We start from the raw sequence: 142,334 nt of genomic DNA, 5'->3' as shown, positions 1-142,334 counted from the left end.
GTACAGAATTATTATATATAACATAGCATACATAGCATTATTAATATGTTAGTACTATATGTCATATATATGTGATATAATAGCATCATTATATATATAAACACTATGGAATTATTTCTACTCATGCTTCTGTCTCTCCTTACGGAAATCTAGAATGACATTCATCAAATATTAATGCTGTGGTTTCTGGCTGGTGGGATTTGAGGTATGCCTTTGAAACTTTCATGTTGGTTAAACTCTTTATAAAGCACAAGTATGACACTTCTCAATTAAAAACAGGTACGTTTTTTAAAAACTCAAATGCTATAGTTAATTGGAAATGGGATTATTCCCTTTCATTTGTTAATTTTGCAGCTCCCTCATCGTTAATGATGTTGAATGTTTTTCCATATCTTTGTTAACTTGGGAATATATCAACCTTTGTTGAAACGTCTGTTATATAATGTTCCATTTTTATGCATTGGTATATAAATAGGTTCTTTCGACCTTTGCAATCTCCAACATGTTTCTTCTTTACTGTAGATATTATTCCTAGTCTTGTTTATGTACATGTTTTAATTATTAAAATAATATATTTTTCTTTACAAAAATAAATGAGCATTGCAGAAAAATCAAATAATATAAATAAATAGAGGGGGGACAAATCACACAATTCCATCTATTCAGGAACAACTTCCATTAGCACCTTGGAGTATATATTTCCAGATGCTTTTCTGTATAAATACCAGTTGGGATTTTTTTTATTTTTTAAACAAAAACGTCACAATACCATACTGTTTTGCAATATGCTTTTCTTCACTGAATTTGCTGTGAACATCTTTCCATATCATTAAACTGTACTGTTTTATTATTTGGCTCCTTATTTTTAGTTAATTCCCTCTTGGCTCTTTAGATGTTTTCCTGTCTTTCACTATTATAATCCATAATGCAGTAAATGCCCTTTATAAATACATTTTTGTGTAAACCACGTTTCTTTCCATGTACAGTTTCTGGGACAAAAACTAAATTTATTTATGTATTTATTTAATTGAAAAAAATGTTTGGGGCGCCTGGGTGGCTCAGTCGGTTGAGTGTCCGACTTCGGCTCAGGTCATGATCTCGTGGTTCGTGAGTTTGAGCCCCACATCGGGCTCTGTGCTGACAGCTCGGAGCCTGGAACCTGCTTCAGATTCTGTGTCTCCCTCTCTCCCTTCCCCTCTCCAACTCTGTCTCTCTGTCTCTTTCTCTCTCTCAAAAATAAATACACATTAAAAATTTTTTTAATTAAAAAATGTTTATTTATTTTGAGAGAGAGAGAGAGAGAGAGAGTGTGTGTGTGTGAGCAGGGGAGGGGCAGAAGGAGAGAGAGAATCTTAAGCAGCCTCTATGCTCAGCACAGAGTCTGACTCGGGGCTCATGTGAGATCATGACCTGAGCCAAAACCAAGAATCAGACACTTACCTGACTGAGCCCCCCCGGGTGCTCCTAAACACATTTTAAAAAATATTTGACGCATATCAAAAACTGCCACCCAGGAAGATTGACCAGATTTCAGTGCCACAAGAAGTATATGAGTGTTTTTGTCCCTACAACTTGCTAAAAAGGCATCCTGTTGGTTTCTTAAGCCTTCCCTTAGGCGAAAAATGGTTTCTGAAAGTTGCTTTAATGTGAAATATTTCGATTGCCGGGACGGCTGATCTTTTAAATTCTTATCGTTCATTTCTATTTCTTCTCTGAGAACTGCATCTTCGTGAATTTTGCTGTATAAAAAAACAAGGGCATGTAGTTCTTCTTGTTTTGGAATAGTTCTTTATGTCACAAGGATAGTAACCCTTTATTATATATTTTATAAATCTGTTTCCTGGTTTGACATTTAATTTTTATGATGATCTTTGTGCAGAAGTTTTGTTTCTGTTGCCAGGTTTGTCGAAATCCTCCTTAAAAACATTAGGGGAGGGGCGCCTGGGTGGCGCAGTCGGTTAAGCGTCTGACTTCAGCCAGGTCATGGTCTCGCGGTCCGTGAGTTCGAGCCCCGCGTCAGGCTCTGGGCTGATGGCTCAGAGCCTGGAGCCTGTTTCCGATTCTGTGTCTCCCTCTCTCTCTGCCCCTCCCCAATTCATGCTCTGTCTCTCTCTGTCCCAAAAATAAATAAAAACGTTGAAAAAAAAATTAAAAAAAAAAAACATTAGGGGAGTCTGTAGTGTAATATACAGAAGTTTCTATTTAATCTCAGTGGAGGGGACATGCTCAAGCACGTGACCTCGCAAATGGACTCTCTGGCATCGCACGTTCTTCTGAGGTTTACTGATCCCCCTGGTTCCACTGCAGTTTGCCTTCACCTCTCCTCAGGATGTTGGTGACCTGACATGATCCATTTCTCTCTTCTGGGGCACCTGCTACTCGCCAGGTCGTGTGGATGGAAAGATCAGCGAGATGAGTTCCGTCTCTGTGCTGGTGGAGGTGGCACCAGGCACCAACAGCAGTCCTGAATAGGCAGACTTTTCCCAAGTGGGTGCCTGCCGACATTTCCGCAGATGGAAGGTGTAGGTTTGGGCCCCCGGGGGATATGGCTCTAGGTCTGGACTCCCTCTGTGCGAGATGATGCTCCCCCAGCCACGGAGAATATGGAGGAGCCCGCTGACAGCCCCACCAGTAACAGGTTTGAGGGACACCGGGTCATGAAGAACCACGAAGCCGGGTCCAGAAACCAGGGGTGGTCATGGCACAGCAGCTGCCAGAAAGGGGCTCTGAAGACTTTAACACCTGCAGGCTTTAACCTTTCTCTACTTACCCCTCACCCCGCCCCACGTTTCAGGCAATCTCCGCCTGCTCCCGGCCCCCAAAACACGTTACCCACCTGCTCTGCAGCCTGCTTTGCTTTGTGTTCGGGCAGCTAATGCACAGGTGTTATCTCCCTCCTGGACTGCACCCCTCCGATGCCTTGTGTTTGCATCCCCTTGGGAACCCAACACAGCCCTTGGCTTTTGCATGCGCCTTCCTGCAGAATGAATGCTTTTATGGGGTCGTGTGGTCATATGCGCATTTCACTGTCAAAATAGGAAACTGCTTCTCCGCCTTCTCTTGATGATGACGATGACGATGATGACGACGGCGATGGTGATGCGGCATTTGCCTCCCCAAAGTTGGCTGCGTTGATCATGTAGTTCATCTGATTTGGGAATTAGAGTCAAGCAGAATCGCTGAAGAAATACGGTTTTCCCAGCCATTCTCCTTTGTCTCAAAGATGAGTTTTGTCGTAAACAAGGTTTCTTTGTTACCAAGTATGAAAAACACACCCAAACTTCCATTTATCTGCAGGCTTTCCTGAGGAGAGAACTCCGGGCAGGAGCTGACAATGGTTCCTAACCGGTTTCCACAGGACTGGCCAAGACCATGGACCAAAACAGATGACAGTAGTTCCGTGACGGTGGGAAGTGGGATGGCTTGTGCCCTGCGTGGTTGGAGGCCTGAGGGACACTGTACTCCAGGGAAGCAGCTTACCATGTCGCAGGGGGGGAGGTTACCCCCGAACCACAGAAGCCAAGCCAACCCTCATGGGAAGAAGCGCCCTGCATTTAGAGAGATGGCATCCCCACTCCTGGGGTGGGACCATCAGAGAGACAAGAGTTGAAGACAGCGATGCTTCTGCTCCTGCCCTGTGGCCTCGGTTTCCAGCTTTTGAAGGAGAACTAAGGAAAATGAACCCGAGCTATTTATTTTCCGGCACACAAGCTCCGCTCGCCCTTCTCGCCGGCATTGACCTAGAAGTGTGGGGTGTCGAAATACATTCACAACTCAACTCAAACAACGCTGTGCAGGCCTGGGTAAGGCCACCCTCCACCCGCCACGGGCCCCCCCCCCCTTCCCGGTTCCCCTACACGGGGTCCCGTCAGCAGCAGCGGCCCGAAGAAAAGCCCACGTGTGAACGTTCTGGCCGGTGGGGGGAGAAGAAAGCCAGAGCAAGGGTGGGTTTGCTGAGAGCCCGGTGCCGTAAACCCGAGATCCCCTCCGCCACCAGGAAGGAACAGAGGGGTGTTTGTTATTCTTTAAAATGTGTCTTTCTAAGCATCTGGCAAGTCACTGGGTATAAAGTAAAGCATGTTCCGGCGAAGGGAGTGTTTGAGTGATAAAGCTGCCTATTCACCGTCTGGGCCCAGTGTGTTTGACTTGAACGACAGTCAGAAGGATGAGTGTGTACTTGACATTTCTTCTCGAGTAGAGTGTCTAATGCGTTGCCAATCCATCTCCAGGATGGGAAGCTGGTAGAAACCTCCGTGTGTTCACCGGCCACAATGCAGCTTCTGAGTCACCCAGCGTGGAACCACTTCTGGCGAGAAACTCAAGGATCCGAACTTTACCTCTTTGTTCCCCAACGGCTCTGAGGTGTAGATTCCCAGCTTCCCATTTGAGTAAGGCCACTTTTGTGGCTGAGTTACCACGGGAAGGTCGCGTGGCCTCTCTGTGCCTTAGTTTTAACATTGGCACAGAGCAGCGTGTCAGACTTGGCGTTTGCGAAAACGTTCTGTGGATGAGAGTTTGCCAGACGATGGCCCGTGGGTCAAATCTAGCTTTGTATAGCTGGTGAGGTCAGAAAGGTTTTTACGTTTTTGAATCATTGAAAAAGCCAAATGAAGAATAATGTCTTGTGACATGCCAAAATCATGTAAAATTCACATCATGCTAAGTGAAATAAGCCAGACACAAAAGGATGAGATAGCGTATGATTCTGCTTCTATGAAGTACCCAGGCTAGACGAGTTCACAGAGACAGAAAATAGAACGGTGGGTGCCAGCGGCTGGGGGAGGGGAGTGGGGACTTGTTGTTTGATTTGTATGGAGTTTCAGTTTGGGAAGGTGAAAATGTCCCAGCGATGGATGGTGGTGGTTGCAAAACAACGTGAATGTGCTTAATGCCGCTGGACTGGACACTCAAAATGGTCAAAATGGTCCATTTCTGGTACGTGTGCTTTGTCACAATAAAACCATTATGTGAAATTCAAATCTCAGTGTCTGTGCATCACGTTTTATGGGCACACAAAGTGGCCAGCCACTTACACATCATCTAGGGCTCCTTTGGCTACAGTGGCACCCTTCAAGAGTTGTGACAGAGACCGGATGGCCCACAAAGCCAAAATTATGTCCGTCTGACCTAAGAAAAGGTGTGCTGAGCCCTTGAGTCATAACGCACGCCTGGGTGTGTTGGGACGCCTGGGTGGCTCAGTCGGTGAAGCGTCCGATTCTTGATCTCAGCTCAGGTCATGAGCTCACGGTTGGTGAGTCTGAGCCCCGCGTCAGGCTCTGCAAGGATAGCATGGAGCCTGCTTGAGATTCTGTCTCTGTCCCTCTCTCTCTCCCCTTCCCCTGCTCATGCGCTGATGTGCTCTCTCGCTCGCTCTCTCTCTCTCTCTCAAAAAAGAATACTGTTCTTTGCAAGGGGGGCACAACTGGATGTCAGAGCCCTGATTCAGAAACTGTACCCCCACACGGAGGCAGGGGGGGTGAGACAGAAAGAGATGGTGAGTGGGGGATTCTGCCCCAAACCATCTGGGTGACTTTGGGCAGGTCCTCTCCCTCTCGGGGCCACGGTCTACTGAGAGGTGTGGGGGTGCGTGTGCACCCCAGATGCACAGTGTGTGTATTTAAATCCAGTCAGAGCCATTCCCGAGCTGTGGGATGTTGGACTAGTTATTGTACCACTCCGTGCCTCAGTTTCCCCATCTGTAAATTGGGGATAATAATAACCTGCCTCGTAGGATGAAAGAGTAGACGCATGTAGTCTGGGATGAGGAGAAAGTTCTGGAGACAGGTGATGCTGATGGTCCCGCAACAATATGAACGAACTTAATGCCACTGAGCTGCACGCTTAACATGTCCCATACAATAAATTTTCCGTGACGGACATTTTACCACAATAATAAAAAAAGAGGGGATTGCATGCAGTGTTTAGCATTGTGCCTGGCATACAGCAAGCACTCGATAAATGCGAACCCTCTATGCAACGAAGGGTTGAAACCAGAGGCCGGCACCGTCTCCTGGAACAGTCGTTTCTAACAAGAGTCGCGGAACAGGTGGGGAGGGCCGTCGAGTTAAACAAGGCTTCTCTTCCAGGTAAAACTTTACCTCTGGTTTTTAAAACCATCAGAAAGACACGTTCGCGGTGAGAGCCAAGGTGAAGCCCAGCCTCGCCGCGTCGTTACCCAGAGCGCCCTCGTGCATGGAAACAGACAACGAGAAAGGGAGGGCTGAGACCAGCGTTTCCCAGTTCGAGCAGGCTTGCTAGAAATCACAGTCTGTGCTTGCGAAACGGCAGCTCGGGTTTCTGTCTCAGAGGTTTGCCACAGTCTGTGACCGTCCGTTTAGACGGTCAGGTCGTAACTTCATGCTGTAGATCGGCGTTCCTCGAAAGGAGACGTTTCTAGCTGGGGGGCTCTGCCCAGCCTTTTCTTGGCGGCCTCACTTGGAAATGGTGTGTGCCTCTCCCTCTCCTCGGATCCTTAAAGACGGAATTGAGAGCTGAGAAACTTTAGCCCTTTTAAAAGAAACTCAGTCCATGTGTGGACCCCCGACAGGATCCAGGGCACGCTGGAGACACAAAAAAATAGGGTCATCACACTTGGGGCTGTGGGAGGGGGAGTGGAGGGGAACTGGATAATTTTTTTTAAAAACTAAAAGTGTGGGTAAGAGATCTGAAAGGAATTCTGTAAACACATCCTTATAAAATTTTTTTAAATATTTATTTTGGAGAGAAGGGGAATGCGCAAGTAGGGGAGGGGCAGAGAGAGAGAGAGAGCGAGCGAGAGAATTCCGAGCAGGCTCCCCTCTGTCAGCGCAGAGCCCGACGCGGGGCTCAAACCCGTGAACCATGAGATCATGATCTGAGCCGAGATTAAGAGTTGCCTGCTTGACCCACTGAGCCTCCCAGGTGCCCCGTGAACACGTTTTCATCAGCAGCATACTAAAAGGTCTCGTTTGGGGTGGGAAACTGGTTGTAAAGGATTCTCTTCTAGAGGATGTTTCGATCCTTTGCACCGGGGGGTGTGTTGACTGCCCACGGTTGCCGGGAGAGGCGGCAGAACTGAGAGAATGGGTAGACAGTGGGAGGACTAGAAAGATCAAGGACAGCCAGGAGGGGTTCGGTGCCACGAACGCAGCAGCGACGGGTTGGTAAATGTTTACCAACTGGTTCTCCAAGGGGGGGACGCCCTGATTTATAGCATTTGCCAATTTCCATGGTATACATACTCCCACCACGGCCACGTTCAAGCTATCCATGTGGACTCTCCTGACACGGCCCCAACAGGAGGTGCCCTCAGTGGGCTCCTGTGAGCGAGGAGCCAGCGCCGTCCCACGTAAAAGATAAACAGCGATTCTCCAGGATTTTAAGGGAGGGATAGACATGGGCCCCAAGGAAAACCCACCGGCTGTGAACTAGGCTCAGTTGTTCAAGGGGAGGGCTATCACCCCTCACTTTTTACTGGAGGTAGGACGCGTCAGCAGGGAGGCTTGAGGCCCTTTCCGAGAATGTTCCTGTCTTAACAGGGGACAGTCGGATCGCTGTCAGTTTGTGTTGGATTGTCAGCCGTGAGGCCGATACTGAGAACTGTTACCTGCAGCAAACTTCAGCGGAGAGGCCGTGATACTCCCTTTGTGCCAGGCCCCAGCCTCTCCTGCAGATTCCAGAAAGAGACATACTATGATGTATCGGTATATTGTTGTATAAGACATACTCTTATGTACTAGTATGTTAGCATAATAATTGTGCTATGATACGGAGGGGTATGGCAGCAAGGCGAAGGGGCAGTGACTTCTGACCTGATATCTGCATCCTGCACCGATGATCTTGATGAATCGGTGAGCCCGAAAACAAGCACACCGAAAGAAGATGCGAGAGGTAAGTTGGAGGGGCGCCTGGGTGGCTCAGTCGGTTGAGCATCAGACTTCGGCTCAGGTCACGATCTCACAGCTTGTGAGTTCGAGCCCCGCGTCGGGCTCTGTGTGGACAGCTCGGAGCCTGGAGCCTGCTTCGGGTTCTGTATCTCCCTCTCTCTCTGCCCCTCCCCCCCCCTCTCTCTTTCCCTTTCAAAAATAAATTTAAAAAACATTTAAAAATTTTTTTTTGAAAAAAGGAAGTTGGAATCACAACTGACATCAGCATGCTGGAACTATTAGAAGCCACTGGAGCTGTTAGAAGCCACGCAGTGACATCCCATACTTCAGTGGAAGAGAGTCCCGGAGACTACCTTGAACTTACTGCTGTGTGGCCTTAGGCAAGCTTAACTTCTCTGAGTTTACTGTCGTCCTTTGCGCAATGGGACTTTGCCAAGCAGCAGTGACAAAGGCCACCTCCTCCCTGGGGCGCTCAACAGTGCTCAGGTTGTTGAGGGCAAGGATCCCAGCACCTGTAGCATGACCCTGAACCCATGTTCTGTTAATTGGCATTGTGACTTCAGGTCACTCTTAACCTCCCCAGGAATCACTAACTTTATGTGCTAAATAAATAGGTTGGATTTGATCATCTCTAAGGATCTCTTGTATTAAACCGTAAGAGCTGGGGTGACCACATGCCCTCACTTACCTGGGACTATCCTGGCTGACACCTGCTGTTCGGGTGTGGTTATTAAAGTACCTTATTTGCTACCAAATGTGTCCCTTTTTGCGTGACAGTGTAAATGGCCACCTTAAACGGCTAACATGTTTCAAACATTTACTACTTGCCCGATAATATGCTTTATAAACTTGATTTCACTTAATGATTTTACGTTCATTTAATCATTTAAGCTTAGAGAATGGAAGGTCATGCAGATAATGACAGACGTAATTGAGACATAGACCCAGAGCCTTCTCTCTGAAGCCGACGTCTCTATCCTTTTTAGCCACCGTGCTTCACTGCCTCAATGTCATTCAGTCACTCAACAAATATTTATAGAGTGCCTGTTATTCTATTCTAGTCCTGTGGTTCGGAGGAGGTTTCCAGAAACAAGTTACAAAGGCTGTGCACGCGAAGCTGGTTATTGCTAATAAGGAAAAGCATCGTTAATCAGGCCCGTGCCCACAGCACATGCTGGAGGCTTTCGCGTACGTGTGGGGCACACACACAGCACAGCTGGGCTTCAAGGAATCTTGGAGTAAACAAGCTTTGCCTTTTCAACTTGATGCTTGGGGGAGGCCGGAATAATGTGAAACATTAGCTTAAGTAAAGCACCAATTATGTAGGTGTGTTTGGTGCAGGGCATGTGTCTGCTTGATAATTGTTCTTTATCGTCCACAGATGTGGGTCAGATTCCCAGAGATGCCCAACCCTGATGTCAAAGACAATCAGGGAGACCTAACGGGGGCTTAAAGAGACAGCATAGCCTTTTCAGGTAAGACTGGTTTTGTGTGATGTTTAGAGAAGGCTTCTCTGTGACTCCCGATTGCTGTCTTTTTCTCTTAACTACTGCAGACTCATTTGTCCCGCACTGAATCCCTACAAGTGCGTGCTGAGGCTGACTCTCGACTTCTTCCTTCAAATCCCTAACTGAGAATCCCTGTCCGTTTGTCTGTTTCAAGGCTGGGTAAACGCCAGGCTTCTAGATCTGACTTCTCCTTATATTAATGGCGTCTGTTTCCTCTGATCGCACCATGAAACTGCGAGGAAAGCAGGGCTGCGTTGTTGGCCTCGTGCACGGATGGGCTGCCAGGGCCAGGACGTTACATGCTTGTTAGAAAATGTCGCTGGGGCTTGAGTGCCATCGAGCCCAACCTAGGGCTCTTCCCACAGCACCCGGGGCACCTGGGGACCGAGCACAGCTTTCAGAGACTCGGGAATGCAAAGAGGCAGGTCCATGCAGAGTAAAATGGCTGGGTGCTGAGATGCGTGTTGGGGTCTGTGCTAAGGGCAAGTCACTTGCTCAGGGTCGGCAATGTGTCCCCAGACCAGCAGCATTGGCATCATCCGAAAGCCAGTAAGACAGGCAGCATCTCAAGCCCTGGCCAGAATTAGGGTATCAGACTGCATATTTTTCTATAGGGTCCACAGGCACTTGATGTGCACGCTCAAGTTTGAGACCCTCTTTAGAAATGGCTGCCCACCTGCGGACGGGTAGGCTCCAAACCACGATGACGAAGTCCCTCAGGTACTCTCGATGTCCATCATTTTATTTCCTCTTTCACTCTCTTGATCTGTAATTGTCTTGTTTACTTATTTGCTCACTTATGGTCTGTCCCCTCCAGAGCATAAATTTTATGGGGCCAGCAAATACATTGTCTTATTCAATGCTGAATCCCTGGTGGCTCGCCCAGAGCTCTGCACAGGGCAGATGTGCAAAAAATATTGGTAGGTTGGCTGGTTGGTTGGGTGAGAAGGAATGAATGAATGAACAAACGAATAGGGCAAGAGGAGGAAGGAAGGAAGGAGGGAGCTGGATTGGCAGACAAGTGGCCATCTTTTTCTTGAATCCCCTAAAGGCAGCTCTTGTTGCTTGTGAACTATTTGTCATGATTTGTCACAAAGCTGCCATTAGTAGAGACGTGTGACATTTACAGATTGATTGTAAAAGATACAGAGTTGTCAGGGGGGATTCTTCAATCACCGAGTGCTGGGGTTGTCCCATTCATTTTAGCAGGGAAGCTCCTTCGCAGATGAAATCTGCTGCAGAAACCCTGCTTAGATGACACACATGACCAGGGCTTATGGGGTCCAGATCAGGGACACTGGCATGCCCTGCATGGGGGCCAGGTCTTCCTCTTGGGCCATTCTGGGTGGGTGGCCTGGGCATGTCCTCACTTCCGTCCCTCAGCGTGTTCAGAATGCAGCACAGAGCTCCCCGTTTGCCCCCTCTCACAGCGGGGCTCAGTGATCGGCAGAGTCGTGGCAAAGCTGACCATGCTCCTCAGCACAGAGCCGTCGGGACAGCAGCCAGCATCTCCCAGGAGCCAGCCATCCTCCCTGGCTGGCACAGGGTGGGCGTTTATCCTGCTAGACGGGGAACAGCAGAAAGGTCCCCGGACAACAGTGTAGTTGGGGACCAGTCCCTCCCCCCTCTTGCCTCCATGCTGCTCAGTGAAAGAGCATGGCCACCCAGTCCTTTCCACCCACTTTTGCAGACAAGAAAACAAGCCAGAGAAGGGCAGTGGTCTGCCCTTGACCCCCCAGTGCCTGGGATGAGAACTGCCACCCCCCGGGATAGGTCCAGTTCTTCCACCTCCCCAGCCTGGGCCTGTCTTTTGGCAGGAAAGGAAGGAAGGAAGGAAGGAAGGAAGGAAGGAAGGGAGAGAAAGAGAAAAAGAAAGAAAGAGAGAGAGAAAGAAAGAAGAAAGGGAGGAAGAAGGAAGGAAAAGGAAGGAAGGAAGGAAGGAAGGAAGGAAGGAAGGAAGGAAGAGAAAGAGAAAAAGAAAGAAAGAGAGAGAGAAAGAAAGAAGAAAGGGAGGAAGAAGGAAGGAAAAGGAAGGAAGGAAGGAAGGAAGGAAGGAAGGGAGAGAGAGAAAGAGAAAAAGAAAGAAAGAGAGAGAGAAAGAAAGAAGAAAGGGAGGAAGAAGGAAGGAAAAGGAAGGAAGGAAGGAAGGAAGGAAGGAAGGAAGGGAGGAAGAAAGGGAGAGAGAGAAAGAGAAAAAGAAGGAAAGAGAGAAAGAAAGAAAGAAGAAAGGAAGGAAGAAGGAAGGAAAAGGAAGGAAGGAAAAGAAAGAAAAAGAAAGAGAGAAAGAAAGAAAGAGAGAGAGAAAGAAAGAAGAAAGGAAGAGATAGAAAGAAAGGAAGGAAGGAAAATAAAGAAAAAGAGAAAGAAAGAACAAGGGAAGGAAGAAAGAAGGAAAGGAAAGGAAGGAAGGAAAAGAGAAAAAGAGAAAGAGAGAAAGAAGGGAGGAAGGAAGGAAGAAAGAAGGAAAAAAGAAAAGGAAGGAAGGAAGAGTGAGGGAGGGGAAAGGAGGAAAGAAAGGAAGGAAGGAAAGGAAGGAAAGAGAGAAAGAAAAGGCAAAGCAGTAATGGATGTCGTGCACTGAAGGTTTGCATCTCCTCTGCCCCCAACTTCATTTGTTGAAACTGAATCCCCAACGTGATGATATCTGGAGGTGGGGCTTTGGGGAGAGGATTAGGTCGCTCGGGTGGAGCCCTCATGAGTGGGATTAGCGCCCTGACTAAGGAAGCCTGAGAGCTCCCTCCTCCTCCCACCACGTGAGGACACAGTGAGAAGATGGTCATTTATGGACCAGAGGGTGGGCTCTCCCTGGACCCCGAATCTGCCAGCACCTCGACCTTGGACTTTCCAGCCTCCAGAACTGTGAGCGGTTACTATTTGTTGTCTAAGTCCCCATCTAGGTATTGGGTTACAGCAGCCTGAATGGACTAAGACAGGGGTCACTAGAATGAGAGGCTGTAGGGGTGAGTGGCCGAGGGGCGGCTTGTTTTCCTCCACCGTCCAGTGTCCATTGAAGGGTGAGAGACCTAGACAAATCTTTGTGTGATGTTTGGCGGGTTGGGTCATTTTATCACGTCGTAGGACTGCGTCGATCGAAACGCAGCAGCAGGCAGCATTACGTCTCAAATCATTTGCTCGTAATGGATTACTTTTTCAGGCAGGACTTTGGTCTATGGCTGCAGAACTGAATATGTGGCGACTTTTTTTTTTTTTAATTTTTTTTTTCAACGTTTATTTATTTTTGGGACAGAGAGAGACAGAGCATGAACGGGGGAGGGACACAGAGAGAGGGAGACACAGAATCAGAAACAGGCTCCAGGCTCTGAGCCATCAGCCCAGAGCCCGACGCGGGGCTCGAACTCATGGACCGCGAGATCGTGACCTGGCTGAAGTCGGACGCTTAACCGACTGCGCCACCCAGGCGCCCCATGTGGCGACTTTTTGTGGATGCACAGGACTAAGGGCGTGATTCGTGTCTGCAGCAAGAAGCTGCCGTGTGGCCCTCTTCCGACTCGGAATTCCTTACCGAGCACCTGTGTTCCCACCTGACCACGAGCTCCGGGACGAAGGGGGCGTCTCACTCCCAGTTGCTTCTGGGTCTAGCGTCCCGGCTGCTCAATAAATGAATCAACAAATCTGCAGTCAGTAGGAGTTGTCTGGAGTTTCCGGGTTATCCAACTGCGGTGTTTTGTCTGTGCATTTTTTAATTAAAAAAAATATTTTTAAACGTGTATTTATTTTTGAGAGACAGAGAGAGACAGAGCACGAGCAGGGGAGGGGCAGAGAGAGAGGGAGACACAGAATCCGAAGCAGGCTCCAGGCTCTGAGCTGTCAGTGCAGCACCCGACGCGGGGCTCGAACCCACGAACCGCGAGATCACGTCCCGAACCAAAGCCGGATGCTTAACTGACTGAGCCCCCCGGGTGCTCCATTGTCTGTGCCTTTTATCAAATGCTCCAATTACCTCCCAGATATGCCTTGACACGGAGACCGACCGTCTTTTTTTGTTTGTTTCATTTTGTTTGCTCTTAGATTGGCTTGGGGATCACCTCGAACAGGAAAGGAGAAGGAAATATCGAGACAGCCGACCGGCTACACCATTAGTCACTGCGGAGCGAGGAGATAGATGCATGAACGTAGCTCTCCCCGTACCTCTGGGCCGCAGTCTGAAGCTTTGTCTTTACGTGCTCTGGAATTGCCTCGTGGACGAGAAATCTAGTGCTGTTTTCCCGTTACGGTTTAGGAGTCAGTTGAAGCTGTTTCGGACACCCACACCCATTCCCCCACCCCCCCTGCTTTTCGCAGGAATTGATTGGATTGGCCTTCTGGGTATGCAGACCGTCCTCAGGGGCCCAGCTCAGAGATCCCCCCTGAGCTGACGTAGCCTCTGTAGTCTGTGTGTGTGAAATCAGGCAGGGATGGGGAACGCGGGGTTAAAAAAAGCAAGCGTGTGTCTTAAATTTACTACCCGTGAAGTCAGCCCTCGGCTTAAGCGCCACTTTATTTTTTATTTATTTATTTATTTATTTATTTAAAAAAAATTTTTTTTCAACGTTTATTTATTTTTGGGACAGAGAGAGACAGAGCATGAACGGGGGAGGGGCAGAGAGAGAGGGAGACACAGAATCGGAAACAGGCTCCAGGCTCTGAGCCATCCGCCCAGAGCCCGACGCGGGGCTCGAACTCCGGGACCGCGAGATCGTAACCTGGCTGAAGTCGGACGCTTAACCGACTGCGCCACCCAGGCGCCCCAAGCGCCACTTTATCTAGACCACAGTCACCGTCACGTGAGGACGGTCGGCGGAAAATGTGTTTGGAGCTTGGGATCGAGAGGTGTGGAGAAGGAGTGGGCTTTGTGGTCCCCAGGAGACCCAAGTAGGCATTTCCAATCAGTGAGGGCTCCCTGTTTGCGTCAGGATCGCCCAACCCCAAAGGAGAAGAGAAAAAGTGACAGGGCCGACACACTGTGGCTTCAGAGCCAAGCTATGCTCCCCCTGCCATCTCTCACCCGTGGAGGGAAAGGTGGAAAGTATCCTTGTTTTCGTGCCTCCAGTTGCTGGTCTTTGGACCTCCAGCTGCTGGACTCCCTGCCATTTCAAAGTTGGCCCAGGACAGCAGTGTGACTGGTCCTTCTGCCCAGGCTGCTGTGAGTCCTTAGCCACAGATGGTGTCTTTAGTTCCATAGCAACATGGCCAACGTGGAGTGTCATTCCCCATCCCCCGACAGTGGCCTCCTGGGGTGCAAATTCTCTGCCATCTTTCGTCCTCCAATCAAGGGGCGAAGTCCCTTTCCACCCCCCCTTGGAATTGGGCTGGCCTGAGTCGCTTGGACAGAAGGGATGGGATGGAACTTCCGGGGCTGGGCCTTCACAGGCCAGCAGCTCCCGCCCGGAGCTCAGCGCTACGCCCTGTGGAGTGACCGTAGGGAGGGAAACTGAGGCTCTTTGTTGACAGCCCACCTGAGCTCCCGGATGACAGCAGATACACATCGCTGGCTGTGTGAGCGGACGAGAGAGGGGGCGTTCCCACCCAGCGAAGCTTCCGGACGAGCGCACCCCAGGTGACGCCACCGTAGACCGGAAGGACCCCAGCGGCGCCCAGCCAACCCACACGGCCGCGAGGACCACAGCCGGCTGTTGTTTCAGCCACTACGTGCCGGGAATGTCTGTCACACGCAACAACGGATCACTGAGAGACCCGAAGATGGGCTTGCTAGGAGGGTTTCTGGAGGCTGGGAAAGGATTGCCCCATTTCTTACAAAGTGGGGCAGGTGGCCAGGATATCGACTTGCAATGAAAACCACACCGGGTTGGTGAATTCTTCAAACCGAGAGCCGGGGCGGGGGGGGCCCTTGCAGACCTCATGGTCCATCTTTCATTTCACAGGCAGTGACATTCCTGGTCGCAGAGTCACTTGGCGACCTCTGCCCTCACTTCAGCATCACGACGTCTGTCTTTCGCTCGGTGATCTTCTCAAGCTATTTTTGTAATTGGATTGTATGGTGTTTTCCCATCTTCCTCGCCCCTACCTCCAACCAGCCAGCAACATCCAGATGCTCCTTCTCAGGGGAAACTTGGTGCCTGCCAGTGGCCACAAGATGCCCAAGGTCGTCTTGTTCATCTTTGACATAAGGGAGAGTCGGGGGAGGGCTGGGGTCCCCAGGACCTCCGTGCTGTCTCCTCACTGTCTCACGTCTTGTGGTCAGCTTTCAGCAGCAGCCCAGATGGCCCTGCCAATTGAGGGACGCCACAGGGTCCTCAGCGCTAAAGGGACATTAACCCGCTTTTGTACGGAGTAAGCCTGCATGGGAGGCACGGGGGGCAGGACACCGTGGAAGGGCAACAGCAGGCTAGGAACCTTCCTAGACTGCCAAACCAAAATGCAACTTGGCCCATCGTCCTAGGTTGGGTTCCTGGTGACATAGCCACAGAGGTGCACAGGAAGCTTACGTCGTCGGGGCGTCCTTGGGCCCCACGTGTATGGAGGAGTAAAGGAAACAGGACCCAGGAGAGCAAGTTGTGATGTGGTCACAGCAAAGCCTTCAGCCAATGGTGCAGGTGACCCTGGAGTGAGGGTGGGTCCTCAGAGGTGTTTCCCACTGGGCGAGGGACCAGACCTTTCCGGGGCCCCACCCCAACAACGAGGGCAGCCAACTGTCGTGGGACTGAGGGGCTCCCAGCCTGTGGGCCTTTCAGTCCCCAGAGGAGTTGCTCCCCTTGCCAAAGACCGGCCGTTGGCTGCGGGTGCCTGGAGGTAGCATAGCTTTGGGAGGAGGAGGGCTTTCTGTCTTCAGCGCCACGAGGGGCCCGGCTGAGGGTCATGGCTGTCAGCACTCACACCTCCCGAGGGAGAACCTGGGTGCCCCCGCAGTGCCTGCCGTGGCCGTTTGCTGCCTCGAGGTGCTCCTGACTGTGTGCGAGGAGCCGGTGGCGGCTGGGCTGGTGGCCCCCTTCCGTGGCCGTGTGTGGAGGGGAGCGGGTCAGGGTCCCTGTTGGCACAGAGGCAAGAATCTCTTTGTTAAAATGACCGTCGGGGATCTCTAGAGAAGGGTTTCTCAGCCTTCCACTGCCGGGCTTTCCTCTGGCTGGAGCCGATCTCCATCCAGTCCTGCAGCGGTCACGTGGCGTTTTGGACCCACACTGTCTAAAAACCCAAAAAATGTGAGTGAGGTTCTTCTCAGGGCCATGAAGTGCTGTGATGGGGCTCAGGAGACTGACGGAGGGAACGGCACTTCCTGTTTCCCACCTTCGGGCCCATCACCTGGAAGGGCGGAGGATGGGGCCTGTGTCATTTAAGCCCTCTCCGCACCGCTCCCCACCCTCCCCTTTTTCTTCTCTCTCCTTTCTTTCCCCCAACCCCCTTTCCTAAGACAAAATCCTGAACTCTAAGTTAGTATGAGGGTAGGATACAACCCCACAAAATGGTAGGAAGACCCTCCGTCCAGGTGTCAAACGTAGACCTTTCTGGGCTCTTTCTACCACGTACCAGGCGAGACCTTGGCCAAACCCCCCAGGACTTCTCTGGGTTTCTGTTTCCTGAAACCTGCAGTCTCTATCCCCTGGACTGTAAGCCCCTTGAAGGCAGCCACTGCCATCAGCCAAGAGCAGCCAAGAGCAGGGCTCTTACGGGTCCTCAATAACCTGATGGACCCATGAATGAATCGTGAATGGACAAACGGTTGCCTTAAAGGGCTCCCAGGGGTCGCTGTGGGAATGTACTTTGTGAACTGCAAGAATAAAAGCACTGTCTTCATGACGGCTCAGGTCAAGGTGATGACGTCTCCAGGTACCTTCTTCCATCCTGAGATTGAGAAGGAGTAAAACCCAAGACTGAATCTCCCCGCTCCTCCTCCTCTGTCTGTGTGCGGGTCCCACGAGGGGACAGAGGCCCGGGAGGCGGGCGGGAGCTGGCGAAGGCGCCTCAGAGGCACGACAAAGAGGAGGTCTCGGCTCAAAAGCCCCAGGTGGCCTCTCACCTGCTTTAGGCCGGGCTGAGGCTGTCAGCAGCGGGTGCTGGTGGCCACCTCGTGAACCATTTGAAGAGTCACCTGGCTGGTGCCATGGGCCTGCCTGGATGGCGCCCGAGATGTGCTGGAAGGATCTTCTGCTTGGCCTCTCCCTCCGCCACGACCGAACAGGGAACATTTCCGCTGAGCGGAACTTTCACACGCAGGCCCATAGGAGGGGGATCCATAAACTAGGTTTATTAACCAGCTGAAAGGCGAGTAGCTCGGACCCGGGCCTTTGTCGCAAGATTCCGACATCACCGCATTTGTTTATTTTTTTTAACTTTCTGAGCGAATGTCTATTTCTTCGTGTTTAGAGATTGGCAGTCCTGGAAAATGAAGTTTATTTATCTACCAGATACACATCACATAAACAGCTGCAAACGGCTTCCCTCCACCCCCTGCGGCCGCAGCTCTCAGCTCTGACCTGCGGGGCTGCTTGCTGTGCAGCCGAAAGGTGGTTGCGTTTTCTTGCACGCTCTGCCCTCGGCCAGGCCTTGGGGCGGTGCCTGGGGGAGCTGGAGAGCCTGCGTTCTGGGACCCAGGTGGGGCTGAGGCCAAGTCTCAGCTGCAAGTGGGGGCAGCTTCCAGAATCTTCTCTGGTTGCCTCAAATCATTCCCAGGTCTTCGTGTACTTACTTGTTCATTCAACAAACTGATAGCGATCTCTCCCAGGCCCTGTGCCGACCCCTGGGGACATGAAGACCGTCAGCGTGGCCCCTGGGAGACCCTTACCCTGAAGGTGAGAGCCTGGAGGGGCAGGGTCTTGGTGGTGGGGGGAAGGTGACTTCCCTCGTGAGCATCTTTCAACCCCGAGCGAGCCCACCCGCCTCTTGTATTTCTCCAGCGGCGACAGCTGTCCCTCGTCCTCCCAGCCCTGTTCCCATCTGGGCCGGGGGAAGTGAGCTTAAGGACGTTTCCGGAAATGAGGAGAGGTCAGGACGCTGGAGCGTTTGGAAGTCATCCCGGGGAACGCCCGCTGAGGCCCTCGCTTGCCACTAAACTCTGCTTGTGGGACTGCTCCGTGTTTGCACGTGTTCCGATTTATTAAATGCGGAGGTGCTCGACAGTGGAGTGACATTCCTGGGCTGCTAATGAGATCCGTCAAATCCTTCCCCCCTTGCGTTCGAAGGCAGCCCCGCACCATAAACGCGCAAGGGTGGTGATCAGCCAATACCCAGCGTCTCCTATGTAGCACAGATCCCCAAAGAATTATGGCTCCTGGAAGGCTAACTTGGCGAGAGTGTTTGGACGCTATTGTTTTTCTTTCTAGGAAGAGCAGTTCACGTTTACAAGATGGATTATCATCGGGCCGGGAGAGGCAGAGGGTGTAATTTCTTGCCTGAAAATTGCTCGTCTTTTGAACCTTTCAGCCACTGAGTCAGCACCTTGCTTTATCTTCGTCTCTGCCTGCCAGGCTAGAGGGTTGTTTCTTTTTTTTTCTATCTGCATTTCCTAATGGGAAGGCTCTGTTTCCAGCCAGCTGAGCAGTGGGCTTTCCAGGGTGGTGCAGCCTCTTCATTCTCCGTCTTTAATCAGCTCGACCTGCCAGTGGGCACAGCACACGACTGGTGGCCTTCCAGAACAGGTGGGGTGGAAAGAGTGGCCCCAATGTGGATTTGGACAGCCCGGGGGACCGGAGGGGGCATCACAGGCAAGGGGGCAGCCTGCACAAAGGGCCGTAGGGAAAGCTGGACACATGGTAGAAAAGTGACAGCCCGGGAGGCAGGACGGAAGGGGCACGATTCCTCACGCTCTTGCCACATGTGTACCAGCCAGGCCAGTCCACGTCCGCCGGGACCCAGAGTGGGTGAGAGTAGAGTTCCCGAAGCCAGCTGCCCCTGCTGGTTAAACCCGGGCCAGAGGTCGGGCCCCACACTAGGTGCCTTTCGGGCCTTACCTTGTGTTTTGGGTGGAATCATGTCGTGCTGAGGTCCTGACCCCGATACCTACGAAGGTGACTTTATTTGGAAGTAGGATCTTTGCAGATGGGATCAAGTTAAGATGAGGTGGTTAGGGTCGACACTCATTCAGTGCGACTGGCGTCCTCAGAAGAAGAGGGAAGTTTGGACCCAGACACGCATGAGTTACGGCTCGTGACAGAGGCAGAGAGCGGACGGAGAGCTTCGGCCACACGCCCAGGACTCCAGTGACTACCAGCCACCATCAGGAGCCGGGAGAAAAGAGAAAGGATTCTCCTCCATGGCTTCAGAGGGGGCATGGCCCTGCTGACGCCTTGACTTGGGACTTGTAGACACCAGAGCCACGAGACAATAGATCGCTCCTGTTTTAAGTCACCTGGTTTGCGGTACTCGGATAGAGCGCCCCAGGAAACCGATACACCTGGTTTTACCTGACAACGTCATTACCTTCTCTGTGGTTAGCAAATAATGGCCCCCCGCCCTGAGATGTCCAATCTCTAATTCCCAGAATCTGGTGAAAGGGCTTGGAGATGACATTAAAGTTACCGAGGTTTAAACAGGGCCACGACCTGGGTGGCCCCAGCCCCATCACAGAAGCCCCGGAAAGCAGACAGCGCTCTCCAGCTGGAGCAGAGGGTGAAGTCACCGAGACCCGGGGTGTGACGGGGGCTTCAGGTGTGGCTGCTGGCTCTGAAAATGGAGCACCGGGACTGAGGGAGGCTCCCGGCTGCCGGCCAGGCCAGGAAACAGCACGCGAGCTCTGCGGCCACAAGGAACCGCCTTCTGCCAATGACCTGAATGTGCCCGGAGCAGATTCTGCCCTGCAGAGTCTCCAGAAAGGAACGCGTCTCTGCCAGTGCCTGGATTTGGACTGAGCCCCGCCTTGACCTCTGATTTACAGAACTGTGACCTAAGAAATGTGTGTTTCAAGCCACAAGGCTTGGGGTCATTTGTTCTAACAGCGCGGGAAACTCACGCACCATCTATAACACAGATGTGGCAACTATAGCCCAGGGAGGTTAGCGACTTTGCCCAAGTTCAGACTGAGGCTCAGCGGAGAAGCGGACATGGGGACCCGGGTGTGACTGAAATCAACGCCCATGACTTACGTTGTTGGAAGCCGGAGAAATCTGTGGCAAAGGTGGAGGATTGGTAGAGTGAGTCCAGGCACAGAAAGAGTGTCACCTGATGTGACATGACAGGGGCTGGTGGAGGGGGGCGGTGGGGAGGCAGGGGGCCTTGTGATCCCCACGCTAGTAGGGGGGTGGTACCCACAGCAGGTGGCTGACACTGAAGGGGTCGGGAGAAATTGCTGGGAGCCCAGCAGGTTCGAGCAGAAAGCCGGCCCTGCCAGGTGGAACCAGGTAGAGTGTGCTGGAAAGCAGCTAGAAAAAAGGACCGAGTGTGCGAGGGCACATTTGTAGCAGGAGGTTTATCTGCCTCCATCTTGGACTGAAGTTCTGTTTTCCCCATAAACTAACTCCCCATAGGAGAACTGAGATCAGGCAAGTAACCAATTTCATATACACGCCTGATGACCAAATAGCACCCTCATACCACAGTCAATACCCTGGTTACTCTTTCAGAAGGAAACATGGCGGGTGCCTGGCTGGCCCAGGCAGGAAAGCCCTCTTGATCTCAGGGTTGTGAGTTTGAGCCCTACGTTGGGTGTAGAGAGTACTTAAAAGCAAAAAAAAAAAAAAAAAAAAAAAAAAAAAAAAAAAAAAAAAATTTAAGAGGCTCCTTTTTTTAAAGTTTATTTATTTTTGAAAGAGAGAGAGAGACAGAGAGAGAGAGAGAGAGAGAGAATGAAGGGGGGAGAGGCAGATAGAGAGGGAGAGAGAATCCCAAGCATGCTCTATGCTATTCATGCAGAGCCTGATACGGGGCTTGAACTCACAAACTGCAAGATCATGACCTCAGCTGAAACCAAGAGTCGGACGCTTAACCGACTGAGCCACCCAGGTGCCCCTTAAAAATAAAATCTTTAAAAAAAAATCTCTTTAATTAAACAAATAAATGGAAACATGGCTCTCTATAAGGTTATTATCATTAACACCAGATATTCAAATAGCTCTGTCAATATACAACTTAATCACTTGAAAATAGGCCCAAGTCTGCCATAGAGTGGCCCCAGAAACCAAGCCGAGGGCAAGCATCTCAGAGTTTCTGATCAGGCCTGACTGACCCCCCGATATTTAATGGGGGCTTTTCCAGGGTAAGCCCAGGATAGGAGAAGGTAGGTAATTCCCAGTGGTCTCTGGGAAGAATGCCCACCTCTCTTGGACTTGTCCCATCCAGTCAACCTGTGGGAGTGGCTTCTACATGGCGTAGGCTTGCATATAAAACAAAGAACACAAAGTTCAATCTGGATTTCAGAAAAACAATACTTTTTACTATAAATACGTCCCATGGAATATGTGTTCATACAATATTGGGGGATACTTATACTTGGGGCCCCTGGGTGGCTCAGTCAGTTAAGTGCCTGACTCTGGGTTTCAGCTCAGGTCACGATCCCGGGGGCATGGGATCGAGCCCTGCATCAGGCTTGGCACTGAGCGTGGAGACTGCTTGGGGACTCTCATTCTCTCTCTCTCTCTCTCTCCATCTCTCTCTGCCCCTTCCCTGCTTGCGCCGTCTCTCTCTCAAAAACAAATAAACATTAAAAACATATCTGTTGCTTCTCTGAAATTCTAATTCAACTGGGTGCCTGCATTTTTATTAGCTGGATTTGCTACCCCAACCCAGCAATGTTCTCAAGTGGTGTCTTCTCTTATATGGAGGAGTCGAGGCTAACAACGGTCTTGATTCCTGTTTTGAAGCACGCAGAGGATTTTTTTTTTTTTTTACAAAGAAAATGAATGTATCCCTTCCTCGTCCCCAGAGGACAAGACAAAACAATGTACCGGTACCAGTTGGATAAATGCAGAATCTGCTCATGGTCATGATGAGCTAACACTGGAATGAATTTGTATGATACTGAGAAGGCCTTTGGAAGAAAGTGAGCAAATGCTCTGCCCTAGACAGCTCCAGCTTCTGCCAGAACCAAGACTGAGAGGTGAGTCTGGAATATGGTTACGTCCGATATTCACAACCTACGAGGAAGGTCACAGAGGCTCAGAAACGCTGAGTAACTTGCCCATGGTCACACAGCAAAGGTAAGTAGCAGGAAATAAGGCCAGGGTTAGGGCAGGGCTACAAAGAGGGAGGTCTGAGTGCCTCTAGTCTAGAAATAGTAACATCAGCTAACGTGCACTGAACCAAGCACTTGACCCTGAGCCTCCCATTCAATCCATAAAAACTCTGGTAAGCGTGTTAAGCAGGTGTTAGTATTCCTCCAATCTACGGAGGAGAGGGCGGACATGAGGCCCTCCGCAGGCAGAGCTGGGCTACAGATCCCGTGTTCTTAGCCGCTACAGGATAGCAGAGGATGTAGCCTGCAGACACTCTGGCCAGCTAAAAACAGGAGCTAATGTCTAATAATCGAGACAATGACCATAATCTGAATGGGATGGCCAACTTCTCTGGAAGGATCAGAAAAATGCACCGCCCCCCCCCTTGGCCTATATTCCCAGTCATCAGCTAAAGCCGCTGGGCCACCCTGAGCCTCACCCTGGCCCACATCACCTGCTCGCAGAATACTGGCAGCATAAGTGAAAAGCATGCACTCCCACGCCGGACTCCCTCCCTCATCACCCAACGACCGTGGGCGGGCTCTCAGTGTGTCCACTGCCCAATTAGTAAAATTGGGGTCATTGTGGTATCTACCTCACAGGGTCCTTGTAATCAATACGTGATAATTCACTTAAAGGCCATAATCACAGCTGTCGGAACATAATAAGTACCTAATAAATGTCAGCTACCACGCACCCTCTCCGTGCTGACAGATCAGTTGCCATGGCTCTTGCAAATGGAGAGCCACCAAGGCTCTGAGTGACCTGATGGAGGAGCAGCGCAGGGTCCCCACCCGGGGCTGACAAGGAAGAGGGATCAGAGCCAGAAGCTGCCCTAGAATTCTAGATGTCCATAGGGCAGCCTGTCCATAGGGCAGCCAAGACGGCTGCAACCGTACTAGGAAATAAACACACCAAAAAGGATGGGGGCGCATTGCTTTCAAAAGACAGCCCAGATCTAGGCATGGGCCGGCCTTGGTGGGAGGGGAGCTGGCAATCCTCAGGCTGGAGGGTGGCGGCCAGGTGGGCACTGGGGCCAGAAGCTCCAACAGGGCACCGGAAGTCGAAGACGGTAAAGGTGGCTCTCTGGCTTGTTGAGGATCTAGGTGCAGAGATGCCGCGCCATGCTGTGGACAGAGAGGAAGCCGGGGAGGGGACAGCCCCAGGCCAGGCCAGGCCCGGCCCGGGGTGGGGGAAGGTGGAGACCGCTCCCACCCCAGGGTCCCGGCAGGATCCCGTCTCCCATGTGCTTCAGCAAGCGCCACGATATCTGCTGCAGACACGCCTTGACATCGCTCGCTCATCACCTGCCCAGTCCGAACACTGAGTTCCGGGTGAGGCCGGGTGCAGACGGATCGCGCGCCCCTCCTCCCGGCCGCGTCGTCCCCATCGCTCCTCCAGCCCCCGGGGCTCAGTCCCCCGTCCCGCCCCCCTTCCCGGGCGCCTTGTGACCCTGCATCCACCCTGTGCGCGCACCGGACGCCCGCGGCCACACGGGGGCGCTAGCGCCCGCTGCGCGCGTACCTGCGCAGAATCCGGAGAACAAAAGGAGCCCCGGGGACCTTGGCCTCCTTCACCTGGAACCACCTGCTCCACGGGCTGCGGGGCCGAGCGCCACCGCCGGCATCTGGCCCCCGCGAAGGAGTTAATTTTTGCTCGACGCTGCTCTCAGAAATCTGTTAAAGAAATCGCTCCTCCCTTGATGGCCTTTCTCCCCAGCTTGGGGACAAAATATAAGAGCTTTGGGACTCTAAAAGGGTTACTGGGTTTGTGGTTTTACGATGCGTCCTGCTCTGTATTCTCCGTCTCCTTCCCGGAGTTTACCAGGATCCTGGCAGCATCGTTTTTCTCCCCTTTGGTATATTAAAGTGAACTTCTTTTCACGTTTGGACCAAATAGACACACTCTCGGAAAATGGCAACAAACTAAAGGCAGAAATAAAGGGAAAAGAAGGAGGAAAGTACCCTGGAAATCGGGTCATTGCAAGGAAGGGAAACTTCCACTGCACGGCTGGTCAGCCTTGCCCTAAAATGGCTTTTATTCTCCAACTTCGAAATATACCTCATCGATGAGGTGCAAAACCCCGTGTTAGTGTGCCCGGACGCCTTAATTGGGAACCCCCAAAAGAGGCTAAGTTACAATCACCATCAATCAAGTATCTATTGAGGGCTTGTAGGCACAAAGGCAGCTTAATAAACTGCCAGAGGCTAGCCAGGCAGCATGCCCAGCCCTGGAACCGCGAGAGGGGACAGGCAGGCTGAGCTTTCTGGGTGTTATAATTTAGTGGTCCCCAATTAACCCCTCTCCCCCCAAACTGATGTCCACGGTCACTTTCCACTGAGCTTTGTCCAAGGTCAGTTTCAACGGGGCTTTGTCCAAGGGCATTGCCGTCTTGGTGCAGCCAGCCTCTCTCCCTCCGGTGGGTTCACGGCTCTGCGTGCACAGCTGTGGGTTCCTGAGGATTTGAGGGAACAGGAGGCCTGCCAGAGAGGAGCTGAGGGTTGACGGAAACTCCCACTGAGGGGCGCCTGGGTGGCGCAGTCGGTTAAGCGTCCGACTTCAGCCAGGTCACGATCTCGCGGTCCGGGAGTTCGAGCCCCGCGTCGGGCTCTGGGCTGACGGCTCAGAGCCTGGAGCCTGTTTCTGATTCTGTGTCTCCCTCTCTCTCTGCCCCTCCCCCGTTCATGCTCTGTCTCTCTCTGTCCCAAAAATAAATAAACGTTGAAAAAAAAAATTAAAAAAAAAAAAAAAAAAAGAAACTCCCACTGAGACCAGGGACGGTTCCAAGCGGGCCCCAGAATCGGGAGGTCATGCTACAGATATGCCACTGAAATTCAGTCAACAGTAATATTGCCGTTGTCCGACGAAGACGTTTCCTGGGAAACTCCAGCACTCTTCTCAGGCTGAGGAGGGGAGTTCCCGCCCTTAAACCCCCCTGGTGGCATGAGACCACTGAGAGTACATGGGAGTTGGGGGGGGGGGGAGGCAGAAGCAGTTCCTGGGGACTCCCCTGGTTAAGGAGATCTTGGAGGAGGAAAAGGAGGCAGGGGTACTCTCCGGTGACAATTTCCTATACCTGCACCACCCAGTTTGATGGCCCCAGCCACGTGTGGCTATTAAGCATGCGAAATGTGGTTGGCGCTCCTGAAGGGCTGAAGTGTACGTTCTACTCAGTTTTACTTAATTTAACATGAAATAATCATACTGGCTAGTGGCTGCCGTCTTGGACGGGGCGGCGCAGCTCTAGGCAGTGATCGTGGGCGGCGGTGGGGAGGGAGTGAAAGTGGACATCATTGTTAATCTCTTCCGAATCGCCCCACACCGGCTAAATGCACCTGCATGTTTCCTCTCCAGTCTGCTGGGAGCCATTGTTACGGTGGAGGTGGCGGCTGAGTGCAGGCTGAGGGTGGCGGGAAGGCAGCCTTGCAGCCATGCAGTGACATGTCATAAATTGCCCTTAAGCAGCAACGGGCCGGGGATTAGAGGACTTTTCCGGTAGATACCGTTACCAGTAGACAGGGGTCAACAGCAGGGTTCCTGGACTATGGTTTCAAAATACTTTAGAGAGGATGTTGACTTCCTGCAAATGGGTTTCTCTTCAGTGATGGGTAAATGACCACTTTTCAATTTCTCTGGAGGCAGTGAACGTTCAACGATTGGAGAGGCTGGAGGTCTTAGACACATTTATTTTTTAAGCTCAAAGCCGGAGACCTCACTGATGCCAAAAGAGGGTGAGGCCAAGGGGTGGGGGCCGCGTTCAATGACTTTCTCAGAATCGTACAGTTTGGGGCAATGTTGGGACAGAGACCCAATCTCGGGCGCCCTGCCCTGGTCTGGTGCTGTTTCTACTGCACAGCATTCCCAGTCAAATACCCTGTGACTTTGGGCATTGTGGACTTTACATCCGGCTGGGTTGGCCAGCCAGCAAACTGACCAATCATTTTTTCTTTATAGATGGGCAGGTGCCTGGTAGGAACTTGCAACATTGGGGGCAGGGGTGGCAGTGGTGATGTGTCCCTGGGGGCAGTGTTGAGGCCAGAGTAAAATTTCCCCAATTATTACCACCCCCCGCCCCCCACACACTATCTTTATAGCAGTTTTTGCTTTTCTTGAACTAGAATGCAGTCAGGGTCCCCGAATTGCTTCTTCATTCTCTTTTGAGTAACGGACCTGGTTACCCAGTTGTAAATAGCAGATGTGTGGCAGATTATTAAGCCTTAATTTCTCCAACACATTTCTTCAGAATTTTCCATTTCTATTTATTTTCCATTTCTATTTGTTTTCATAATATCGCCGATTGGACTCATTTTATGGACCACAAATGTTGGCCCTTACCTCGTCCCCTATTTTGAAGACTGCAAATTCAGCTGATGAGCTGTAGGTGTGTGAAAGAGGTCTAACAATCTTACGTACCTGAACATGAAGGTTCTTGGAAACATTAACAGCAATACTGACCCTAACCAAATTCCTGGAGCACTTGAAGAAGTAGGATGAAGCCATGGCAAATGGGTAACTGTTCTCTTGAAATATTAACATTTTGGAGGCAAGGAATTCTACTCAAAATATTCCAACTCTGCACTGAGTTGAACTACCTGGAAGGAGCCATCACTGGGCACGGGTAGGTGAAAACGGTTGACTTGCTCTGGTAGCTACTGGAGTGAACCCCAGCCCGATCGGGAGAGACTGGACTTCTGGTTGACCGGTGGGGTGACCTTGAGCCCATCACTCCCTCTCTCTGCCCTGCTCTTCTGCTCTGTCAACATGATGGTTTAACACACACTTTCTCACCTTTGGTTCTAGTCTCCTTAGGAAAACCTACACGTGTTACTTAAGCCACTTAGAAATCCAATAAACCATAACAGCAGAACATAGTGGCAATTTTAATTCAGGTGCTCCTCATGTCTATAAAAAAGCTCTTTCTTTGGGGCTGCGTTGTTCACCAGTGTTAAAACGCCTTCTATGTGACCTGACCCCCGCCTTTCTTGAAACCTCCAGGGACTGCTCCTGGGAAGCACTGGGTACCAGTAAGCATTGCATTACTGTAATGGAATTATTATTCCATTTGGATAATAATTTGTATGACTCAGGCTGCCCGCCCAGGCCACATTCTATCCCAGGTGGGTTTGGGGAGGCACCAACAGGTCCTTCAGCTGGGGCAGAGGGTAGGGATGGGGAATTCAGAAGTTATGGCTCCAGACTCTGTTGAAACCAGGTCCCTAATAATATCCAGGTGGTGCCAGTGGGTTCTGGGCTCTTCACCGAAACACTTTAATCCTTCCCATAGACCCAGGAGGTAGGAATATTCAGAACGGCTAATAATAATCACAGACACATTGCATTTCCAGAACCATGAGGAGTATCTGAATTAAAAAAAAGGTCTTTTCACACTTTCATTCACTTAATCTTCTTAGTGACCCTACTAAATAACTACAAGACAGGTACCACTATTGTCTTCATTTTACCTGAAAACAATGGAAGGCTCAGAGAACTTATAACTTGCCCAAGGTCACACAGCGATGGAGTGAAGAGAGCCAGCCGCACCTTGCCTGTGGGAACCAAAGCCCCCTCACCCTTAAAGCGAGACAGGGATTCCGGAAGGACTTTGTCCCCAGGGAAGTCTTGGCTTTGAGATTCTGTCCTAAGTTTAGCATCATCGCTGACGTTCAGCGCTGGGATTTATGCTTTCGCTTCGGTGAAATGCGGTTAAGTTCCCTGAAGGTGGGACCGAGCTGTCAGGGGATCAGACCCCTCCCCTCATCCCAGGAGTTAACTACACTAACCGCAATCCTTGGACTCTTCTGTATTTCTCCTCTCGAATGCTTCTTTTATGCCACGGACATTACTGAGATGGAGCCTAAAGAATGAAATTCATAGTTTTGCAGGGAGGACAGAACGGCATCAGACGGGCTCATTAGCGCTGAAACGTCAGCAGCCTGCATTCATCTAACTTTTCTATAGGGTGAAGGAACAGCCACCTAGTAGAAAACACATTATTAAAAAAAAAATTCTGCATCTTTAGAGGAGAATGGCCCGTGGCAGCCAGGGTTCCCACCCCTTTCCTGGTCCCTTCCCGCAAGCAATGGTTAGCAGTACACTTTGTTTCTTGAAAGTCATGGGGCATCGGAGTTCTGGTGTCCTCATTTTTCTTCCTTCCATTGATGTATCATTACTAGAGTGAAAAAAAAAAAAGAAGGGCGTCTCGAGGGCTTTTGAAAAAAAAAAAGGGTGGCTACTCAAGACATTTTGTAAAGGGGGGAAAATTGTGAAGAAAAGGAACCCCAGTGGGGGGCGGAGGGTTGTGAATGTGGCCTTGTCTGACAGTTCTTTTAGCGGAAACCTGGTGCTGGCCTTAGTATTTCAGTTCAAACTGTCACCTTCAGTTCTTGCTGGCTTTTCTGCCCTCGGCCCTGAACCTCAACAGATTGGGGCTTATTTACCTATTCACACTCGGCCGGGAAAGCTCATTAATAGGCTTATTAGCAACACCATTCACGGGAGGCCAGTGACAAAAGGGGTTCCAGCCACTTGAAGGGGGAAGAGAAAAATAAAAAAACAACAAAAAAAAAACGTACAGAGATTATTTTTCTCATTCAGAAGCCTCACTGGTGTGAAAGCTTTCCTAGACCCTCTGAGGTCACTTGAAGCCTAAATATGATGACAGAATTGTGTGTGTGTGTGTGTGTGTGTGTTTTAATTCCAAACATGCGTTTGCTTTTCTCAAAACTGAAGAGTTTGCTGTTGTGGGCTGTGGCCTCGCTCCCTTAAAAATGAACACTCTTAAGGGAATAAGGGTCTTGTGATGGATTGGTGTCTTTTCATCCCTAGGAAGAATAAATTCTGCAAACTGCATCTGGACACGAAAGAAGGTGTTCTGATTTGTCATTTTCAGCGGAAGCCTGCCTTTTTATTCAGTGTACATAAAGCTATTGATGAATGGGGTTAGGGATGATGGCTTCCTGCACCAGTAATTTATGTGAGAATGTGTTAACAGCATTTTCAATGGCTAATGGATATGTTGCAGGATGGGAAGGGACTCTGTCCTGAGACACTCGAGTTTCCCATTGATGGGGAGTATAAAGACATAAGTGCCGGTCGCCGCGCTGGTGGACCTTCTGCCGCCTTTTTGTGCCCACAGGTCTGAGAACTTGAAAAGGTATGTTCAGAACAACCCAGCTGTGAGTGGATGGCTGAGGCTCACCTGGCTGAGCTGTCAGTTAATTAAAAGGCTTTAGGACTGATCTGGGTTAAAAAGACTTGACCGAAAACATACCCAAGCCAACGGACCGATCATTTTGCTTGAGAATCAGACCATTACCTTCGCTGTCAAATTTCCAAAATATAATTTCACAGCCATTTGCTGAAGCATCGCAGTGGAGTTGCTGGTCCTGGGCTTTAAGTAATTTACATAAAAAGTTGTCTATTGTGTATTGTGAAGCAAAATGATTTTCTCAAGATGTGGCTGGCACCTTCAAAAAATTTTTTCGTGTTATTGAAGTGTGCTATGTCAGTGACCCATGAAGAACTAACTGCGTTTCTAAATGCTGGAAAAGTCGATTTTCCAGGTCAGTTTTGTACTCACTGCTCCATCTATCTTCAGGCCTCAAAAGCATTCTAAAGCACTTCTGGGTTTAATGACCTTTTCCAAGGAAAAATAATTAAGGTTTTTATCTATATTGTCTTGTACTTACGCAGGAAAGCTTAGGAGCTGGATGAGTGAGGAGGAGAGAAAGTATATTAAAAAAATAAATTACCCCGTAGACACAGCCTAGTGAGAAAAGTAATGGAAAATATGAACTTTAACCAGTTACAGCCTGGCATTCAGTTGGCCAATCTGATTTTGCAGTATAAGAATCTAAGATTCAGAAAGAAGAATTGCTTTGCTCTAGGTCATACCTATTTACAGCAGAGTTGTGCCTTTAGAATCTTTCCAATTTCTTTTTGTTACTCCAAACATATATTATTAAACAACAACCCTTTTTTGTTGTTGCAGTTTTTTTTTAATTTTTTAATGTGTATTTATTTTTCCAACTTTTTTTTTTTTTTTTTTGGGACAGAGAGAGACAGAGCATGAACGGGGGAGGGGCAGAGAGAGATGGAGACACAGAATCGGAAACAGGCTCCAGGCTCCGAGCCATCAGTCCAGAGCCCGACGCGGGGCTCGAACTCACAGACCGCGAGATCGTGACCTGGCTGATGTCGGACGCTCAACCGACTGCGCCACCCAGGCGCCCCAATGTGTATTTATTTTTGAGAGACAGAGAGCACGAGCGGGAGAACAGGCGAGAAAGAGAGAGCCACAGAATCCAAGGCAGGATCCAGGCTCAGGGTGGTCGGCATAGAGCCGGATGCGGGGCTCGAACTCGCGCGCGAGGAGATCATGACCTGAGCTAAAGTCGGACGCTTAACCGACTGAGCCACCCAGGCGCCCCTGTTACAGCTTTTCACTTTTTCTATGAGAGGCCAGATCCAAAGTCAGATCTGCCAATAACCAGCTGTGTGGCCCTGGACAAATTACTTAAACCTCTCTCATCCTGTCTCCTTATCAGAAACTGGGATTATTACTCTGCAAGGTGGTTGCACCGATGACAAATAACCGGTTCAGTGTGCCCCGCCCGTGGTGGGGGCTCCATAAGCATTGGTTTCTTCTCTCACTGCTGTAGTTTGGCAGGACAGAGAAGTGCAATGTCCCGCAGACATTTCCAAGCTGCTCTCTCTCTCCTCCAAAAGTTTCAGCTGCATTAAATTTCTCCCCCCTGTTAACAACGTGCGGTCCCCCTAGGGGCAGGGCAGGCAGGCCGTCATTTGTTTTCTGACTTGAACCCAAAACGCAACGCGATCACCCGGCGAACCGTCGGTCTGCGTCCCCTGGGGAGGAAGGGGGCGGTGGCGCGGGTCGAGGCTGTCGCCGCACCTCCGGGTCCCGGCGGTGGCCGGGGTCTCGGGCGGCTCGCGGGCGTCGGGAGCCGCGCGGAGTCCGGGCGGCCGGGCGCGCGGCGCTGATTGGCAGAGCGGGCGCCGCCGTCCAGGAAACGGCTCGGGTTTCAGCGGGGGCGTGACCCGCCGGGAGGGGGCGGCGGCGGCGCGGGCGGCGGCGGCGGCGGAGAGCGCCGCGGAGAGCCGAGCGAGCGGGCGGGCGGCGGGTGCGGAGCGGGCGAGCGAGCGAGCGAGCGCGGCCGCCACAAAGCTCAGGGCGCCGCGGGGTCTGCGCGCGGCGTAGTCGGCCCGGCGCCGCGACTCCTTCCCGGGCTGCCGGGGCCCGGGCGCCCCGAGGCCGCCGCTTTCCTGGGCGCTCCGAGCGTTCGCGAGTCGCGAGCAAAGTTTGGTGGAGGAGACGCCGAGCCGGAGTCCTTTCTTCCTCTCGCTCCCCAAACCCGAGGGCAGCCGGCGGGCGTCATGCCCGCGCTCCTCCGCAGCCTGGGGTGCGCCTGAAGCCTCGGAGTCTTGGCGCCGGCGAGGACCCGAGGACCGCTCTTGTTTGGAGTTTCCCCCCGAGCTCGTCGCTTGCTCCATCCCAACCCACGCCGGGCGCGGGGACAGACCGGCCGCCGGGCAGCGTTGCCATTCAAGGTAATCGCCGTGTCGGGTGCCTCGGGGAGCCTCGCCCGCCGGCAAAGCTGGGGCCGCGGGAGCCCGGGACGCCGGGCGCACTGTCCCCCGAGCGGAGGGCGCGGGGGCACTGGCACGGTGGAGCCTGCTCCCTGTCCTTGGCTCCCTGTCTTTGGCTGCATAGGTGATGGGGGAGCGGGATGCGTGCTGACGGCGGCCGTTCGGGAAGGTCTGCGTTTACTCCTTACCCCCCATCCAGATGCTGACATCTGCCTCTGGCACTGACACCCCCCTCCCTGTCAAACTGCGGCCGGCGCCGTCCCACCGGCCGGCGCGATCCTCCGACCCCAGAGCGGGCAGGCGAGTGGCGGGGCTGCCTCGCTGGTGGCTCGGCCCCGCAGGTCCCGGCTTCGGAGGGGCATCTTCGGGGCGGCTCATCCCGGGGTCCGGGGAGCGCCCGCCCTGGTCCCATCCAGGCCGGGCGGGGGTGGGGGGGGATCCGTCCTTTCCCGGGACGGAGCCGTTGAATGGGGCCCGCGACCTTTCCGTCGGGCTGGCTGTGCTCGGGGGAAGGGGGGGTGGCACCTTTGGGGGAGGAGGCCGCTCCGGTTCCCCGATTCAGGCACGGGCGCCCCTAGCCCGCTGCCGCCCTCGGTGCTGGAGGAAGCGCAGCGCGCCTGGGGCTAGGGGGCGAACTGGACCGACTTTTTTCTCGCTTGCCGCCTGTTCAGCCGGCAGCAGCTAGGGCATGTCGAAAGCGCAAGCGAGTTCTAACTTGCGCGCTCGTTCTTTCAGCGCCGGGGCCGCGCCGGGGAGTCAGCCGAGGGCCCTGCGAGACGCTGGCTCCCACTCTCGCGGCCACAGGGCCAGCCTCGGGGGGTCCCGGCCGGGGGCGCCGAGTCTCGGCCGTTCCCCTCCGAGCCCGCTCCCTCCAAACCGTCCTCCGGGCCTGCCTTTCTCTGGCCCAATTCAATAAAACCTACCCTTAAAAGCAAACCTGCTTTCACACTCGGGGCACCCATTATGTGTTTGGTGTGAAACGCTATCAACATTTAAAACCCCATTGTCCCCTGGGTCCCAAATCCCTGTAAATCTTCCACTGGCCACGACTCATTTTCATCTGAAAAGCCTGTTTAGTTTGAATAGAAAAGCAATCAGGCGCCCCTCTCCCTCTCCCTCTCCCTGGAATGTCAATTAAAATGCAGATTTTTCTGAGCTCTTTAGCGCCCCAAGAAGGGGGAGAAACTCTGGATAAATGAAAGAAGTGGCCACAATGAGCCGGGCTGCTGGTGGTTAGGAGTTCCCCAAAGCTGCTGCAAGTTCTCACTGGCTTGCTTGCAGGCGTTCACCAAGGGGTGGATTGCGGTCCTGAGTCAGCCTGTATTTTTTTGAGATTTCAGAATGTTGAGCAGCCCCCGCCCAGATCTGACCCCTTGATAGCTCCCTCCCTTACTCAGCTGGGAAGACGAGGGGAGCAGCAGGGAGGCTTTGAGCTGGGAGATAGGTCTGCCCCCTGGGGGTACCTGGGCATCCCAACCTTACGTGGCCTTGTTGACTTTCCTGATGTAAGATCTCCCGGGAACAAAGCGCCCAAATGCTCGGCCATGGGTGAGCCGGCAGAGGACAGATAACCTAGGAGCTCAATTAAGGCGGGCACTGTGTTGGTTTGCCTCTTGGAGCGTGGGGGCGGGGGTTGGGAATATTCTGGTAAGTTGAGGAGTCCAGGACAAACCTGGCGTAGGGACCACTTGCCAGCCAGGCTCTCTTGCTTGTCACTTTGCGTGTGTTTGGGGGCAGGTTTGTGCTGAGGTGAAAATGAACCAGGGGAGCGGGTGGCCACGAAGAGCCGTCCATCACAGGGAGGGTGACAACGCCTCCCCTGCCCGGGCTGAGAAGAGAGTTCCCTTTCAAGGGGAAAAATAAACACGCCGGGGCTTTCACTGAGGCTCAGACTCCAGGAAGGATTATGGTATTGAAGGCAGGAAGCCGGGATTGTGGCCGCCAGCGGCATGCTGGGCCTGTGTTCCCAACACCGAGCCTCGGGACCTAATTATCCTGCCTAGGAGGTCCCTTCACACTTTTGTCCACTTTGGTGAGGAGTTGTGCAGACCTGCTGCCTTAGGCCTCCGCCTTCCAGAAATGTGAGCAGGGGGCAGCCTGGGGCCTGGACCCGGTAATGGCTAAAATTCAAGTTTCTGGTGCAAGCTGACCCGTATGAATGAATGGTCTGAGCTTTAGCTGAGGTCCCTGACCAGCTTTCTCTGCCTGGAGCAAAGGAAGCCCCCTGGGCTGGGACAGGTGGGTGAGGAGGCCAGGGAAGCAGCCTGGGGGGAAACCTACTAGGATTTAAGGTTGTTTGTGGAGTTGTGTCAGAGGCAGAAAATTCCCATGCATTCTGGAAATGCTTAGTAAATCAATGGGCATGCTTGTGTACTTTCCTCCCACATGTGTGTAGAAATAGATACGGAGTTATCTTTTGAGGCTCTTAACTTCAAGAGGAAAGAAAAGTCAGGGGGAAAAAAAAACATCCTTCAAGCAATCTGAAAATAGAGGGTGTGCTTGCATGCACGCGCTTTTCTTGCTTTTGCTGTGAATCACACCGTTTCACATGTGCTTTCTCTGCAGCAGAGAATTTCTTTTTTCCTTCTCAGGAAATGGTGCAGCAGTCTCTTTTCCCATTTTAATCCTTAGTCAAGGCTAAAAGGAACAGTTTTTCTGATGTAGCTTTGGAGAGGCTCACGCCGTGTTGAAATCTGATGGTATAATTTGAAACCTCAAGTTGGCATGCAAAAAGCCCAGGGCTTAGAGATTTTTTTGTGTGAAAGGTCTCCCCCCGCCAATCCTTAATATGTGGTTGGTTCATTTATAGAGTTTATGGAATCTGTGATTGTCTCAGATTTTCTCAAGTTTGTGCATTTCGGTTCTACACGTAGTGATTGAGGATAACGAACGCATTTAAAGTCGTTTGGAATATTTAAGTTTGGGAAGTTCTCTTTGCCTTTGGGTCAAATGGGTGAATAGACCAGGCAGTTGAGCCCCCCCCTCCCCCCTCCCCCCTCCCCCGTAACTTCTACTGTGAAGTTTCAGCCAGTAGATTAGCCTATTGAAAGTCATTGTCCCAATCGCATACCATGACAGTAATTTCCACGTCACCATCGTCGTTCATAACACACCTGCCTTATTCCTCCGAGTGTGCGTCTGCTCTGTTCCTTCACCCGCTCTGTATGGGTTGAAGACATTTACGAGGCTGGGGGCTGCCAGTAGTCACAGCGGAAGGGGATTCTTCAGGCTTTGAATCTCTTTTTCTTGGATCAGCTGCTCTGAACGTGTTGCAGGTCCGTTCATTCTTCGTAAGTGGCTGCCTGGCGAAAGATTGAAACACATTTCTGTACTGGGAAATGAATCCTGACAACTGTAAACTGGTGGGGATTTTTGGTAGCCTTCCTGGGGTCCCTTTTATTTTGCTGGTCTCCTTTCTTCCTAAGAACAGTGAGGGTGGAGCCAGCCTCTCAGCTGCAGCCCCAGAAATAAGTCTGCAAACAGACGCCTCCACGATCCAGCTGTCTGAAGCCCAGTTGGCCTAAGAGAAGTTAACAAGGCCGGTGATGCCAGCCCGAGCATTGGGAACTTGCTTTTGTAGTTGCCCTTCAGACAAAGGTCACGTCGCTTCTGCTTTTTGAGGGCGGCAGGGGTGACGGTGGAGAGCAGAAGGGAGCGCACCCTGCCCTGATCTGTGTCCCGTCGCTACGTCTCTACTTCTGTTTCTCAAAAGTGTGCTTTTTAAAAAAGATCAGCCCACCCTGCTTCGTGGACCGGGCTGGTGGAAACACCTGGGGCCCTGAGGTGCGGACGCAAGGCATTTGCAGATCATGAAAAGGAACTGTCGGCACATATATTTGGGAAGCTGAGAAGCTGTTTTAGCCCGCTTGGGGTTTCAGCGAATTGGCATCGGGGAGGATTTCACTGACTTCGCCGAATCTCTCTCCTCTAGAGGCTGCAGCAGCTGCAGAAGCAGCAGCAGGACGAGCAGCGGCTGCGGCGGCACCTTGGCTCCTGGGCATCGCAGGCGGTCCATGCGCGCAGAGGAGGTGTGCAGATGGGAGTGACGTCCACATGCAGATATGCAAGAGCTCGGGGCACTGGCACCACCTCACCCGTGGTCAGCTGGGGTCGCTTCCTCTGCCTGGTCGTGGTCACCATGGCAACCCTGGCCCTGGCCCGGCCCTCCTTCAATTTAGTGGAGGACAGCACGTTAGAGCCGGAAGGTAAGTTCCTTCGTTTCACCCTCAGGGTACCCAAGTTTGTGTGGGGCGTTCGTCCGGGGGGAGGTGGCACTGAGGTCAAGGCCTCTTTTAGAATCCGCTGCCCTTGCGTTGTCAGTGAGGCTCTGAGAGCCGGGAGTGGGCTCCCTGCTGCCCCCAAGCCGGAGGTTGCCAGAGAAGGTTCCTTGCTGTAACACCGCAGGCCGGATGTAGTTTGGTGGTTTCTGGGTGTGTGCGCTTCCCTGCTCTGGGTGAGGGAGCCAGCCTGCACTTCACCTTTCTCCGGTGCCCGGCGGTGCTGCGGGAAGGGGGTGGGTGGAGGTGAAGGCCATCTATAGCTTCCTGCAGGAGCTTTCTTACCGGAGGGAGAGTCTTGCTTCTGATGTAAAGAATTGCTGTTTTCTGACAAAAGGAGCCACGAAGGGAAATTGCCAACATCTGAAATGCTGACATTTTATTTTCATTGTCTAAGGAGAAAAAGAAGCTTCTGAAGTTCAGCCCAGAGACGCTAGACGTATTAGTGTTTTTTTGTTTCTTCTTTTTTTTGGCCCTTGTCGTTCATAATACCTAAGCAGTACGTCGCAGAAACTGCAGATTGTGCTTTAGGTAAATTTGGAAGTGAAGGTACCTGGCTGTCTCCCACATCTCTGAGAACTTACAGATCGAACAGGCCATGCACTGTGTTTCAGCCTTGGAAATTTAATTTTAAAGGCACGAAGCCAGTTGGTGAACACTTCAGTGGGGCTGAATTACTCAGCGGGACAGGGTTGGAACCTCCTTCCCGGGTCCTTCTGAGACGACAGTAGCCAAGCCTCCACTTGGTGCGGCGTTGAAATCTGTCATCAGCAGGGAATATTGGGAGCTGAGTTAGTTTTCCAGTGGTAATCCGAGAATAAAACGGCAGATCCCAGCACTCATCGCCACTTAATGAACCTGTTTGCTGAGAGCCCACCTGGTGCTTGCTAAGCTTTGGGGGCGGTCGTGGTCCCGAGTGGTCTGGGGTCAGCTCAGCTGTTCTGGGAGGGCACCCCGCACCGCAGGCTGGAGAGGGACGGAGAGCCGGTCGGGACGACACGGGAAGGAGGGCTGTGTTCCTGCCAGAGATGAGAGCACCGAGGGAGGGGCTCCCACTGAGGCCCACGCATGGGTCATAAGAGGATAAGTAAGGGCAACTGTTTTTCTAAAACGGGCCTTACTGGGAGGCAGTCGGGCATTGGCAACAGCGAGGCCGGTCGGTGCCCCGTCTCACGCAGAGGCATGGGGGCTTTGTGCAAACAGGTGCAGTGACGTCACAGGGGTTTCCACGTCTCCGGGAGGGGGGAGTCTGTGAGAGTTTGTGTCTGCAACACTTACGGGCTCCAGCCCGGGTGATGATGGCACTGCCTCCTTGTGCCACGTGCTGTGACAGAAGCACACGTGCGATTTGCAGAGGTGATGCCTTTTTAAAGGGCTTAATGCGAGAGAAAAGGTTCCTGGTTTCTGAAAGTCACGCCTGTTCTCTGATTGTGCTGATAATTACAATAGATGTGCTTCCTAATTGCTGATTTTTCCCTGGAGTGCGTGGCTCAGCACTTGCCCACGCAGCTGAGCCGGGGGTTCCCTACCGGGAACGGCCCAGGTTAGGAAAAAACTGGCATTTTTCATTTCGACTTTCAGGGCAGCCTTATTGGGAGTTTATCGCAACATATAAAGTGTAAACGGTCCTGGAGGACCTCTTTTTATCATATTTAATTATCAAAGAAAGTTTAAAATATGCGGGAAGAGGTGGGGGCGGAGAGGGGAAGACACAGAGGGCAGCGATGAGGTTCCCCCCAATGGTTCTTTGTGTAACAATTTGTATCCAACAATGAGAGCGGGTCTTTCTAACCTGGGATCTGTGGATGCACTTGGGGGCTGGGGAGGTGTTTGCAAATTCCCCCCCAAGTTGTAGGCGATACTTTGCAAATGTCATTGTCCGCATTTTTGAGGGTTCACAGCTTCTATGAGGTTTGCATCCAGGATCGTGACAGGTGGAAATGGGAAGTGCAGAGCTGCAAAGAAGTGGCTTTGGAAAAGCATTCAACCCCCTCAGCCTCAGTTTCCCTTCCTGTCATCTGACGGTTTGATAAGATGACCTTTAAGTTCTTCTTCGTTAATGCTAAACGAATGGTGATGTCCTCAGGAGCCTTCTGGCAACTCGCCTCAGAAGGTCGCCGGGAGATTTTAGGGTCCCTGGGAGCAGAGAGCAGTAGAGCACACGGCCTGGCATCTCATAAGCACCCAGGACCTGTTGTCATCCTCGTTCCCGATGAGATGGGCGCATGTGTCTGCTCTGTTCTGTGCCCATTGCCACCGTGTCAGGAAACGTGGAGGCTTTTGGAGAGAGTGGGGAAGAAAATCGCTCTCCGAGGGAGAAGGCCCTTTGTGGCTCCAGGCAGTTGTGTTTGCTTTCTGTAGGGTCTGTGCTGTCCTGGTAAGTACCGTATTGGCCGTCGATTTGCGTTCTTCCACTCCCAGAGTTTTGTTTTAGCGTCGGAGGTTATTAGCAAGGTAGTCTGATTGTAGATGAAGAAGGGGTTAGCAACTGGAAGCAGACTGACCGACTGGGGACAGCTCCAGTTTAGGGCATGGTCCTGCCGACCTGTGGGGAGAGAGGGAGGATTGGTGGGTGAGTGGGTGTCTGTTGGTTCCAGTGTGTCTTCTGTGGTTCGTCTGACTATAGCTTTGATTAGCATAGGTTCAACCTTAACCTTCTGTTGCACAAGTCCTCATCTTGGAAGAGTTCTTGGTTTGTTAATTTGGAGGCTCAGAGTAGACGCTGTGTATGGGGCTGGACCAGAGGAGAATGTGTCTGGGGCAAAATGTGACTAAGTTCCAGGAAGGGGCCTGTGCCCTAAGACTAGAGAATCCTTTCCAATCTTCTTGGCTCTGTACAATATTATCATATATCATCGTATCGTATCATCTATCATATATCATTTGTCTTCTGGACACTATGAAATGGTAACAGTAGGGTTGGATCTACCCAACTGATTTACGAAGAAAATAATCTCCAGGAGATTTTAGTTAATATCCCAGTTTAAAAAAGAATATTTTCCGTTGGTCATTCATTGTTGTAGGGGAATGGCTGAAGGCTATAAGCTCAGTTATTGACTCAAAGGGGGTTAGTCCTCAATGCCAAGTACTGTTCTGTTGATTAATATTCTAATTATTTAAAGTATAATCAAGCTTGATTATCCTGGGGAGGAGGTGACTCTTTCAAGTTTTTTCTGACGTTTTGTCACCTACTCCGGTTAATTAAGTCATTGTTGACATTAATGATATCTTTGTTTACACCAGCCCAGTAGGAGCTAAAATAAAAGGGCTTTTCCAACCCCAAACCCCTAATTACTTTCCCACCCTCTACAAAGTGTGATTCTGAAAAGCGACAACCTGAGAAGAAAGTAGTGTGCATTTTTTTTTTTTCCAAACCAATTTTTTTGGCAACCTTCTAAGAGGTCGTGTTGTCCTGGACCAGTGTGTGAGTTGGTCCCAAACTCAAAAGCAGAGTCAGTGAATGAAGAATGCACGAGGAAGTCAGATTTTTCCAGCATGGTTTTAGGTCCTTTGTTACGAGTATTGTAAATGCCGTAATGTCAGCCATACGCATTTAATTGCAAGTTAAGAGAAAAAAGAATATATCCGCATACCAAGAGTGAATGATTTCAAATAATCTTCTGTTTTGTATTATCTGCATCCTTGCTCCTCAGTACGAGTGTTAATATTTAAGAGTTGACTGGAACTTGAGAGTTAGCTTAGGAACAAGGACTTATTCCCGGTCAGTTAAACGAAATGCAGGCTTATGCAGTTAAATACACAATGAAGTACACATTCTTTATTAGCATATAAAGTATTTCACAATTCATAGACAAAGAACTGGGCTAAACATTACCTCCGAGAGCAAAAATCGGGCAAGCCGAAAGAATTGGTGTTTGTATAACTCTCCATGCTCACTCCCTCTGATCCGAATTCAGTGTGTGTGTTTTGCCTGTTTATTTTAACCAGTCAAAACACTGAGGACTTTCTCAGGGACAAGCCCCTCACTAGGAACCATAAGTGGTTCTTTTCAAGTCCTTCTGACCCATTTGAGGGTGAGAATTCAGATAACCAGAGCAATCCAATATGAGAGGCTTCCAGTATCAGACTTAATGAATAATTACGTGGTTATGAAATACCTAGGGTAGTGTTTAAACAGGAAGAGCCTTGTTCAATGTTCACATTCTCCAGAAAATGTATCTAGTGGTCCTTCAGCCTGCAGTCTGTTGTTCCCGTGTTTGCTTTTTCCAGGGTAATTGTTAAAAGGCTACCTCCCACCCTTTTTCATCAGGGTCTGGCTTAATTTCCCATTTCCATGGAAGCCGTCTGATTTTACTCTTTCGAGGGGAAGGGGGGACATTGGTTTTGGGGCGCCAGGTAGGCAACGCGGCTGGTGTGCCCCTCTCTACTCGCTGTCCCGATTGGATTCTTAGCACGGTGACTTGTCTGTGGGCAGGCAGTTCGGAGATTATTTTCTGAAAGTTTTCCAGGCTGTCCCACCAATGATTCCGAACCAGTGGGTTGACTGCCACCGTGCAGAAATGCCTGTGATCGTTATCATTCGGGCGCCTCGAGGAACGACTCTAGCCTTAGGTTTTGAGTTCTTTTCATCCGTTTGCTGTATCCGCTTGGGGAGACTGAGCGATGGCTCTGCGTTTCCAGCTCTCCCTTCGTGGTTGCGCCTGATGTCGGTCACTGTGCCACACCTGTGCCCCACGTGCTTCTGACTTGCCTGTTTAGCGTGGTTTCTTTTAACTGATGGTGACTGTGTTCAAGGCTGTATGGGCTGAAGAGTGAGCCTGATGTAGGGGCTGACCCTTCAGCCTTAGCTGAAGGGGGCGGGTTTACTGAGCAGTGATGTTTCAGCATCATTGTATCCAAGACGAACAAACCCCTAAGAACACAGCTTTGACTTGTTAGAGGCTCTTGGGCTTGAGACTTTATTATTTAAAAAAATTTTTTTCCTCTTTTTTTAAAGTTTATTTTGAGGGAGAGAGAGAGCGCGCGCGAGCGCACGAGTAGGGGAGGGGCGGAGAGAGGTAGAGACAGAATCCCAACCAGGCCTCATGCCATCACTGTGGAGCCTGATGCGGGGCTCGATTTCATGAACCGTGAGATCATGACCTGAGCTGAGATTAAGAGTTGGATACTTAACTGACTGAGCCACCCAGGAACCCCAAGATTTTATTTTTTTAATTTTTTTGATTTCATTATTTAAAAAAAAATTGAAAAAAAATTTTTTTAACGTTTATTTACTTTTGAGACAGAGAAAGACAGTCTGAACGGGGGAGGGTCAGAGAGAGGGAGGCACAGAATCTGAAGCAGGCTCCAGGCTCTGAGCTGTCAGCACAGAGCCCAATGTGGGGCTCGAACCCACAAACCCTGGGATCATGACCTGAGCCCAAGTCAGACACTCAACCGACTGAGCCACTCAGGCGCCCCACGTTATTTTTTCTAAAGTAAGCTCTGCGTCCAGCATGAGGCTTGAACTCATGACCCTGAGATCAAAAGTCACCTGCTCTACAGACTGAGCCAGCTAAGGGCCTTGGACTTGAGATTTTAAAGCCATGCATAACTCGTGTTCCATTTTGGGGAAAATGTTTATCTTCACACAAAGCCTTAAGGCTTTCTGGCAGCCCTTGAGTCTCCACAAACTGGCCACTTCCTCCTGCTTACCCAGGTAGACCTACAGTGACCCAGCTGATTGAGCTCTGGCTTTCTCGAATTAGGGAGTGTGTAAAGAGGAGGTAGGGAAAGGAGCCTGAGGCCAGGCTCTTTAAATAAGTCTGGTTGAACAAGCTGCTGGCCATGTTACTATAATGATTCTGTGTGTGTTGGAGAGGTCGCCTTCTGCAATTAACAAAGATTACACTTGCAATCCCCCCCCCCCCCCCCCGCTCTGATCTATGACTATCCCTTTTTAAAAGGGCATGATAGAGGGGTGGCTGGTGGCTCGGTTGGTTAAGCCTCTGATTCTCGATTTTGGCTCAGGTCAAGATCTCACAGTGGGTGGGATCAAGCCCCACATCGGTCTCTGTGTTGACAGCCTGGAACCTGCTTGGGATTCTCTCTCTCTCCTTCTCTCTCTCTGCCCCTCTCCAGCTTGTGTTCCCCTCCTCAAAGTAAATAATAAGCATTTTCTTAAAAATGCCTTTTTAAAAGGGCATGATAGAAAATCCAAAATGGTAGCTGCAAATGCGGTGCTTATGGGCTTCATTTATAGAATTTCAAGTTTTTTCTGCTTCTGTATTCATACAGAAGGATATTTCATGATTAGGACAGACTGTGGTTGACCTTGAAGAGTGTACGTCCTGTAAAGGCTTTAGGTTTAAGTCATGCTTTAGGTTTTCAGTAATTTTGGTTTTGGGAAAGTTGCACCATGATGGAGTTGTAAGACTCTGGGTGTGAACTGTTGTCATTTATTCCACTTTGGAATACATAAGTAATTACGCCCCGTTCTGGACTTTTGCCACTTCATGTGAATATTGAGAATTTCAGATTCTTCTTGTACTGAGTCAGGGAGCTAAGCTGTGGAATATTCTTTTCTTTAACCCCTTGTCCAACTAGAGAATGGTAAATTCCATGTCCTGGATGGATGGAATGCACGTATATGGAATTTCAGGTTATGGTGAACATGTTTTATGAGGAGGTCAAAACCCAGCTTATAAGGAAAGTTCTGATATGTTCAGGAATGAGGACATGGGACATATTTATTTGTGTGATTTATATATCACCTTTTCTGGAAGAGAAAGAACTCCATTCTGGGCTCTGACACTGATCAACTCTACATAAATTGTCATGGTCCTTCCCTAACTGTAGAACTCCTTCTTTGTCATTCTATGTGGTCTCTTTTTACACATGACTGTTTACTGTTAAGGTTTTCCATACCTGACCAGTTGTAATGTTTTAAAAATATGTCGACATCATAAAGGCCAGTTTTGTGTGTTGGGTGGGGAGCAGGGTGGGAGGGACTATAAAATGAAAATAAAGATCTTTGTGGTGACAAATTTAGGGTTTAAACTTTTTTGAAAGCCCTCAAACTTCAGATTCTTAGTTTTCAGTGAGATTGCTCTATAGGAAGGCATGTGGCTGCCTTTAAGGGTCTCCCTCCTTGTCCACCACGCTTCCTGGGTTTCCACCAAATGTGTTGCATTCTTAGCTGATAAAAGGGGGGGGGGTGCCCAATTGAATCTGTATCCTAAACATTATAAATGTTTCAAACTTAAAACACATCTTGAAAAGCCCAAATATCCCCTATAAAATTAACTTAAATTCTTCATCTGAATCCATAAAGATGAATAAAATACTGTTTTTAATGTTTATTTTTGAGAGAGAAAGCATGAGCGGGCAAGGGGCAGAGAGAGAATGGGAGACAGGCTTTGAAGCAGGCTCTGGGCTGAGAGCAGAGAGCCTGATGTGGGGTTCAAACCCACAAACTGGGAGATCATGACCTGAGCCAGAGTTCGACGCTTAGCCCACTGAGCCACCCAGGCGCCCTGAATAAAATAAGTTTGAGTGGCATGCGATGTGCTGTCTGGGGACAAAAGCACAGAAGGAACTTGGCCTTGGGCTTAGGCAAGACCGACTTGAATCACTCCCCTATCTACTGCTGCTGTGACTTCGTATAAGGTAGATAATCACTTTGAGCCTGCCTTTCTTTATCTGAAACTGGCCAATGATACCTATGTGAGGGGGCGGGGATGTGAATATGAGGCAAATGGGTGTAGAACTCTCTCTCTCCATCCCCATCCTCACTTTCTTGTCAATGTAAAAACCTGATACAGGATTTAAAGCCAAGATTTCAGGGGCACCTGGGTGGCGACTCAGTTGGTTAAGTATCCGACTCCTGATCTCAGCCCCGCTCTTGGTCTCAGGGGTGTGAGTTCAAGCCCTGCATTGGGCTCTGTGTGGGCGTGAAGGCTCCTTTTTAAAAAAGAAAAAGAGGGGCGCCTGGGTGGCGCAGTCGGTTAAGCGGCTGACTTCAGCCAGGTCACGATCTCGCGGTCTGTGAGTTCGAGCCCCGCGTCAGGCTCTGGCCGGATGGCTCGGAGCCTGGAGCCTGTTTCCGATTCTGTGTCTCCCTCTCTCTCTGCCCCTCCCCCGTTCATGCTCTGTCTCTCTCTGTCCCAAAAATAAATAAACGTTGAAAAAAAAAATTTATAAAAAAAAAAAAAAAAAAGGAAAAAGAAAAAGCCAGTATTTCAGGCATATTTACTAGATCTTCTGATGGGAAGCGTTTGCATTAATCAAAATAGGAAGCGTGCTGTAGGCCGTTTGTCCATCCCTCCGTACCGTCTTGGGCCTTTTTGTAAGTTTGGACATCTTGCTGCTTGCAGTCCAAATGGTTCAGGGTTGACCTATTTTCCCCGTAGAAAAAAAAGCGTGTTTGCCGCTTTGTAATAATTGTAGGACACGCTCTTCATGGAGAGCAATACATTTTGGCAAGGAACGAGTTTTCTGTTTGAGGCTTCCAAAGGATTGCCGTTAGGCCCTGTGAAGAAGGATGGAGACAGGGTTGGGGGGTGGGGGTGGGGTGTAGCGTGCTCTGCTTTTGTCCAGGCCACTGAGGGGAGCGCCGGAGCAAGTTACTGTCGTTCCTGCCGAGTTTAACTGCAGCGACTCCCCTGGGCAGCCTGCTGGGTGTTCCTACCTGGGCAGGTAGCTGGGCTTCCGGACTTTATGGAAGGGAAGGAAATTGTCAGGGGACCTACACTACTGAGGGGGAGGAGCTGAGCAATCATTTGCATGTTATACCCCTGTGGGGTCGTTTGATTGGACAAGCAGGGGTGTGAGGGGGAGTGGTCAGTGTGGATGCATGCATGGGGTCATTTTTTTTTTTAGCCCATTCCTTGAGAGGGTGAGGAGGGCAATGATAACGGCAGCTCTCATGACCATTTATTGAGTGCCTGCTGTGTGTCAGACGCAGTGCTAGGTTCCTTGACATCTATCCTCTCTAATCTTTTCTCCCCCTGTTTTATTGAGATACGATAGACTCACAGCACGGCGTAAGTATAAGGTGTACGGCAGGATGATTGGACTTAGGTAAGTCATTTCGTGATTATCGTAAGTAGTTTAAGATCTCCTACAGATGAAAAAGAAAAAAGAATATTTTTCCTTGTGATGAGAACTCTCAGGATCTATTCCCTGGAAAACTTTCACATACGCCACATGGCCATGGTGATGATAGTCATTGTGTTGTGCATTACATCCCTAGAACTGTTGGGGTTTTTTTGTTTGTTTATTTATTTATTTATTTTGAGACACAGAGAGCGTGAGCAGGGGAGGGGCAGAGAGAGAGGGGAAGAGAGGGAGTCCCCTGCAGGTGTTCATCACGGAGCCCGATGCGGGGCTTGATTTCACCACCACGAGACTGTGACCTGAGCTGAATTCAAGAGTCGGATGCTTAACTGACTGAGCCCCCCGGGTGCCCCGGCCTAGTCCTTGTTTATGTCACAACAAAAAAAGTTTGTACTTTTTGACCACCTTCCTGCAGTTCCTCTGCCCCCATCTCTAATTTAATCATTCAGCTGACCCTCGGGTAATTCATGTTCCCATTTTATGGACGAGACTCTTGACTGAGACCCTTGGAGATGAAATGTTTCCTCCAAGACTCCACAGCGGGCGTGGGCCCCGGCCTTGGGGTGAATTTCTTGGCAAAAGGAAGGTTTATCGATTGATTCCTTTCCTTTCCCCGAGCAGGGGGGTCCTCTGTGGCATATGGTAGGACGGCCTCGTCATTCTTTCCGAAATATGTCATTTGACTGTTAAACATGTAAGGACACTGCTGGGTGATTCTGTCTCTTCCCCACATACCCACACCTATTTTCCTAAAGCTGTTTGAAGAAAAGTCCTGGGCAATTAAACCACTGCAATAATTACCACTTTGTGATTCTCCGAGAACGGCCTCTGGTGATATGCAGCTTACTAGTAAGAAGCCAACCCTTTTCCTGCCCAGGAGACTGGAGGGAGATGCCTTGAGGCCCAGTTAGTGACCCCCAGCTCAGTCACCCAGCAGGAGCTCAGGCAGGTAGGCCTGACTGGTCTGGTATTTGCCCATTTGCTCAGAAGCCAACTCAGCGGAGTGGGAGCAGACCATCCCGTTTTTCCTTGTCCCAGATGCTTCTGGCCGTTTGCCCTGGCACTGCTAAATGTTTGCCTTTTTGCTTGTCACTTTAATAGTACGTCAGACTTCTCTCCAGCGTGTCCGATTCTCAGTTGGGTCAAGGCCCACCTGCGCAGACGGGGGCTCCTACCACCTACGGTCATGGAAACGACAAATGGCAGGGCCTCCCTGGCCCTTGACGACGCCGGGGCAAAAGTGGGGAACAAAGAGAACGTCTAAGAATGGAAAGGCAGAAGCAGCAATCCCCACGCCTCCTCTTGGCCAGGAGGGGCGTCCCAAGGGGAGGAAGAGGCTGAGCAGTAGAGCCATTTTTAAAGCAAACAAAAGTTCATTTTGGGTGGCTTAAAAAAAGGTGGCTTCTGAGGGGAGCTTGCTAGACCTGGAGGTGACTTGGGCCTGGATAAGTCCACTGGACCTTGCACTGAACTTGCATGGTGAGTGCGGAGCGTCCGGGGTCGCAGGTGTTCAGAAGGGGGGCTCAGCGTTGGAGAGAAGGTGTTGAATGCTTGGCGGGGGGAAACCTGCAGCTTCCTCTCTTAGCCTTGCAGCCCTGGTGGGGGGACAACTGCCAGAGCTTGGCAGACACAGGTCATCAACCCTTTACAGACTGTGGCGTAATTTTTTAAATGTTTATTTTTGAGAGAGAGAGAGAGAGAGAGAGATTGAGAGAGAGAGAGAGAGACAGAGAACGAGGGAGACACAGAATCTGAAGCAGGCTCCAGGCTCTGAGCTGTCAGCACAGAGCCCGACGCGGGGCTCGAACCCACAGACCGTGAGATCATGACCTGAGTGGAAGTCAGATGCTTAACCGGCTGAGCCACCCAGGTGCCCCCCAGATACATTTTTTGAAACCCTACCATGTGTTGAGTTCTGTGGGGATAGAATGGCAAGCCAAAAACAGTCTCAAGTCCTATGAATGGGGGGTGGGCGGGGGGCCATAGATCTTTGTCAAATAACTGCCAAAACGAGGCCCTGGTTCCAGTCCTGGGTGCAGGTGCTCTGAAGAAGAAGCATGGTGGGTCTCAAAGGGTTGCAGGAGCCCTGAGGAAGCCGGGGTGCCGCTTGAAGGAGACTAGAGTAGTAGGCCAGGTCAGGCGGGGGACCTGTGGGCCACGGTGAGGATTTTTCTGGGTACTCGAACTATGTGACTTCCCGAGGCTGAGCTTCTGAGGGAGGTGAGCACCCACCTTGATTCTTCAGCAGACCCCCCTGCATCGGCCCCAGTCAGTCCCAGCCACATGTGCCTGCCAGCTCTTTCCCTGCCCAGTTTGGGAACCATCCGGGGCCTGGCTCCTCCGCTGTCCCCCGTCAGGTTCCACTTGTTGCCGAGAGGTGCCCGTCTTTGCAGGTAGGGCCTGTGAACAGGTGGTCAAGGGTAGCTCTCAGCCACCTCCTTGACAAGTCTCCTTTCTGCCGCTGCAGTTTCTTACCAGGCTAACATGGAGGCCGGGGGTGGTGGAAGGCAGGGGAGCCTGGGTAGTGAACTCCGATAGCGGGGCCTCAGCCGAGGACCTGGGCATTTAAGTAAGGCTCCCTCCTTTCCCCGGAGCAGGGTGGGGCACAGTCTTGCTTAAAAGGGGCAGGTGTGCCAAGATGCTTGGGGGCCCAGCATAGCCCCTCCCGAGGTGAACTTGCTCTGATGGGTTTTGAAAGGGTTTGGGCTCTGCGTGGAGAAGTGGAAACTCTTCAAAGTTTGCTTTCCAGAAGGTTTGACCTCTTTGCAGATACACGGCTTAGGGCCTAGGAGAAAGGCTAACCCTGGTGGCACCCTTCTAGACTTGGAATTTCCTGAATGAACGAACGTGCTTTCAGTCCTGGGGCACAGGATTCCCCACGGGGGAATTTTCCTTTTTTTCTGTAAGTCACTGGAGAAAAGCGGGCAAGGGGCAAAGCCAGCTGGGGACGTGCCCCACCCGCCGCAGAGGCTCCCTGCCCCTGCTGACTTTAGGGGAAACCCCTCCAAGAGGTCATTCCGACCCAGCTGCTTGCTAAAGATCCCTCGGGCTATGAATCTGTGCCTTCAGCCTCAACAAGATTTCTGCACCAGGCTGGCCCGAACTTGCTGAGGCCTGAGTTGCCATTCAAAGGAGGAGGGCCATCTGTTTCCCAGTTTCCAGCTGCTAGCCCTTCATTTGTAAATGGCCGGGATGCTGCTGGGGGGGTGGGGGGGGGGGAAACCGGTCTGGGGACACAGCTGCGGGCTCTGAACAAGTGTTGGAACTGGGGTCCTGCTGAGAGGAGAAAGGTCCAGCCCTTTAAGTAAACTTGCTTCCTGGAGTAACTCTTACCCCGCCCCCTTATCCTTTTCTTTGGTCCCTGGGGCGCTTTAAAAATATTCACTTATTCTGAAAGTACGTATTGAGGGAAGGGCTGGGGGAAAATGTCACCTAGGATTTCGACACGATCTGACCTTTGGGGGACTTGCAGGCCACATGTACCCACTTAGTATGCACTGTGGACTGTTTATGTCCGTGTCGGGGGGGGGGGGGTGGTGAGCGGGTCCCGGAAGCAGGTTCTAGGAGCCAGGAGTAACCCCAAGTGCGGAATGGTGACCGTCCCTGAAAACTTGCTTCTGGAATGTCGTCACAGTGCTGGCTTAGGGCATGCTGTCTGGAAAGCAGGCCCATCAGCCCCGTGCTGTTACAGGCTCCTGATGCTTGGGTGCCATGCAGGGCACAGGTGGGCGCCTTGCCGGAGGGGTTTGGTGTTCAGGGCTCCTCCCGGCATGCTCTGGGGTTGTGATAAGGCATCTGGTCCGGGGAACTCTGCAGGGGTTTCTGTGGTCCGCATGTAAATATCTGGTATCCCTGATTTGTTGGATAGGTGACCCGTAGATGCTATTTTAATAAGCCAAGGCCTCTTCCCTCACTAAAGTCATCAAACAGGTGTCATTGGCATTGATAACAACTCTCTCCCAAGATCCTTGGGTGTTTAGTTCCATTTGCCAGAAATCGGCACTTAGGTAACTTACATAGATACGACCTGACAGATTTATGCATTTGAAAGAAAACCTTGATTTAAAGTCAGAGTAAGGCAAATCAGCCTTACCATGAGGTGGGGGGAAAGAATCTGCTGATCACTTAGGGGTCAAGCTATAACCCACACACAGGCGCCCAGGCCCGCCCTGGCCGGAACTGGGTGAGGAGGGGTGCTTTTTCTCAGATGAGTCCCCACCACCCACCTTAGGGGTTACAAAGACCTTCCCAGGCAGCCTCTTGGTTTGTCCTTGTGATGACCTTGGCCAGCAGCAGGCTAGCCCGGAGGTGTTTCCCTGTTCTGTAAACTGGGGCTCAGACTCAGGTGATGGGAAGGGGCTGTCCAAGTTGATGTGGGTTCATCCCTGCAAAACCAGGTCTCCGACTCTCTCGTCCTTGGACACTGGTGCTGAACTTCTCACAGTGTGGTCTTTGGACCAGCAGCATTAGCATTATCTGGGAGATGGTGGGAAGCTCAGAAGCTCAGACCCTACTCCACAACTACTGACCCAGAAACGTTGGAGCTGTGTTTTAATAGGCTGTCCAGGTGGTCTTTATGCGGAAGAAAGTCTGAGAAGCACTGCTGATCCCCCCCACCGAAGAAGGTCATTCGGAGAGGGTGGGCCGGGTCGGTGGGGGAGGCGGCTGTATTTGCTCTGTGGGTTCGAGGTGAATAAACAAAGGCTGTAGTGTCTTGGAGATGAGAACAGCGTGGGCTGTGTTGACGGGAAGCAGGGATTTTCGCAGAGGAGATGATATTTGAGCTGGGCTCTGAAGGCTGAATAGGAGCTTGCCGGACAGAGTAGTGGGGCAGGGTAACGGGCAGAGGAAACAGTGCCCACGAGAACAGACAAGTCTAGGGCATGAGGGAGAAGAAGATGGAGGGGGGATGTGGGGCCTCGCGCAACCGTGGCCTTAATGTGGGGAATATTCTTTGGGTTTTACCCTGTCAGTGTGTGGAGTGGTCTCTGTCTTTTATTTATTTATTTAATTTCATTTCATTCGTTCATTCATTCATTCATTCATTCAATTAAAGGTCAGTTTTGTTTCCCAGGTTGCTCTGGGGGTCCGCGGTGGATACATGGGGTGGACTGGGGTGGGCGGGGGCAAGGCAGAGGTCTTTTGGAGAGAAGGTGGGGACCTGCAGGGGTGAGGTCTTGCCCTTGTTCTCTTTTCAGAGCTGTTTCAGAGAGAACTAACAGGAGTGCAGATGTGGGCCTGGTGGGATGGGAGGCAGGAGGGAGAAGCGGGGTCTTCAGGGCCGAGTTGGAGCTGAGTTGATGTCATCCAGGGGCTGCTGGAGGGGAAGAGGGGGAAGGGCACTTGCTTGTTTTGGGCGGCACCTCCGAAGACAAGGTCAGGTGATGTGCTCAGGCAGGTGGAAGGAGGAACCTTCCAGCAGGGACTTGAGCGGCGTTGACGTGGAGGGGGCAGGGAAAGCTGCAGAGGTGGGCCAAGCAGAGTATAGGGAAGGGACCACAAGAGCCAGGGGCGGGCTTCTGAGCATATTCGCAGATACGGGGGAGTGCGGAAGGAGGAGGTCCCAGAGAGGCAAGACCTCCGCCACACCGCTCTGTTCTTAGGAACACTCACACACGTGCACAAGCAGAAGACAGAACGACACGACGGATGATTAACACTGAGCTATGTGTTAGGGGCTCTAGAAACAGAACAGAAGGTTCCCCTTTGTTTTCTTACATCCCCAGGCTTCCGTGTTGAGAACACCTGGTTAGGTGGCTTTTCTGTCTCTCACGCGTAGTCTGCTGCAGCTGAGCAGTAATGATTTCAGCTAGAAGGTCTTCCCGCTGGTACATTCGAGGTCCTGCCGAGTGGCAGCGGCCCCGAGCTAGGTGCTTTCCGTGCGCGCGCTCGTTATCATCAGTCCTGGTTTGCAGGCGAAGACACAGGAAGCGATCACACCATTTGTCAGTGGCAGAGTTGGAACTTAGGTCGGTTCTCAGCCTGCTCTTGCCTTTTCTTTTCTTTATTTTTAACGTGTGTTTATTTTGAGAGAGAGAGAGAGAGAGAGAGAGAGAACGAGAGCGGGGGAGGGGCAGAGAGCGCGAGAATCCCAAGCAGGCTCTGCGCCTACAGCGAGGAGCCCGATGGCCGGGCTCGAACTCCCCAACCGTGAGATCGTGACCTGAGCTGAAACCAAGAGAGGTGGACGCGTAACCGTCTGAGCCACCCAGGCGCCCCTGTTCTTGCCTTTTTCTGAAGAGCGCCCAGGGAGGGGACAGAGATGGGACCAGAGCCTTAATGCTAGGGTACCAGGAAGAGCTCAGGGACCAGCTCTGGGAATTGAAGCAGCCTCTGATGGGCAAGGTGGCTTTTTACCACGTTCAGAACCGGCGATGACGCGTTCGTTTTACAGGCGACACCTCAGCAGGGTCACTCCTGATCTCAACGATGGTGATATAGGTCCTGTGATACAGGTCCGGCAAATCGCATTCATTCGTTCATTCCATGACCTCCTTGGGAGGCCCTCCCCACCTCCCAGTTCCCTTCCCGATACAGGGAGTACGAAACCTTCCCTCTGGGAGATTCGTGGACACTAGATAATCTGATGGCATGTTTGGGAAATGCTTTTGAACAGAGGGCCCGGTGTGGAAGTTTTTGCTCAAGCAGAGCTGCTGATGTCCAGGGACTTTATGCAGATGGCACTGATCCCGTACCTGCATCCCAGTGGTCCAGTGGAAATTTTGCCGTCGTGAACATAAGAGTTTGGTGCAGGTGTTGGGACCAGGGAGAAAACCTTCCTTTTTATGCCCCCTCCTCCCCCCCCCCCCCTTTTGGAGAACATGATTCACTGACAGCCTGAAACATCAGGATCAAAAGGAGAGAGGGGTTGCTGGCAGAATAGGGAGTGAATATTGCCACTTGGGGTCCAAATCTTGGGTGATCACGGTGACTCCTGCTTCCCCGAGGGCATTCTTAGGCACGTCACGATTTCTACGTTAGTATTTTCTCATGGGCAGCTGCGTCATTTCTTTCCAGACTTGGAAAGCTGTTCCCCACGCATCTCAAAGATAGACCTAAATTATATGAGGGGTGTGCCTAAATATGTAATTTTTAATGGTTGCCATATTGGAAACATATGCCATTATCCCATCTGATCATGAGGAATGTGAGCCAGTCCAGAATTTCTGGAACAGGCAGGCTACTGTGGCAGAGGTAGCTATTAGTGGTTGTTACAGCCCCCGTGGAACCGACGGGGAGGTTTTAAGTGCTGACGTGTGTCTGTAAGACACCCCAACAATTGGCCGGGAAGAGAACTGCGGCCTCTCGGCCTGTTTACGTATCTGTGGCTCATTGCTCTGACTTCTTTGTGTCCCCGGTTTTTAGGTTGGCCGTATTTCTCGAGGCAGAGAACTTTCATCTTTATATTGCACAGAGTGTTTGTCTCTCCCTCCTGCCTCTTAAAGTACAAGTAGTACCTATGCCTTATAAGGCCTCCGTTTCATGACAGGATTTTTGTCTTGTGCAAGTCCCTTCTTGCAAAGGGGAAGCTCTCAGGATGTCTGAGATGGAACAGCCCGCTCTCTGCCGCCCCTGCCTTCACTGTCTGTGCGTCTGCGGGACCCCCCCCCCCCCCGTGGGTAGGGCCCACGGGGCGGGGGTGGTCATTTCTGACTTCTTTGTGGGGACCCCGGTACCTTTGTGTCTTTCTGTTGGTGAGATTTGGTGCCGGGCAGAATGATCTGGGCCTTCGGCCCCTCCGGGTTACTGAAAAGCTGTGCTCTAATGCCCGACGTCTCGACTGCCCAGCCTCCCCCAAGTCCAGCTTGTAAAAATGCTTCAGGACAGCGGTGTGTATGAGGGGGGTTGGTATTCCAATTCCCACGGACAGAAAATTGGGTATCGGCCAGTTAAAACTTCGTACTGGGACCGTGGCGTGGCCGCTTCAGGCCATCTTAAAGAGCGGGAGGGTGAGTCGAGGCTAACCGGAACAGACAGGCTCAGCCGCCACTTACCGCCGTGTGTGTTGCGCACTGTGACATTGCAGTGACATTTGCAGCTTTATTTTGTGCGCTGCTGTCTCAGGACCTTGGCAGGCCCACAGCAGTGATATCTGTTCCTCTGGTACAGGGTGGTGGAGGGAGGGCAGCACCAGGAAGCCCGAGGCTGGTTGACTGCTCTGCTCCCAGTGCCGGCGTGACGGTTCCCGTGGGAGTGCCGAGCTGCGACAAGAGGCACACGTTTGTGTCCCCGCAGCCCGCGCCCTGCCACCCGCCCGGCCTCTCCTCCAGCTCCAGGCCCCGGGTGGGGGGACGATCTGTTTGCCGAGTTCTCTCTCTCTTTCTCCCTTTCTGATCCTTTCTGGAGGAATGCGTTTGGGGCTCGGATGCCCCTGACTTTCTGACCGGGAGCATCTTCGGGGGCCGCGTCGCAGGGGCCCCGCCGCACTGCATCCTCGAAGCCGGGGTTCCTGCCTCTTAGCTGCGAGCTTCTTGACATTTGGAGAGGCGCCGTCCCGAGGAAACCCCAGAAAAGGCTTTACCTTGTGAAGTGCGACGTCACCGTCCCGCCGGCCTTCGCCGCTTTGTTGGCCCCGGACCGTGTCAACCTGCCGTCCACCCTCCAGCAGGCGATCGGACGGGGCGAGCCGCGGGCTTCCCATCTGTTCCCTGTTTGCGTTTGGGCGCCATTTCAAAAACCACACGGGAAAGTTTATAGGCAAACATTATAAAAAGTGACAGTCTGCAGTGCTGCTATGGCTGGTCTGGCCACACAAAGCGTTACCTGAAATAGCTTACTGTTCCAAACTCCCTCCCTGCCTCAGCTGTCCCGGGACGGCCCTGCTGGTGACACGGGGGAGGGACCCAGGGACGTGTGCGTTGAAGTCGTGTAAGTCACGGCCTTCTGGACTTTGACAGGCTGTCCCCTCCCCGGGCTCTGGGCGCATACAGGCCAGGGTTTGCTTCCCTGTGCTTGTTTACCCGGAGGTGAACACCCGCGGCTTGCAGCCAGTGACGTTGGCATGACGTCACTCTGAGAGGTCATGATCCCCGCCCTCACCTGCTGAGGGCTGTCCCCCCGCCTCAGTGTCCTCCTCTTCCCAGATGAGGCCCCTCTGCTGCCCACGGCGGGGACCGCACAGGCTGTATGCCGGGGACGGGCTACAGGAGTGCCCGTTCTCTCGTTCTTTTAATATCCACGTAGTCACTTGGATATTAAGAAAAAAAGCCGTGTGATCACTCTCTGCTGGTACTTCTCGGCCTTCGGAACCTCCGGGGAGCAAGTCGAAGTTGATGCACCCACCGTGTGCATGTGACGCATAGAAACCAGCACGGTGAGCCCTCCAGGGGACCGGGGTCACCTCGCCCGCCTCTCCCCTTGGCCGTTTTAGGTCTCCGTGACAATGTCGGATGCTGGCGTGTGTGTGTGTGTGTGTGTGTGTGTGTGTGTTTTCCCACTTTGAATTACTGTTATGAAAGGTGGACGGAATTTTGTGTCTGTCTGTGGACGTCTCTGAAAGAATATCTGGTGTGGAGCAGAGTGGCTTCTGGAACCTTCCCCCATTGTGTTTTGGCAGGATCAGACGAGGGACAAGGTTGGACTGGGCGCTCCCTGTGGATTTCTCCCCCGCTCTGCGTAAGAAAGGTTAAAAGTAAGCTGTAGCACCAGAAAAAAAAAAAAACAAAACAAATCCAGGAAACATTAATATGACTATAAAAGGTATTGTTTAAATCTCCCGGGGAATACTTTGCCCTGTGTCAACGGTCCTGCTTTACAGAGCGGGCCGCGCAGCCTGCTGGAGCAGGGGTGGGGGTAGGGAGGGAGTGGAGGCACCGGGCCCTGTCAGTAGAAGCAGATCCGCGTCGGGGAGCATCACCGGTGCGTCATCGCTGGTGTCAGAGGACTTAGCAGATCTTCTTGGCTCCCCACCGAACGGTGTGAGGGAGATACCTGTGCAGGTGTGTGCGCGGCACTCACGGAGCATGTTTGCAGGGCGCGGGCAAGACAGTCACCTGTCACCTGTAGCATTCAGACACAGAAGAGAAACCCAAGCCGGGAGTGGCCTCTTGGGGATGGGCGGGGACAGGGTGGCCTCCGCTGAGCCAGCTGTTTGGGTTCCAGGCAAAGCGCCCATGTCCTTGGCACCTTGTGCCCAGGTATGTTTGATGCAGGAACCCACGGGCTGGGCGGGGGTGCGCCTGGGCGGTGTGGCAGTGGACCGTGTGGCATCCCTTCCCCCCGCCCCCAACGGTCTTCCTTCTCTTGGCACTGTTTTTCCCCAAACGCTTCCTCAGTCCTCTCCTTGTTTTCAAAAACATTTTAACGTAGGCTTGTTTACTTGGAGGGTGCAAGCAGGGGAGGGGCAGAGAGAGGGCTCTGTGCTGACAGGCTGACAGCAGTGAGCTGGACGTGGGGCTCGAACCCATGAACCTCGAACCCATGACCTGAGCTGAAGTCGGATGCTCAACTCACTGAGCCACCCAGGTGCCCCTATTTATTTATTTTTGAGAAAGAGGGAGAGAGCACATGAGCGTTGGAGCGAGGGAGGGGCAGAGACAGAGAGACAAAGAGACAGAGAGAGAGAGAGAGAGAGAGAGAGAGAGAGAGAGAGAATATCCCAGTCAGGCTCCATGCTGTCAGTGTAGAGCTCGACACGGGGCTCGAACTCTCCAACTGTGTGATCATGACTAGAGCCGAAATCAAGAGTCAGGTGCTTAAGTCCCTGGGCCACCGAGGCACCCCCTCTCCTTCTTTTCGTTCACCCATTCGCCCTTCTCCCCAAGCCACACCTACAGTCTGAGCGTGAACACCGCATTGCTGGGCTTTGCTGAAGTTGCCACAAACCCCCAGTGACCCGGTGAGCCTTTTGTGGACCGATCCGTCAGGTGCCGGTTCGTTCAGGCTTGAAGTCAGGTGGCCTAATTGTAATGGATGAACACCATTAGTGATGTATTCTGGAGAGTTCTTTTACTGTCCTTGAAGCTTATCCTCTAACTGGAAAACGGGGTGACAGTTTTGACCTGGTTTTACCGGAGAGAAGGACCACGTTGAGCCGAAGTCCTCTTACGGGCCCGGTGAGATGGGAGCCTGTCCGTAACATTGACCTGCGTCTGTGGAGATACTGATCCAGACGCTCTCTGAGCATCCTCTGAAGATAGTGGTGCCGGAGGCGTGGTGAGCGTCGTCAGCCTCGAAAGACAGCGGAAGTGACGGTCTCGGGCCCGACAGGTTATAGATTGGACGCCGAGGTTCCTGTTGGTTGGCTCATCGGATCCTCACAAGCAATGCCGTGTCATTTCGGCATTCTTGCTCCTCAGTGGGGGAGGGACCGGGGGTGGAGAGGTGAAGCAGGAACGGAGTGGAGTGGGGCTCAGGGGACCATCCTTTTCTTGCGCACGATGGCACATTTATCGTCAGCTCCCGTGTGTCCGGCCCCACGCGAGACGCGGTCCCTGCCCTTGAGGCCTCAGTGGGCCACGTTCCTCCTTTACCACCAACCAGCAGGTGGTGGTGTCTTTGTGACGTTGGTCCGGGCGCCCCTGGCTTCCGCGAGACCCAGTGGTTTACCTATTTGAGGTGAAGCCAGATATTCTCAGCGAAAATGCGTTCCTTTAAGAACAGGGAAATCGTAACTCTACCTTTGTCGGGAGAGAGAGGTTTCTGCGTCCTAATTGCAAGTATCTTGCTTATCTTTTTTTTTTTTTTTTTTTTTAAAGCGGTCTCCATACATTCTCCTGCCTGCACGAAATAGGGACATGGCTCTCCTGATGGGAGGGGCCAGGGCAGAGGCAGGCTGGCCACGCGTCTCCCCGAGAGGGTGAAGATTCACCGTTCGGGGTCCAGCCACTCCTGCGTAGACCTCTCTTGGTGTCCGGTCCTGACTCAGAGGAAAGCAGATTCTGTAGTCTTCTCGGTACCTTGCTGACGATGCCGTGTGGTCCCGATAAATATTATTTTGTGACCCAGGGTAATCCGCGATAAATTCACTCTTAACGTTGTGGGTGCTGTTTCGGTAATTACTGGTTGGTTATATGGAACCCAAATGCCATCTGATCCTTGCTTTAACCAGCTGTGAAAGGGACTCGGCCAGGTGTCCTGTGGGGCACCATCACTTCCGATGGGACTCCAAGCCTCTGGAAATGGGGCAAGGTCCCCGATCCGGGGTCGCGCTGAATTCCTTTTTTCTCTTCCTTCCCCTCTTTCCCACATTTTTCTTCCTTTTCTCTGTCCTGCTCGGGCTTCAGAGTTCAGGATATCTCTAGGAGTCCCTCAATTCAGGTGCATTCGGGCCTCAGCAAGCTCAGGAGGCGTGCGGCCTGAGGAACCTTCCAGCTGAGGTCCCGGCGACGTCTTTCCGACATCACTTTGCCCTTCAACTCCTCAGAGCAGCCTTCTCTGAACATCCCGTACAACGGGGGTTGGCAAACTTTTCGTAAAGGGCGAGGCTTTGCAGAGGACGTAGGGTGTCCGTTCCAGCCGCTCAGCCCTGCCATTGTGACACACTTAAGGAGCAAACGTGGCTGCGTGCCAGGAAACCGGTGTTTACAAAAACGGGCAATGGCTGGGTTTGGCCCGGGGGCCGTGGTTTGCCAGCTCCTGCTCTAGAGAGAGCCCTCCCCCTCTGTCTTGTTTGTACCGCTGTCTTGCTGTATTTGGCTTCCTGACAAGACCGCCTCCCGTACTTTATATATTTTTTGTAGGCTTTTTGTTTATTGTCGGTCATCTCCACCGTAATTAAAGTTCCACCAGTGAGGCAGGGATTTTACTGTTCCCTGTTGCTCCCTGAGCATCTAGAACAAAGCATGGCCCGTAGGAGGGGTCTCGTAGATGTAGAATGAGAAAGACAAAACTTGCTCGGGAAGCGTAGCCTGCGAATTGGGGTTTTCTGCCCTCGTTTCAGGGTGTGTGTGTCCATGTTAAATGAGACTCTTATTTCCTTCTATTTTGTTGTGGTGGTGGTGGTGGTGGTTCTCTATGTCCCGTTCAATGTCTGGGCTCTTCTTGGCATGTATGCCTTTGAAGGTGCCCCTTTGGGGAGCCCTGGCCCTCCCATGTTGGCTGTTGGTGGTGGTGGTGAGGATTTCTAGAACCAGATGCACACGGTCCTCACTGTTCCTTCAGCACTGGGACTAAAGCACGGAGTGACTTTATTCCATTGTCATGTGGGAGATTTGTCCAGACTACACTCAGAAGGACAAAACAGTTGCCTTGTGATGCTGCCCAGATTTGGAGCTGTCCCAGCGCTGGGAAGCTTGATGTTTCCTGGGCCTGGGACTCTGGGTACCATTCACAGTTCCCATTGTGATGGATGAAAGCCCATTCATGGGTCCTCGTGGGTCCCGGCCAGCGGCTCCGGGTGCTCCCCTTGTAGGCCTGTGGCTCCCTCTCGCTGTGCTTGTACAGGTTGCCTGAGTCCCCTCTTGCCCTGAGGATTTGGGGACCGCAGTCACGTTCAGCACGGGCCCCTGCCATGTGTGTGTTGCTTGGGGCAAGAGGGACACCCAAGGAGACCTGAGCCCTCCATCTACATCTTTGCTGTCCCCCTGGGCGACAGGACACGTCCATGAGCTACGTGCTGCTTCCCCAGAAGCTGGCTCAGCGGACAGGTGAACGAGGAGGGGAGATCCGCTCCACCCCCAGGCCCGGGGGACCGATGGCAAGCTCATATCCAGCTGGATGATTTGGGCCTTGAAGGATGAGTTGGGTTAACGGGGAGGCGAGGGAGGGAGGAGTACCTCTCAAGGAGTTAAAGGCCAAGGCCCCGAGGAGGCTGGAGCGCAGGGTGTGCGGTGGGTGCTGGTGGGCAGGGAGGGACCCAGCTGTGAACGTGTCAGAGGGTCAGGTGCTCAGCTGCCCCATTTCCAGATCTGTCTAGGTACGATACAGAGACCTCCTCTTGGTTTTCTGGGGCATTTTGTTCTTTTTGGTGTTAAGAAAAACAGCGTGTTCCAGCTTACCCAGCACAGTATTAAGTCTCCAGGCCAGCAAAGCGATCTGAGCCTGAGAGTTTTGTACAAGGACCCATTAGCGTCCCTTGAGTTTGGGCATTTCATTTTAAGAAGCTCGGCGTTGTGACAACAGGCAAAGTCTAGCGCAAATGGGGTGTGTGTGTGTGTGTGTGTGTGTGTGTGTGTGTGTGTGTAAAGGTGTAGACACACAGCCATGCAGTCGCATTGAATAAAAAAATTGTAAAACACACATCCTTACAGATCAAAAATGCCACAAGAAAAGAATTCCCCACGTGTGACCCTTGTAAGCAGGCTTTGGATTGGTAACAGACTGCAAAGTTTTCTTACATTATCCTTCCACGCTGGGTTTTGGGTGTGTGTTTACGGCCCTACAGCTTGTGGAGACAAAGTGGGGCCGCTTCTATTGGGCGCTTCCTCTGGTCGATGTCTCAGACACTCCGTCTGCTCTGTGCACGGCTTCCTGGGTGCAGGCGGAAGCCGACGCCTGCCGGGGCCCTTTGCAGACCAAGAACCGCCTCTCCCAGGAACAAACGGGCCGCCACTGACCTTTGTTGGACGTTCTCTCCTTTTCCTCCTTCCCATCTGTCTCCATCTTCTCTCTCCCACCTTTCTGCAGAGCCGCCAACCAAATACCAAATCTCCCAACCTGAAGTTTACGTGGCCGCGCCCGGGGAGTCGCTAGAATTGCGCTGTCCGTTGAGAGATGCCACCATGATCAGTTGGACTAAGGATGGGGTACACTTGGGGCCCAACAATAGGACAGTGCTTATTGGGGAGTACTTGCAGATAAAAGGTGCCACGCCTAGAGACTCCGGCCTCTATGCTTGCACGGCGGCTAGGCCGGTAGACAGCGAGGCTGTCTACTTCATGGTCAATGTCACAGGTGAGTCGGCCTGCGCGCCCTCTGCTCTCTCTTCTCTGTAGCCGTTTTCTGGGTGAACTTGTACTGGACAAGGGAACTCCTAGTGGGATCTGCTAATTGGATGCCACGCACAGAGCTCCCTAATTTGTTATTGATCTGTTTTTGAAGTTCTTCCACGGGGACCGGCTCTGCCAGAGGGGCTGGTCTTTAAAAATGACAGGATTCTCATGTGCAAGGTAGCATTTTTCTTTTAAGACAGCATGCTTTTATAGAAGTAGAAAACACATCTCCTCACTGCCCCCCCCCCCCCATACTGTTTGCATCTTTGGCCGTTAGAATACAGGATTGCAGTTTGATATGGAAGATTTCGGGTTCCTTTTATTAAAACTCGAGTTTCTCTCCTTGATTTTTCTCCCATGCAGCGAGGGGGAACTAGATGGAGGCCCCCTTTCTGGCCAAGTTTAAAGATTTGCTTTCAGAAGTTAGTAAATTCTGCCGGGGACTAATTCCCTTCTTGAAGGGGATCCTGACAACTGAAAGGTGGTGTCGGAAAGAATCTTTGGATAATAACGCAATCAGTAAATTTGCCGGGGCCTTGAATACTGTTGGAAGCTTAAAATCCAGTTTTAATATATCCAACTTGACAGTATGTTTAAAAAACGCGAAAGCAGAAAGCACTGGGAATCCTAATACAGACCAACTGTCCTCACGGAGAGAAAATTGAAGCCCTTAAAGCCATCTTCGCTAAACAAGACCTCAGACTTTTTGCGGGGGCTCCTGGGTTGTGGCATTCCCTGTCCAGAAGGACTAAGTTGTACGTGATTACAGCCTTTTGCTTTGCAAAAACACAACCATGGATATATTCTTTTGAATACAGATGCCATCTCATCCGGAGATGATGAGGACGACACGGAAGGCTCCGAGGATTTTGTCAGTGAGAACAATAACAAGAGTAAGTAATGGCCGTCTCGGAAGGTCCCCGAGAGAGCAGAGCCTGGTGGGAAGTCCGGACTCTAACCTGCCGTCTTGTCCACTCTTCAGAACGCTGTGCCCTGTGGCCCTTGACTTTTCTCTGCTGTGTCTCCTCTCCTGGCTTTCTAATCTGAGAATAAACCAGTGTTCCTGTGTACCCTTCTCTACCGTTTGTCCTTTCTTATTGTGTCACAAGTCACTCTTTCTCGAAAGCAGTTCCCAGTTTGCTGTCCTCGAATTTCGTTTTCTCTCCGGTTTCTCACTGTTCGGAGGCGTGATACGAGTAGAAAACACGTACCAGCCTGGTCTTCTTTGTAACCTTTGATGGTGCTTGGCTTAACTCAGTGGTTCTCAGCTGGGGGGGGAGGGGGGATTCTCCTGCTTCTGACTCCCCTGGGGGACATTGGGCAACACTTGGTGGTCTCAGTAGGGGGATGAAGAATGCCAGTGACTTCCAGTGGGCAGAAGCGAGGGGTACTGCTAGTAAACATCCTGCAATGTACAGGACAGCCCTTAACAAAGAAGGATCTGGTGTAAAATGTCAGTAGGGCTGAGGTTGAGAAACTGGGGACTTTTTTTTTTTTTTTAACATTTATTTTTGAGAGATAGAGAGACAGAGCATGAGTGGAGGAGGGGCAGAGAGAGGGGGAGACACAGGATCCGAAGCAGGCTCCAGGCTCCGAGCTGTCAGCACAGGGCCCGACACGGGGCTCGAACTCACGGACCGCGAGATCACGACCTAAGCCGAAGTCGGATGCCTAACCCACTGAGCCCCCCAGGCGCCTCGAGAAACCGTGACCTTTTCAGACATTGCTGCATGCTGAGAGGAAATAAGGGAAGGGGGCCTTGCTTTGTAGACAGTGACAGAGTAGGCAGCCAGCAAGTACTGTTTGCTTTTCAAAGGCTGTTAACACGGAGCAGTGACACGTGGGAGAACCTGGGTCAAGAAGAACTCGGCCTCTCTTACTCTGACACCTCTAAGTGGGGGTGACCCTGGGCAAGTAATTTAACTTCTCTGCCTCGGCTTCTTCAACTGTAAAATGGGAATAATAACATCCCGTGGGGTTGTTACGAGGATCAGACAAGTTTGTGTTTGTAGGGCGCTCAGAAAAGTGTGGGTCGCGACGTTCAATACAAAAGATAAAATGTAGCATTAGTTATATTTCCAGTAACATGGCTTGAATGTTCCCCAAGTGCTTGTACATTAGTTGCTGGCGTTCTTTGCTTAGGTGTTCTCTTCTGCATGTTTTCAAAAGGACCTTAGTTTAATAAATTCTTACAAGGCTTAAATAATAAGAAAGTTAGTTATGAAAATAGGCAGGGCTTTTGAAGACAAGAAGAGAAAGTGGATACTGTTAGGGACCTGGGATAATGTGTCAAATGGGGAGTTGCATTTGTTCCAGTCTCCTAGCAGCTTAGGCAAAAAGGGAAACATTTATAGTTTTCATTGTTTTGGCAAGAGGAGGCTTGGGTTCTGGACCACGAGCATCAGCATCGTCTAAGAACTTACTAGAAATGAAAAGGCCAAAGCCCCACCCCAGACCCCGGACTGGAAACTCCGGGGGATGATTCTCATGTGCGCTGAAGAATGAAAAGCACCGACTTAGGGATTCACACCTTGAGATCTGCCTCGAGCCGTGTGCGCTCTTGTTTATAAAACTGTGGGTGAGTGAAACCGTCTTCTGCTGTGATTTGTACCAACCTTCTCGGGAAGTTATTGTGGTTATTTTTTTAATAACGCATCACTGGGACATCAGAAGACATCACTCCTTGTTAGTCCTTTGGCTCTGGCCGGGAAGGCAGTGGATGACCCTGCTTTGGAGGTGCGGCTTTGGGCAGGTTCGGTGCCGGTTGCTGGCTCGGGCAGTGCCCCCAACGACCCCATAAGGTGGAGGGAGCTATTATTCCTGTTTTCTTGATTGGAAACTCACGATTCGGTGAGCAAAAGGCAAAGCCGCCATTCGCTTGCAGGCCTGTGGCGTGTTGAATCACGGCACCCCTCTGCCAGTCCCCAGGGTGACGATGGGGGGGGTGGGGGTGCAGGGAGGATGCCGGCACTGTTGTTGACGGCTCTCAGGTGGGGCCCACGTGTGGGATGTCCAAATCTGGCAGCACCCGGGTTGTGCTGGCCGGCCTGGAACCTGCCTCGTCCTGGTGAACAGAACCACGTCTGAGAGCCTGTTCCCAGGAATACTTGGGAAGCCGTAAAATGTAACAGCAAGGTATGGGTTACGTAACAAGTGGACTGAGTGAACTGAGTGAACTTTCTGGTGATTGCGAGGGATCACCTGCCGTGGACCTCCAGGGTTTCGTCCCGAACACGGGTCCCAACCGCCCGGTGCCTGCGCAGACGGGCCAGGGAGTGGAGCGCACTTATCGAATGCCATGCCTTCACCCTGTGGCCAGCGTTCTTTGTAATTAGCTCTCGAATGACACCACGTCTGCCCTGCAGTGGGTGCTCTGCGGTGATTAAGGGCTGGTGTTAGCTGTACCAGGGAGACACTGCTGTCGGGAGCTGCCTCTGTTTGGTGCCTGTGAAACATTAGACACGATTTAAAGTGATAGCAGCTCTTAGCTGGCTACTTGGCCTCTGCCATCTGTTAGTGTGATTAGGCTGGTCTGATTCACAGGTGCAGCCTGGGGCAGTGGAGATTAAGCAGCTGTGGCCTGTGTGGACAGAGGAATGCCACGGCCGGGGTAATTGGCAAGGCGGGGAAGGGGATGTTGCCATTAAAACAATTTTTTGCCACCTCCAGTGTCAAATGCCTGACCTGATTAATAGGAAAAATTATAGAAGCGCCGAATTCCATGCGTTTTCAGGCACCTGGAAAACACCCGTGGGTCCAGATTGATTCCTCCGGTGCCTTCTGATTGTCTGGAGGCGTCACTGGGGTGTGTTTGAAAGCTCCACTTCGGTGAAGTTAACAGATGATGCTCCGGTGACCCTGTGCTGACAGTGACATTTCTGGACTTTTCTAAGTTTTGTTTTTTTGTTTTTTTGTTTTAATTTTGGTGGTTAGCTGTGAGAAGGCAAGCTTTTATCTGCCTGGTAGAGTTCCGAAAATATGTACAGACTACAGAAAGCATGGCAGTCCAATACAGGGGCAAAAATAAGTCCAAAATTATGGCAGGATTGTTGGCTGTGGGCCATGAAAGTAGGTCTGGTCTGACTTTTAGAGGGCTGTTTTGCCGTATTCGGGTTGACCTTAACGCTTGCACCATTGGTACAGGACCCAGCTCAAAGGTGGGCTCCCCCATAGGGGGTTTCCTTATCGCTTCACATGTTCTATTCCCTCGCATCTCAGCACCATGATGCATCTCAGACCCGCCTTTCCTGGTAGACCACTGTTGGAGGCAAGGACTGGCCTCCATGCTGAGCGAATGTTTTTTGGAATTACAGTCTTCTTCTACATCTTTTACTGGTGCTTTATAAACAGAGTAATGCTCAGGTCTGGCCTGTACCTTAAGAGAAGAAGCTGGTGCTTCTCAAAGTATATCCCGTGGAACCCTAGTCCAAGGGCTCTGTGCCAGGAATGAGTTGTATTTTGAAACGAGTTTGAAAAATACCTCTTACTCTCTGACCCTTTCTTAGAGACTTACCCGGTGCACCGGCAGAATACGTTCTCTCCAACGTTCTATAGTAAAACATCTGTTTAATTTTGGCTTTTCCCAGGGTTTTCCAAACGCATTGACCGTAAGACCCTTTTTAAAATACAGCACTTGACTAACATCCTGTTGCACATGCTTTGAAAATCCCTGCAATGGGCTGATTTGATTGACCTGACTTTGCTTTTGCCTTTTAAGTCAAGGCCTTCCATCACAGATGTCAAGGGCATTCTCGGGTCATATTTTAGCAGCTGACTAACTGATGACCTCACACCTTACCCGCGCTTGACTGTTTCCCTGAGCGGAACAATTCTGTGATGTCATTACAAGCCTAGCTGCCAGGAAATAATGCTTCTTACATATGCCCTTTAGTGAAACAGACTTTCTCCGGACAGAAAGTTGCAATTTCAAATGCTAATTTTTGAAATGCATCCAGGTTGAAGGTTTTGAAGGCTTCAGAGTTTATACTTCAGCATCGGAAAGCATAACTTAATTAGCCCTTGCCTCCCTCGGTACTGGGTACCTTTACGGGTTATCTGGCAGCAGATGAGTAGACCTGCGTGTCCCTTTTTCTCCCAGGTGATTTTTATTACCTCAAGCTTGTGTTTCAGCGATTCATGTTTCTGAAGAGTTTCTTGGGAAACCATGATTGACGAAGTTCAGGTTGACTGCCGAACTAGAAGGAATTGATAGTGAGGCAGCTTTATCAAGATCTGTGTTTCAGGAGTGGTTCTTTCTCTTGAGTGAGGAGGAGAGAGACAAGGCAATTTTCCATTTTGGTTTTCATTCCTGTTGAGACCTGCAGGTGCCCGTACTCCTGTGTCAGGGAGAAAGGCAGTTGGCAATTTTCTTTGGAACTGGCTAGGGAAAATGAAGGGACTTGGCCTGGGATTCCACGCTCCTTTCATTGCTTAACCTGCTGATAATAACAGTTTATAGTCACCTTTGGTCTAATTTGGCCTTTTACTTGGTAGGGGTTATAGCTAAGTTGGTAAATGTGTTGGTTTCTTAGTTGGGTTACGCAGTTTCCAGGAATTGAAAGTTATAGTAACAATAATAATAAAAAAAAAAACCACCCAAAGCACACAGGCTTCCTGAACTTTTTTTTTTTTGGACATTTCTTTGTAATGGAAACCTCATCCTAAATTGGTTTGGGTGTTTTTTTTTTTCCGCAAAAGCCAGGGATGGCGTTCTATCTGGAAGGTTGGATTGAATTATCTCTTTCTTGGTCTCCCGTGTGGGCAACCAGCATAACCAACAACTGGGAAGTTTTCTTTTGAAGGCAGATCCTAGGAGCTCCCATGGGGCAGCTGGTCGCCCAGTGGACTCAGGCATTTCAAAGGTGGGTCATTTGTCTGTTTGCTTTAATGGGTTTCTTATCAGTGCTTCAACCGATCGGCAAGGTGTTGTTTTTAATGAGATTCTCAAATAAAACCCGCCGCCCCCATAATCACACATTCACTCACATCTCCATATTTTGTTGGATTTGTTTTCTCTTAGCTTATGCAAAACTGAAAACACGAACCTCGGTCTACTGTATGGTTGAGCTCAGAGACCTCTTCCCACCCCCACCCAGTCAGGGTCAAAGCATTCAAATGTCCTGATTAGTGATATTTTTAAAGGCCCTAATTATAGACTTAAGACAGAGGCCTTAGTGGGGCTTTAGGGAGTTTGTGAGACTTAATCTAGGAGCTGAAACAGGCTCTGTTTTTTTATTTTTGCATCAATAAAAATACAGTTGGCAGTCATTAGCGTCCGCAGCTCACATAAATCTTGAACTTTTGACTTAATTACCATGGGAGAGTTCAAAGGGCAGCCTGGAGTGGTTGAAAGAGCACAGCCCAGGGAGCTGGAGTCCTGGGTCTAGCCTCAGCCTGGCCTTGGCCATGCAGCCTTGATCAGATCACTTAACCTTTCTGGATGACATTGATCACGTCAGCCGTTGGACCAGATGGTCACCGAGGCCTTTTGGTACAGTGGTAATAGGATTCCGTGTTTTTCCTTTAAACTGTTGGGCTGTGTTCTCTTTTTGATTTCAGAAAGAGAGGAGACTATAGACCTTAGCCATCTGTATTGAGATACATAGTGGGGCATGGAAGGGCTTCTGTGGGGGCAGCCCATGTTTTTTCATTACGTTATCATAGAAACCCTCTAATCCTACCATTTGTTGACACAATCAATATCTGCCTGGAATACCTGGACAGAATGTTAGAATAGGGAGGGCCCTTATCAGAACACTCAGTTCACCTCCCTCATTTTATAGCTCAGGCTTTTAACACTTGTTCATCTGGTACATTCTTCCATCCATCCATCCATCCATGTAATAAACACTTGAGTGCCTACTCCATAGGCTAAAGATGACTTACACTGTCCCCTTCAGATGCTCTACTCTTACTGGTCAGCAGACATCGAATGGAATAAATTTCAGTATGGTGACACCTTGGTGATGGAAACATATGTAAATGACAAGCCCAGTGAAGGAATTTGATCAGTCTGTGCTGTGGGATGGAGGTGGTATGTTGAAGGAACTTTGAGGGAAGTTTTTGTGGGGTTATACATCTCTTTTTAACCAGCACATCTTAAGAGACTACTGCTGTATTAAAAGTATAATTCTATTTACTTAGACTCATCACTGGTATACAATAACTGTTTCAGTATAGAAAATGATAATGAGTAGGTACCCCTTTACGATGGATTTTTCTTATTTTTTAAATTTGGCTGGGTTTTACTGTTCTTACCGTTTAATGACTCAGCATCATTCTTTAGCTACATGTTACATCAGAAGGTCTGAGAATGTCCTAGCAGACGGGATGAACCTGTCACGAAGGTCACCTTGTTTACTTCCAATTTAGTATATTTCATTTTTTTATGCCATCCAAGATTTCCACAGTTCCTTTTCTATTAATTGACTTGAAACTCACTCCTCCTGCCTCCCTAAGATTATGCTAGGGAAGACACATTAAGTGGATACTCAGACCCTTCTTTGAAACAACATGATGGAGACTTGGCTTATAGTTTTCCTCTTTTATAAAGTTGTTGAGGAAACATTTGTACTGAGCACCTACTATGTGTTCTCTTTTGTAGATCGTTAATTTGTTAAGTGAGTTCCTCCTCTGCGTGTTCACCAGCCATGGTATGAAAAGAGGCCTCCTTAGGTAGAAAAGCTTGCTTTGGAGCCTGGTCCTGGTCCCTCACCAGCTGCATTGTCGTTCTTGGGGTGGGGGGCGGGGATGGTGGCTGGCATTTCCATGTGTCCAGACTGCAAAAATGGCAGGAGATAACAAATAGAGTTTGCAGAAGACATGAGGCCACCGATGAAGGAAGCGCAATGGGGCTAGTCCTACAGTACCATTATTTTTCTAGACCTTCCAGGTTCTCCTGTCTTCACGTAAAACTAGTTTCTTTCAGGAGAAGCCATGATAAAATACTAAAATAATCCCTCCCCTCTAGCGTCATGCTCATTAAAACAATTCATGAGCTCAAAATCTTAAAGAAAAGCCTAGTCACAGAAGTGTGTTGTCCTGTATGATGTTAGCACTCAACTCAGAGTGGGACTGGGCAGAGCACTGGGGTGGCCCATCGCTGCCACACAGAGGACCTTGAAAACTTGGGTCGATGGCCTTTCTGTGGAGTCACTATTTACAGGTATTCAGGAAAAGGGAAAGTTGCAAATGTGGGTTTCCAGTGATAGCCACATAGGTGATCTGTTTCTGCTTTGTTGATAAGATTTTACGGTGCCCCGCCCACCTGGGATCCCAGTGACTTCAGGTGACAAGTATGGTGCCCATAACCCTGCCTCATGGCTGTGTGTCTATTTCGCACGAGCAGGTTTTATAGGTGCAATTTTGACGATTGAAATTTTACCCCAGGGAAGTGGCTTCCTGCCAGAAATTCCAGCAAAATTCTTTCACCCTTGTCCTTAAATCATCCCTTAGGTGCCAAGACGAAGGTGCTGGTTGCCAGTGTGCTGTAGCCACAGGCCATGACCGTACAGACTCATGTGGTTTGGGGTGATCCCTGCGTGGGTTACGGTCTCCCTGACAGCTTAGCCCAGTGAGAGAGGAACAGAGCAACATTCCTAGTTCCTTAAACTAGGAATCCTCCCCCCCCCTTTTTTTTTTTTTTTTTTAACATTTTAGGGAACGTAAAAATCATGCCTAATGGAATGTAAGCACGTATCTGGTGATTTCTTTTCTGTAAAAAAGAAAAGACATTCCAGAGGATCAGCTCAGCCGTAATCGATGCTATCTGAAAGAGTCACTACATTAATATTTAGCTAATTCGTATGAATAGGCTATTGTGTTTACTTACACAAATGACATGAGTACGGACACCTGACAGCATGAGGTATGCTTTTCATTTAGGTCAGATTTATAAAAGTCTTTGTGTAGCAACAAAGCTCATTATTTATTTTGTGCTCTTAATGGTTTCTTTTCAGTGGCTGTGGCTGTGGCTGGATTTTTCTAAGTAGAAGCTTTTAGAGTGAAAGATTATTGAAATTGTTCCAGTGTATGCCAGGCCCCTGGGAGTCTTGTGATGAATGGTAATCAGATACTCCCTGGTGAACCCTCAGAAGACTGGGTGTGTTTAGGGGCATTTGACACCCAAAGCCACATGGCTACCAAATTGTCTACTCATTGCAAATACAGCTGATTGCAGAGGAAAGAGTGGAGCCCCGTTCTTTCACCCTTGGCTCTCCCTCCCCGCCCCCCCTCCCCCCCGCCCCAACCCTCAGGCCTTTCTTTCCCTGGCATGCAGGACTGACCACCTCAGCTTTGCCTTGCTTGCACCATCTTCTTGGCACATCGTGTAGACTCCCGTCTGTATCCCACCACCTTGACACTTAGATAAACAAGGACAAAGAAGGTACAGCATGCCCTTGTTAAGAAATCTCCGCTCCACCTTTCATAGCCAGGTTTCAAGAGCAAGGGTGAGGCAAACAGGGGTAGGTAGTTTATCCAAATTCCTAATTGTGCCACGAAAATCCGGCTAAGTGAAGGGGTTTGTTGTCACCCCTTAGGAGCGAGCTCTGTCATCCACAGAATAGAGGGAGGGGGCTTGTAAATCTGTGTCAGAGACCAACCCCCTGCCTGGGCCCTTTTGCCTCTGGTTTGTGGAGTGGGTGTGCTCCTTCTCAGCCTAACCCTCAGCAGCAGTAAACACAGTTAGGAATCAGTCTTGTAGAATTTCAGTGTTCTAGGATGTTCTAGAATGTCCAAGGCCCCGCGGATGGATGCTTCAGGAGAATTTTGGCTACCAGTTTGCGAAGACAGAAACTTACGTGTGAAACGTGAAATAGCTGTACAAGGTTTCAGCGGAACTTTTGGGCAGTGATGTAGAAGGCAGCGTGCCTTCGGGCCAGCCTGGCTATCCTGGACTCTGGTCTTCGACATCAGAGTGGTTGAAAAGGATGGATTCCAACCCCTTGGAGAAGCTGGTTCTTAACTAGCCATGGACAGTAGGGGCAAAGATTCTGGAATCAGACTGCCTTGGCTCAAATCTGCCTGTATCTCTCTCTAGCTTTGTAGCTTTTCTGTGCCTCAGTTTCTTCATCTCTAAACAGGGATTGTGATAATGCCTCTCTCATTGGATTGGTGTCAGGATTAATAGGTTAAACACGTAAGAGCTTTTAGAGCTCTGTTTGGTAAACACAAAGCACTCAGTCAGTGCTCGGTAGCTGTTGTTGTTGGCCGGCGTGAAGAATTATGGCGGTATCCTGGATTGATGCTGTGGTTCTGATTTAGATCAAATGCCCCTCATTTGGCAACTTAAAAAGTTGTGTCTTCTTTTGAGTTTAAAGGGTCGCTTGTTTGTATCCATGACTTTGAGGGCCATTCAGAGGGCTTAATTTTACATAACATATAATCCGTAGCCTCCTAGTAAGTTTTCTTCTGCTCAGACATGGTAGTAGAATTATGGCATTCACAACCACCAAAAACTCTTTCCTCCATTTAAAAAATTAAAACAACAGGGGCGCCTGGGTGGCTCAGTCGGTTGTGCGTCCGACTTCAACTCAGGTCACGATCTCAACGCTCGTGAGTTCGAGCACCGCATCGGGCTCTGTGCGGACAGCTCGGGGCCTGGAGCCTCCTTCGAATCTGTGTCTCCTTCTCTCTCTGCCCCTCCCCTGTGCGCGCTCTGTCTCTCTCTCTCTCTCTCTCTCAAATATAAAAATAAATAAAAATTTTTAATAAAAAAACAAAAACAAAAATTAAAACATAGTGCGAGGGCTTTTTGATTTGTCACATAAAGTGCTGCGAAGTTAATGCTGCGTCCCTGAAAAATTTACCCTATTAGGATGGTAAGTTATCTCCTTGCTGAGCCTTTAAAGCTTCGGTGGGTAAGTTGACGTGGCTTCGAGCACAACTTGCTTGTGTGTGTGTGCGATCGTTTGCTAGGTGTGGTGATTTAAAAGGATCCATTCTGGAGGACTCAGCTGCTGCGGCTGTATGCGTTGTCGCTGTCCATATAAAGTAGCTTTTAAAAGCATGATTCAACGTGAATTTATATTCTGGCACTAAGAACAAGGGAGAGAAGGTACCTCAAACACGTTTTCCCCCCCATTAAGAAAGAGAAACTAACAAGAAGTTCATCTCCAGGGACCTTCTGCTAGGCCATCTGCTAGACTTCAGAACAGTTTTCTCCTCATGGAAATATTACCCAGAGATGTTGAAAATGTCAGATCGTCCGCATACAAAGTAAAATTCTCTTCCGTGTCATGGAAATGAAGCTCTCCCTTTCCATACGTTATAACGTTGTTTTCCACAACAGGAGCGCCATACTGGACTAACACAGAAAAGATGGAAAAGCGACTGCACGCGGTCCCTGCAGCCAACACAGTCAAGTTTCGCTGTCCAGCTGGGGGGAATCCAACACCAACAATGAGGTGGCTGAAAAACGGAAAGGAATTTAAGCAGGAACATCGCATTGGAGGCTATAAGGTAAAATCAGGTTTCCAAAATGCTCTATTTCTTACATTTTTGTTAATCCATTTTTAAGTAGTTGAAAGGTAGGAACCTTCAGAAGGGATATTTTAAAAAAAAATGAAAAATCAGTAATTATCATAATTGGTCATTTCCACACTTGACATTTGAAAAAAGTTTTCCTGGGCTTACATGTTACTTTATATATCTATCTTTTAATGTTTATTTATTTTTGAGAGAGAGAGAGAGCGCAAGCAGGGGAGGAGCAGAAAGAGAGGGAGACACAGAATCTGAAACAGGCTCCAGGCTCTGAGCTGTCCACACAGAGCCCGACGCGGGGCTCAAACCCACGAACCTCAAGATCATGACCTGAACTGAAGTCGGACACTTAACCTTAAGACTGAGCCATCCAGGCGTCCCTGGGCTCACGTGTGCTTTCAAAGCATAATTCCCATTTCTATTGTTCTTTTTTTTTTTTTAATGTTTATTTATTTTTGAGACAGAGAGAGACAGAGCATGAACAGGGGAGGGTCAGAGAGAGAGGGGGACACAGAATCAGAAGCAGGCTCCAGGCTCAGAGCTGTCAGCACAGAGCCCGCTGTGAGGCTCGAACTCACAGACCGTGAGATCATGACCTGAGCCGAAGTCGGAAGCTCAACCGACTGAGCCACCCAGGCGCCCCATTTTTTTTTTTAATGTTTATCTTGAGAGAGAGCATGAGTGCGGAAGAGGGGCAGAGAGGGAGAGCGACCATCCCAAGCAGGCTCCGAGCTGTCAGCACAAAGCCCAACGCAGGGCTCGATCTTATGAACCGTGAGATCATGACCTGAGCCAAAATCAAGAGTTGGACACTCAACCGATGAGCCACCCAGTCACCCTTACGTTGTTCTTTATGTGAGAAGAGTTTAATAACAGAAGGGTGGGAAGTTGAGAGTCTGTTTCCTATATGCTGTATTGCCTGGAACACTAAAACTGGAGCAGCATTGGAGAAGTAAACTTGTACTTGCCCTGTTTGGGCAGGATTGTAGGATAGGGGGTGGACTTGGCTTAGACGCTGGAGTATGAAATAGTACTTATTAAGAGAGAATGCTTCCGTGGTGAGAGAGGCAATCTCTCCATCCTCTGTCTTCACGGCCCTGGAGAGCCCATCACAGAATGTGGTGATGAGTAATCTCATCACTCAGGCAGGGGTGAGGGGTGGAGGGGGAGGTGGAAATCGACCACCCTCTCCCTGAAAAGGCCTGTAGATGCCTATTCGGGCTTTTGTTCGTCCATTCAGCAGATGCCGATGAGCACAGTCTTTGGCAGGCACCGTCCTAGGCGCTGGACAGAGCACGGCCCTAGCTCACAGGGGTTCCTCGTCTGGTAGGGAAGGTGGATGAGAAAGCCACAGCCTGGATGGGCTGAAGTCAGAAGAGCATGTTGTCATGTGGATGTGCAGGGGGAGAGGATGTGGGCTCTTTGGGAGGCTAGGGATAATGGAGGTCAGGAAAAGATTCTGGGCTGAGTTTGAAGGAAGGGTGTCTCAGGAAGAGAGACATGGGATGTCTAAGTTATTTAGTCTGGAAGGGGAGGCCTGGAGGAATTTAATTTAGTATATGAGGAAGACTTGGGGAACCTTACCGTGACATTCTTTGGTGTGTTTGGAAAGCATGAACGGGTGCATTAGTTACCTATTACCGTGTAACAAATTATCCCAAGACCAGTGACTTTAAACAACATTTTTATTTAAAAAAATTTTTTTAATGTTATATTTATTTTTGAGGGGAGGCGGGGAGAGAGACAGAATCCGAAGCAGGCTCCAGGCTCCGAGCCATCAGTACAGAGCTCAACGCAGGGCTTGGACTCGTGAACCACGAGTCATGACCTGAGCCAAAGTCGGACGCTTAACCGACTGAGCCACCCAGGCACCTCTAAACAGCATGTATTTTTCACAGTTTCTGTGGGTCAGGAATCCAGGTGTGGCTTAGCCGGGCCTTTCACCTCAAGGCCTCTCACAGGATTGCAACTAAGGCTTGAGTCTGGAAGTCTGATTTGTAGGGTCAGCTGGGGAAGGACCTGCTTCCAGACTCATTCCCGTGGTTCTTGGATTCACTTCTTTGCAGGTTGTTGGGCCAGAAGCCTCAGTTCCTTGCTGGCCGTGGGCTGGAGGCTGCCCTCAGTTCCTCACTCGCCCCATGGGCCTCTTAGTACGGCAGCCCTTCCTCAGGGAGAGCAGAAAGGAAGAGGTAGCATGTGAAGAAGATAGAAGTCACAGCCTTTTGTAACCTAATCATGGAAGTGACATCCTACCACTTTGGCTGTTTTCTGTTATTAAGTAAATCATTAGGGGAGGAGATTAAATCCCCAAGGGCATGAATATCAGGAGACCTGGGGAATCACTGGGAGCCATCTTGGAAACCTGCAAGGGGGATAAATTAGAGGATGCTCTAGCCTGCATCCCAGCTTGTTAAGAACCAGGTAGAAGAGGACTTCCTGGTGGCAGGAGTGAGATACCGGGAAAAGTCAGGACTTTCTGCTGTATACCTGTGTCTAACACACCAGTGTCACTTGAGAGGGTACTTGAGTCCTGACCCGTCACTGCTGTGGTTAAGTGGACCTCCTCTCCCCACAAAGTGCTCTGGGGGCCTCTTCTGAAATACCATACACAATTCTCACCTTTAAAGGATTGTCTTCTTCAAAAATTTGTGACTTTTAACATTTAGACATAGCTGGAAGCCTGGGCGGCTCAGTTGGTTGAGTGTCCAACTGTGGCTCGGGTCACGATCTCGTGGGTCATGAGTGTGAGCCCCGCATCGGGTTCTCTGCTCTCGGTGCAGAGCCTGCTTTGGATCCTACGGCGCCCCGTCTGTCTCTGCTCCTCCCCTGCTCACGCACACTCTCTCTCTCTCAAATATAAACAAACATTTAAAAAAAAAAAAGTAACTAGATGCTGAATCCCAGAGGATAATAGGGAAAAGCCTATGAATAGATTCCTAGCATGTGTGGGGCAGTTTGTGTGTGAAACAGATGTGAGATACACCTGCTGGGAGGTGGGTGCCTCTGAAGTTCTGGAAGCAGACGCACCTCGCTGAGCTTCCGTGATTCCTGCTTGTTGGTGGGACGAGTAGGCAGCAGGGTGGTTTTTCTCTTCACCCTTAGGTCAGTCCTCACACCAGGCACAACGAGATTGGAAGGTCGGCTCGCTTTCTTTGTAAAGGACGAATTGACAAAGATTTCATTGGGTGGTGCTGCTTGGAAAGAAAGACTTAAAACCGCCACAGTCGTGGCCCCTGGGGATCATTCTAACCACCAAATGCTCTCCAAAAACATAATTGATGCAGTTCCAGTGATACATTTCAATACGACTAAAAGTATAAGGCTGGTGGTCAAAATCCTGGTGGTTAACTAATTTCCTCACTTACGACAGCCGTGGAAAGAAGTTAAAAGAATTAATGAGCCTCCAGAAACTCCTGGTCTCAAAATAAATAGGCCCAACATCATTATTCTGGGTAAGGAGGTTTTTGCGAATCTGAATTAGTGATTATGAATGTGCCAGAAGGCTAAGGGTGCCTGATGAGGAAATGCTGCTTGATTTTTAACAGGTGTAGTTCAGTCTTAATTATTGAGGACAACATTCTACTAACTGGAGGGCACCTGCACCCTAAAAACAACGTGGGGAACCTTTAGCAGAATACCTTTAACCTGTTCCCGTGGAGGCACAGAAGACCAAAAGTTTTTTTGTTGTTTCATGTTTAGGCCGTTTCTGGAGCGAAAGAATGGGAATTTGAGCGCACGGGAACAAACATCTAAAGTATATTTTGCTCTAGGGACGCCTGGCTGGCTCAGTCGGCAGAGCGTGCAACTCTCGGTCTTGGTATTGTGGGTTCGAGCCCCACATTGAGTGTAGAGGTGACTTAAAAAATAAAATCTTAAAAAACTTCTATTTTGCTATTAAAAAAAAAAAGGCAAGGAGGGGAGAGAACTGTACCTTTGGAACATGGTGTGCTGGCCGGAGGTGATGCGGGCACATTTCTGGCCCCGCTGGACTTTCTCTGGAGAAGAGTCCATGGCGATGCCTGAGCGCCCTGGGCTGGGGGGGTTGGGGGGAGGGTTGGTGGGGGGATCACCCCATCAAACGCAAAGATGGTCTATCTGGATTTAGTAAGGAGTCTTCACAACAGTTGTGGCACTGGACGTTGATTTGGGGGATACTGGTTCTCTCAGAAATTCCATGGACTCAACCCAGGTCCCCAGGTCACGAAGTCCTTGGTGGTCGCAGAGGCCGGCACGCCCCAACCTCCCATCGGTCCAAGCTCTGGTGCAGGCGTCTTCAGGGCTCGAACAGGGTGGAGGCAGGAGCATGGGGTTCCCGCCAGGTTTGCAAACACTGCCTACAGACACTTTTAAAGAATTCTGCTTCTCCAGCGTTCGCCCCGAGGGAACCCGTGCATACAATGCACTCCCCCTAAAGCAGAGACCTTACTGACACACGGACAGCCCCATGTCCAAACGCCCCTCTCCTCTGACTCCTATCCCTTTGCCACTTTAGTTAACGAAGAAGCAAAGCGTCAAGTTTTCCAAGATGTATTTTTCCAGAAAGCAAGACCTGAAAGTTTCCGCAAACAAATGTGTGTTATTTCTGTGATTTTTTTTTTTTCTTCATAAATCTCCTTCTATAAACCATGGTGACTCTGTCTAGCTCAACTGCCTGTCGAGTTCTTTCTACCTGTTTATGGATCCGGCACCTTGGCCCTCACCCATGGCGTTCCAGCTTGTTCTGAAGTGGTCTGCCTATGTGGCCAGTGAAGGGAGAAGGGAACACAAAAAGCCAAAACAAAATCAAAGAGAATTATGAAATGGGACAGGAAGCTCATTTTAATTAAAATGACCAGTAGAGCTCTTTGGTATGGCTCAGTCTTGTTTACCAAAGAACTCATGCTGAGCCTTCCTTAGGTGATTAAGAGTCATATTGTTTTTCTTAGTATGTGGGCAAAGGCTGGTTGGATGTTATTATTTATGGTGGTAGAGGTCGATTTGAAGCATACCTGTATCTCCCTAATTGTGCTTATGCCCGGGCTTTTTCATCAGTCTTGACGGTGGGCAAGTTGTTTAAGCTCTTCGTGTTTAAGGCCACCTGTCCTTAAAATGACAAGTTTGGACAGATGATCTTGAACGTCTAACCCCCTCCCAACTGTGATTTAGTAGCATCACCATCAACCATTTTTTATCATCAACAATAGCACAGAATTTTTTTTTTAAGAAAGAGGTTACCTTTAAGGTTAGATATTCCATAGGGCTCTGAACAATAATTACAATTTAATGCAGAAAAGCCACAGCACCGGGGTAATTAATAGACCACCTCAGTTCCCAAGTCGTGCCCAGGTAATGACTGAAACATAGAGGGGAAGAGTATTCTTAAAAATTGCATTTCATGCCACCTAGTAACTCTAAGAACCAAGAGAGATCACAGGACAAAGCCCTCCCTCAACCTGGCCGTGAAACTGGCACACGAGCATTGGCTTCAGGCATCTGGAGGTTGGAACTCCCATGGAGCCCCTGAGCAGAGTGAAGCATGACACAGTTTGGACTGTCCATTTCCTAGTCTATTTCAGATCCAAGAAAAGACAGGGGAAAACCTCTTTTCTTATAATCACAATGAAAACCTGATGGTTTTGATGGGTAGGTTAATTAGATTTACGTTTTCTGGGTTACTTAGAAGTCACATTAGAGACCTTTGCTTAAATGGTATGCTTAATCCCAAAATCTGTTTATTTGGAAAAATCACTACCCTTGCCCTTATTAATATATTTATACTTTGTGGAGCTCTTTCTCAGCCAAGACAGTTCGGCTTTAATCCCAGAGCAGCCAGTCTGTGATGAGGAAGCAGGTGTATGTTGCCATCAGCCAACATGCGCGACCGCTCCCATGTGTCCTGACCGTGCAAGGTGCCCCCCACTGTCCGCCATGGCGCTGGGTCCCCTGCGCGGCCCAAACAGGGGAGCGCTGTTGTTTTACCCCTTTTCCAGATGAGGCTGGTCATGTGACTCCTCAGTGGCAGGGCTGACATTTGGACCCAAGTGGTTTTCTTCCACAGTTGATGCTCTGGCTTAACTTTCTTCAGATGTGGTTCCATGTTTTTGTAAGAAACACTGGTGGTAAATTAGAAATCTGGAAACAGTGCTGGCATCCCAGGAACACGTGAGGATCCGTTGGCCCAAAGGTGTTCTGTTGAGAGCGAAGCTGGGCATCTGATGCTGCTGTTCCCACTTCCCTGACCTGTATGGGATTTTTACAAATTGTGCTGAAATACCCGTAACGTAAAACTTGTTATGTAGTTTTCGTCACCCTAAAACAGAAACTCTGTATCCGTTAGGAGGCAGTTCTCCATTTTTCTAATCTTTCTGTCTAAATTTGCCTGTTGCAGGTAATGCAGGTAAGTGGAATCATAGGCTATTTGTCCTTCTATCTGTTGTGTGTATCTGTCCTTCTGTGTGTGGTAGCAACAATCAGACCCCGATTCCTTTTTCACGGCTGGGTAATACTCCATTATAGGGATGAGACCCCAGTTTGTTTATCCGTTCATCTGTTGACAGGCACCGGGGACGTTTCCACCTCTTGACTCTTGCGGTTGGTGTAGCTGTGTGAACGTGGCTGTGCACGTACCTGTTCGAGTCCTTGCTTTCGGTTCCTTTGGTATCTACGTAGCAATGCTATGCTGGGTCATCTGGTGATTCTTCATTGAGCTTTTTTGAGGAAGGTCGTGAGATTTTTAAAGAGTTTATTTCAAAAGGCAGCAAGTGCCCTGCTGGCAGTCTTGGCCCGCCCTCCCACTCCCACTTCTCGCTTCTTGCCTTGTATAAGTCTCTTCCCACTTCTCTGGGAGATCCATGCTTTGTGTAGTGAGCTGGGGGGAAGAGTTTCCGCAGTTGTGTCCTAGAGGATCAGAGCTCGCCTCGCCCTGCTCTCTGGACACCTCCTGAGAAGCAGACTTGGGCAACTTAAGCATTAATCGGGCTTTTGCCTCCACATCTGCCTAGTGATAAGCACCAGGGAGTGCCACAGCCCTTGACACATGTACTCAGTTTGTGCACACCTCCAGAGACATGGTGTCGAGATCCCAGGAGCCTGTCGAAGGTGGGGGTCTGGCCTGGGACAGCAAGACTTCATGCATCATAATGCCACCTGGTTGATGTTGAGCTGTAGGTCATGGGCTGCCTTTATGAAGGCCAGCGGTCCAAGGGATTGCTGCCTTTCTCCATAAATTGCACCCTGATACCGGTGGAAGGAAGTGTCGGGAGTATTTGCCGTCACACGGACACAGTATTCTTTGACTTGGCACGGAGCAAAACTTTCTATCTAGCTTCTGGATGTTTATTCTGCTTGTTATTGAACACCTAGGTATTTGGAAATGTCCAGATTTTTTTTTTTTTTTTTTTTTTTGGTTTCACTGTGGAAACCAAACATCCAGGTGACAGCCTGGGTCTTTGACCTGGCTTCACCTTTCACTTAGGTGTTTTGGTATCATACAAACGAAATCTACATTCCCAGTTGTCTCCTGAAGGTAGCTGGGTGTTTAACATGCACCTTGGGAGATTTAGGTAGCAGAGGAATTCTGAAAAAACCCGTCTGGCCCACCTCTTCGTCGTCTTTGTGACGACGGTGTGGAATGTTCGTGGAATCCACTTTTTGTGTTAGGAGGGAAAGAGTTGAGGCCATGACCTTCAGTCTGCTTTGTTTCAGTATTGCAATGTTGTTTTTTAAAAGCCTTCAGCGAACATCGTCTTGAAGCCTCACGCTCTCTAATTCTGTTCATTGGCAGATGAAAACTAATGGTGAATTTTCTACAGGGGTTTGGCCACGGGCAGGGGTGAGAAGGAAGGATGGCACGGGTGTCATTGGGTGCAGGACGTCTCTGCGCCCCCAGCTCTCGCGCTCAGGCTGCCAGCAGATTCCAGATGCGGTGGTCCTGCAGCAGGGGACGCCGGCGGAGAGGTTTTATTTGACTTTTTGGTCAAATGTGTGCGATTCCTGTTTGAATTTGAAAGGGTGAAAATAGGAAACAAGCAAACAACATGCACAATGACACCACGAAATTATATAAAATGTACTGCTGATAATTTAGTACATTTCCTTTCCGACTTTAGCTTTCCTTCTGACTATACAGTCAGGCTTATAGATTCAGGGCTATAGGCATCTGTGGTGTGTGTGTGTGTGTGTGTGTGTGTGTGTGTGTGTGTTTATACAGTGGCATCCTGAGCGCACATTTTTATCCAACCTCCTTTTTTTCATTTATCAATAACTATTTTAAAAAATTGTTTTTAATGCTTATGTGTTTTTGAGAGAGAGAGAGAGGAGAGAGAGGGGGACAGAGCACATGTGGGGGAGGGGCAGAGAGAAATGGAGACACAGAATCCGAAGCAGGCTTCAGGCTCTGAGCGGTCAGCATAGAGCCTGACTCGGGGCTTGAACTTCACAAGCCACGTGAGAACATGACCTGAGCCCAAGTCGGACGCTTAACCAACTGAGCCACCCAGGCTCCCCTCATTTATCGGTAACTATAAATAACACCTTACCAGGTCTGAACTTAAGAATACCTCCTCCTTTTTAATGACTGTGTGCTATTTTGTTGGAATGAATTAAGTCCTGTAGGATGAGCTGTGTGTTGTTAATGGCTCTCTTCCTGATGGATTCGGTTTTGCTGTCACAAGCAGGGCTCGAAGCAATCATCTTGTTCATGTGCCTTGAAGTAATCCTCCTGGTTCTCTGTGTAGCCTAGATTTCTAGAAGTGGAATTAACTGGGTTAAAAAAAAATGTGTCGCTAATTTTAACAGGCCCTGCGAAATTATTCTACAGAAAGGTTTTTTCCTACCCTATGTTCCTATTCTCAATTGGAGTCTCTTTTTCCTTACACTCTTAAGTGTTCAATGGCATGGATCTTCCTAATTTTTGTTAATCAGCCGGTGAATAACTGCGTCTCATTATTGTTTTAATTTGCATTTCCCTGATTGTTAATGAGGTTAAGCATCTTTTCATATGTTTATTGGGTATTTACATTCTCTCTTCGGCGAGTGCAAAGATGGGACTCTGACCTAACTGGCGGAGGAGTTGTAGCACTTAAAAAGATGAGGAATTAAAAAAAAAAAAAAACAAAAACACAACAACAACAAAAAACCACACTGAAAAGGACGTCTTACATTTTTGTTGGAAGGGTAGTGTCTGTAGGTTTACGCTGAATCGTGGTTTGGAAACGGAGTGTTCAGAAAAGAGACACAAGAAGTCTTTGTGCCTTTGTTTCCTCATCTTGATAGAGTTGCTGTCTGTACTCTCTCGGCTTGTCATTAAGCGACCACTAATTAATGGTAGGATATCCCCTGCAGAAGCGTCAAGCCTTCCCACCGTTGGCAGCTTCTAAGGGCGTCCCTTTGGAAAATGCCACAGCTCATAACATTTGGGATTGGTCGTATGTCCAGGAATCAAATACTAGGGCAATGGTGTAAGAAAACAAATATTAACAGCACTGCATGGGGCGATATTGATTGAGTACCAAGGTCTCCAAAGGGGCAGAAGCCCCTTGTTTGGTAACTGTGTTTCCCATTGTGAAAGCATTCGATAAATGGTAACTTATTAATAATTGTAGTGCATCTCCAGGAAGTAAATATTCAGGGAGCACGCGCTCTTGAAGGAGGCTCTCCCGTGGAATGCCGTGGCCCCAACGAGAGACTGGAGCTGCCCTAGGGTTACCAACGGCAGCGGTATGCTGAGCTGCGTATGCCAAGATTTAATGTCTTGGGCAGAAGCAGATGATGGCCTCCCCGTGCATTCACGTTCGGCCCCATTTGGACTGCGCCCCGTGCCAAATCTGGACCCAGGCGCGAGAAAGACATTGACAGTTTGGATGGGGTCCAGAGACAGGCACTAGTCGTGATTAAGGGCTTATGGGCATGACATTTGAGCGGGGGCTCAAAGAACTGAATATTTACAGCAGGGCTAAATGCTGGATTACGTGGCTTGGTGACGTTAGGGCCTCTGGCTTCATCCCTAAGTTACCCTCCGTGTGATTAGCTCTTTCAGAGTCCAGGAAAGTCCCGCTTCTGATAACCCCTGCACGCTTGGGGGGAGGGCGGGTCTCTGTATGGGCCCACCTGCCTCAAGTTGAATCAAGGAGTTTGTCAGCACCCAGCTCCAGGGTAGCACCCGGAGGGGGCGGGGAGATTTGGGGTAGAGAAGTCTCACTGCCCTGGGACATTTAGCAACCGCCTCCGCTCCTTCACAACATTCCTTCTATAGGCTGTGCACCTAAGGTGCTTATCCCTCCTTCGCGGGACCCTGGCCTCTTGTTTGGCTCTCCTACAAGTGTGTGGCCCAGCCAGGAGCAGGAAGCGGGGCTTCTCCCAAGCAGAGTACAGATTTCTCTCCGTTGTGGGGTCTGATGCCCGCAGCGTCCTCTTACCGCCAGACTTTTCACCTGTGACAGCGAGAATGACGGTCCCCCCCGCCAGCCCCACGACATTAAGACCGGGACAGTCTTGATGGTGATATAGGGGGGAGCTGGTGGGCTGCCGCGGCTGGAGCAAAGGGACCGTCTGCCCAGAGCTCACTCTTCAGCGCTTGTGCTTGGTGAGGAGAGGAGTCCAGCCCTCACCCCCGTGATCCTGCATAAGACCGTCCGTGATGAGCAGTGGTCTCGTTTGTGACCTCTGCATTGGTGGCTGCTCTTGCGGTGCTGGCCTGCCTGCACAGAGCTGAACATCTGACATGACACGCCTCGAGTCGTAACAGGCTCTGATAACCCCTTACCTCTGTTGGCGCCGCTTTTCAAAGCGGACAGCTGCTCTGCCCTCCCGTTTTTGTAATGGAGCATTCATGAGATGATCTTTATTCTCTAGTTCCTTGACTCGCTCATGTGCTTGCAGAGGCTCGGCTGGTATTAGCAGTTTTTATGTGATTAAGGCAGAAAACACTTGCAGCGCTCAGGGAATCATGCAGAAGGTCAGTTGGAATTCCTGAAATCATAGTTAAGACCACGAGGGCCCTGGCTTTTTTTTTTTTTTTTTTTTCTTTCCCCCTTCTCCGTTTCTCTAGAGTGCCTCGTCCAAAATGCCTTTAAAACATGATTTGGATTTGGGGGAAAACCTTAAAGCCTTAAACCTGCAAGGTGAAATCTGCATTTTGGCTCTTTGTAAGGAAAAGTCACGCTTGCTTGAAAGTTTGAGTCTATTAAAATATTTTAAAAGCCAGGTGCGAATGTTGGAGTCTAGTCTGTTCGCATGTTGACAGAACGGTGGGTGGGAATCACAATAACTTATTTTCACATGTGCCGCTTATCTCTCTGAAAAGTCTCAAGGAGTTTGTAAGCAGACGGATATACAACTTAGGTTTCCTAAGGATTCGTTGCTCCCATATTTGGCATTCTGAGTATATCTCTCGGGAACATGTAGCATCTATTTAGGCATTGCCAGAGATGGGAGGGGCAGGCCTGTGTTCCCAGTTGAAACTTCTTGAGACTTCCACACAGCATCTGGGGGTGATGGGGGAAGAAATGGCAGGTTTTCAGACTGGAAGGCTCCAGGAGCAGTACAGTACCTAGCTTGTGGGCTCCTTGGGAGAATTCACATTAGCTGAGGCCGAACAGAATGTGCACAGTAATCCTGGCATACAGCAGGTGCTCATTGGTGCTGGCTCTAAGTGGTTCCTTGGCGCTGTGGGGCCTGAGGCTTCCTAGTGGATGAGCGACCTTTCGGCTCCCCTGCTCTGGGGCACTGATACCGTTGCAGGCCAATGGTCTGGCCATTTGGCAGCTCCTGGAGGAACCCATCCTTCATCGACAGCCTCACTCCATACACTTGCATATCTGGACATGTCAGTATCCCCCTTGCTCGACATTCACCATGACGATAATGATTGTTTTCGTTTGGCTCCATTCTGTGTGCTTAGTACGAGGGAAATTGACAATTCAGGTGATTCTTCTCTACCTTCCTTGTCTCCAACTTCTTTTTAAATCAAGATGGCAGAGTACTTGGTAATTTATGCTAAGATTGTTAAATAACCACCTTTCCTTTGATCTTTTCAGGTACGGAACCAGCACTGGAGTCTTATTATGGAGAGCGTGGTCCCATCTGACAAAGGCAATTATACCTGTGTGGTGGAGAACGAGTATGGCTCTATCAATCACACGTACCACCTTGATGTTGTTGGTGAGTTTGCTTCTCCCCGAGGGACAGCTGTACGCCCGCCTGCTACAGCTTGACTCATTTAACCCCGCGAAAGTGAGTCTGGTTTCTCCCATGGTTTAAGGAGAGAAACCGTTGGTTCGTTTTCCTTCTTTCTGAACGTAAGCTGTTGTTTGAGAAGGATTCTTCCATCATTTGACGATGTTCCTGTTTCCCGATTAGCCATGTTTTACGTATTTTGTGTGATCCTCTTGGTTCCCTAGCACCGTTTTGGGTGAAATGGACGTGGTGTGAAATGTGTTGACACTCTGAAAGCCGGCATTACTCTTAAGAATGTTCGTGTGTTCAGGGAAAGGGTACAGATACGGGCTAGGAGAACTTGGTTTTTAAAAGGGAGGCAGCATTATCCAAAGAAGGGCAATTGGGCAGTGCTGGCTAAAGAGTAAAGGAAAAGGTATTGTGATGACTGAACTTCTAGCTGGCTGGAGGAAGGATAGTGTCCAGGGGCCCTTTACTTCCATCAGGAGAAAGTCATTCAGTGCTCTACTGTGGGTTCAGCTCCCGTGGAAAGGGAACTGTGTATATGGGCTTGTAAATTCCTTTTTACCTAAGTGCTCAGATAGGTAGGCTACTTTAATTAGATGTCTTAAGATCAATAGGCTGTTGTCCTGGAATTCAAATGTCTTCCTATCTTGCCCTTTATGATGGGTTTTGTTGTAACTGATAAAGGAAGGGTGTTTCTCTGTCTTGTTGGAGGACTGGAGATACCTAGGATGTGTCTCCTTGTTGCAGGGATGGTGGGCTAAGATCCCTTCTTTGGCACGACCCATCTTTTGCTCTGCCTTGTCCTCCACCCTGACTCACGGCATCACCACCTGACCTGGCTGGGGGTTAGCTAACCAGTTCGCCCTTCTCCACTTGCAGATTGCCAGCTCCCAAGGCCTCAAGTCCAAGCTCACCTTGATTGATTTTTGCCTTAACGTGACCCTTTGTTTCTCCACAGACTCCTGCCCCGCCACCGTGTCTATGAACGAAGGCTTTCCTCCATCATTTTCTATGCGTGTGTCCCTAGTATTATTTCATATGTGGGCATTTCTTCTCCTTCACTAAACTATAAACTCTTTGAAGAGAGGCCCCACAGATACCAGAATTGCCCAAAGAACCATTAAGAAACCTTCCAAAAGCTTGACTAACCACATTTCATAGATTTTGGCTAATGGAAGTTTTAGGTTAACTGAAAATGAAACAGAAGCCATTTTTAGATTTTCTATCAAGTTAAATTAAATCCAGAAGGAACTCCCCCTAGGAAAGCATGAGATCGTCTTTATTTCCATGTGTACGTAAGGATTCAGTGAAAAAAGTTCTTGTCCTTCAGAAGCCTCACTGTGAAATTTGGTTGCTTTCACATAATGTTGCTCCTGTGGGCATTCATAAAAGACTTGAGTTCCAGAACCCTCTTTTCTCACAGAGAGACTCGTGGAAGGTTTCTTAGTGGGAGTTACTACGTACAGATATTTTACAAATCAAACACAAAGAAGTAACGCTCAAATGTGGGACGAAAATGATGAACATTTATTTTGGCGTCGATGTGCCGTAAATCTGTTGGTTAAGCACACAACGTGGAATTCACACTGGGCCTCACATCTCCTGAATTTGACACGAAAGTGTTTCTATTTAAGGAAAGAAGGTTCGGGGGCTAAAAGTTCTCAATGCCTAATTTTGAAACAAGCAGTTTATTGTGCGAATAAAATAATTGTGCCGTAGCAATCCGCGGGGCTCATGGCTGTGTAGGCCTACAGATTGTTCATTGGGATCGGCCGGGGACCGTTCCAGGAATCCCCCCCCCCTCCGTCAGCTTGGCCACCCCAGCCACGGGCTCTGGCTCCTAGCAGGTTTTAGGTTGAGTTGTTATGTAAAACATTCAAAAGCCCCCTCCCCCCCCCACCTCTCCTTTGAGCTTTCTGGCAGCTCATCTCTGTGAAGCCCCGAAATCTCTCTTACAGTTTTAGGGTTGGATTTGAACTGGGCTGCTGAATAATGGAATTGTGCTGTCTAATGTTAATCCCCTGGCAGTCAGTCTTGTTGAAAAGAGCGTATGATTCAGTGGTGTGATGTAGAGAGGAGCATAGAGCGTATGGAGTAATGAATGCAGAGAAAGGCCCGATTATGTCACAAATTTGGGAGATTGCCCAGCCAAACGTGGGCCAATAATGACACAATGCTGGTTGGGAATATCCATTAAAGCTCAACCCCTAATAATTTTCCAAGCCTTGAACCTTCTTTATAAATAGAAGCCAAAAGTCAGTGGAGTATAAGACATTTTCAGGAAAGACGGAGGTGTGAAATACTCTCATCTTTGCTCAAAACCCCAGTAATTGCTTTGAGAAGCACTCATAAAATAAGAAGTGAGTCAGCTCCAGAGTCTCGTGTAGACTTACAGGGTTGGCAGGCGGTCGTTCTGAACGTCTCCGCGAGTGGCGACAAAAGGGAATTCAGGCCCGAACAACGAGTTTCTGGTGGCCCCGCGGCCCAAGTGCGGGATTCCACCCCGTGATCACCGCTTCTCGGCCACGTCCGCGTCTCCTGGAAAAACCGGAGCCTCTTTCCCAGCGAAAGTCAAGTCCTGTTCTCGTTCACATTCTCCGAGGGTTTACTTTTGTTGCTATGCTACATAGGGTTGCGGTTCAGATATTACGAAGCATCAAAATGGGTGAGATCTTTTTACTGAAATCCTTCCTTGGAACGGCATTCCCCATAAGGACTTCCACGTAAAAGCCGTGTAATTTAAGAGACATTCTTGTGTCTCGGGCACGAAGCGGCCAGCCATTGTCGTGTGTGAGGGAAGGGCTCTCGTTTACGGGCGCTCTTTCGGGAGCCTTGCTTGATCCTCACTAAAATTGACACCATTATTTTTCAGCCATTTACTTGCAGGGGAAAATTAGCGTGAAGCACCGCTTCTGGGTAATTGTGCCGATAGTAAAACAGGCCCTCCTCAGAGAGCCGGCGGGTCTTGGCCATCGTTCCTCGGAGGACGCTTCAGTCCTGGATTCTGGCGAGGCCTCTGTCCCCAGGAAGCTGTGGCCTCGGACTCATCCTGAACCTTTGGTTTCAGCGGGGTTGGGTCCTTCTGGAGACTGTGCGGGGGGGGGGGGGGGGGGAATCTGTTTCACGCCTCTCCCCGGCTTCTGGTGGCCTTCTGGTGGCCATCAGCAGCTCTCCGCTTGTGACTTGTCATTCCGGCGTCTGCCTCTGCCTTCCCGTGGCCTTCCTCTCTGTGGCTCACAGGTGTCACCTGTCACTGGATTTCAGGCCTTGCCCTCAGAACAGGGTAGTGTCATCTCAAGATCCCTCAGTTAATTACAAGGACCTTGTTTCCAAGTAGGGTCACAGTGACAGGCTCCAGGGGTTAGGACACAGACTCCTCTTTTTGGAGGGGTGGGGGTGGGGCATAGTTCAACCCACGACAGTGGTTATGAGGCATCAGTTGGGTTAACAGATGAAAACACCGAATTGGCATCCTGGGGCCAACAACAAATGCTGATTTTCTCCCCTCAAACCGGGACCCTTTGGAGGGTTAGAGGGCATTTGGGGGGCATCTGGTGGCTCAGTCGGTTGAGCGTCTGACTTCAGCTCAGGCCGTGATCTCGCAGCTCATGAGTTCGAGCCCCGCATCCGGCTCTCTGCTGTCAGGGCAGAGCCTGCTTGGGAGTCTCTGTTCCCCCTCTGTCTGCACTTCCCTCTCTGTCTTTCAAAGTTAACTTTAAAAAAAGGGCATTTTTAATAGGTTTAATTAGACCCCATCAGACCTTCTGGTAAATAAACCGAATGCCGTGCTGGGACCAACAGGTGGGGCCCCTGCTGGGTTACGCCTTTGGTTAACGTGGTCGTCAGGGCTGTCCCAGGACTGATCAGGATGCAGAGGAAGATCGTGGTGTTTGAGAGCCCCGGGTTCTTCGGGCTGGCCTCTGCCTTCACCTGTCAGCCCTCTTACAGTTGAGGAACATCAAATTGGGGGGGGGGGCAGTGAGGCATTTATTTGCCGAGAACTGAACCCTAGATCTGGGGTCTCCATCCGGTGTCCTCAAAGCCTAGGTTAATGCTCCAAGCACCGCACATGGAGGTCTCTGTTTTTGGTGTCCTGTGGTGTGGACCAGCAGGGACCACTGCAGGACTCTGAAAAGGTACTGCTGTTATCCCCACCCCACGTTCAGCTCTGTTGCAAAATAACGGAGAGAGAGAGAGAGATGAAGGTATTGAATGGACGAGTTGCTCGTCCTTCCTCAGACACCCTTTGGCTTTGAGTTACGAACTTTTCCTCCCTTTGGGTGTCCCAGTTCTGCAATCCCAGAGACCGTAAGTTTTGAGCTTTTCACCTGGCATTGGGCATTTGGGGGGCAGAGGTTGGAAACAGTGAGTGCCTCTGGATTTGCTGATTACCCTCTATCTGACTTTCCAGAGATTTCTCCTCCCCTAGGACAAGAGCGCTATAAGCGCTAGACAGTGTCTCAGTAGACAGTTGGGAGCCAGTCAGCGGCCAAGCATCCCTCTGGCTGGGTGGAGGGTCACTGAGGCCACCTCACCAGCCCTGACTTGCTCAGCGGGAGACCAGAAGGCTGCTGTCGACTAGTCCGTGACATAAATCTGCTGTAACTGGGCTGTGGGCGTGATGGGACGGGGCCTGAAAGCCGAAGGAATCTGTCCCAGTGCTAACCTCCCCCCTCCGGTGTGTATTCGGGAGGAATGAAGAGTCTGTTATTCCAGGCACTGACTGATAAGCCTGGCTCTGAGGCTGACACCTGGCACTCTGAGCCTTTGGCGGCCCGTCCCCAGTGGGAGAAGGAGAAATTGCGTAAATTGTTTACTGCTTGGGGCAGCCTCTGTCCTGGGAAGACAAAGCCTCCAGTGTGATCCCTGAGCAGAAGAAGGGCGACCGAGGCAGGTTCGAGTCCCTCAGGGGACCCTTACACTTGTCCGGGATGAACTGTGGAATCTTTCTCGGGTTGGGAACAAAGTAGCGTTTACGTAAATGAAATGGTGGCCTCGTTGATTAACTGGTTGGTGTTATTACCGAAACTGTCAAAATTAGGATCGTTCCTGCTCACTTGCTCCTGACAGAAGACCACACTCTGTCAGTGTTTTCTGCCACACCGTGGCTCCTAGACGAAAACTTTTGTTTCTCTGTTTGACGAGGGGTGACCCCAGGTGGCATTAACCACACAAAACAGCACACCCAGAGATCTTAGCGCCTTGAACGCCGGGCTGTCACTTTCTGAGTTGCCACGTGTGTGCATTTCCCTGGCGTCCACCAGCCTCAGTCCCACAGAGCCCCTGGGTGTTCTGAACTTGAAGCATCTTGACCTAGACGCTTCCTGGCCAGGCCTCATTTGATTTTCCGTATTCATCTTGCCGCCAACCGATTCTTTCCTTTTCTTGCTCTGGATTTAAGACGCGGTGTCTACCCTGACTTTGGTCCTGCGTGCCAGCTCTAGAGTTGTGAAATCTCGCCGGAGAGGGATAGAAAGCCCCCTGTTGACAGGGGGCTGGGGTGCCATGCTAGGTAATACGTCACAGCGAGCGCTGTACTTGTAAGTAGGCTTGTTTCATTAATGTAGAATCATGGAGCCCAGCAGGGTTGAGTAGGAAGCACAGTCCTTTTGCCGCATTTCCTTCTCTTCTTCCTGCCCGTTGCCACTCAGCCCTCATGACGCTCCAGCCCTTGCTGGACGCACCTCGGCGGGGAATGACACGGTGGAGACGTTCACATTCATTTCCAGCTTCGGTAGCTCTATGGCGTCAGAAGTCCAGGAGCCTCTGAGCCTCAGTTCCATTGTCTGTAAAGTGGGGGTGGAAACCTAGCCCCCCTGGAGGGGGATGAGGTAGTAGGGGCAGTGCTTTATTTTTTTTATGTTTATTTACTTTGGGGGTGGGGAGAGCACAGCGCGAGTGGGGAGGGGCAGAGAGAAAGGAGAGAGAATCCCAGGCAGGCTCCCCTCTGTCAGCGCAGAGTTGAGTGGGGCTCGACTCCAGAAACTGTGAGATCATGACCTGAGCTGAGCTCAAGAGTCAGAGAAGCTTCAACGACCGAACCACCCAGGCGCCCCGGGGCAGTGCTTTTAAATAATAGGACCATAGGATTTGACTCTTAGTCACTATCATGAGGTGGTCCACACCTCCTCTTGGATCTCTGGGCCGAGACAGGTGTATTCCGTGCAGCCCTGGTTGAAGGAGTGGTCCCTCCTCCCCTCTCCCTTCCTCCAGGGCGGAGATTTCAAAACTGCTTTTGAGCTACTGTTCAATGAGCTTTGGGTTACTACGGAGCAGATGTTTATACCCACTTCACAACTGGGATTTCAGGGGGCAAAAGCTGGTCGGCGGGCAGCTGCCTCACTCCCAGCGTACCGGCCAGCAAATAAGTGCGTTCCTGCCGCACCACTACCGGGAAGAAGTTGCTCGTCCTAGGCACCGTGGGCGGTGATGTCAGTGTTTTCGCCATGCTCTTCGCAAGCCATCAGTTGCCCTCTGCCCCATAGTTGAGGAAGGAAGCCTTGTGGATTGCTTTCGCTTCTGGCAGGGGTCCCGGCTGAGGTGGCTGGGGGAGAAGGTTAATATTTGATCTCCTGCCTCCTCTTTGGCGTTGGGTCTGTGGTGTGGGCAAAGAGGATGTGAAAGCGTTACAGACAAGTTACCGTCTTACAGAGTTTTGTAAGAAGAGGGATCTCTCGACGGTACCCGGAGGGAAGTGTAGGGCAGGGCAGGGCGTGGGGAGAAAGCCGCTGCTGTCCCAGCGTCAGCGAGGAGTCCCAGCCCGAAGACGTAAGTCCACGGATGCCAGTCACGGTGCCCAGTATGAGCTCGAACTGTGCCGCCAGTGTGTGCCGAATTAGAATAATGGGAAAAACGACTTCTCGAGTTACTTAACATTTGGAGTTTGTGGTTCTTGACACGGCAGGTTCTTTTCTTTTTTAATTTTAATTTTGAAAATTTATTTTGAGAGAGAAAGAGAGGGAGGGGCAGAGAGAGAGAATCCCAAGCAGGCTCCGTGCTGTCGGCGCAGATCCGGACGCAGGGCTCGATCTCCCGAACCGCCAGATCGTGACCTGAGCCGAAATCGAGAGTTGAACACTTGACCGACGGAGCCACCCAGGCGCCCCAACGCGGCAAGTTCTGAAGCAGGGCCTCTTCAGGGTTTCTCTCCAAACTCCGTACAGCCTCCATTTCCAGTCACCTTTTTAAACCAGGAGACCCCCGTTGGGAAGTATTACAGTCAACTCTCATCAAAGTGTAAATCTGGCAATGCCATCAGATTTCTTCCTGTTTTAAATGCTGCCTCCACCAGAGTGCCTCTCTGGACTCCTCCTCCTTGAGAAGAGCCCACTGCTGTGTGTGCTGAGTTTGTGTTTGGTGTGTTTTCACAGTCAGGGGCGGGCAGGGCAGAAATGACCCCGTGTTGTAAGAAGAAGGGGCTCCCAACCTAGAGGGCAGGCTCCATGAGGACAGGCGGCTTCCAGAGCTCCTGTCGCATCTTTCCACCATTAGTGACATCAAACGCAGGTGGGAGGTGGGGAAGAGATGGTTGGGTGGGGGGTATTGGTGTTGTGAGGGGGAAGATTTCCTGCTTCTCCTTCTGAGAAGAGAGAGAAGTTGAGGAGGCGAGAACCTCGTTGGTTTGAGCAGAGCCCTCTAGATTGGTTAATCCTGTCTGGGAAAGCAGCCTGCGGCTGGCCTTCGGGGTGACAGTCAGTTGACGGTCACAGCACAGAAGATCCCAGAGTGCCACAGTGAGGTGGTAGGTATCGGTGGAGATTCCTGGATCTTGATAGAAACACTTTTTCTTTCTTTCTCGCAGAGCCTCCTCCTTCTAGGGTTCTCTCACACAAACTTCTATCCCAAAGAAGTATGCAAATCGATGGGCCACATTGTGCCCCGGACATATTTCCCCTCAAAAAGAAAAAGTGGTATTTCGCTAGACAGGCATCGGATGTTATTCTGGAAGGATCATTGGGCAGTTGTGCTTTCTCTGAAAAAGGAAGCCCTTCCTCATTTTATTGGGTTCAGTCTACGCTCTGGACCGGGGCAGAAAAGTCAAGGATTTAGTCCTTTACATTTTACCTTCTGGCCAACAGAATGTATGACACTATCCCCGAACGTTTGGTAGGGAGGGTTGCAGGCTGCCTTGGGGCATCTCAGCTGGCTCAGAAAGTGAGAAGTGGAGCCTTCCGTGAGCTCGGTGACCCTTTGGAAGCTTCTCTTTTGGTGATGCTTCCGGCAAGGAGTATCCAGAATCCCTTCTATTTTCAGTGTCTGAGTTCGCCTCTAAGAAGACCAATGAGGTTTTATCATTTCGTGTACTTTGTACCAAAGGGAGGCATTTCTTGTTTGCTCAGATGGGCTGAAAGCTTTTACTTCTGTTTGAACCACCCCAGGAGCAAAATAAAACATCTAAGAGGTAAGTGTGGTAGAGTTTCTTGACTTCCTCTAGAATTAAGGCCTTTTGAATGAGGAAAGTTGATGAAGCCTGCGAACGTTATTTTTGTAGACATCTTCTCGTGTCTGTACGTATCGATTATTTCATTATTATTAGTGACCCGTATGCTCTTCTGTCTTGGATAGAGTGTAATTTACTTAATCATTTTCCCCCTGGGTGGAGACTTAGGCTGTTTTCCCGTTACAGAAGGGGCCACGGTGGCAAGCTTTGCACACATCCATTTGTTAGCCACCCGGGTGACCATTTTTCTGGGACAGATTTCCAGAGGTAGACTAACCGGGCCCTCTTTGGTGTCGATGGAAATATCTTCGACATAAAAAGCGTCACTGTGAGCGCGGCTGTATTTGGGGGCCTCCCCAGCAATTTGATTTTTAGCTTCTTTGCAAACCGTTTGAGAGAAGATACTCTGATTTTGGGAGTTCAGCAAAAGGTATGTTTAATTCCGGGACTTTGAAAAAACATCTCCGTCATACTCTTCGCAGGGAGGAAACCCAGCTATTCAGACTCCGGCTGATAGTCTTGGCATTCCTGAAAGATGTCGCAGCCCCCTGCCCCCCATGGCTCGTGGCGTGGTGCTGAGGCTCTGTGATGTGGCTCCCAGCGTGACCGCGCTCAGCTGTGTTTACCCCAGCGCCACTGGAGCGAGCCTGGGGAGACTGACGTCTGAGTTTTGCATCAGCGTGAAAACCAAGCGCAAGATGGGGAGGGACCTTGTGCGGAGTTCTTTGTGTCAGGGCAGAGAAAAGCTGTCAGTAAACGGGACAAGATAAATACACTTAACTAATTGAGGAGGTAGGTTTTCCGTGACCCTAGAAATCGATCTTGTTCACTCTGTGATCATGTCACCTTTGCCGCTTCTCTCTTTTTTAAAAAAAAAATTGTGGCAAGGTGTGCATAACAACGAAATGGACCATTTTAGCCACTTTTGAAGGTACAGTCGAGTGGCATTAAATACGGTCACGTGGTTACACAACCATCGCCACCGTCTAATCCCCAGAATTTTTCATCATCCCAGAGCCACGTCTCCTTTTAACTAAAGAAAAGGCATTTTTGAATTTTTTTTAGTTTATTTATTTTGAGGGAGAGAGAGCAGGGGAGGGGCAGAGAGAGAGGGAGAGAGAGAGAATCCCAAGCAGGCGGTGCAGAGCCTGATGCGGGACTCAAACTCACGAACCGCGAGGTAAGGACCTGAGTCGAAATCGAGAGTCGGACGCTTAACCGACTGAGCCGCCCAGGAAGGCCGCTTTTGAATCTGACTTTGACATAACTTTATGGTCACCTGAGCGTCTACCGTTCCGGTTTCACTCTGGAAGGCACAGAGCTCAGGGTAACATTTGGGGTGTAAATGACACACAGCCCTCCTCCTGTAATTCGCCCAAGAAGACCTAAATTGACACCCAGCTGGTAGAAGCCACTCAGCCCCCAGCCACATAATACCGTCTGTGACATTAATTAGGGAAGGCGCTTTGCCTCCACCTGCTTTGGTCTTCCCAGGCCGCCCAGCCTCGGCCAGAACTCCACTCCGCTGTCCACCTCATCGAGCAAGCACAAAGGAATTAGTGGTGTTTTGCTTCTAGCATTTCACGTGGTGCGGCCCCCAGAAGTCACCGAGGGACTTCGGCGTTGGAGGGGAGACACTCGGGCTTTCCCCGGAAGCGCTTGGTCTGCAGACTTTGGTGTCTCTGTAGGAGAAATGCATATGTTTTGGAGGAAGCTAGATCCCCACCCAGCCCAGTTCTGCGAGACTTCCAGAATCAGGCAAGAGGCAAATGAGGCTAAGCTAAGCTGAGGACAGAGAAAGAGCAACAAACTGGTGACCTCCTACAAACGTGCATTTTTTTTTTTCTTTTTTAAAAAGTTATTCTGGGTGCTCCGTCTCCCAGGCCACTCCTGTGTTCTGGAAGGTGACGGAAGAGCTACAGGTACTTGGACTGTTTCTAAAAGTGTGCTCCTTCCTTCCTGTTGCCTTCCCTCCAAACCTGGCCTTTTCCTCCTGATCAGTTTTAGTTCTGACCTCCCTTTGTGCTGATTTCGAGAGGCTGGAGAAAAGTTCGGGGACACAAAACTCGGAACCCTACTAGATCTGTCCCGTCTGGGATGAGTGCATCAGGTAGAGTCTTGACAAGGCAATGCGCTCCTTCTGCTAATTGTAATTAGCACGAGGTCTTTAGCAGGCTAATGGGCGCCTCAGACTTCAGAGGGCTTTGATCACCTCATGCCAACTGCTTTAGTGTGTTTTGATGCAACAAAAGCGACCACTGCCTACTCTTCAGAGAATAAGCGAGGCTGGGCTTTAGGAGAAGCATTCTCTGGTGTTTTCACTTGTCCTCCAAGTTGTAGAACGTTCTTTCCCCATCCAGACCCCTTGGAGTGGCTCAGAAACTGCCATTTTAGACGAAGGGTAGCTACGTTTTGATTTCAGTTTTAAGACGGAGCAGGCAAGGTTCTCCACGCCCTGCGAGTGAGTGGGTGCCCCAGAGCAGGAGACGTGCTATTTCCAGATCCATACGGGGCACTCCGTGTGATTTGAGCCTCTTGGCATTTTGCTGCTGAGAGAGCAGCTTCGAAACGGTTCTTTGTGGCAAGCGCGGCTGCACTTTTGGGGAGAAATGCTCAGGAGACCAATGTGTGCTGGGAAACCAGCAGCTCTGGGCTTGATTAATTTATAGGTGTAATTTAAGAACCTGGTCTCCTTCTGATCCCCGGGATGCGTATTTACTGAGCCTGTAGACATGCTCGCTGGACGTTTTTTATGGCCTTTGCTATGTCAGAGCAAAAGTTGTAGATCTCTTACGAGCCAACATATTATTATGTCCAGAGGAGGGACTGGCATGTTATAAAGTTTCAGTGGTCAATTAACAAAGATTTATTCTTTGTCACTCAGGTATTTTTCTCTCTTTCGCCGTAATTACCTCGTGGAGCGAAGCAGGCTGTTTTTCCGCCCGCTCTTTCTGGTCGTGGCTCCGAGCTTTGGAGCAGGACTTGAGAAGGTCAGTCTCGAAGTGGAGACTCCTAGCCGCTGGGCCTTCTGCTTGGGGAGAGTGGACTCACTCGGAGCTCTTGACACGGGGGGGGGGGGGGTGGTGAGCGAAAACGCGGAGGAGAGAATGTGTTTTTTAAAGCGCATCAGCCTGTGTTTACTATGCACTGATTTGATGGGACCTCGTTTCAATAGTGCAGCCAGCTGCCTTCTCGGCACCCTGTGGGGTGCTTCCCATCCTGTCTCAAGTCGGAATTCACGCAGGGGCCTTAGAGTTGCTCTTTTGAAGGTTCTCGACCCCGTTCCAGGTCCGGGCACTGTCTTTGTGCAACCTGCTCAACTCAGAATGGATATTTTTTAAAAAAAACCTCCATAAGGGCACAGGGGTGAGCTGCTCATCAGCTTCTCTGTTTTCCATATATTTATTTCACTGCCCCTGCAAAGAGAGAAAAAAAAAGAATCTGTTTTATATAAGATCAGAGAGTTAAACATGCTGTAAGAGAACCTTGCCCAAAACTGTAAATCCTTCCTGGTGGAGAAGCTGTGATTTTTGTTATCATGTAGAAGAACAAGAGATGGGCCAGGGGCGCCTGGGTGGCTCAGGGGGTTGAGCGTCCGACTTCGGCTCAGGTCGTGATCTCACGGTTCGTGGGTTCGTGCCCCGTGTCGGGCTCTGTGCTGACAGCTCGGAGCCTGGAGCCCGCTTCGGATTCTGTGTCTCTCCCTCTCTCTTTTCCCCTCCCCTGCTCGTGCACCGTCTGTCTTTCTCAAAAATAAGTAAACATTAAAAAATATAATAAAACAGATGGGCCAGCTCTGAGTTTTATTCTCTAATCCAGAGACAATTCATTGACTTATTTATTATTATTATGTTTTTACATTGGCTTGTTGTGCAAAGCGCTGGGAACCTGAGGAGTTTGCTCTGCCCAGGGCCTGCTGAGGTTGGGGGAGAGCACACTGGCTGTGGAGGGTCCTTATGCCACCATCACTGTCCTGTTCCTGTGGTATTTCCCAGGTGCCCACTGGGGCCTGGCCACGGAGGTCTCGCCTCTGCGGGAGCCACCGCCCGTGTCCCGCTCTCACCCCAGGGTGAGAACTCCTGTTCTAATTTCTGTCCTCCCCCCTACTGCTGACCACCGCTCGGACGGGTCTGACAGACACCAGGGAAGAGTGATGGCTGCAGGATCTGAGATGAGCCGTACCGTGCTTTGCAGATGCTGGCATCCCGGGACCTTTTCCAAGATGTTTGGGGCCTGCTCTCTGACTTGTTTAAGGGCAGAGAATAAGGTTGCAAAGGAAATCAAAGCCTGATGTGGAGAAACGAAACATGAGGCCTACTGACTTTTTAAAAACATTTTAAATAACATTCTCTAAGGTTTCATTTTATACCGAAGGCAGCTGTAATAAGTTTTGGAAGACGGTGTAAGGTTTCGATTACAGAGCGATCCTGCTTGCCGGTTTTTGTACCCAAAGTGAGAAAGGGCGGAGGGAGCCGGCGGGGGGGGGGGGGTGGGGTGGGGGTGGTTAAGGGGTTATTTTGTATAAGGTGAGAAAATTCGAGAGGATAAATTCGAGACTGCAAGCCGGCAACTTTGGCGTGTTGTAATTTGCAAATGCAATAACATTAAGCCATTGCAGAGGCTTTTTTTTTTTTTTTTTTTTGGTGAAAATAGTCAAGATAGCAATGGAATAACTTAATAACTGGAACGCAGCGGCACGTCGACCGCAAGTAAAACAAGGCTGCAGGTCTGTAGCGGACCCTGCCAGTGTTGCCCCAGTGACTACATTCCCTGCTGAAGGCTGGCGCAGGCCAGAGATGCCGGGCGGTCTGAAAGCAACCATTGTTCACGGGACATCATTATTTGGTATTACGTGCACAATGTTTGCTTGTGAAACGATTTATTAGAAACAAGTATGTTTAAGACGGAGAACTCGGTTTGAAATTCAGCTGATCTGGCTCATGACATTTAAGATTTTACGGTACCTTTGTTTCCGAGAATAAATATTTCGGTCCACTGTAAATATTTATCTTGAAAACACACAAGCACATGTACACAAAACTGGAACGCCGAGCCAGAGCATGAATTGATACCTGAAAGTCACGTCTCTCTGGGAACGAGGAAACCTCCTCAACATTCGGTAGGTAGAAAAGGAGCGTATTTCGTGAGCTTGGCTGGCAGCATCCGGCCCGGAGGCCAGATCCCCTCCCGCTGCGTCTCTTGGGAGGAGGCCTGGCGAGGACAGTGCGTGTGTGGACTTCACTCTGTTCTTCTCACGTGGACGGGGCTAGCCGGGATTTAAACCAGACCTGTCCCTGCCAGCTGCAAGCCGGGTCCCCGTGGCATCCAGCTGGCCGCCAGACCTGACCGGGAGGCTTGCTGTGGCCCATTCCTGGGATGATATGTCAGCCGAAGAGGGAGGGTTTCTGGTGATTGAAGGGATCCCAGCTTTGACATTTTCTGCCCACAAAACTGGGACTTCTGGGTTCTTCGCGTAGCCTACAGGGTCATGTCAGGCAAATGAATGACTTCTTTGGAGGCTCCGCAATCCTTATCTTTTTAATGTGAAAACGTAGGTGTCTGTGAAGTGATGGGAGACTCTGGAATGAAATGTGCTAAGAGTAACCCACTAGCATTTTTTCTTTCTCTATTCTTTTTTTTTTTTTTTCTTGCGTTTTTAAAGACCAACAGGCTTGTGCAGTAAAATCAATTTGCACATGGTCTGGCTCGTGTCCAACAAATTCCACTAAATGATATTTTCATCTGAAAGGCCCAAATATAGAAGCACTTAGATATCTATCATTCTAACTTGCTATTTCCAGCCCAGTGCGCAGGGATACCCAGGTGCAGGGTGGAGGCATCCTTGGTGTGGCGGGTCGGCTGGGATCTCCTTATTTCCCTTGGCCATTTTTTAAGCTGGGGGTCAACGCGGTGGTGTCTGCGGTGTGGACAGAGATAAGGAGGCTGACTCACACGTGCGTGTACACGGGGACGGGGTAATACGTTTGTGGGTCGACGGATGGGGGATTGGGTACGTGTGGCTCTTGCCCAAACTGCCACATAAGAGGATCCCAGCCGCTTTGTGATCCTAGGGCCTTTGTGGACAGGATCACACAGCGGGCTGGTCTGTTACTACCAGATTCTTGGGGACTCTTGTGTACGGCGTGTCACGAACCTGGACACGGTTGCCTCTGTGGGACTTCCGCACAGACCACCTCTAAGCCGGAGAGGAACTTTGCCAGGTGTAAGACGAGGGATGTCTTTTGTTGAGAACTCTTTTCCTAGAGAGAGAGGCAAGGCACGTGAGGGTGGCAAGCATACCCTCGATGGGGCTTTCTCGAACGTGGCCTAGCACATCACCAGGATTGGGGAACTGATGTCTGTCTGTTTCTTTGGGTGTCGCGTCTGAATAAAGGATGTCTATTTATGGGGTGTCTCGGCGGCTCAGTCGGTTACGCGTCCGACTTCGGCTCACGTCGTGATCTCGCGTTCCGTCCGTGAGTTTCGAGCCCCGCGTCGGGCTCTGTGCTGACAGCTCGGAGCCTGGAGCTCGCTTCGGATTCTGTCTCTCTCTCTCTCTCTCTCTCTCTCTCTTTCTCTCTGCCCCTCCCCCACGTATGGGTGAATAAAGAGTAAAATGGAGTAAATCCGTTGAAAAGAGATGAATCTGGTTGTTCATTCAGGAGTTCATGACTTGGAGCTTGAGCGTTCAGTTTTTCTTTTGAAAACAAGAAATGAAGTCTTCTCAGAGCATCATAGAGACGTTTCAGGAGCTACCGTGTCTGGGAGCCCTTTGGGTGTTCAGGGTGCCTCTGTCTTGTCCCTTGCCTGCGACGTGAAGCTTATGGTCAGCGTGAGTCTCCGATATGATCCCAAGTGGGACCCGCGAAGGGGCCCCCGTTCCCCTGCCGTTGTCTTTCGATTGTCAGAACCTTCTCCCTTGTTGGGTAGGTGGCCACGGACAACCAATAACTTGAGATACAAGCAGTTCTTCTCTCTGTTTTCTAAATAAGTATTCTTTTTACGAGGGTCGTGCTCCAGCAGGCTCCTTTGAAGTCGTTTTTGTTATGCATTGGGCCGCGGTGTTATTTCAAAGGAGTCAGCCAGCAGACTTGAGGCCTTTTTGGCTTGCGTTCACGAACAGCCTTCTGGACAACACAACTCATTTATCCGTCTTCCCCCACCTCCCCCTGCCCCGTCCCCGCTCCCCCTTCCCTCCCTCTCTCCCTCAGAGCGATCACCACACCGGCCCATCCTCCAGGCTGGACTGCCTGCCAATGCCTCCACCGTGGTCGGAGGCGACGTGGAGTTTGTCTGCAAAGTTTACAGCGATGCCCAGCCCCACATTCAGTGGATCAAACACGTGGAAAAGAACGGCAGCAAATACGGACCCGACGGGCTACCCTACCTCAAGGTTCTGAAGGTGAGGACTTTCTGAATCTGAAGGGACTCCACTCCTGGGGTCTCCGTCGTGGACTCGGGGACAGGTTCTTTGATTTCCTGTTGGTGTGAGAAAATGATGCTCTTATTGGACCGGCCAGGAGAGAGTGTGTTTCGGGAATGAGCAGATTACTAGACTTGCTAGTCAAATTGCAGAAGGGACCCCACGGGGTGCTGGCAGGGCTATTCTAGTTGGAGTCAGAATGATTCATCTATTTATCAGCCCTGAGATCTCAGACGAGACGTTTAGGCTCGGCCGCACATCCATAAAAGCGGGGATTGTGCTGCTAGGTCCCCGACAGGGTGGTTGTGCAGGGTCCACGCCATGGCGTGCACGGAACGAGCTTTGTAACCTCTAGGCATTGTACCAGTGTGCATCGTTAACGCCGATGTCGTTCTCTTCTTAACACGACGTTAGGGTCCGGTGGTAGTAGCCATCTTTTAGAAACCATTTACATTTTGCTTTAGAAAGAAAACTCCTCCCCCTTTGAAATCCATCCAAACGTGGTTTAGACACTAGCCTTCAGAAAGTGTTTTTGCATTAGCGAGGTGCCGAACAAGGAAACTTTCTCCCTGTGTTTCTTGATTTGGTTCCTTGCAAGTCCCCGTGTTAATGGCATCAGCCTCTTTATTTTTTAGATCTGTCTTACCCTGCAGGATGGTGGTAGCCAGCGGCAGCTAAGTCTGCACACCCTCTTCTCAGCCCCTGCCTACCGCGCCTCCCACATTTGGGTGCCCATAAGAGAACGTCCTTAAAAAGAACAGTCTTCCAGTAGAACCATAGGTAGCTCCGCGAAGACCTCCCAACCAGTGAGAATACCAGTGCTCAAAAGAACTAGAAAACGACCAACCCGGAACCACCAGTCCATTCTGCTGGGTATCCATCACGCCCTTCCATCCCTCTCCACGGGGTCACTTCCATTTGTCCACCCGTTGGCTTACTTTGACCTTTCTGAACCCACGACCCGTCGAGGCAGCTGTTTAGACCTAACGGAGGCTGTTTTCTTGTGGTGCATTGGTGGCGGGACCCCAGACGGTACAAAGTTCCTCCTGGTTGGCCGTTATATTGTTCTCCTGTGTCTGTTCCAGCACTCGGGGATAAATAGTTCCAATGCAGAAGTGCTTGCTCTGTTCAATGTGACGGAGGCGGATGCTGGGGAGTATATATGTAAGGTCTCCAATTATATAGGGCAGGCCAACCAGTCTGCCTGGCTCACTGTCCTGCCCAAACAGCAAGGTAACAACGTTCTGTGTTTTTTTGTTTTTTTTTTTCGTTTTTTGTTTTTTTTGGTTTTTTTGTTTTGTTTTTTAAAGAAGGCTGGATATAGAAGCGGAAAAGACTTGGTGCTTTCAGAGACTGCAGGCAGCTTATAGGATACTCTGTGGCCTTGGTATATTCATAATAATCTTTCTCTGGTGATGCAGCTGGTATGATGCCAGTAGCCATGGAAAAATGCCCACAATGTTCAAAATGTTGCTCTAATTTCTTCCAAAGATTGCCTTCCACCCCCCACTCCCCCTCCCCCCCCCACCCAGTTTTTAAGTCGTTCCTTCTGGTTAACCTTGTCCGGGCTGCACATTCCCCATCGCTGTACATCTTCTGCATTTTAAATACACACCGGCATGCCTGGTTGAATTTGTGACGTTTGCATATCAGCCGAATTCGTACCTTCTCCTGCCACAGATTTGTACAGAAATATCGGCACTGTGTGATTTTTTCCAGCAGAACATTACTTCTTGGTGGCGTGACTGGTGCTCGTGAGACACTGCCCTTGATCTCACCGTCCCCTCGTCGAGCATAGTCCATTTTAATCGGTGCACTGCTGGACCCTGTCAAAGGCAACAACAGGTTGCCTTCCTTAGTTTGTCACGACCCACACTTGAATGTCGATACTAATGAAAAAAAAAAAAACCCACCCCGTTTCTCTGCTACCAAGATCCTACTTCCGTTGCTTTCCATGCGACGTAAGTCAAAATGGTTACGCAGGAGTGAAAATTGGAGTCTGGTAGCTGACACGCAGTTCCACCCTGGTTGGTTCCCACCGGGCCGGAAGGGTAGGCCAGGTGTCCACCTGGGCTCGTGTCCAGTGTTTTGTTTTATAACACGGTCACTGAGACAGAACCATCCCTTTGTCAAGGTGGGAGTCTGCAGCCAACAGGACCAGAACCCAGCTTGGACTTTTGGGCGCCATACTTCTGGAAAACCATCCCTAAATCCAAAGCAAAACAAAGGCTAAGAGAATGGATCTCTGTGGGTTGATTTTTCCATGCGTTTGATTGCATGCATGTCTAGGTGGTGAAGCCGGTGTGGTGACGGGGCCTGTGGAGGTGAGCTGCTCAGTGTCGTTCCGTGTCTCTCGGTTGTGGGCTCTGTGGACGGGCTGCAGTCGGAATCTTCTGGTGGCCAGCACCTGCCGGAGCCCCCGGCGTGATGCCTCATGGTTCCACGGCCCCCTCCACAATCATTCCTGGGTCGTCTAGCCTTTTCTCTTGCTTCCCTTGTTTTCTAGGCCGCCGGTGTTAATACCACGGACAAAGAGATTGAGGTTCTCTATATTCGGAATGTAACTTTTGAGGATGCTGGGGAGTATACGTGCTTGGCGGGTAATTCTATTGGGATATCCTTTCACTCAGCATGGTTGACAGTCCTGCCAGGTACATCCTGCTCTTTCTCTCCACGGTTGTTGCCCTTTTCTTGGTTGATTGCTACAAAATTAACACCGCTTCTGTTCGCAGAAAATGGCCCCTTTTATCCCGGCATAGAGATTTTTTTAAAAATGTCTAAAATGATCCCCCAGGGATAAGACAGTTGCCTTTGGAAATTTCACTCACAATGAGATCCCACCCTCACGTGAATGATCAGGTAAAATTTCATCCTTAAAAAACCCAAAGGGATCTTAACATTTATCGTGAGTCACGGAGTCAACGTGCAAATTCTCACCCGTCCCTGTTTCCCTTAAGGAAGACGTTGAAATTACTTTGTAACATACAAAGTAGTTTTTTCTCATCTCAGATTCCATTTCGCTGAAATCCCATGTGTACTTTTGTTACTTTGCTCCACTCTCTCTTTTTTAATGATATGTAAATAGATGGATGTCTGCCGAGGTGCCGGGGGAGCCCCACCTCTGCACAGAGGGTGTACAGAAGCAGTGTGTTACCTACCTCGGGAATCGGTGGCTTGCCGTGTGTTACAATAAAGTGGACCCTCGGCTTGCTTTTCCTGCAAAGCATGCTCTTGCCATCTCGGGCTTGATGTTATTTCTGCCCTGCGGAGAAATCAACATCGGTGAAGCCCCGTTGCCTAAATATTGCTGCTGCCTGGATCTTTAACCGACATCTCTGTCCTGGTCGAACTTTTCCTGATAATCCCTACCTACTGCCTCTGTGCCTTTGTCATTGCCTTCGTGAAACTGCATAGACTGACTCGTTTGCCAGCTCGTGATGTCCCACGGCAGTTATTAATCGCTTATGTTTAGAGTGCCGTGCCTACCTGCATGCTCATTGTATATCCCGTCAAAATAAATCGATCGTTTCATCTTGTGCTGTGTTGCTGGAGGTTTTGACTGTCATGCAAGTATTTTTCTGGTTACAACGCATAAGCTTTAAATAATACCATTTGTATCCATTCTGCCTTTTGTCGTGAGTCTGCTCTGTGAATATTTGCTTTGAAACAATGAGATGCCTCTTACGTTGAGCTTGCTTTTTTACCTGTAGTACTGCATTCCGCAGGTGCGTAGTTGGCCCCCCTTAACCAATTTGCCCGACGGTACTAGCACATTAACTGTAAGAACACAGTTTGAGAAAAGTACTGTTCGGAAATACCCTGCCTGTAGCTTGATGAGCCTTGAGGGCGAAGGAGGGAGCGGATATCGTTTATTGGAAGTTGGTAGACGAACGTGCTACCCACGTGGAACACCATTTCTGTGTTCAAGAGAAACACTGTAGTGACATCAGTATAACCAGAGACACAAATTTCAAATGGTAATCGATGAGGGAATATTACCAGCTTTTCATGGTATGGGCATAGCGATTCTATACTAAAAGCAATTTGGTCTTTAAATGCAATGCATTTATTTGTTGAGTGGAAGACCAGGCTGGACTGTATTAAGAAATTTGAAACTTTTCCGGGCCAGCCCTACTAGATGAATATTTATTTCATTTCATATGAAAGTGTGTTCGTCTGGGGTAAATTACCCTGTCACATCTTCCTTTGGAAGAGCTTTATCCAAATAAGAGTGATCCCTTCAGATGCAAAAGTGGGCACTGTTTGTATTTAAGAATTTTAAATTTGATTGGCCTCAGAGACCACCGTGGAAGACAGTCCGTTTTTTTGTAGGTGTGGTTAACTGTCGCATTGTGCCCGAGTGCCTAACAGAATGTGGCCTTGTAGCCTGCTCTTTGTGCCTTGGTGGGAGCTAGTCCACCGTGATCTCTGCATTGCAGAGGCCCCTTGAGGCTAGAGAGAGTGGCCGTGTGGGCCCTGGTGGTAAAACGAGGAGCCCTTGGTTGCTCGCCTTCATGGGGAGAGGTGCACGGCAGGCCCGTAGCCCGGGCCTTTCTGCAGCCTCGAGTCATTAGGGAAACCTGTCCTTGGGAACGGTCGTCACCTTGTGTTTCGTTTAACTGTGCCAGGGCGCATCAAGCCCGTGTCCTAACTCTGTGGCCTGCTTATCTGTTCCTCCCCTGTGGTCTGCACTCCAGCTCCTGTAAGAGAAAAGGAGATTACGGCTTCCCCAGACTACCTGGAGATAGCCATTTACTGCATAGGGGTCTTCCTAATTGCCTGTATGGTGGTGACGGTCATCCTGTGCCGAATGAAGACCACGACCAAGAAGCCGGACTTCAGCAGCCAGCCCGCTGTGCACAAGCTGACCAAGCGCATCCCCTTGCGGAGACAGGTAACAGAAAGTAGATAAAGAGTTTGAAGAAGTTTACTCCTCCCCCGTGTCCCAGCCAGCCCTTGGGTCTTTTTCTCTGCTTCGATGCCATCTGCCCCTGTGAGCTTTCACTGTGTGAGTGGCCCCAACATGCCTCTTAGTGGCCGTCCAGTTAGTATTTGGGGCTTGGAGAGTCAAGTCCTGGTGCCCCGGGGCGGGGCGGGGGGGGGGGGGTCAGTCGAGTCAAGTCCAAGGGCAGGAGAGCATGATGGTGGGAGACTCTCGGAGCTAATCAGCAGAACTGGAAATAACACAGGGAGGCAACGCCCTTGTGTCTTTGAGGCTCAGGTGTAGCGGTCTTTTTGAACCACAGGCCACTTGTGTCCCCTGCGATCTAATGCTTTTTTCTGAGACCGGCTTATGCCACGAGTTAGAAAGACAGGGGCGTTAGTTCTCTTTGACTTATTTTTTTTTTAAATCAAGGTCAGAAACTTACGCCCTAAAGATGGATGTGAACTACCGCTTGATTTAAACCAGACTGCGATGTCTGTCTTGACTGGGTTTTGGCTCGACCTCTCTGATTCTTAAAATAGAAATGTATGCATATATTATGTTATTGTTAATCGTTCACAAGTGTGGCTGTGGATTTGGTGGTAGAATGATTGTTGTATTGAACGAACAACAGATTGTCTTCAGCCTCGTGTCTGGTCTTTGGCGGTCACCTTTTGCTCTTGTGTGCGTCCTGATTGGTTTAATTTTGCTTTGGGGAGACGGGGCAAGAGAGCCCCTGCACCTCTGCTTTAAACCAAGGCTCCAAAGGCGAGTGGGACAGGATACGCTTTGACCCTTTCCTCTGTGTTCATGAAGACAGAAGGGGAAGGCAGATGTGAACGGAAAGTGTCTACAAGCAAAGTATTTGGGGCGGTGTTGTTTCTTTTGAAACAGCAAGTAAAATGGCCAACTCACTGGCTCTGTTTCAGTGCACGCTTTAGTAGAATTTACAGGGCATTTGTTAAAATTGCAGATTCCTTCGTCTCAGCCCCAGAGATTCGAGCTCGGTAGGTCTTGAATGGGGCCAGGGATCTGTATTGTGTGTAAGCAGGTCCTTCGGTGATTTTGAACTGCACTCCGAGAAACTCTGGGTTAATCCCAGCTCTGCCCCTCCCGGGACTTCAGGTGGCGATGACATTTTCTGGATCAGGCATTAGGACGGATTAGGAACCAGTTGGCCAGCCGCAGTTTTGGCATGGCACCGGCTGTTCTCAACCCAGCTCCAGGCTCCGGGCTGAATGGGTCCTTGTTGACTCGTTGGAAGCCACGTATCAAGCAGTTCTTTATTCTTCCTAGAGGCCGAGGATAGCATTTGGAGGGTGTGTCAAGTGCAGGTGATTGCCCAAATTGTGTTAAGAGCAAGGTTAAGAGCAAGGTGCCCATTGGGTCCCTCCTGCCACCAAGAATGCTATTGTTACTGAAACCACACCACTGTCATTCTTGGGGCTAGGGAAATAATGATGGGGCTGCTTGTCCGACTTTGGGAGAGGCCAGTTGGAAGGTGACTCTCACATGGCCAGGTGGCGCCTTCAGTGACATTCAGGTGCTGTGACCACCCGTTCCCCTCCCTCCTCCTTTCCAGTTACCTCCGGGCCATTCTTACAGCCACCGTCTTGAGAACCTGACCTCAGGGAGTTGAAGAAGGGAGTGGTGTTCCCATCTCTATGATTTGTTGTTTTTTCCTACCAGGGGAAAATGCTACCTTCTGGAGGAAACCTGCAATTTGGTGTAGCTAGACGATTGTCCCATAATGATTTCATCATCTTTTTCTCTGCAGCTGTTACAGTGCTCTTTTTACTTCCATATAAACGATGCAGCTGCCCTTAAAATCTCCTTGACTCAACCCTAGTCATCGTATTTTCGTTTCTCTTCGGCTGACTGGCCTTTCGTCTTTGTCTGTCTCCACCTCGGTTGATCATGCTTCCTTCATGTCCCTGTGTGATCGAAGGGAACACTAGGTCATCTCCTTTTTTCTCCCCCCGCCCTCGCCTGCTTCCTTTCTTTATCATAATTTCCTGAGGGCTTGGTCCGACCCAGGTTCTGCGCAAGATACGGCCTGTCACCTTCACCAGTGGTTCCAGGGTGATTTGGGGGCCATCATATGTAGTGGTCTTGGGTTTTAGTAAGGTCAAGTAGAATAAAGAAGCAGAGGAAAGCTCACAAATCTCTGGGAGATTAATTTATTTGGGGGGATGCTGACACACCTTAGCTCCTCATAGATGTCAAAATGGGTTGTGCGATTCTTTACGAAGAATGCGCCGTCAGGAAGCACGGCCCCTTTGGTAGAGGAGGAGGTGCCTGTCAGGTATCTGGGTACAAGAGGGTTATTGGAGTGTAGCTGGAGTGAAAGGCCCCATAAAGGCCGGCAGAGATGTTGATGACAGAGAAAATACCACGGAGATGCCAAGCATACTTTCCCCTGGCGACAGGTGAGCCTGTAACCAGATGTCTTAAGGATGGGCTGTTCCTAGTTACTTGCGAGGCCACTTTTCATGCTGTATTAGCCCAGCCTCCTCTATGACGCAGGTAACACCGAGAGTCTTCATGATGGAGACCAAGTATTTGCTTCTTGGCCCTGACCCTCCCCCCTCCAACAGCGCGCACGTGCACACGCACACACACACACACACACACACACCGCATCTCACTCAACCCCATCAATCACTGTCCTCCTTTTAGAACGAGAGGAGTCATGTTTTTCCTTTTCCTTTTTTTCTCTTTCTTTTTCTTCTTCTTCTTCTAATCCTACTGTGAGTGTTTCCTTCTTGACATTTACTGATTTGGACCGGACTTAACGGTTACAGGATGTCTCCGTTTGTTATTTTTTTTTTTTTTTGAGTCAAAAATACTTTGCTCCAGTAGCTAAGAAGAAGTTCCTTGTGTTCATTTCCCAGTAATTGTGAGTTTTTTGAGGCTCTTTATGCATTTTGATGCTTGAGGAAAGAGAGAACTTTTTAGTCAGAGGAGGCAGGTGGCAGCCGGCGTCTCCCCGTGTCCCTTGACAGGGGCTCGTGCTGTTTTCAGTGCCGGGGCTCGGACACCAGGCCGGCCACTTGCTCACCTGCTCCTGTTTCTTTGGCATCAGCGTGATCAAGGGGGCCAGCCCAGAGGGGGTGTCCTCATGAGCTTGTCAGCTCTCGAGCAGGTGCCCAGGCTGCCAGGGGACAGCCACAGTCATCGTGAAGCAGCCTTTATACACCCACGAGTTCAAGAGAGGGCTTCCCTTTCTGTGAGCTGCACACATCAGCGGGGCGTTCGTGGGGAGGGGTGCAGAGGAAACGGAGGGTGTTTGTTCAGGAGGCATGTGGTATTGCTGGGTTTGGTGAATCAGTTTTTCGGTGAGTACGTAAGTTTCCTTCTCTGGAGCCAGAAGTTTCCATAGGGCAGGATGGACATTTCACTTTTGCCGTAAACAGATAAAACCGTCTCCTGGGTAGGGGCACACATGTGCATGCAGGGCACACTCCCGCCACTACTCACCTCTGAGAAGGGCCCCCAGGGTCTTTTTCTGAGGCTTTGCTTTCACCCTCTTGGTTGCTGATATGGGTAGATCAAGGTCCTCTTGTTTTTAATGTTTTATTTATTTTTGAGAGAGAAACAGAGTACAAGCAGGGGAGAGGCAGAGAGAGAGGGAGACATAGAATCTAAAGTAGTCTCCAGGGGGGCCTGGGTGGCTCAGTCGGTTGAGCATCCGACTTCGGCTCAGGTCATGATCTTGCAGTTCGTGGGTTGGAGCCCCGCCCTGGGCTCTGTGTTGACAGCTCGGAGCCTGGAGCCTGCTTCGGATCTCGTGTCTCCCTCTCTGTCCTGTCCCTCCCCTGCTCACATTCTGTCTCTCTCCATCTCAAAAATAAATAAACATTAAAAAAAAAAAGTAGTCTCCAGGCTCTGAGCTGTCAGCACAGAGCCTGATGCAGGGCTCGAACTTAGGAGCCATGAGATCATGACCTGAGCTGAAGTCAGACGATTAACCAACTGTGCCACCCACGTGCCGCAAGGTCATCTTTTTTTTTTTTTTTTTAACAATATCTTTGAGATAAGTGGCATGTTCCCAGGGACCTCACGAACGGGACAGAAGCTGTGGGGGAACCGGCTGGGTGCATGTGATTCAGGAGCCAGTTCTTGGGGGCTGTGCCTTCGTGGGTATTAAACACGCTGAACTCTGTGAAGGAGGGTTCCACTTCTAGAAGCTCATTCATTGTCTAGCAGCTAAATGTCATGATATTGGAAGATTCTCCACCTTTTGGTTAGTCAGATGGTCTAATGAAATCTCCCTGGTTCCAGAAAATGCTTGGGTTATTAGGGTAGTCATGGATGGCTAGCTGGAACCTTCCCTCCCATGTGGGTGCCTCGCCCTCCCTGGTTCCCACTGGGCTGTTAGCTCCTCTCGGCCTCTGAAAGATAGGACAGTTTGAGATCTGATTTGGATTTTGGCTGATGGGATCTTCTAAGAAACACCAGCCCATCCAGGACCGGTGAGTCATTGCTTTGATGGGTTTACTCATGGAATCCCAGGCTGCAGCCCGGGGGAGGCAGAGACCTGGTGAGGGAGAAAACTGATAAACCGCCTTGCCTGATGACTTAAATATTGTTATGGAGGGAAACAGAATCCAACCCCAGAAACCCCTCAAACCTTTATCCCAGCCGCCTGGTTTGAGGTGGTGAAAACATTTTGTTTGGCCATTGCGGAGGGGTGGACAGGGCTTAGAGCACAAGTATGTTAACTCGGGGCCTTAATGTTCTGGTTTAGGGGATCCCCAGCTTCAGAGTCAGGAATTCGTGACACCCGTGTGTCACCCCTCTCCTCCTTGCTTCTATCTGCCCTGTTTTCTGTGAGTCCCCCTACCCTCCCTTTGTTCAGTCTACTCTAGTGTACAGAAATGACTCTCTTTCTTGGTGGCCCTTTAAAAGGAAAAGAAGAAAGCCACTTCCTTGCTTAGTTTCCCGTATATACCAGGGAAATACGCGAAACGCACCTTTTGTTAGAAGTTTGATTCATGGCACGTGTTATAGAGAGTCCGGAAAGGGGGGAACTGAATGGAGACAGAAAACAACATACATGCTAGAATCGTGCCTGCCAGGATTGAGGAGTGAGAAGGCGGTTTATTTGAGAGTGTTAGTGTGTATTGTCCGCCAGTAACTTAATTATCGCCATTGGTGGACTACTTTTAAATTAGATAGAATATCCAATGGGGTAGATAATGATTTTGTGCAAAAAAAAAAAAAAAAAAAAAAGCGATAGTCTCCTAGTCCTGAATTAGTCCAGGGATTCACAGGTGGACAGTGGGGATTACTTGAGGGTCCCGAAGGAAAGACACTCTAGCGAAACGCAGTGTTTCGTGGAAGAATCAGTCGCCTGCAGAAGATTGTACCCAGCCCCGGAAACACATTCGCTCTCAGCAGAAGCAGAGTGAAGAGAAAGCCAGCCCGAGTTTACAGTCCCAGAGGGGATTTTAAAAGCTCAGTAAAAAACGCGTGGAGGTCAAATTAAGATACACCTTCACAGACAGAGTGATCAGATTCTGTAGTTTCTTATATACCTCTGGCATTTTCTTACCTTTCTTCCCCTTTGTGCTTTTTACAAGAGTATTTTCCAGATTTGCACATTGAATGTGAACCTCTACCCTTAATCGGCACAAAACCTCCATAAGTAACCCTTTCTGTAAACACAGTTTTAAAGTTTGAACAGTAGCGGTAGCAACAAAGTTCGTAGAGGGCTTCGGTTTTAAAAGCTTTGACGCGAAAACCTTGTGGAGATCGTTCGGAGGAAGCTGCATATGTACGTGAACTTTTGCCATGGGTCTGTGGGCAGAGATTCCTTACGGGTCATAGGTTAGCCGCAGAGCAGTTAGCTTCTGACTGGTAAGTTTTTCTTTTCTTCAGCAGCCCCTAAGCCATATTTGTCATTAGGATGTTCTTACGCTTTCCCCCTGCCCCGGGACCGACCCCTGACTCCTGGATCCTTTATTTCTTGGGTTTGCTCTTTGACTTGCTGGAGCCCCGGCCCATCCCGGCTGTGAGCAGAGGGTCTCATCTTCCAAACTAGGAAGGCACGTCCTGTCCTGCAGTCAGCCTTCCCTGCCGGTGGGGTTCCGGTCTTCCCAGAGCACACAGTGTGACGGCATCTCCCACACAAAACGCCCGCAAGGTGCAGATCTTCCAGGTTCCCTGGAGGGGCTGCCGGTCCTGAGCTCCCTTGGATCTGGGCAGCCAAGGATTCTGAAAAGGCGCTGGGAGAAACAGTCGCGACGTTGGTGGCAAATATCAGCCGAACTCTTCGCCAGTGCCAGGCTCAGCACTAAATGCTTTATGGGTGTGACCTCATTTTCCCCTCATGGTAAGTCTGTGGGGTGGGAACTTTCCTGGTTTCCTTTCAACGGGTAGGAAACTCTAGTCTAGGAAGGTTCCACGACTTCCAAGGCGCTCACAGTTGGCCAACGTTGGAACCGGCACGTAGCCCCCCGGGTGCCGTTGGTCAGAAAGCCACCACCTGAGTGGAGCCCCGTGTCGTAAGCAGTTAGCAGAGGAAGGGTACCAACCAGGGTTGGCTTCTAGGCCAAGCCCGGTCACCGGGGTGCCCACATGGGAGGATGCAAAGATGCCACAAAACCCAGCCCGGTAGTGCTGGGAAAGGTTGCAAAAGCAATGCTCTCATTGTTTTGGTTTTGTTTTTTTTTTTCTTTTTTAAGTTTATTTATTTTGAGAGAAGGAAAAAGAGAGAACACGAGCAGGGGAGGGGCGGAGAGAATCTCAGCACAGAGCCTGACACGGACTCGATCCCATGACCATGAGATCATGACCTGAGCCGAGATCAGGAGTCAGTCGCTCAACTGACCGAGACACCCAGGCGGCCCATGTGATCTGGTCATTTCTAACTCCTTTAGAAGTCACTGTATGTCAAGCACGTGTGCTCTGCTGTTTTCCCCCCTCCTGGGACAGTTCTACCTTCCTCAATTCAGATCCCTACCATTCTAAAAAATATTTTTATTGTTAAAGAAAGTGCTTCTTCTAGGGGCGCCTGGGTGGCTCAGTCGGTTGAGCGTCCCGACATCGGCTCAGGTCATGATCTCACAGTTCGTGGGTTCGAGCCCCGCGTCGGGCTCTCTGCTCTGACAGCTCAGAGCCTGGAACCTGCTTCAGATCCTGTGTCTCCCTCTCTCTCTGCCCCTTCCCCGCTCATGCTCTGTCTCTCTCTGTCTCTCAAAAATGAATAAACGTTAAAAAAAAAAAAGTGCTTTTTCTAAAACATAAAAAGAAATACATATGCCTGGTGATAAAACTCAAATGACTTGGAAAGTTCTGAGGTAAGATGAGTTCTGCCCCTTCCCTCAACTGTGAGTCTTCTCTCTCTCTCTCTCCCCTCCCCCCCGAAGGTTAGCCACTATTCAATCTCTTCTATATCATTCCTGAAAGTTAAAAAAAAAAAAAAAAGGTTGTGTTCTCACGCCCCACATGGGGAGGCCGCTCTCCTATGCCATACCCTGTACTCCTTGCTGCTGCTAAGAGCAGAGTTTTGAGGACATGCCTCTTTACCCAGAACTGTGCCCCCTCTTACTTCTCCGTGGGGTTTCCCCTCATCGTCATCGATGGCAGCACACCAGATACAGCGATAGTGGAATTCTGGAATTCCTGCGGGTCTGATGATGACAGACTACACGGCTGGCCTCGCGGAGAGAGTCCCGGCTGCAGGATTTGCCAGACCGCGGCCGTTGGGGGCCTGTGTCGTCTCGTCCCAAGACTGACTTTCCCAAGTCTGGTTGGTTCTTGTTGCCTGTGACCCTCAGGGACAAGTTCCCATTGCCGTGAATGGTGACCTTTGCCTCTTTGTGTGGGAGAACTTTCCGGCAGACCGTTTTGTCGTTGACAACACCAGCCTCCTTCTGTATCCGTAGCACATGGCCTTGGTGCAGGGTGCTAGGGTTTGGGGAAGCATCTTTGGCCAAACCCAGTCCTGAATCTTTCTGATTCCTTCTCCGCGGATGGAGCTCAGGATGTTTGTGTGGTCGCTGAAAACTGTGTACATCTTGATGTCTTTTGAGAGACCCTGGTTTCTGAGAGCGCTGTAGCTGAGGCCGTGTAGCGCAGTGAGTTGGGGCCCATGTGGAGTCTGGAGGGGGTGTTCCCGGTTGTCTGTTTGGCCAGGGTGCCGTCCCTGCCTAGTCCCTGGCATTAGTGGGGAGCAGGACTGGATTCCACGGGAGTTCACACAGTTACCTTTTGTCCTTTCCTCCTCCTGCCATTTGAGTGCTTAGACACTTACATGTGAGGCCTCAGCCTCTTGGAGCCGAGTCTATCCGTGAGGTCTTTCTCGGCTCCAAAAGTTACGATTCTTCAGCTCCTTTTTAAAAAGTTATTTTTAAATTGCTTCCAGCGAATAACTTTGCTCATACTCTGCATGTAAAGCTTAAGAGTAAATGCCCCTGTCAAAAGACCGCTCAGAAGTGTTCTCTTGTACGTTTTAAAAGATGATAGAAATTCTGGGTTAAAAATCCCATACGTCTTGATTTTATTTTTTATTTATTTTATTTATTTTTGAGAGAGAGAGAGGGTGAGCATGAGCAGGGGAGGGGCAGAGAGAGGGTGAAAGAATCCCAAGGAAGCTCTGAGCTGTTAGCACAAAGCCCGATGTGGGGATCGATCCCCGGAACCGTGAGATCATGACCTGAAATCTAGAGTCGGATGCTTAACTGACTGAGCCAAACAGGCACTCCATACATCTTGATTTTAATACCGAAACCAACTTCCTATTCCTAAAATGACTCCACCTCAAACCCCCACCCCAGTCCATTCTTGGGCTCTTCTTGGATTTCTCCCTGCCTTCAGGGCACTTTGGGCTTACAAAGGAGAGAATGAAGATTTTTGTCTCAGGAAAGTATGGGTCTTCCTGTTCCCGGCGGGAATGGTTCAAACTCTACCTTGCGAAAGGTCATCGCAACTAAGTATGTTTATCTGCCCTCAGTCTTTGCCACCTTAACTTCAAAGGTATGTTTGGGGGCGCCGGGGTGGTTCAGTTGGTTATGTGTCTGGCCTCAGCTCTGGTCATGGTCTCATAGTTTGTGAGTTTGAGCCCCACATCAGGCTCTCTGCTGTCAGCACAAAGCCTGCTTCGGATCTTCTGTCCCCCTCTCTCTGCCCCTCCCCCGCTCATTCTCTCTCTCAAAAAATAAATAAATACAACTTAAAAAAAAAAAAAAAGGTGTGTTTGTAAGTGTAGCTGGAGAGTCCTGTTGACCTGGGCAGTCTTGCAGGGGACAGAACCAGAGAGGAACTGCGGGCTGCTTTGATGGACCACGTTAAGCCTCATGTTCCAACTTTCTCGAGCCAAAGTCTTGTTCATGGTTTAGAGTGAGGTGGTGGTCAAGCAGCCCACAGTTGTACCAGGATGGTGTAGTCATCCTCGGGATTGGCCTTCAAGTGGGCTCCACATGTGTTTTCCTTATAGAAACTGGCCCAGGAAAGACACCATATTTAAGAAGTAACCGTTTTGTCAGACGCAGACTGAAATGGTTGGGGGGTGAATGAGAAAACTCGGTGTAGCCCTTGCAATCTTCAAATGGAAGAGGACATTTCCCACATCATTATGAATACAAGGATGCGTTTTGTTTTTTTTCTCCTTGACTCTTCGCCCCACGCTTTCAATCCATTAGTCTCTACAAAGAGGCAGTTGATTTCCGTCGAACGGCCTGGGCGTCACCGGTTCCCAGAAGGACTAGGGGGGAAGCAGAGAATGGCCCTCAGTGCCTGGGTCTCCGGTTACCTTGAATTAAGACCCTTGGAGCTATGGGATGCCCTTCACATTCAAATCCTAGAGCTAGTTCCTTGAGACGCTTGGCTTTTCGTTCCAAAAGACAGACGCCATATCGGAGAGCTGATCGTCTAACAAAAAGTTTTTACGGAATTTCACAGGCACGGAATTGATTCATGATATGAGCTGGTGTATGGGGAGATTGGTCATGTGGGGCTCCGGGACAGGTAACAAGGCAGTAATGAAGCTCATGGGGTTGTTGTTGTGTCCTCAGCTGGCTGTTGTGAGGAATTCGGACAGAAAGATGACTTCTATTTTGACCGGGTGCTTCTAAAGATGTTTGCAAACCCGGTCTTGGGAGCATAGGAGGTGGGTGAGATGTGGTGCTGCCGAGATAGGAAGACAGAGGAGCTGGAATCCGATTCTTGACTTTGGCCGGCCCTCCCACCTTTCTTCCTAAGAATCGACCATCTGGCTGGGCCCTGGCCGGCTGCCAGCCTTCTCAGGTGGAGCCAGGATTACATCTGTGTCTTTGCATTTTGCATCCAGGTTTCTGCCGAGTCCAGCTCCTCCATGAACTCCAACACCCCGCTGGTGAGGATAACCACACGCCTCTCCTCAACGGCAGACACCCCCATGCTGGCAGGGGTCTCCGAGTATGAACTTCCAGAAGACCCAAAGTGGGAGTTTCCAAGAGATAAGTGAGTATTTCCATTGGACACATCCCCAGATGGAGACTTAGGTCGAAATGGGGATGTTGGATTGACATTTTCTTTTTATGGTCCTTAACTGCAAAGGTCATGTCTGACGATGTCAACAGGAGTGAGTGAGGTTGTATTTCTAACCACCTCCTGAAAAAGAAAAGAATTGATTCTCTCACTTTTAATCGTTCTTTAAAAACAGCTAGTAGGCATGGCTGGTCTCCAAACGAGATGGTACCTTGTTAGCTTTTTTTTTTTTTTTTTTTTTTTTTTTTTTTTTTTTACTGTTTAGATCATTCATACCCAGTCACATGGATGAAATATCCCACTTATAAAAACACATGTGACCTTCCAGCCGCTGGTGATTAGAACATGACTGTTCTGTAGTCCATTTCTTCGGAGAAATTAGATGTAAAATACAAATTGCCCTAGGAGTCTTCACTCAGCGTTGGCTGTTTTTAATGGTTATTCATGTAATATGGGGCTGAAATGGTTCAAATATGGTATCTGACATCAAATTTCCCGTGGTCCATAGTATTTTCCTTAGTGGATGGTGTGGAGGTGTTCTGGTCAGATGTTTGTTCTGATCAGCATGCCCGCCTGGGCTCTGTGGAAGGCATTACCGGGAGCTGTTTATCTCTTGATCTGGCTTGGGATCTGAATCCTGGTTCAGCTAGCCAGTGGCTAGGCAACCTTGATTTTCTGAACTTCCATTTTTATAAACTCACGATCATAGTATTGACCCCCCGGGACTGAGCACAATTCTTGGCTTCTGAGTTTCCCTGCCTTGTGTTTCCCTTCCTGTACGGGTAGGCTGAGAGCTCTGAACCGCAAACATCAAGAAGATGGTGGGGCCAGGCAGAGAGTCTGTGAGGCAGATCTTGTGCTCCCAGCCCTCTATTTCTGGTCCTGCCCAGAAGACAAAGTATGACGGTCCTTGAAGACCGTCAGCTCACTTGTTGTAGTCGTTCGAATCTGAACACTGGGAATAGTAGAAGGTGGACACCTCAGACTATACGTCTACATTCCCTCACCTGCCGTAACCTCTTGCCTGGCTTGGATACAGCTTTCACTCCCTGTCTGTCTTGGCATTTGCAGTTATCTCCCTAAAGTTAAGTCAGAGAAGTGTTTAATTACAATCAAAGAAACTCCTACACAAACTTGGAGGTACCAAGATAAGCTTTTCTAGAGACTGGGTATGACGAGCTCTCTTTGGGAAGAGAGGTAGCTTACGTGGCACCTGTGATTTCGATTCACCCAACTCCACACCAGTTTTGTTTCCCAGCAGCCAATTTCGAGATACTAATGTGTGCCATAAGCTAGGACCAAGTAATTATACAGGTGTCACTCTGTCAAGAGAGCTAATGGAGGTAATTTCCAGTGTGTTTGTGTCCTGTAGCGAAAAGACCATTCTTCATTCGGGACTTGTTTCTTGAACAATAACTGGGGAGGCATCAGAGGAAACACAAGGTGTGGTTCCCTTCCCTGGAGAAGGTGGAACGAGAACGGGGTTGTTTCTCGCCAAGCCGCTTCGCTCCCTCGTTTGAGTGTACCAGTCGGAGGGCGTGCACATTCCTGCACGAATAGGACTGAACTAGGGGGCTGCGATCGTATCGTAAGAAATCCCAGCTCTCGGGTTCAGTGCACGGTTCTTGTCGCCTGTGACGCTGCAGCCAACAGTGGAAGTCTGTGTGTGCCTGACCGTTAGCTCCCACCTTGGGGGAGGACCCTCGGTGCGGAAAATCTGAGCGCTAGGCATTTCAAAACGGAGTTTAGCACAAACGTAGGTGGAGCAGACTTCCAGTGAATGAAGGCTATTTAGAAGCAGTTTATTAGATTGGAGGCAGAAGTCATACAAAGAAAGGATTGTTACGCTTGTCGTAGCGGGGCAATAGGACATAAATTAGCCATTTTTCCAATGCAAATGTTTATTTTTTGCCAAGATATTAAATTTAATTTTAGTTCAGGATAGAAACAGAATGACCTCAGCATAGCATACGCCGCCCTCAGTCTTTGCTTAGCTTTTGCAAACCATTGTGTGCTTATCATAAATAGTGTTTATTTACTAAGGGCAGCTTAATACTTCACTGTGTTGTGCTTAAGTGAAAAAACCACATTCATAAGTATCCCAAAGATTTCTCTGTTCTCTTGGCTTCGAGAATGCCCAGAGACAAATCTATGGCTATTAGTATGGTGTGCACTGAGCTTCTGAGCTTAGAAATACAGTTCCTTGTGTTCACTCTGGATTTTCTTCATTATTAATTTTGGGTAGTTAAGGATTTTCTAAACTGTGAGGTCAAAAGAGAGTCCCCTCAATTTCCAGAATTTTCTTTTTCCTTTAGGGACAAATTAGAGATTCCTTGAAATGCGTTTAAGATTCATATCATGTAACTTGGCCAGGAATGTGACCGTAAAATCCATTGGTATTTGAATAATAGTGATTTTAAAGACCTCACTTCACAGAGACAAAAAAAAAAAAAAGAACAGCTTTAACATTTTTTCTTTGAGACATTCTAAATTACAAATATTCAATTGGCTCAAGATCAAAAGCTCTGCATTGTTAGCACTTAGGAAAGCTGACCACCTCACTAGCGAGGATACCTTCCACAAAGAAAATAAATCGTGAACACAAATGTGAAATTTAATAGCTGTTCCACCCGTAATTGACATTCTCTAAAACGTCACTAAGAAAATACTCAAGCGCGTGTGTACCCCAGGTCTCATTAGTTCCATATGATAAATGCTCCATGCTTTTGCAAGCCGCTGAAAGATTTTTATATTTAGTTCTGGAATTTCCCTCGCTACACCCCTTCACCAGATGCCGTGTGCTAATCCCCTATTTACACATTTAGGCTGACGCTGGGCAAACCTCTGGGGGAAGGTTGCTTTGGGCAAGTGGTCATGGCCGAAGCAGTGGGGATTGACAAAGAGAAGCCCAAGGAAGCAGTCACCGTGGCAGTGAAGATGTTGAAAGGTGAGTGGGGTGAGGGGGATGGGTGGGGGTGGGAAAGGGGTGGAAAGTCTTATCAAGAATGTTCCTTTTGTGGCATGTGAACTCTATCATGGCAGGGGTCAGAGAGCACATAGTTGACCTAGGGGTTGAGAAGTTTTCCATATAAATCAGCATCCCGGACAGACGATTTATCTTGAGCTGTGTGCACTTACAAGAAAGAAAAGCCAGTTTTGTTAGAAAGTGGTAGCCTCCCAGATTGTTCTTCGTCAGCTCCTAGGTGATGACTGTGATTTCCTATTCCCTCTATTTTTGTAGATGCTTAGAAAGTAGCAACTCACGTATGATTGATTAATTTAGAGGAGCATCGGCCTCTTGGATTTGGGTCCCAAACCTTCCCTTACAAATAAAGGAAGGTTGACCCTTTTGGAGGGAGTGAGGGGGTGCAGGGAGAGGAGGTCACACCTTCTGTTTTGTAAGAGAAACAAAACAGAATTGACACCGGTCTGGGAGAATCCCTTAGAAAGCTAAACGGACACCAGCAGGATCGGTGGCTGGGTAGAACCTTCTGGGCCATGTGAGCAGTTACCCCGGGACGTGAACGTCACATGTCGTTGTGCACTGACCTTCTAGCCCTGCTTCATGCCTATGTCCAAGGAGCTTACGGCGTTTCAAACATTAACTTCTTCCTCCACAGTATTCTTTTATGAGACGAGTTATAGGGAACGGTTACATTATAAATCCTGTCGTAGGGATCTTAGAAAGGACGGTTTTTCCCACGTGTCTGGGCAGAGACACCTGTTCTTGAATATGGGTGCCTGACCCATTTGTGGATGCTTCCTGAATTAGGCTCTTTCTTTCTTTCATGGGCTGTCGTGGGATGATCCTGTCCCTCCCTGTGTGGGGAGGTAGCAGGTGGAAGGAGTAAGAAAGATGAATTTTTTTTAAGTTGTTGATCTGCATGGCTCCCAAGAAAACTGGGGCGTTTTGAGGTCCTCACGTTGGGGTTTGATACCTGGGAGGACTGTGCTCCCCCACCCCACGTGTCTCAGCTCCACCAAGAGAGGTGGCCCTCTGGCTTTCGTCTTGTGTGGCCGGGGCCTGCCTCGTGCGCCCTGGCCCTCTTGCGTGGCAGGTGTGGTGGGCTGCATGCCCCACAACAGCCAACCTTGGCACCCCCTGGCCACGTGCCAGGGCACGTGTGGGGAGGGCCCAGGCTTCCGGCCTCCTTTGGCAGAACTTCTGTTTGGCGTCTGGAGTTCAGAAGTGGAGGTCTGGGGGGGTTATTTCTTTGGATGTACCCAGGTTGGTCCTCCCTTTCAGGATGGAGGAAGACGATAGCCCCAGAGCCCTGTCAGGCGTCCTTTTTTTACAGCCAGTGGGTGGCTCACAGCAACATCCCAGCCCTGTCTATGCTCCGTGTGTCTGTCTTACCCTCCAGTCAGTTAATTGCATTGCTCCTCCTTTTGTGAAGCTGAAAAGCTTTTTGCAATGAGGCTGCTACGTATTTCCTTATCTCATTGTTTTAGTAAATGCAGATTGTTCCATATTGAATTAGCTCAGAGAGGTTCACGTGGAAGAGGCTTGCCACTTTCTAGAAGCTGTGAGCCTGTGACTGTAGGACCTAAGCCGCTTTTCTTGAAATTATAGAGCAGAAGTTTAGAAAACTTTAATTCTTTTATGTTGAGAATCACAGCCCCCTTTGAGAAACCCATTATAGAAGGCATGGGCCTTTGCCCACTCAGAATGCACACACACACACATACACACACACACACACACACACACACACACAGTTATGAGGTGTCCCCTGAACCTGTCTGTGAATTTCCTAAGGGCTACAAGGGCTTGGATTAGCAGCACTTGGTCTAGAGAAAGTCTGTAGTGATTTGACATACCCCATCCGGGTCCCTCTCCCCACCCCTGATGCGCTCACAGTTGTTTTCAGACGTCTTGAAGTTTGATAAGGTTTTTTCTGAGGCCCCTTAGATCTGCCAGAGGATGGAATTATTTCATGATGAATTTAAACACCCCCCCCCGCCCCCGCAATTTGTGAGGTTTGCTGGAAAAGAATTGGCCTTCAGCAGAAGAAGGTCTATATTTCTAGTCCTGACTTTTGACCTCATTGACCCCAAATTAGCTATTTGACACGGATCGGGGCAGTTCCCCGTCCGGGCCTTTGCCCCCTTCCCAGTAAAATGAAGGAGATGATTTGGAAAGTCTTTTCTGGTTCTAAAATTCAATTTCATGCTGTTTCAACTACGTTTTTGGCAATGACTTACAGCAGCAGCTGACGGGTTAAGAGAAAAGTAACTGGTTTTTAATTTACCGAATGTTCGTAGATGATGCCACAGAGAAGGATCTTTCTGATCTTGTGTCAGAGATGGAGATGATGAAGATGATTGGAAAACACAAAAATATCATAAATCTCCTTGGAGCCTGCACTCAGGATGGTGAGTAGGAGGAAAAAATGCTTTCATCCAAATAATTTACGCTTCGACGTTAGCATCGTTTTAGAAACGGTTGGACTTTTGGATCTTGCTCCTCGGGTACCTCAAGTGCATGTTTAAAGTTCTCTTTAAAAATCCCCTTAGGAAGATGTTCCTGGCCATGAACACAAAGGGGACTTTGTGACCGTACTGGGGGACTGGGGAATGGTAGGCGTTGGGTGGCTTTGGATGGGAGGGCCTTATAGAGTCCTGCTGTTCTGAGGCCATAACCTGGAGGGTGTTCGGAAAGGACAGGCTCCTTGTGGTTTTGTCTGATGGTGCTAAGAGGGATTTCTCAAAAGAAGACCCTATGTTTGGGTTGACAAATGCCTTAAAATGGGGATTGAGGAAGCCATGTCTTGCTATGGGCAGCGGATGGCTGAGCTCCCAAGACTAGCTTAGAAGAGGAGAGAGTAGAAGGAAGGGACACGTTATCTGCCTCGGGGGAGACAGAGCCCTGGCTTCTCCCATTGGGGAGCTGACTAGCCCTTTGGGACTCCGATTGAGGATAATGAATAGACTTGAAAATCCTATCTTTGCCTCAGCAGCTTCTCTTTTAGGTTGATACCGGGAGTCGGGAGACTTTCCGTGGAGGGTGATGGTAGATATTTTTGGTTTTGGTGGCCTTTAGCGTGGGTCTCGGTGGCCACGACTCGTGTTTGCCCGGTAGCGAGAAAGCGGCCACAGATGATGCAGATGTGAATGGGCCTGGCTGCGTGCCAATACGATTTAATTGCAAAAACAGGCAGTGGGCAGGATTTGGCCTGCGGGCTGTCATTTGCCAACCTCCGATCTGTGCCTCGGAGAAAGGATCGCACGTGTGTGTAAGGAGGCGTACCCAGAAGCGTTTGTTTATTACCAACCTGGAAGCAACGTAAATGCCCATAAGTATAGAGAAATAAATAAAGTGTGGCCTATTTATATGGTAGAATGTATATACAGCTGTTGAAAGGAATGATCTAGATTTTTTTTTTTATCAGCCCGACTGGGTTCCTTCCTCAAGGATAATACGTAGGGGGAAAATGTTGCAAAGCCGTATCTTCACGACGCATCTATGTGCTGGAAACCAGTGCATTGCTTATCGATACATATATGTGGGTAAAATGATTTAAAATGAACGGGCAGAGACAGATCTCTGATAGCCATTGCTCTCCAGGAGGGCACTGGAGCGCCAGGAGGGGGGCACTCGCCGTACCTCTGTTTATTTCTGGAAGACTTTGGGGGCTCGCTCTCTTGACCAAGTGTCGATTGGCATTTTGGGGAAGAGGAGAAGTGCCGCTGTCCTGTTTTTGTGTGTGCTTTTCCGTATGTTCAAATTCAACAAAAAAAGCGCCGGCTTGTGAGAGCTCACACTGTGCTGAGGTTCCCGGGGGGGCAGATCTGGGAAGGGTAGTCGCCTTCCTGAGCTGCTTTCTCTACTCCGTCCGCAGGGCCGCTCTATGTCATAGTTGAGTACGCCTCGAAGGGCAACCTCCGGGAATACCTCCGAGCCCGCAGGCCCCCCGGGATGGAGTACTCCTATGACATTAACCGCGTCCCCGAGGAGCAGATGACCTTCAAGGACTTGGTGTCCTGCACCTACCAGCTGGCGAGAGGCATGGAATACCTGGCTTCCCAGAAAGTGAGTCCTTCACATTCTCCTCAGTTGGGTAGATTCCAGTTTAAAAAAAAAAAAAGAAAGAAAGAAAAAGCCTGTGAAGAAAACAGGCTCTTTGGACGTGCTCGTTTGCTGAGTCAGGCCCTTGCATGTCTCGTACAACCTGGAAAATACTTACGGCATTATTCACACAGGGGCTTAGTGAACTCTTTTCAAAGCCAGAGCAGCCTCAGAAACGTCAAGGGACTGCATAGATGAGCAGAAAAGGTGTCTCCTCTCCTGAGATTCAGCTCTCGGTAGAGAGCCGCGGGCGTCGAGGGGGCGCGGGTGATTGTTTTTGGCTGTATTCGTTCTGTGCCGAGTTGGTGGACGGAGACTTTGGGTGTTGGGTTTATGGTTGCAAGTTTGAAAGGGCGTTAAATATTCTAAGAACAGAGATCAGGCGAAGGGATATTTTAGTAACACTGAGTCCTGGATGTCATCTGGGTTTATTTTGTCTCCTCTCGCGGGGTGACCCTCTGGTTAGAAGTTGGCCAGGTCCCCTGAGGTGAACCGTCTGCATTCCAAGCATGCCCCTGGCAGTGGAACTTTAAACATCTGAGTTATTCTGAAAGCAGTTAGACAGGTGCCCTGATGTCCTCTGGGGCATTTTGGATAACCCAAGACACCCTTCCTTAGCTCACGCTTTGCAGGGAGGGTTGTAGGACTTTGTCCTTGGGCAGAGGTGGGGTCACTGCCTACCTGTGCTGGAGCTTGAAGCCCATCTTCGGGTCCCAAAAGAAGCGAGGTTCTCTCGTGGGCGTGGGCCCACTGTCACCGTGGGGACCTGGGCTGGGTCACAGCCGTGCCAAGTCCTGTGAGTGAGCGAGGCGGCCCGCGCCTGACCCCATGGCGTTAGGGATCCGGGGGAGGGTTGGCCACAAATCCGCCCCCGCTCCTGTGGCCACATCGGAACCCGGCCAGAGCTACCACGTGTTCTGTTGTTGTTGTTGTCGTTGTTTCAAGAGAGTCCAGACTTGAAGACCTTTTCAGATCTTTTTCTTCCCCCCTAAAAAAGCGCTCACCGTGTAGGTTTTAGGAGACAGTTTGGTGCCTGTCTCTGTGTGCAGGTGCACGAACCCAGGGGAGTTTTGACGTGAGGAAACGGTCAGCTCCGGAATGTGGGACATTTCACAAGACATCGCTTCACAATGTCAGCATCACGAAAGACAAAAAGTACTGGGGAGATGGTTCCAGATTAAAGGCAGCTTAAGAGACAGGACAGCTCCATGTACTCGTGTGACCCTGGACTGGGTCTTGTTCAGGATGGGAGGGGGGAGGGGCAGCTTTTATCAAGAACATTTATGAACTGAAATTTGAAATTTGAATTTGAAATTTGAACTGGCAAACGTCGGTATCCGTTGTTCTAGTTCACCTTTGCTGTAGCTTCCAGATAGTCCTAACTAAAACCCTGGGGAGTATGACCTGCCCGCAGGCTGCCAGTTGTGACCCTCAGGTCTTGGTCACTCTGGACCCTCCCTGTGTGGGAGAGGGGGAAGCATTCCCATAGCGGGTGGTGGAGTGGCTCCAGGCCTGAACCTCTTGGAGCAGGAACCTCGGGCGGCAGCAGGAGAGATTAACAAGAAATGTGGGACTAAAAGTAAGTATGTAAAAGGCTGAGAAGCGTGCTGTGCAGGAAACAGGCAGTGTGAGGTCAGTGGGGGGCCCGGGGCCGGGTGTGGGCGCAGGTGGCCGGTGGGCGCTCACGCGGAGGGAGAGCTGTGCGGCTTCTGGGGAGGGACGTCGAGAGCAGGGTGTGAGATGCGGCTGGAGACAGGCGGGCCCTGCTGATTCAGGGCCTCCCAGACCCGGGCCGGGCGCTCCCGGCACATGGCGAGCCACGGAGGGGCCTGACGGGGTCGGGTTTGTGCTGCGAAGCTCGCTCCTTCTCGCACTGCTCGTGACCGCTGGGTTAGAAGCTCGGGGTCCTGCGGAAGGTGATGGTGGTTTGTGTTAGGGTTTCTTGGCTCCCGGAGGCACTGGAGGAGACCACTGATGTGGGATCTGTTTTGCTGTCGGGGTACTGAGTAGATTTCCGGTCGGAGAGACTGGATGGCGGTGCCGCTGATCGGGACGAGGAGGACTAGGGAGTGGGAATAGATTCTGGTGGGCCATCCAGGATGCACCTTGAACATGCGCGGGCGCCCTTCAAGGGCCGCTGTTGAGCAGGAAGCTGCAGGCCAGAGCTTAGCTCTGAGGGCTGGGCTGGGACCTCGGCAGCCAGCAAAGGAAGTGTAGTTTCAAGGCACGGGTGGGCATCTAGGCGGGGCGAGGCGGAGCAGAGGGGCAGTAGAAAAAACTCTCAAATCTGGAGCTTGGCTCAAAGCACCCGATGGCAGTAGAGGCTGAGGGGACTCAGAGGTCGGGAGGAAAGGCAGGGTGTGGTGTACAGAGGTCACAGGAGGGGTTTCAGAAAGGTGGGGTGTTCTTCTGCTCGGAACAGGAGAGGAGGATGCGCCTTGCACCAGGCTCATGGAGCCCGCGGGGATCCGCCGCTGCTCCCAGCTGAGAACTCGGACATCCTTCCTCCTCTGTTCAGTGTAGTAGAGAAGGAACCAAGGGTCAGGTGAGCTTTGTGAAAGGGGGCAAGCGAATACATTTTAGGATGAAGACCGAAAATGCCCTTGTCAATGGGGTTGTGATAATAGCGATTCTCGCCGTGATTAATTACTACCTGTTTTTGAGAACTTAACATCTGCCAGGCACAGGACAAGCCTTTTACATACAGTATCATCCATAACCTCAGAACAGCTCTGGGATAGGTGTGATTTTAGGATAAGTGAGGACTGTTAGGAGGTACCAGGAAACCTTTGGGCAGGTAGGTATGTCTAAGTCATTTTCTGTATTTCCAACATGGGGACGCCTAGGTCCACAGAGAAAAGTGGCTGGTCCCAGACCTGGCCCTGTGGTTCATTCCTCACCCACCCCCCTCCCCAGACTCCCTTGCTCTCTCAGGGAATCCCTGCTTCACTCTGGATGGAGGGGAGGACCACTCGCACAGGGTGGGCTAGAAGGGACAGAGCTGTATTCTGATAGGGCCTTGCAGGGTTCCCTTAGCTGAGGATCCTCTGCAGTTAAAGCCCTAGAACCGATATGAAGCTGGTGGTCGATGAAGATCTTAAGAATGGTCCCCTTGAGGGGCGCCTGGGTGGCTCAGTCGGTTAATCGTCCGACTTCGGCTCATGTCACAATCTCGCAGTGCGTGAGTTCGAGCCCCGTGTCGGGCTCTGTGCTGACAGCTCAGAGCCTGGAGCCTGCTTCAGATTCTGTGTCTCTCTCTCTCTCTGACCCTCCCCTGTTCATGCTCTGTCTCTCTCTGTCTCAAAAATAAATAAACGTTAAAAAAAAAAAAAAAAAAAAAAGAATGGTCCCCTTGAGCAGAGCCTGCTTCCAGAAATGGAGGGCTTTTTCCTGACAGTGGAGGGGAAGAAGCAGGGAAAGGGCCAGATCCTGGCCTGCCCATACGCATGCCTCATGGCCGCTAGCAGTGAGCTTACTGGAGGCCAGCTTAAGGAACTGTTGAGTGAGCTCTCTGGCTCATTACTGATGGAATGCAATTATGAATTCGCCTCAGTAAACATTTACTGAGTCAGGCCCTGTGCTCAGTGCTGGGGATACAGAGATGAACTTGTAGGGCCTGTCCTTGAGCCGCTTTCCGATGTAAGTGTGTGCGTGTGTGTGTGTGTGTGTGTGTGTGTGTGTGTGTGTGTTGGTGGGGAACTAGGCAGTTGGCAGGTAAAGAAGCACCATGATGTACACGGAATACAACTAGGTGATATGGGGTATTTGAGCCTTGTACAAATTATGAAAGTTGTGCTGTTTCTAGTTCAGAGGCCACTAACTTTTCTTCTTACCAAATCCCCAAACCAGTTAAACTTACTCCCATGTGTTAAGCCTGAGTGGGTGTTTGTTTGCTTTTGTTTTTTTAATTTAAAATTTTTTTTTTCTTTTTTAACATTTATTTATTTTTGAGAGACAGAGAGAGACAGAGCATGAGCAGGGGAGGGGCAGAGAGAGGGAGAGACACAGAATCCGGAGCAGGCTTCAGGCTCTGAGCTGTCAGCACAGAGCCCGATGTGGGGCCCGAACCCACGAACCACAAGATCGTGACGTGAGCCAAAGTCAGACGCTGGACCAACTGAGCCACCCGGACGCCCCGGTTTTGTTTTTTTTAAAGCAAGCACCAGCTTTCCCATCTGTAAAATGGGTGTAATCACACCCATCTCCTAGGTTGCCATGGGCATTTAATTAGGTCAGCCGTGCAGAGGCACCCATTACACAGTCTGGGTCATAAGGATGTTAGTCTTTCTTCCCTTAGTGACCCGTTGGTCTCTGCTTACTTAAGAAATGGAATACCAAATGGTCTGAGGGCCCTAGTTATGTAAATGATCAGCACTGCACTGGAAAACAACTCCCGATTTCTGCAGATGATGGGAATTTGGCTTGATGTTAATTATTTTCTTTTCCTGGCGTGTTGGTTCCAAGTCTCTTACTGTTCAGCCCAGAGGGTGGGCGTTACAGCCCAGAGGGTGGCCGGGAGTGTTTGGTAGCATCGTGGGATGTGGGAGATAGGTGCTAGGTTCTGGCTCTCGCCCAGATGATGATGGAGGCCACTGTCGTGGCGTCTCTGAGTTGAGCCCTAATGTGTGGTGGGAGCCCAGCGTGTGGGAATCCAGATTCTTCTGGCCGCACGGCTTGCCAAATGCACAGAGCTCGTGTCGGCGGGGAGCACGCCGCCGGGAGAGTTTGGCCAAGGGCTTGGAAGTTCAATCTGAAGGGCCTCCAAACTAGGAACATGGCTCCCACCCCGGCCTGGTCCCCAGACGGCTTCTGCGAGCTCTCACGTTTCCTGCTTCCATTCTGGCCAGGCACAGGCATACTAACTTGTGGGGTTTTTCCGCTTTCCCTTTTCTGGTGTTTGCTCATCTAGGGGGCCACAGAAGCATCTAAAAACCAGGAATTGTTGGGCGGTGGGCAGGAAAAGAGAATTCCCGATTTATTCTTCAGAGAGAGCTTGGCTGGCTTCTCTATACTGGCCATTTCGCGGAGCGCCTGTCTGCAAAGAGCCCCATTTCGCCTTTGTCAAGTGGCCTGATAGGACTCTCCTTCTTCTGGTCATTAACTTTGCCAGGAGCCCGTGTAAAAGCGTTTGAAAGGGATATTTGTTCACCTCTTTATACCTTACCTTTTCCAAAAAATAGGGGGTGATGATTTGGGATTCTAATTACCATGTATCATGATGAAATCTTACTATGCTGAAGTGTAACTGAAACGTTTAGAACAGCTTGCAAAAGTATATCATTTGTAGAAAGGAAAAATGGGAATTAATTATCTCTAGACCCAAGACCGAAGAGCGAGTTTGTTTCAGAACTAGAAATTAGCCGCCCCGTGTAGCGAGCATTTCAACATTCCGCCCTGCCGCCAAGGCAGGTGACAGGCATAGGTTGGACCCTTTGTGTGGGCTGGTGTCTTCTGGGACATGGACAGACAGGCGTTAGTCATGATCTACGCCGGGAAAGGACGTGGTTAGTACTTTGAGAAATGCAACTTGTGGGAAGCTTAGCAGGTGTGTAAGGCTGAGTTTGGAAGCTTGGAGACCCGTTAGGGGCAGTGTGGCATCTACGGGGATGGAGTGAGCAGTGGTGACATCCTGGGCTAAGTGGTTAGTAGTGGGGATAGAGCAGGATGGACAAAGGGCAGAGGCATTTGGGGGTCGATGTCAATGGAACTTGGGAGGAGGGTGCAAAGAATTCTGGGGTGTATCTCTAAGAGAGAGCCGAGACCTTGAATTGGAGGTACCAGAGAGATGTTAGTGCGGAAATGTTGCATAGCCTGTGGAAGATAACAAGGAGGGTCCCAGGAGAGAGAGGTCAGGAAAGAGGTAGGAATTTGCAAATCTTTTGTATGTATCTAACAATAGAAGCCCTGGGGTATGTGGAAATACACAAAATTAATGGGACATTTCCCCAGTTTTCAGGGACCTGGGGAAGAGAGGAAGCTAGGTTAAGAGAGTGAGCCAAGGGAGGGATGGGGTCGCACTCAAGGGGGGTGGGGGTGCGTTTCTGAAAGGAGCATGAAATCAACAGTGTCCAGAGCTGCAGAGGGAAGAATTGAGGCGTTAGAAGAACTCACTTTGGTCTGACAAAAGGTTCCTCCATCGACTTTCAGAGGCGTGGGGATGGAAACAATGTTTGCGGACTGACCAGGAGGTAAAGATGATGTGGTTTTGGAGGTTAACTAGCTCTTCTGAGTTTGTCTGTAAAGGGAGGGAGAGCAAGTGTTGAGATAAAAGATTTTAGAATAATCTAGTTACAGATCTCGTATGAAGGACACCAGTGTTGGTCCTTGGTGTATCTTTACTCTTCAAAATGACTGGGGCCTTGGTTTTTTAGTTTTGTTTTTAATTTTTTTTAACGTTTGTTTATTTTTGAGAGATAGAGCTCGAGGAGGGGAGAGACAGGGAGACACAGAATCAGAAACAGGCTGTCCGCACAGAGCCTGACGCAGGGCTCGAACCCACGAACCACGAGATCGTGACCTGAGCCCAAGTCAGACGCTTAACCGACTGAGCCACCAGGTGCCCCTAGTTATTTTAATTAGAAAAGAAGTAACCAATTTTTGATTTATGATGTATTTCCTCTCTGCATCCTAAGAAGTATGTTTTCTCTTTATTCTTGAAACATTTTGAAATGAGTTCTTTCTTGGTTTCAGTGCATTCATCGAGATTTAGCCGCCAGAAATGTTTTGGTAACAGAAAACAATGTGATGAAAATAGCAGACTTTGGACTGGCCAGAGATATCAACAATATAGACTATTACAAAAAGACCACAAACGTAAGTCAGTGGCAATGATGTGGTGGAAGGAAGGGGGGCGTGGGGGTGGCACGGAATGTTCTAGATGAAAGATGATAGATGCTCATTCCTCTGCCCTTTATCCCTGTTCTTTTGCTTTACTCTTTTTTTTTTTAATGTTTATTTATTTTTGAGAGAGAGCGAGCGAGCGAGCAAGCAGGGGTATGGCAGAGAGAGAGAGGGAGACACGGATTCTGAAGCAGGCTCCAGGCTCTGAGCTGTCAGCCCAGAGCCCGATGTGGGGCTCGAACTCACGGACCTCAGGATCATGACCTGAGCTGAACTCAGACACTTAACCGACCGAGCCACTCAGGCACCCCATGTTTTGCTTTACTCTTGACCAATTTCTCAAGAAGTAAATTTAAGCTATATTTAAGGTACCTTTAGTAAAGGTGAATAACCAGCAGCCTCTTGGGTCAAGCACTTCCCTAGCAAAGACCAGAGCTTGGGAGTTTCTAGGTTAATTTTTGCCTAGAAGGTGGTCAGGATGTGTCTGTGTGCTAGGGAGAGAGATGGTCATGAGAATCCAGAGAAATGGCACTTCATTCATGCGCCCCAATCTGCACCCTGCACGTTCTATCCAGGCCCTGCTGGAGCGGATTCCTTCTGCTCTCCTGACTGACCAGTGAAAATCATTAGCATCCGCTCTTCAGTGAGGCCCAGTTTGCTGAGCTTACTAAAGTAAATTGGGTTTAAGAGAGTGGCTCTTACATTTTTTTCCCACACTTGCAGGGGCGACTTCCAGTCAAGTGGATGGCTCCAGAAGCCCTTTTCGATCGAGTGTACACCCACCAGAGTGACGTGTAAGTAACTCCTTTTCTCTGGCTTCTTGCCGTCGGGTTGCGTTGCAAAAAACACCGTGTTCACCTCTCTTGAGTCTTTGGTGCCTACCGTATCTCACACGTTTCTGGAAGGTGCAGGAGCTGGCCTTAGAAAGGACGGATTTTATGGTAGGCTGGTGACCAATGCCGTGTTACTAATCTGCCCAGCTTCAAAGCGCACACGGGAGGCGCACCGCAAAGCCACCTCTGGCCAGAGCGGAAGTGTCCCCCGCCCCCCAACTTATTCACGGATGTGCGGCCTCAAAGCCGCTATCGAATTTGCCAAACTGGTGGCATGTTCTTTGCTCCCTGAAAGAAGGAATTTTGAAACTTCTACTCAATGGTCATCTACCATACTTCCCCCCCATCCTAGCTTTGCCCCGACAGAGAAACGCTGAGTGGGGCGCGGTCTGCTCTGGTGATTTCCACGGGGCCTGATGGCTCTGTGTACCCTTTGAAAAAAAAATCAGACCTTGTCTTGGCACCCTTGAGAACGTTAGAGAAACAGAGTGAACATTCTATACTATGTCCGTGATGGTAACACCTAAAAGTACTGTCAGGGTCAGGCTCCCAACTGATGTTGTCGACTTTTAGGTTTGGAAATGAGGTCGAACGATGTTCCCGTGGTGGGACGCTGGGTGGAAGGTTACAGAGCATCTCTCGGTACTGTTTTCCCCAAGGTCCCGTGAGTCTAGAATTCGTCCAAAATAAAAAGCTGGAATCAGTGGAGTTGTTTTTATTCGTGGAAGCAGGAGGACCCCCGGGGCGGGTGTTGATTCCCTGCCACACAGTTCCAGAAAGAAGGTGCCGGGGGCCCGTGTTTGCAGGGAGCCAGCTGCCTGCGTGGGGGTGCCACTCTTGCTCTGCACAGAACCGGGGAGAGTTTTCGTTTCTCACCCCAAACCTGAAACTCCTCCGGATAGAGTCAGTAGGGGTGTGTTTCCAGAGCCACAGTGACAAAGGTAAATGCAGGAATCTCAGCTCGATTATGCCAGGAATTGTCAACATCCTGAAGGGGGCCCAGAAAGTCCAGCCGTGGGTCTCCGCAAGGTCAGGTGCACATGGTACCTTGCGAGTTGTTTTCAGATTCTCTTGTGGGAAACTCGTCTCGGGCCCAGGATTCCTCCAACCTTTTTTTTTTTTTTTCACATTTTTTTTTTAATGTTTCTTTAGTTTTGAGAGAGAGAGAGAGAGAGAGAGAGAGAGAGAGAGACAGAGCACAAGCAAAGGAGGGGCAGAGAGAGAGGGAGACACAGAATCCGAAGCAGGCTCCAGGCTCTGAGCTGTCAGCACAGAGCCCCATGTGGGTCTCGAACTCAGGAACGGTGAGATCGTGACCTGAACTGAAGTCAGAGGCTTAACTGACTGAGCCACCCAGGCGCCCCCCCCCCTTTATTTTCTTTAAATGTTTATGTATTTTGAGAGCGAGCAAGAGAGAGGGGGAGGAGCAGAAAGAGAGAGAGACAGAGAGCAAAAATCCCAAGCAGTCTCCGAGCCGGCAGCCTGGAGCCTGATGGGGGGCTAGATCTCATGAACTGCAAGATCATGACCTGAGCCGAAATCAAGAACCAGGCGCTTCACCACCTGAGCCACCCAGACGCCCCAGGATTCCTGCATCCTAACCCCAGCCTGATGCTAACTTCCTTTCATGACCTTAGTAAATCAGGAACCGTTTGTGCCCTCAGATGCCCCACTGGCTGCGCTGGGCAGCTGTTACCTCCAGCATTGGCTTGCTGGCCTTATTCTGTCAACTGCTCCTGCTGGGGGGTCAGGCACATGGGCTGACGGAAGAGCCGGACGGCAGCATGAAGAGCTTTGCCGCTTCCGAGTCGAGATCCTCACATGCGAACACCGCATTTAACATGAACAACTTCACTTGAGAGGGATGGGATCGGGGCGCCTGGGTGGCGCAGTCGGTTAAGCGTCCGACTTCAGCCAGGTCATGATCTCGCGCTCCGTGAGTTCGAGCCCCGCGTCAGGCTCTGGGCTGATGGCTCGGAGCCTGGAGCCTGCTTCCGATTCTGTATCTCCCTCTCTCTCTGCCCCTCCCCCATTCATGCTCTGTCTCTCTCTGTCCCAAAAATAAATAAACGTTGAGAGGGATGGGATCAAAACCCAACCACCCCAAAGCTCCACCAAAAAAAAAAAAAAAAAAAAAAAGTGATGGTTTACCATCACTCGCGTGTTGTCTGTTGATGGAAAATTCCTTGAGAACATCCCTCACATCATCATCACTTGGGGATGCTCCTTCGGGGCAGGAAGGAACATGCAGGATGAACTTCAGGAGGGCTCGGGTCATTTGTCTTTGAACATGAGAAGTGAGTGGGTGTTTATTTTCTTAACCGGGCACGTTGAGGGTTTTTGCGATTCAGGTGGGTTAGTAATAACCGTGTTTTCTCTCTCCTTTGCAGTTGGTCCTTCGGGGTGTTAATGTGGGAGATCTTCACTTTGGGAGGTTCACCCTACCCAGGGATTCCAGTGGAGGAACTTTTTAAGCTGCTGAAGGAAGGACACAGGATGGACAAGCCGGCAAACTGCACCAATGAACTGTAAGGGCCATTGTCTCTCTTGACGCTGTGTGGACCCTCCCCCCTCCATGCCAGGAACCCTTCTCCTGACTTACTTCGGGTTTTCTAAGGCCCCTGGTTTTCTGTACATGCTCTAAGAAGAGTTACTGCTGGAACTTTCTGGGCTCAACCCCAGAACTGCAGTAGATAGCCACACTGACAGCCATGACTGTCCCAAAGAAAGCACGTTGACGTGTATGGAGTGAGCTTCAAATCACAGAGGGCATCAGGCTTGCGGGCCGAGGGCTCCTACCTTTGTAGAGTGATCTTCCTGGACCACTGTGCTATGTCCTGCCGTTGTCTCTCCTCAGAGAGACAGGGAGAGATACGCCTGGCGTTTTCTCATACACAAGCTGGAAAGCCGTGGGGCTGCCCACACGGAGTGGGGGATTAAAGGCTAGGATAGCTTTTCTTCACTGCGTGCGCCAGCCCCAGCACAGCCAGGGGGAATGGGTGTTTCCACAGCTTTGTGACCGCTGGAGATTGCCCTTACGATTGACATGGGCCCCCATTTCCTTGGAGCAGACTCGTGTCTGGTGACCTGTGTCCCACCCACGGTTTAGCACAGAGAATTAAAAATTTGTCCAGGTGCCACCCTTGGAGCCCCAGGTCTGACTGGAAAACCATGAGCTGGTTTCTAGAAAAACCTAGCCCACACTTCAAGTGGAATTATGTTGTGTTTGTGACATGTGTCCTGTGCAGTAGAATCAGTGCTTTGAAAAGGAGGCTCTCTCTTCCCAACCCCCCAGGGTTAACTGAGAAGAGTGATTGTCCCAGAGACTGTGGTCTATTGTGTATCGTTTCATGGGGATTTTATATCCGTAATCCCATGAGTACTTTTCACTGCACAGTGGACATCTGATGAATGGCCACATTTTATAGTATATTATATAAAGGTATTTATTGTGCTGCCTGTCATTCCTATTGCTTTTTCTACTATAGAGGGTCTGTCGAAACCCATAATCAAGATAAGGCCTGGGACCCTGGGCCTGTCCAAGAGTTAATCAGGAAGTTAACGTGCAGCCCAGTGATGGCAGATTAATTCATAAAAACCTTACCTTAAAGTTGTGGTTTTCAGACTTCATTTAAAACAAACAAACAAACAAAATCTGAGGAAGCTTTGTCCTCGACAGTCATTAAAACCCGAAGCGTGAGAGAGAAGATTCTCCGTGTAGTTGCTCTGGTCCAGGCAGGGGGTGGGGGCGGGAGGGGGTTGCCGGGGACAGACTGGAGACCCGGTCCCATAATAAGGCTTTTCCTGCCACGTCCCAAAGTGCCCTTGAAGGTGTGATACGCCCGTGGGGTGTCACCGTCACAGGAGCACAGAACCCGGCAGTGAAGGCATCTCGACAAATGTCTGTCTTCATGGCATAGATACTGTTCTGAGACATTTTGGGTAAAGTGATGTTTTTGTAGCTCAGAGCGCTTGGTTTCAGAGGAACCAAGAGGTGAATTTGGTGGGAGCGGGGGGGGGGGGGGGGCGGGGAGTGCAGAGAACTGCCTTCTCATCTGGAAAGTTCTGATCCATTGTCATCACTTCGGACGTGTCTCCATAGCGCCTCTTAAAGCTGGCTTCTAGCCGGGCGCCTAGTACGTACAGAATGCATTCACCAGGAAATCCGTTTCCCCAGGTATATGATGATGAGGGATTGTTGGCACGCCGTGCCCTCACAGAGGCCGACGTTCAAACAGTTGGTGGAAGACTTGGACCGAATTCTCACTCTCACCACCAACGAGGTAAGAACCCCCCTTCCAGGAGCCCGCGGGCCTTTCTTGGGAGGCCGGTGCGGCGCTTTCAACGCAACCTCGCCCGCAGGAGGCTGCGCTGTGGTCGATCGTTTTCCCACGGGGCTCAGACAGAGTCAAAATCTCTGCGCCTCCTGAGTCCTGAGTTTTCTCAGAGCGGACTCACGCAACCGGACCCTCCGCGAGGCTGCGCCTCTCTGGCTCTGGGGTGGTGGGTAGGAGAGGGGGGAGGGGAGAGAAACGTCCGGCGACGGCCTTTGGGCTTGCATGGGAGGGTGCGTGGGCCAGTTGGACTCCGCACCCTAGTCGTTAGTGGAGGAGCCGCCAATGGGCTCCCTTGGAAGCAGTGGACTGCCATCTGAGTTCCCGCACAACACACGCCCCTGTCCCTGTCCGCCGTGACCCTGTCCGCTAATGGCCTGTGGCCTCTATCCCCGGGTGTGTGAATGCACACACAGTTTTCCTATAACAGGCGACTTGTGATTTTTTTTTTTAATTTTTTTAATGTTTATTTATTATTAAGAGACAGAGAGACACAGAGCATGGGCAGGGGAGGGGCCGAGAGATGGAGAGACACAGAACCCAAAGCAGGCTCCAGGCTCTGAGCCGTCAGCACAGAGCCGGACGCAGGGCTCGAACTCACGGACCGTGAGATCATGACCTGAGCCGAAGGCGGATGCTTAACCGACTGAGCCACCCAGGCGCCCCTTCGGTTTGCAATTTTTTTTAAGTGAAAACTTGTATTTTTTGTCAAAATATTTTTTTCTATAAAATATTTCTAGTCTGTACCAGTAAAAGAAACACCCCTCACTGTCCGAATCCAGTCCGGGCAGTGCCTGCTTCAGCATGCAGACAGAGAGTGATCTGTATGGTTGTGGAAAATGTATGATCTGAGCAGGAGAGAGCATAAAACCCAGCAAGGCCAGAAAACCCCCCACGAAAAAACTGTTCATGAACGAATTGGAGACATTCAGTGAGGGTACAGAGAGCAGTCTTCCCTCCGAACGAGGAAAAAAAACCTCCCCCAAACCCACAGTTGTCTTACCAACAGCAACGAAAGCTTAAAATTGCTTAAATGAAAATAATACATTTAACGTATTTTTAAATAATACATTTAATAGTATGGGAATGATTTTTTCAAAAAAGAAATAATCCGAAGCCTTAAGCCAGCAACATTATCTTGTGCGTCTAACTGTAGCTGATAAAAGGAGAGATTGCATTTAAATGAATACAGCTGACCTTCAGAAGTTGAAAGGAAAGGAATAGTTCAAGGGGGGGAAAAAAAAGCAACTTTCTTCTCCTGCCAAAATTGTTGTTTCTAGTGTAAGTTCCTTTAACCCTAGACTTGGACTCCACTGATATTCCTATTTTTTTCCCTATCAGATCTGAACATTTATGGCTGCATGTAGCAACTGGGACAGCACTAATGTTCCATTTTAATGGTCCTGCGTCCATGCCCCGTGCTACTTTATTTATATATTTATATTTAAAGCGGGCCCATTCATGCTGAAATTTACATCTAGCATCCTAAAATAAAGCAGAATGCCATATTGTCTAACGGATATAAAAATCGAAGTTTCTTTCCTTCTGAAAATCATTACCATATGCTGGAGAAAAATGGTTCCATTTAGGACAAAATTTCATTTTTATCATTGTAAGCAAAAAGTTCTCTTTTGATGTGGTGGGTGTGTTTGTTTCCAGTTGTGCGGTTAATGCTGATGTTGTTGGAACTTACACATCCCCCACTCTCGGATGGGGGTTCTTTTCTTGCCAACCCTAGTGATGAATTATAGCGGTTTATTTTTTTTTTTAATTTAAAATTTTTTTTTTTGTCTTTTAAAATGTATAGTCGCCAACATTCTGTGGGCTCTTTTCTGATAACACGGGGGCTGGTTGTGCTGTGGTCTGCACTTTTTGTCTCCCCTCAGCAAAACCGCCTGTCCTGGAATGTCACTGGCTTGGGGGGTGTGAGCAGAACGGCCCCAGTGTGTGAGCCCAGCGGGGGCAGCGAGGCCCGGCTGTTGCCCCGTTTAGAAATCTTCCCATAGTTCGCAGAGCGGGGGTCTGCAAACCTCGTCAGTAAAGGGCCAGATAGTAAATATTGTCATCATTGTGAGCCAGACGGTCTCTGCTGGCAATATTCAGTCCTGCCATCAGGGTGAGAAAGCACTTACGGACGATGCGTTAATGAGTGTCTGTCTTCCGGATAAAACTTGATGGACCCTAACATTGAAATTTTAGGTGAATTTTACGTCATTTTATATCATTTTAATGCTATGAGATACTATTCGTCTTTTGATTTCCACCGCCCCCCCCCCCCCCAACCATTGAAAAATGTTAAAAAGCCATTTTTCGCTCATGGGCCATACAAGACCAGGCAGTGGATTCAGAGCCTACCATAAGTTGGAGGAAATGTTATCCTGGGTCGCCCGGGGAGCTCAGAAGAGCCCTTTTTGAATTTCAAACTTTTCTTTAACAGTCCATTATGGATTGAACATGCACGAGTCTATCCGAGCCTTTTCTGAACCTGTTTACATTTTCAACTCAGAGGGCTTCTGAGAGTGATGATTACATCTGTGAAATTACCCGCTGAAGGGAGACATATTCCCCTTAAATGATCCTAGAAACTGCAGTAGTGAAATGTAATTCGTAAAATAAATATTCATGGTCTCAGCTATTTAAAGGGGTCCCAGGAGTCCACAGCACATTATGTTTTTGTCATTTTGCCGGGGCTCGAATTTGACCCGGGTGCTCTCTCTTGAGGAGGCACATAGCCAGCCGCTCGCCTGGGGTCTGTGCGAGTGGAATTGACCGGTCGGCACCTCCTTCTTATCAACTGGGTTTAGACGTTCCCTGCTTGCCCATAGTTCAGTCACGATGGGTTGTGAGAGAAAAGCCGAGGGCAGCCTGGAGTAAACCTAGTAGGGGTCTCGAGGAGGTCTTGGTGGGACCCGGGTGGGGGCTGGATCTCTGGAATCTTCAAGGGGCGCCCCTGTCCTGTCCCCGCTATCGCGTCTCGAGAGCCTGCGTGTGAAATAAAAGTCTTCTCTTCCCTTCTTTCAGGAATACTTGGACCTCAGTCAACCTCTCGAACCGTATTCACCTTGTTATCCTGACCCAAGATGAAATAAAACGTCTCTCTTCCCTTCTTTCAGGAATACTTGGACCTCAGTCAGCCTCTCGAACAGTATTCACCTAGTTACCCTGACACAAGGAGTTCTTGTTCTTCAGGAGACGATTCTGTTTTCTCTCCGGACCCCATGCCTTACGAACCATGCCTTCCTCAGTATCCACATGTAAACGGCAGTGTTAAAACATGAACGGGCTTGTCCTTCTGTCCCCAGACAGGACGGCACCGAGAACCTAGCCACGCTGAGCAGGGAGGCCACGCCCCCGGGAGCTTGCTGTCTCCACTTGTATATATGGATCAGAGGAGTAAATAATTAGAAAAGTAATCGGCACACGTGTAAAGAGTGTATACAGTTGGAAACTTGTAACCTTCACCAGGAGAAGAAGAATGTTTCGGGGGCAATCGACTTGTCCATGGGCCACCACGCGCCCATGACCCACTGTGGGTACTGGCTGTGGACCAGTTGGACTCAAGGCAAACGTATGTTCTGCCTTCCTTGTGAATTTTGTAATAATTGGAGAAAATATATGTCAGCACACACTTACAGAGCACAATTGCAGTATATAGGTGCTGGGTGTATGTAAATATATTCAAATTATGTATAAATATATATTATATATTTACAAGGAATTATTTTTTGTATTGATTTTAAATGGATGTCCCAATGCACCTAGAAAAATTGGTCTCTTTTTTTAATAGCTATTTGCTAAATAAATGCTGTTCTTACACAGAATTTCTTAATTTTCACCGAGCAGAGGTGGAAGGATACTTTTGCTTTCAGGGAAAATGGTATAACATTAATTTATTAATGAATTGGTAATATACAAAACAATTAATCATTTATAGTTTTGTGTTTTTGTTTCTTCGTAATTTAAGTGGCATTTCTATGCAGGCAGCGCATCGGACTGGTTAATCTCTTGCTTGGACTTAACTAGTTGTCAGATTCTCTGACAAGAGAAATATTTACCGAATATGACTAATTTGGGGAAAATGAAGTTTTGATTTATTTGTTTAAACTCTGCTGTCAGATGATTGTTCTTAAACCACCAAAATGCCGATAGTAAGCGAACCCCATTAATAGGAAAGTATTTTGTTTTGCTGTGCAGCCCTGTCACTGGGCCCGTGGATCATGTAACTGGACTTCCCAAGACAAATGGTAACAGCGCTCTCTTAAAAAGATGCCTTAATCCATCCCTCAAGGATGGACCTTAGTCGAGCTGATAGCAGAATGTACTTCTCTCCGGCAGCTGGACTTCTGCCTGAGTCGCACGTTAATCAGATTAGCCTGTATTCTCTTCGGTGAATTTTGATAATGGCTTCCAGATCCATTGGCGTTAGAGCAGCCTTTTAGAGTCTTAACATCTCATCGTAGAAATTGAACATTGAGTTGTTCTGCTGATAGTTTGGGGGATACTTCCATCTTTTTAAGGGATTGCTTCCGTTTAGTTCTGGCAGGACCTCGCGGAAAGATCCAGCCTGATACCCGTGTCAGACACGATGTCGCCGTGTTGTTGGTTCTGTATTCAAGTATCGTGTTTTGCTTTGGAAACACCTACTCACTTTGCTATAACCATGCAACATGAATGCAGATTACACTGATTCTATTTGTTACGGAATTGGAGAAAGTATTTAATAAAGCCTGTTAATTTTTATACTGACAATAAAAATGTTTCTACAGATATTAATGTTAACAAGACAAAATAAATGTCACGCAGCTTATTTTTTTAATACTCTTGTCTCACCAAATGGTTTCCTGTGCTTGGAGGGGTGTCGACTCGGTGCTGTTCGGTGGGATTGCACGAAAGCCAGAGCCGGGAAGGCTCGTTGTTGGCTACAGACCGGTGATGAATTATCAGAGGGGTTGGCCGAGACCAGCAGAACCTGGGACCCTGAGACCGGTGGATCCCGTGGAAAATCAGGGGAAGTTGGTTTATGTTCTGGCTCTGTTGCTTCTTAGGGCCCCAAAGATGTCCTTGTAGCTTTGTGGGCCCTAGTTTCTCCCAGAAGAGCAAACGGGGGATGGCATGGGTGAGAGCTTTGCAAACAGGGACGTGGTGTTGTAAGGATGACAGGTGCTGAAAGACGTATTCAGAAGATAGGGACCCTGGGGAGGGACCTTGAAACCTCTTAGGCTGGCTTCCCCATGATGTACGGAGAGGAGAATTTGCTTCAGCATTTCAAAAAGATAGCCTGAACAAATCTTAAAATGACTTGACCTATTTCCATGCCACCAAGAATCTGAAGAGGGAAATGGTGTTCTTCCTGCTAATAACCTGCAAATTCTAGGACTCAAGCTCTCATTACACCTGCCTGCCAGCCTCCGTAGCAGGAAAGGGAGACAAAACTAGTCTGACTTCTCCCAAACTTCAGCCATGCTCTCGGAGCCTTACGGTGGAAAAGTGCCATGTTTGGGGCCTTCGTTGTGTTTGAGGCCATTAGTGGACCGAGGGTCTTCCCGGCTATCTGGAGGGTGGCCTACCGGCCTGGTTCTGCGTCTGCCAATCTCCCGTGCTCCCCACCATCGATCAGCAGCAGAGCAGAGTTGTAATCCCACCCAAGAGAATGGGACTTCAGAAACTAATTGGGAGCAGCTTTTAATTACGTGTGTACAGGAGGATTATTCTGCAGCCCACTGGGCATTGTCACGGGGGTGGGGGGGGCCCCCTTGGCCCGGGCTGACGGCTAACTTACTGGTGCGACATGCGTGTTTGAAGCTGGGTGCTGCATCCGTAAGAGTCCTTCTCTGTGAAGATCGATGGTGTGGATTTTATGCCTTTGGGACTAAAGGGGCAGTTTGTGGCTTTTTAGTCGACAGTGGAGATTCGAATCTCATACTGGCTGTTGGCCATTTTGATTTTTGAATTATTTCGAGAGATTTGTCATCTAGGGAAAGATGGCAGAATGATCCATGAGAAGAATGAGAAATACTTCTTTTTTTGAGCCCTGCCCCAAATAAACAGATGGAAGCAGGGTATGATAGCAATCCTGGAGCTTCTGGTCCCCCGCACCCACCGCCGCCCCCCACCAGACCCAAGGAAAGCAATGGAAATTAGTTGAACCACAGTGTGATTGCCATCATGATGTGAGATCAGTTCATTTACAAAGAAACAAAAGTCTCGGACACCTCCGTGAGAGGTGGGTCGTCCCTGGGCCCGCCATCTCCAACTGGGAAGGGTGTAGTCAAGAGGCTGCCTCGGAAAGATGGGGCCTTCCGGAGGGTTCTGTGGATTCCCTTGGGACTGGGTACCCTTCTGCCCTGTTAAGCCTCTCAATCCTTTACCTCAGGGAGCTTCCCTCCACACAGGAACCTAAAACACGCAGTTACGAACCTCTGGCAAACTTGCACAGCCATACATTGAGGACCCAGCCACCATTCTGGAAACAGGAAGTTGGTCCACTAGCTTGAACCGTACAGTTAAGCCTCCGGAAGGGTGGCATACAGAGGTCCCCGCAATTACAGATTAGGAACTGGAGGTTCCTGAGCGTGGCATGGCTGGGAATGGTCTAAATAAGGCTGCAGCCTTGCACAGTACTGGAGAGAGACGGTGGTAGACTGAGACAGAATGAATTCATTTATTTCTTAAAGCCGGGTGATGTCGGGCAAGTCTTGGATTCTATGTGGACTTTGATTTCCTCGACCGTAGGACTAGTTAACCACCAACCTCGCGGTCCCGCAGTGAGGGCTACCTAGAGGAACTTAGCTCAGCTCCGGCACGCCAACCTCAATAGTGTCCTTCTAAGAATTTGTTTTTGTACCTTTGTGATTTTTTTTTCCTAGTGTATTCACAGGGTTGTGCAACCATCGCCCCCTAATTCCAGAACGTTTTCATCACTTCAAAAGGAAGCCCTGCCCCAATGAGCAGTCGCTTGCCATTTCCCTTTTCCCCTGAGCCCTGCAACCCTCGATCTGCTTCCTGTCTATGGATTTGCCTATCCTAACCATTTCACAGAAATGGGATCGTAGTTTGTGTTTGCCTTCCTTCACTTAGCATGGTATTTTCAAGATTCACCCATTTTGTAGCGTCTATCGGTAATTCCTTTTTATTACCAAATCCTATTCCACTGTGAGGATATATACACATTTCGTTTATCCGTCCGTTGGTTGATGGACATTTGGTTTCCGCTGTTTGCCTATCAGGAAAAGTGCCGCTATGAACATTAGCGTGCAAGTGTTTGTGTGGACATAAGTTTGCATTTCTCTTGGGTGTATACCTAGCAGTGGGATCCCTGGGTCACACGGTAACTCTGTGGTTTTTTTTTTGTTTGTTTTTTAAATTTTTTTTTTCAACGTTTATTTATTTTTGGGACAGAGAGAGACAGAGCATGAACGGGGGAGGGGCAGAGAGAGAGGGAGACACAGAATCGGAAACAGGCTCCAGGCTCTGAGCCATCAGCCCAGAGCCCGACGCGGGGCTCGAACCCACGGACCGCGAGATAGTGACCTGGCTGAAGTCGGATGCTTAACCGACTGCGCCACCCAGGCGCCCCGGTAACTCTGTGTTTAACCTTTCGAGGAACTGCCAGAGTGTTTCCACAGAGGTTGCACTATTTTACATGCTCGCCAGCAATGTATGAGGGTTCTCGTTTCTGCGTATCCTTGCCAACATTTGCTATTGTCCGTATTTTTTATTATAGCCATCCTAGTGGGTGTCAAGTGTCTTCCTAAGAATGGAATAGCCGAGGAGATCCCCCTCAGATCATGAGTGAAAGATACAGAATACCTTACTGGGTTCTCTAGAACAAAATAATTGGCCTGGCTTTCGCACTTCTAAAATGGCCGAGATCGGTGAGAGGGCTTCAGTGGAGGCTCGTGGAGCAGAGGGTGCTGAGAAATCGATCCTCCTCTTTTTCCTCTTGGCCGAGAAAGGAAGGAAGCTCGGCCACGGGCTGCAGAAGGAGAGACCTGCTTCCTGGCCGGAATCCTTGAGTGCGTCTCGCGTCCCCAGTTTTACGCCAAATGAAGTCTGGGGGACTTGAGCGATCCATTGGG

The 142,334-nt window shown here is 49.9% G+C and overlaps 1 protein-coding gene across 1 annotated transcript; it reads left to right on the top strand.

The window, feature by feature from the left end:
• Window positions 1-36,112: 36,112 nt before the first annotated feature.
• On the top strand, window positions 36,113-137,534 carry FGFR2 (fibroblast growth factor receptor 2). The gene is given in 17 exon segments (XM_047072743.1): window positions 36,113-36,281; window positions 59,976-60,242; window positions 61,099-61,173; window positions 71,571-71,740; window positions 83,776-83,899; window positions 99,572-99,762; window positions 100,869-101,016; window positions 104,481-104,698; window positions 115,002-115,153; window positions 118,006-118,127; window positions 120,446-120,556; window positions 122,023-122,213; window positions 128,940-129,062; window positions 129,813-129,883; window positions 132,313-132,450; window positions 134,100-134,205; window positions 137,370-137,534. Coding segments are annotated over 17 exon segments (2,541 nt in total).
• Window positions 137,535-142,334: the final 4,800 nt, after the last annotated feature.

This window comes from Lynx rufus, unplaced genomic scaffold (assembly GCF_022079265.1).
Source record: "Lynx rufus isolate CCGP_SWC_20201006 ecotype Redwood Valley unplaced genomic scaffold, mLynRuf1.p SCAF_11, whole genome shotgun sequence".
NCBI classification, from domain to species: Eukaryota; Metazoa; Chordata; class Mammalia; order Carnivora; family Felidae; genus Lynx; species Lynx rufus.
Note: the sequence above shows the minus strand (reverse complement) of the source record. Positions and strands in the feature narration are given on the sequence as shown.